This window comes from Saccostrea cucullata, unplaced genomic scaffold (genome assembly GCF_032062105.1).
Source record: "Saccostrea cucullata isolate Sc308-1 unplaced genomic scaffold, CSIRO_AGI_Scuc_v1 ctg1260, whole genome shotgun sequence".
Taxonomy (NCBI): Eukaryota; Metazoa; Mollusca; class Bivalvia; order Ostreida; family Ostreidae; genus Saccostrea; species Saccostrea cuccullata.
In genome coordinates this window covers 201562-345740 of record NW_026928677.1, presented here as the reverse complement: position 1 = coordinate 345740, position 144179 = coordinate 201562, and the positions used below count along the sequence as shown (strand labels likewise).

General features: G+C 33.0%; 6 protein-coding genes and 1 long non-coding RNA gene across 15 annotated transcripts; 5 read left to right on the top strand and 2 right to left on the bottom strand.

Annotated features, from left to right (window-relative positions):
• Positions 1-696: 696 nt before the first annotated feature.
• On the top strand, positions 697-15760 carry LOC134278406 (uncharacterized; the record flags this gene model as incomplete). The annotated part of the gene is made up of 3 exons (XM_062760717.1): positions 697-871; positions 14849-15128; positions 15468-15760. Coding segments are annotated over 3 exons (535 nt in total), but the record flags the coding sequence as incomplete, so codon positions are not given.
• On the top strand, positions 2811-7479 carry LOC134278398 (uncharacterized). 3 transcript variants are annotated; one of them, XR_009994441.1, is made up of 4 exons: positions 3146-3193; positions 3400-3528; positions 6707-6902; positions 7036-7479. It is a non-coding gene; the product is annotated as an uncharacterized LOC134278398 (long non-coding RNA). The 3 variants fall into 3 exon arrangements; XR_009994439.1 differs by having other exon boundaries at positions 2811-3528; XR_009994440.1 differs by lacking the exon at positions 3400-3528 and having other exon boundaries at positions 3143-3193.
• A 19032-nt stretch (positions 15761-34792) lies between the features above and the next one.
• Positions 34793-52648, top strand: LOC134278408 (uncharacterized). Its single transcript, XM_062760726.1, has 6 exons — positions 34793-34878; positions 37720-37809; positions 39552-39695; positions 42033-42233; positions 47799-47936; positions 49885-52648. The coding sequence occupies exons 1-6, from the start codon at positions 34815-34817 to the stop codon at positions 50586-50588; spliced, it is 1341 nt and encodes a 446-aa protein (XP_062616710.1). The 5' UTR covers positions 34793-34814; the 3' UTR covers positions 50589-52648.
• A 4777-nt stretch (positions 52649-57425) lies between these two features.
• Positions 57426-84799, bottom strand: LOC134278407 (uncharacterized). 7 transcript variants are annotated; one of them, XM_062760718.1, is made up of 16 exons: positions 84671-84799; positions 82971-84101; positions 80533-80595; positions 77396-77476; positions 75715-75801; positions 75468-75536; positions 75205-75273; positions 72393-72479; positions 71985-72053; positions 71693-71779; positions 70855-70923; positions 66254-66322; positions 64971-65060; positions 64471-64530; positions 63957-64136; positions 57426-60469 (listed from the first exon to the last, which is right to left on the bottom strand). In XM_062760718.1, the coding sequence occupies exons 1-16, from the start codon at positions 84684-84686 to the stop codon at positions 59868-59870; spliced, it is 2829 nt and encodes a 942-aa protein (XP_062616702.1). In that variant the 5' UTR covers positions 84687-84799; the 3' UTR covers positions 57426-59867. The 7 variants fall into 7 exon arrangements, with proteins under 7 accessions (XP_062616702.1, XP_062616706.1, XP_062616705.1 ...); XM_062760722.1 differs by lacking the exon at positions 66254-66322; XM_062760721.1 differs by lacking the exon at positions 70855-70923.
• A 21-nt stretch (positions 84800-84820) lies between these two features.
• LOC134278404 (uncharacterized) lies at positions 84821-99515 on the top strand. The gene is made up of 3 exons (XM_062760716.1): positions 84821-84988; positions 95704-95957; positions 99246-99515. Exons 1-3 carry the CDS (start codon positions 84919-84921, stop codon positions 99513-99515), a joined length of 594 nt encoding a protein of 197 aa, XP_062616700.1. The 5' UTR covers positions 84821-84918.
• A 6302-nt stretch (positions 99516-105817) lies between these two features.
• Positions 105818-111687, bottom strand: LOC134278403 (uncharacterized). Its single transcript, XM_062760715.1, has 15 exons — positions 111517-111687; positions 110185-110317; positions 109928-110067; positions 109664-109799; positions 109473-109552; positions 109207-109346; positions 108903-109065; positions 108563-108673; positions 108095-108214; positions 107827-107958; positions 107282-107418; positions 106981-107152; positions 106548-106716; positions 106125-106283; positions 105818-105918 (listed from the first exon to the last, which is right to left on the bottom strand). Exons 1-15 carry the CDS (start codon positions 111685-111687, stop codon positions 105818-105820), a joined length of 2064 nt encoding a protein of 687 aa, XP_062616699.1.
• On the top strand, positions 111315-122445 carry LOC134278402 (uncharacterized). Its single transcript, XM_062760714.1, has 14 exons — positions 111315-112024; positions 112163-112329; positions 112581-112659; positions 114391-114537; positions 115431-115549; positions 115900-116099; positions 117368-117495; positions 117577-117779; positions 117915-118016; positions 118535-118653; positions 121012-121114; positions 121307-121459; positions 121631-121749; positions 122212-122445. Exons 2-14 carry the CDS (start codon positions 112179-112181, stop codon positions 122443-122445), a joined length of 1857 nt encoding a protein of 618 aa, XP_062616698.1. The 5' UTR covers positions 111315-112024; positions 112163-112178.
• The last annotated feature ends 21734 nt before the right edge of the window (positions 122446-144179 follow it).

The window sequence follows — 144179 nt, the reverse complement described above, 5'->3', positions numbered from 1 at the left end:
TTCTATTGAATGATTGTGCAGTAGTCCGAATTTTTCTCTTCGCACAGGCATTGCTTTAAGAGCTCGCAGTTACAAGCATAGGGCTCACTATAAATAGCAATTAATGTTATATGACTAGGGACAGGCTCTCACCACAGTTAAAATGTCTCCAATTACATGTATGTTGCCTGCAATTTAAACAAATAATTGCAGAATTTCTAAAAAAAAAAAAAGAATTCTGAAACTATTTACTGCATAAGTCCTACCATATTCATGATATTACGACAATTAAGGGTGCAACGATACGGCTATCCCACGATACGATAGTACAGTACCCGCATCGTGATTCTTTACAAATTTATCGTGTCCTATCGTGCATGTTTCCTATCGTATCGTGCGTGTATCCTATCGTATCGTGCGTGTATCTTATCGTATCCTATCGTATCAAGTTTTCCATTTGTCGTGTTTTGCGCTTTCTATCGTGTTTTCCGTTTATCGTGTTCTACGTTTATCGTGCCAATTCGGAAACCCTCGCTTGTTATCTTTACTATAGAAAGAAACTACCGAGGTATTCCCTTATACTGACTATTGTTACAAGTATGCAAGAGGGCATGCATGGCTTCATTATTCAGCCATAATTTTTTTTTTAAATGAATGATTTTTGATGAAACAGATTTAACTATTTATAACTGTATAAAATTTTCAATTATTTTCCAGCTGGAAGATAAAGGCCAAACTTTCCTTCACAAATGAAAAGGCAAAAGTGGTCCCTTTCACAAGTGGCAGTGGAAAAATATGCAGGGTAGTTTTAGAGGACAAAACTTCAAAAATTGCAGGCATTGCCTTCGGCGGTCTGGCAGAATATGTTGCATCAAAAGTGACACATAATAGGGTAAATAATTGCAATACAATTGATGTCATACTCAATAACACTTATTTTTCAATTACTTAAATACTTTTATTTTTACCATAAGATATTAAAAAAGCATGATCCTAAACCTGTATAAAAGTTAATTTTACAGAATTTAACAGCTGAAATTGCTATGTTAAACTTAAACTATACAATGACATTTGTATTACATGTATAGTTAAACATGTGATGATTATGGCAAACAGGTCTATAATGAATGATTGACATTAAAGCAGGGGGTAAGTGAACTTATTTTCATTACCCCTAAGGTTTTTTAACATATTGTAAATATAATTGAAAGCTTATATAACAAGATTTATGTCGAGTAGAATTACATGTCCTTGGCACTTTGTTTATAGAATGTTTTACTATATGTATTGGTGAATTACCGTATAATACCTATTATTCTACCACGGTTATTGAAATCTTCAAAGGAAGCCGCGGGACATTATTCTCCAATAGACCATGAACGTCATCAAAAAATTATCAGATCAGAAACACGTATCAAATCTGAACAATTCAAATGCATGTTTGGCTGTAGAATGAAATACTTGATAAGAGCGCATCGATGTGTCATCTTTTGCAGTATAAACACTGTAAATTGCATCAAGTTGCTGATGAATGTCGGTTTTTATAGCTAAGCGGGGCTATTCCTTGGACCTCCCTACACATTAAACAATTTTAGCAGTAAAACAAGAACATGATTTTGTTTTTGTATATTCATTTTAACTGATCAATACATATTACGAACAAATTTGTAATTAAACAAGACTGTTTTTAATGCAAGGAAAGCTCCAATATCTGCATTCCATATATAGGTAAATCAACAAAATTTCTCACTGGTGTTAAATAGAACAGCGTAATCGAGACATGGTGACCTAATTTGTTTCTCTATAGAGGAAACAATCGGCCGTATTTATCGTCCATGGTAGAATAGAAATAAAGTCCTTGTTGTCGTGAATGATGCAGAATAACCTCCTTGGTCTCGAAATGTTGTTTGAAATTTAAAGCCTCGGCTAACGCCTCGGCTTTTATATTTCAAACAACATTTCTTGACCTTGGAGGTTAATTCTGCAACATTCACGAAAACGCGGACTTTATTTCTTAAACCAACCCGGGCGCTTAGAAAACTGCAAAAAGGGGGAAGGGTATTTTGGTATTGTCATTATAAATTATGCAATGTCATATTTTAACTTGAAAAAATCTTTGAAAAAAAAAATTCAAAGAACAACTAAAATAATGTTTAACTTTACTTTCAGCATGTTAAGTGAAGATATCATAATTTTACCCTAAATTATATTGAATGATTCATTTTTCCACTGAGAAATTGGATAATAGACAGGTTTTATTATTATTTTCTTCAAATTGTGGCAGACTTATGAAACGATTCTATTTTATTTTAATCACTGTAGACATGGTACAGGGGGCCCTTGTTTTTTGACAATAGAAAGAGTACTGGGTGAGGGTGGGGGTTGAGGTGGGGGTTGAGGTGGTGGTGGGGGGCTTATAGGGTCAGGGGCGGCTAATTAGGATTTTACAGTATAGATTTTAATTCCTAACTAAGCACATAATTTGTTAAATTTGTCAAATTGATAATTACATATTTTAAAACCACCTGGAATGAAAAACACTTTGTTGCCAGAATCAATTCTTTATGATTGTGTTTGCTATACTTATAAGCCTTCTTTTACTGTTTGAAAAATCATTCACTTTTCAATTAGAAAATGTATCAATTAACTTTCAACCTTCCCCATATATATAATTGGCATACCTTTATTTGAGTTTAAGGCCAAAAATAAAAATAGTCTTGTTTCATGCTACCCGACCTACCTTATTTTTTTGCACCCGACACTAAAGATTTTTATACGCCCATCTTAAGACGGGACATATTATGTTATAGGCTTCATGTCCGTCTGTCTGTCCAGCTGTTCTTACGAGAGGTACATTGTGGGGTAAAATTAACGTATTTTCCAGCAGTGTGGGGTTTTTTGGGTACTGTGGGGTTAACCCCATAATGAAGAGGTCTAATTACGTTCAAAATTACTCTATGAGGTCGAAAAACCTAAAATTAGATTTAACCTCACAAAGACTTTGTCCAAATTTTGGACATGTCCTTAGCCCAAAACGCTCAGACATTCAGAAATCTGCTGTTTAGAGGAGTTCGGTAATTGAATCGAGGAGTTCCGAATACCTGAGCATGCGCATATATTTAAAACTAACTGCGCATGCGCAGAATACGGAAGTAGCTGTGCGGACATTTTGTATTAGCAGTGAGGAAATTCGGAAACACAAAAAGCAAATGCAGTAAGTCTTACTATTTTGTTGCACCACATTGAAAAAAAGCTTTGTAAGTTGTTTGATATGATTCATACGTACATTATGCAGTTGTAGAATTTATTTAAAGTCAAGGAAAGGACACTTGTAGTCCACATAAACACATACCGATTGAAAACGGGCTTTTGTGAAAAAAAAATTATAATGAATGCACTGATAGTTCTTTTTTTAATCAGAGGTCTGCAATGAAAATCGACCGATACCCGGGGGTCGGGCTAGTGGTTTTCTGCAAGAGGGTCGTCCCGTTGGCCAGTAAAAAATGATTATATTATTTATACACGTGCAATACATGCAAAGCACACCTGGTACGTATTTTCACTCGTTTTTTGCAACAAAAATCCAAACCATTTAAATTTTCCATATAACATGCTCCAACTGTCAATAAATCTCCATAATTTAATCCGTGTTGGAGTACTACTTGGCTTATTTACTTCAAAAAACGATCGTGTTTTTTTCTTAATTCGAATTTTCTCTATATCTATGGTAATTACATGCAGATATCTCATAACATAAATACATGTGATTTTTCCGATGGGAGACAAAATCTCTGGATTTTTCATGCCTCTTCCGCCCCTTCCGATTAATTTTTAAATCATCCGTGTTTAAATTTTTTTCAAATTGAATATTTTTGGCTTTAATTTTATCCTGTTTCGTAGTATAATTGCTCTCTCTCTCTCTCTCTCTCTCTCAATTCATTCTAGATACGTACCAATTGTTTATCTACTCTTCACACATTTGTTTACATGTACTTGTAATCGTACCTTAATCTATAGAGAAAAAATCAGAATGGAAAAATGGAATTAATGTCACTGCAATAAATTTTCGCAGCAAGTAGGCTTCGAAGGAATCAACATGGGGTTGTATAATAAGGTTGTAAAATTTAGTGGTATATCAATTTGATAAATGACAATCAATGTTTATAAATGAGTGTAGGACATTTTAATCAGTTGTTAAAATACCCAATATGTCACATTGCTTACACAGTCGCTTGTGTAATTATGTGCCGGATAAAAAATTCACCTATTAAAGAAATTAAACAAATTACCTTTAGATACGTATATATAACTCTCTTTGTGTTAATTAATGGAAAAATATAATTGTCCTGTAAGATCAATTTGTACTTATTTTTCAAGATCGACCATTGAAAATTTAAAAGAATTAAATCACAATTAATAGTTTTTCTATAGCTAAACTTAAAGAAATTCATGCTTAAAGCTTCATTTTGTAATTTACAATATTAATTCATCATTACTTTGAATATTTACAGTGAGAGTATGTAACTTAGCTAATACAGGTCTATCAGTATTTTCACACCTGTTAGATTTTGATTCCGTGTAGAAGCTCTAATTGCAACTCTTGTCAAAACAAATGATTTGTATAGCATGATTATCTCGTGAATTTCACCATCAGGAGACGATCGATAGGGATTAGTTACGCTCTGGTGCACTTGACGCCTGTGTTGTAGTAGAATGATTTTAAACTGCGTTAATACAAATCTTTGGTCAATTGAATAATTTTTTGTGTGTGTCTGTATGTTAGATAGAAATTCTGACAGCTTTATAAAAATAATATTAAAAATTTACCAGACTTTAAAAACTTCAGCAAAGTAGTTGATCGAGGATTAATTGAAAGGGGGGGGGGGGGGTACACTGCTGATCATTACCTGAACATATTATAGTGAAGTTTTTAAATGAATTTTATTGACACTTACTGAAATAAATTTTTATACTTTATTTAATTCACCATTAAACTGTCTTTTAATTAAAGCTTTTATATTTTTTCTTATTTAAAAAAAAAATAGATAGTAGTAAGGCACATGTATTTCTTCTTGAATGATTTGAATGTTACAAAAGAACACTCAGAGTTCCCGAAACTAGTCAAAAATATGTCGGACAATTGTCTTGTAAATATTCAAAATTCACCGGACAGTTGTAAAATTTACCGGACATTAATTTTTTGTATGTAAATTTAACATATAATAGGATTGGAAATTGTAACAATATAATAAATGATATGTGTAAATAAAAAGATGGCAGATTTAAAAAAAAAAATTATTGAAATATTTTGTATATGGCCTTTGTATGCAGGATTTGACGTCGCCGAAGGCGTGTGATGACCAACGCTTAATTCATGTATAAATTTATTATGTCCTTTCTGACAGATTTTTAAAATGTTTTTAAAAATAAAATCTGCAACACGACAGCTCTTGGTTGATTGTTTGGAAAATATGTTGTTTTTCAGGCTTTGTTCTTTTGGATTTTTGTATTTTATGTGCCAGGAAAAATATTACGTAAAATATCAAACTCGTTTTAAAAAGCCTGGTAAAACATCCGATATTTCTGACTAGTTAAAATTTATTATACAACCTCCATACAGTTAAAAATATGTACTAATGATAAAAAGATATGCAAATTTATCATGAAAATGATGATTTTAAGTGAATTTGTTGTCGTTTTACTACATTCAAGTCAATCCGCTATTTTTAGAAAAGGGGAAAAACGCGCTTGTATTTTAAATGCTATCAAATACATTAAAAAAAAATTCCAGAAGTTGGTATAATATTATCATGCTAATAGATTAAATTATAGAGAAAATAATAAATGGTAACAAATTGTCTGTAATCAAGCAGAAATAGCAGGCACTCTTGCAACCCTGCAAATTTGTCCTTCAAAACGAAAGTAGATTGTCACATTTATTTTTTACTGTCAGAACTACAGAGTGCATATATTTATCATGGAAAATATTTGTTGACAGGGGTTTTAAAACTGTTTTTCCTCCCAGACTTATGGAAATTATTATTTTAATATGTAGCTTTTTATAGTAGACAATCAACGTCTACATTTTATTTAAACAAGATCTGGCGATGCCCTGACGTTTTTTTTTTCATTCCTTTAGTTTTTCATTTGTTTATTGTCAGGACAATTGAATTAAATGATTTTGTTAAGATTATATGTAAAGGTTATACAGTCTGTAAAAAAAAAAAAAAAAACCATCGGACATTTTGACCAATAAAATTAAGATTTTACCGGTCCCATTCAAAGTTCACCGGGGATCCCCGGTGGACCGGTGCGTTTCTGGAACTCTGAACACTTATGAACAAAACCTTAAAAATTTAATTTGGAATTCTTTAATTTCATATTTTTTAAATAGGCATGGATTAATATATATATACACACATACAAAGGTTTTGTGAAATTGACATGTTTAATTAAATCAACTGTAGTGGTTATTGCTGTTTATTTATTGATTGACTGGCTACTTCTTGGGCAAACTGGAATAAGAGGCCACCTGTCTTAAGTGGCTAGTTTCTGGACTTCCCAAAGCTTAAAACAAGTTTGACTGTACTTTTTCACCTTTTACCAATATAAGAAAGTAGTTCACAGTACATGACAACTATGCTTTAAATAAATTTCGATGAATTTTAATTAGTAACTCGGAATTTTTGTGATATAAATAAACATTTGCTTCTGTATTCCTTTGTAGAGTTCAGATACTGAAAGTGAACATCAGTGGAACTTTGATGATCTAGGCCGCTCTATTTTTGCAGCAACACCAGCAGGCGTCGGACATTCATAAAGTTGAAAGAACAAACCTATGACTTTCAAGAACACACAATTTGTGATCTGAATATAGTTCACAAATTTAAGGAAAGCAACTATCAAAGACATCCAGATTGATGGTTAGTACATGTTATAAGTGCCCATAAAATCAAGACAACAATATTATTTTACAATAAATTAAAACATAACCTGTAAAAAAAAATTGAACATTATCATTTACAAACATATTTTACTGTATTTTTTTTTTGACAGGTATACATGAAGTATGAATGAAAGACTTTTCAGAAGAACAAGCACAATCCCGATTCATTCTTGCCATTGTCTGCTCCAGACGGCGACATTTAGGACCTGACTTACTTTTCAGAAAAAGAAGATGAATCGATTTTTGATAGTTGATCTTAAAAAGATAACATTTTCAGGGGTCGTGGATTGAATGACATTTTCTTGCAATCTCCCATGCAGAGTTGTCGTTCGTTCCTCTCTCAGACACCTCTGCAATGGGCTCACGTCAAGATTTTTGACATAACGTATAAAACGTGATATTTGAAGAATTGTTTCAATTCAAATCAATAGTTCTGGATTGATTTAGTAAATGTCTATCTCAAAATTCAGACATAAACATAGAAATTGAATTGTAATGAATTAAAACAAACGCACTATTTCTCGTGTTTAAAACTGTGTATACGCGAGCCAACGACAGAGGTGAATGTATAAGCCGATGGTAGAGAGTGATTTTCTTGATGGGCAACTAGTTTCAAGTATTTGGATGTCTATTCTCAAGTTACTGCAAACCTTAAATTAACTTCTCGATTATTAGTTAAATGTGAGACCGTTTCTCACTTGAAGTAATCATTTTTTGAATTGAGCTATGTAATCTCTGATTACTTATGTTTATGAGTAGTGTTCAGCTTTCAGACAAAAGGATCTTTTATGAACATATTGCATTCGTCATGGTAAATTTCTATACATTAAGTAACAGTTATAGTTTTCGTCTTTTTTAATTAGCGATCTCATTTTAAATGTGAGAAATAATTATTAAACTGAAATGTACATTTATGTTGTTTGATTTTTATTTTTTTGAAAATTGTAAATCAATTGCATGTTGTTGTTTTTTTTCATTTTATTTTAGGGGATGGGAGTGGGGGTGCAGCTGTAAGTTTGAGTATATTTTCCAAAAGGATGTACATCGTTATTTTTGTTTAAATATCAATTTTAAATTGCAAAATGATGAGATATTAGACTACACATTTTTTCTTAAAACTTCATTTAAATTAATATATTTGTTTAAAATAAGTAGCAACACCATGCAAGTTTTAGAGTTATTTGACAACTCACTATATACTTGTTTTTTTTTTACATTTATGAAGATTGTCTCAAATTTTGAGGGTTTTTTCTGTGTTCTGCATTTATTGACATGTTTCGTATCTGTGTTCATCTTGTCGAGTAACTGAAAAGTTTGATTAATTTTTTTTTAAAAAAATCAGGATCATCTCTTTTATTTATTATTATTAATTTACAAAGAAATTATGAATGCTTTTGATGCATAATGTACACTTCAAATTCATGCACCAGCAGATTCAAAGAAAAAATTCTCATTAGAAATAAGCAGTTAAGATAAAGAGATTATCCAATTAAAAATAGTTTGAAAAATATTTAAAACAAATTTTCAAGTATGTTATCAAAATAGGAAAAAGTATTATGAGTATAGTTTGGTATTTTTAATAGTAAAAAAAAAAGGATATGACGTACTGGCAATTGCATCATCTCACTCAGGGTCTTTCCATCAGAGTTCGGAAAAACAACCTCGAATGTATTAACATCACCTGATGTTAAAGGTTATGCTTTTCTTGTTTTTTTCAAATATAGGATAGAGGAAGTAAGAAGTCCCTTTTATAGTAAGTTTTATGTAATATCATAGCATTGAATAAAATTAAACTCCATATTCCACAGATAAAAGGTCTTCATGCATTCATTTCGAAGATCATGAAAAGGGGGGGGGGTTGTTGCCATGGCGTCTAACTAATACATTCGAGGTCATTTGTCAGCTAGTCAGAAAGGCTCGAGAAGTTGCGACTGAACATAGTGGGGCTTCTTGTTATTTTATTACCAGTCCGTGGTAGAGTTTTTTGATATTAGAACATACTTGGGTTTTCAAACACTTAAATTCATATGGTTACTGGTATCTGTTACATGAGAATACAGCGGGGTTGTTTGTTTAACACTCTGAGGTTATTAAGATGTCTAATATTTTCTATCGGAACATATTGTGGTTCTTGTCTAACACTTTGTGGGGTTAATGTTATCTTTTATCTATATAAGAACATAATGGGGTTGTTACACATTATGGGGTTAGTGTTGTCTATTATCTTTATAAGAGTACTTAGTGGGGTTGTTGTCCTAACACTTTATGGGGTTTGTGTTGTCTATTATCTTTATGAGAGTACATAGTGGGGTTGCTGTCCAAACACTTTATGGGGTTAGTGTTGTCTATTATCTTTATAAAAATACATAGTGGGGTTGTTGTCCAAACACTTTATGGGGTTAGTGTTGTCTATTATCTTTATAAGAGTACATAGTGGGATTGCTGTCCAAACACTTTATGGGGTTAGTGTTATCTATTATCTTTATGAGAGTACATAGTGGGGTTGCTGTCCAAACACTTTATGGGGTTAGTGTTGTCTATTATCTTTATGATAGTACATAGTGGGGTTGCTGTCCAAACACTTTATGAGGTTAGTGTTGTCTATTATCTTTATGAGAGTACATAGTGGGGTTGTTGTCCAAACACTTTATGGGGTTAGTGTTGTCTATTATCTTTATGAGTGTACATAGTGGGGCTGTTGTCCAAACACTTTATGGGGTTAGTGTTGTCTATTATCTATATAAGAACATAGTGGGGTTGCTGTACAAACACATTATGGGGTTAGTGTTGTCTATTATCTTTATAAGAATACATAGTGGGGTTGTTGTCCAAACACTTAATGGGGTTAGTGTTGTCTATTATCTTTATAAGAGTACATAGTGGGGTTGCTGTCCAAACACTTTATGGGGTTAGTGTTGTCTATTATCTTTATAAGAGAGTACATAGTGGGGTTCCTGTCCAAACACTTAATGGGGTTAGTGTTGTCTATTATCTTTATAAGAGTACATACTGGGGTTGTTTGTCTTATAATTTATGGGGTTAGTGTTGTCTGTTATATCTATATAGCATATTTGGGTTGTTTGTTTAACACTTTCTGGGATATTCTTGTCTATCATCTTCATGTGAAAACATGATGGGTTAATTTACTTTGATGCAACAGTTATCCTCAAATAAAAACATTTTTTTGCATTGTTACTGCTAGGCAGTAGTTGAAAAAAAGTTATTGCAATATCCGTTCTAAGTTCTTCAGATAAACAGTAACAATTTTAAGTACTTATAATTAGTTGCCCGTAAAGTTGACTTGATATTAAATAATTTATTTTTAACCCCACAAATATAGATCTTTAACCCCACAAATATAGATCTTTAACCCCACAAATATAGACCTTTAACCCCACAATATACCATTTGTTTGAATTCCTAATGAAACCTCTCATGTCACCACTGTACTATTAATAACCCCACAAAGCAAAATTATAACCCCACACCTTCCGTAAAATGCACAATGTACCTCTCAACTGTATAGCTGTCCGTCCATCCTTCTGTTAGCTTTTCTAATGTCCGGCTCATAACTTGAATACTATAAGGCCTAGAGTTATCAAACTTTGTCAGCTGATACATCTTGGGTAAAAGGTGTGTTGCGCACAAAAAGTAGGTCGCTCTGACCTATCATTAAAAAGCTATAGCCAAATATGGAAAAATCCTGACCGGTCCATAACTTGAAAACTATTAGACTTTAATAGAATCATCAAACTTGGCCACTTCATGCATCTTAAGTAGAGGTAGAATCATCAAACTTGGCCACTTTATGCATCTTAAGTAGAGGGTGTGTCGCGACCTATTTCAAGGTCACTGTGACCTTTAATTTAAGTGAAATTTTAAAAAAAAATGTCTTTTTTTCTCTTCATTTACACACTTTAAAAAATGTAAAAGTATTGCACTATCCTTATTAGAAAAATGTTAAATCAAGAAAAATACTTATTTTTTTAGCATATACTTGACAGCAATCTATATCAAATGTAATGTATGATAAAGAAATTCCACCACTCCTATGAGTTTAATTATCATTAGACAAGCACTGGTCAAGTAGAATTTTGATAACAGAAAAATGCATGTCAAATTAGAGAGAGAAATTAATGAGTTTAGTGTGAGGAAGAGCATCGGTGCTATCTATATCCCTTGAGTATTAGCAGGGCTTGACATTAACTTTTTTTCCAACTTGTCCATTCGGACAAGTTACCAAGACATTTACTTGTCCAAATTTCAACTTCACTTGTCCAAAAATTTTCTATAAAGTTCAACAGTTTCAACTTGAAAATCAAAATTAAGTCCATTTATTTACACATGTCATGCGCTTGATTGATTCTTGATGTTATTGATAAATACAACAGAAACATAAAAAGATATTTAATTTAGGCTTTCTGTCCAGACAATAACATAAACTGTCAATATTAACATTTCGTATCCTCCATGACTTTTCAGTAAGTATGCAATTAATGAATTTCGATCCCGATCGAATGTGAACTCAATATGAATATAGCGATACGTATCGGGATCGAAGTTTGGATTTTCAAGTTTCAAGAAATTACCGATTTAGCTTTCAACAGTCGTTCTTTTCATTATTTTGAGACCCCTTTACATTAAAATGCACTTGTCCAATCGGACAAGTGCCCAGCAATATTCACTTGTCCGAAATTTTTTTTCATTGGTACTGGACAAGCGTTAATGTCAAGCCCTGATTAGACCAAATGGGTAATCCTGTTGGATTAAAATGGCTCTTGTTGGCTAGCATAAGTTTTAAAATGAATTTGATGAGAAGTAAATAAAAATAATTTGATTTTGCATAATAAACTGTTTTGATCTTACATACTATTATGAACTTTAAAAAACTAATTTTATGGGGGTGGGGTGGAATCAGCATGTCCATATGAATTGCATATTAAAATCTGTCTGCCATTAAATGTAATTTAAATCATTGAGGTTTTATATGTTTTAAAAAAGCTTTATGGAAGATAGTGCAGATCCAATAATCTCTTGGGAGTAATTAGTAGACAAGCATCCAGTTAAAAGTTAATTTAATGTGTTCAATGTAGCAAGGCTATAGCTGTCTCAATTATTTCTTCAGAGCATTATCTTAAAGTTCATACGAAACAGTTCATAACACTAGGATTTACTTTTTAAACATATAGATTGGTATGAAAGAATGTTAAATTACGTTTGGTAAATTTTTTTTGCTTTTGCTTAACGGAAAAATGAAGGCCTAAACTTGCCCACTTGATAAATTTGTTACCCGCTTATTGTTCTTGATTTTGTGTTTGCATGACGTCATAACGACCCATTGATGTAAACAACTCGTAAGATCTAGTGTAATTTTACTGTACTTTATTAAGTTCATTTTAGTCTTCTTTGTGGATATAAATGTGATTATGTTTTTAGATGAGCTATCTGATTCTAAAGAACAGTTTACTCTATTTAAACTATGATTAATTGGCAACAGCAACTGAAAACGAGAGCTATTAATAGTAAGACGATCCTGGTGAAAACCCTGATGAAATAATGATTTTTCACTCCAACCAAGATTAATTATTTTAAATCAATACCTTAAAGACAACAATCTCCTTGCTTTCTTTTTTTATACGTATATGATACATGATGTACCCCCTCCCCTTTCCCTAAATAAATACAGGGATATTGAAGTTTATGATAAACATTGATCTATAATACATCGGTGTATTTGAATGCATACTTCTGCAATCTGAAACACAAGAACTCATGATATAGAGAAAAAGGAAGTTTATGATATCATCGTATTTTTTCTGTCACAAGAAACGTGATTTTAAAAACCTACAAGCATTACAAGTATGCACCTGAATATACATGTACTGTGATGTTACGGTACTGATACTTCTATTTACCAGTTTGATTGAGTAACTGCAGTTTTGAAATACTCATATGCGTGCATACGATGATCCATTGAAAAGAACCAATGCCCCCAATGCACATTGTTTGCGAGACTGAACCTAAGCAATTTTAAGAATCAAATATCTTTTACAGTTAAAGATTCTTCATCACAGGACTTAATCTATGTTAAAAAAAACTAATACAACTTTAGAAAATTTGTATCAGTAAATACATACAGAAACGTAGGATTACATATAAAGATAGAATTGCGTTTAAAGTCCGAGGCTAATTTTTTTTTTAAACTATTACGATATTTGAAAAGGCACATAGTACATGTACAGTGTCATGTGTAAATGTACCAACTTTGGTAAAAAAAAAAATACGGGATGAGAAAGAGTCAATGAGAAAAGGAAAGAGTATGGAATAACTGAGAGTCGGGAGTGCGAGGTAGAGATATCATAGAATATGTGTAATTTTATTTGCATTAACAGTTAATAAATTACATCATTTATCCTATGGTGTAGTTTAGCTTTCTCACACCTCTGTCAATCGAATCCAAATTTACTTATACAGCGTGTGCTACCGATCGATAATCGACAGTGCTAATATTTTAATCGTTCTTTAAAAAAAAATATTGGGAATTTAATAAATCATATTTTTGTGTTAGAAATTTATTCAACTGTAATGATATTTGACAGCCTCTATATTTATATATAACTCGAGCACATAAGTTCTGCTTTCTTTGGCCATCTTTCCCCCCCTCATGCTCATTATATTAGAATGTAGAAGGATGACAATTAATTACACGGAAAAAACATGCTTAAATCTTGCAAACATACAGGATGTTAAAAGACGAACAATATCTGTTTTGAAAATCCTATATTTATGCAAAATTTTAGTAAAGACAATGCTATTTCTTAAAAATTACGCTGCATAAGACACGATCGGCTATATAAATATTAGTACTGAATGTAGCGAGTGGGTCTTATTGACGTCATAAGCAAAGGGAGATAAGCCGCGCTAGTTGAAGTTCATCTTCGCAGTAAAGTATCTTTGGTCGACTCTGCTGCCTTCAACTTGCGTAAAAAATGCAAAATGTTATTTCAGTCTGATTAATGTTGCTCAGATGAACTCATTTCCGTATATAACCCAAAATACGCAGGACATTGTTTCGTATGACCTTTAACTGACAGTGTATCCTTTGGGAATTAGACAGAAGATCTGTTGGTCATTTTATATTTGATGGCCAGCCTTTAATTTTCAAAATTAATTAGGTATAAATTAAGTTGTTAAGCCTAATTTGATAATGTTTAATATGATAGGCATTTTGCAAGGTCTAACACAACCAGTATAGAAATCTATGAATGATGCAATACATGTATATGTTATAATTAATGCTTACACCAAAGGAGATGGATAAACAAATTTTTAAGGAGTTCAAAAATCATGGAAATCTAAAATCAAGGTTGTCATGATTTTCTTGCACTTTTGATCGTTTAAGATAATTGTAATTTTTTGACAGGCGTATCATGCTGTGGCTTGGCACTTTATTTTTAGTTTGGGGGAAGAAAATCATTAATTTTTGGAATTTCATGTTCCAAAACTGAAAAAATGTATATTGAAGTTGTGTTTCATAAAATTCAGTGTTTTGAATAAGGACTTTCATAAAATACCACTTGAGTTGTGCATCAAAAGACATGAAATAATTTTAAAAGGCAAAATTGAAATATGGCATTTATAATTTGATCTTGTATTAGAACATATTATCCAAAGAAACAAAAAACATAAAACATTGTAAAATAAAAAAGAAAAATAAAATAGTTTCCCTACCTACTTTGGCTACCCTTTTTTTCAGACTGGTAGCAGGAAACAAGACTATTATTTATTTGGCCTTATCATGTTTATTTAGCTTCTATGGAAAGAAAATGTGCATTTCTATTTACTTAGATTATAATCTAACTATAACTGGTACTTAAGCATTTGATCATCGATGAAGATCTAAGATCAAATTTTTTTTGACAGGAATATTATATAACAGGTGCCAAAATTAAGAATGTCTACAAAACAAACAATGTGGGACATGGATATGAGCTTCACTTTGAAGAAGGCACCGAATTTCAAGATGCATCAAATGGAAAAATCATTTGTCTTGATACAAAAACTGTCCAAAGTTGTGAAAAGAAAGACAGTAAAGCAGGGACTAGCAGTGGTACAAGCAGAAATAGAGGTGTGAATCTGAAACCCACACGTCTGATGGAGGTTCAGCAGGCCTCTCAGAATTTATCCAATGCCCAGAAATTTGGTGAGGTTTTAAAGGTGCATAGACACAGATTTGAAGTTACATTGTAACAGTTCTGTAGAATATCACAACTTATATATTGTAATAGCATTTCACACGAAAATGAAATCAATTAAAAATCTTATTTCATCTAAAAGATATTGAGACTTTAAGTTTTTGGATTTTGTTGATTGACACATACTTGCACTGTCACAAATATTGATTTAATTTTTAACACTTAGGAAAAGTGGCAATCTTGTGTCTATGTACCTTTAAATGCATCTGAAGGGGGGGGGGGCTCATAAATTTGAATTTGCTTGTAAATATACAAAAAATTTTAAACTGGTTTTCAAAATCTTCCAGATATATTGGCAATCTTGAAAAAGACTAAAAAACTAGAGCCAAAGCAAAATGGGATGATGAAGAGATTTTACAGACCCTGAGACGTGCTACTACCCCACACGCTCGCTGCACGAACGGTACACGAACGCTACACGGTTTGCACGAAACGCTGCACGGTTTACACGAAACGCTACACGGTTTGCACGAAACGCTACACGGTTTACACGAAACGCTTTGCACGAAAGGCTGCACGGTTTACACGAAAGGCTGCACGAAACGCTTTGTACACGTTTCTCACACGCTTTGTGCACGATTCTCGCACATTTTGGCCTCGGTTTGGATTTTTCTACTCGGAATATCTCGGGAATTATTACCGTTTTATCATTAATTCAATGCAAATCTTTCACAAAGCCACTTTAAGCAGCTGTTTTAAATTAAATTTCAGTACACTTGTATTATATAAACCGATAGAAATATTTAATACTCTGACAGTTGTAAGTAAATGATAAATAATTGTCAGTTCGAATTTATTTATTTATTTATCCAACTGTTTAAAAACGAAATGCCGATATCATGAATGACTGTTTAATAAAATACAATTTTTATATACAGGTATTAGTCATTCATTTCTTTATTTAATATTTTTACGAGTATAATTTAATAAATTAAACACAAATTCGATTTCTTACCGCAGGAATATAAACTCATTGATTTTTAATAATATTGAATATATTGTGTTTGATTTCCGTAGGCGGATTATTTTTCGTGATTTTGATTTTAAATTAGTAATAATATCTGCCTATATACTCTACTAACGATTATTTATAAATTTTTAAAGATTTTTTTTTATTTTACGCAAGCATTATCAATAGAAGGGAAACCGGTAAAGGGGGGGGATAATGTGCTCTATTATTCTATTCTTTTCTCTTTCTCTTTTTACATGAAGTTTATCAAATAACATCAGTATACCCATCATACTGCAAAATCCTTCATTTCAAAACAGGACTAAACGTATGTATATATGTGTACAACTATTAATAGTCTCGGCATTTGACTATACATTGTACATACAATATAGATCGATCTTTACACCGGCATTCAGGTATATTACAAGAAAACTGAAATATCTTAGATGAAACAAAAAGTACGTGATTTATAAAACAAATAATATACAATTATTCATGATTTACTCCTAAGCTTTTCTTACATGATATTCATGAAAAGACAACCAAATCAGTTCTGTTTATTTTGCTGTTTACGGCTAGAAATTCGGATTTACAAATAAAAGATGAAATCGGCTGATTTATAAGTTGTACCCATTAAATATTTATAGAACCATTTCATTTAAAAAAAAAATCCAGTCGTAATTTTCAGGTGTCATTAAGCCGTGAACTCAACATGTACATATAGCAAAACAGGTTTTCAGTTGCCACGCACTCGGAGCCCGTGACCGCTGTTGTAAATGACCTTGATCACAGTTGAAAGGCGGAAAGAAGATTCCAATACATTTTTAAGGGGAGTTTCTGCGCACACATTTAACAAAGGATTTTAAAAAAGAATAGAAAATTAAGCATTTGCTTAAACTAACATTAGATTGAAAGTTACAACAACAAAAATGAAAGACTGTACTAGTAATTTAATTTAACCCCCCCCCCCTTTCGTTTAGAAAGATGTGGTCGTCAGTGCATGTGAATTAAATTATAAAATTCATTTATTTGACAATAATGAGCAACAAGTTTTATGTATTAAAAAGTATTAAATGACACACCGTTTCAAATGTAAAGACAAGAGCGGAGTCCTGATATATTTTTGCTTTAAATTAAAAAAAAAAATAATACCGGTATTTCTTTCTTTCTTTGAGAAAAAATATGTAAGAAGCCATGATCGCGTTGATAGTATATTGAATTCAATGCCCTTAAAATTGTTGTAAATAGTTGATTAATTTGAACACATTTTCTATAGAAGGAAAAGAAATCAAACAAATATAAATTATACATTACCGTGTGATTTCATTTTGTTTTTTTTTTACTCCTATAATATCACAAGCATAACTAATTCAATAAAATACTAATAGAATTTTACATCCTGACCCATCGATAGCCATATCTAAAATGAAATGACTTCCGAATGAATCTTACACGATTCTTGCACGAAAGTCGCACGTTTCTCACACGGTTCTTACACGAAAGTCGCACGTTTCTCACACGCTTTTCGCACGCTCGCTACACGGTTTGCACGAAACGCTTTGGAGCTTACACGAAACGCTGCACGGTTTACACGAAACGCTACACGGTTTGCACGAAACGCTGCACGTTTTACACGAAACGCTACACGGTTTGCACGAAACGGAAAGCGCACGAAAGTCACACGATTTTTTGGGGTAGTAGCACGTCTCAGGGTCTGTATAGAAAAGAGATCACCCTTATAGATGAGACAGGGGAGGTAATCCTTAGCCTGGCTTCTAGCAAGAAGAAAGATGTAAGCGATTTAAAATTATTAATGTCATAATTGATCAAGACCTGTTTTTTTATGCTTTGCTGCTGTCCGTCGGTCTGTCGGTCCATTCTAAGTTTCCGTTCATTTTCCTTGCAACCGTTGCATATACTGAAATGAAATTTGGGGTATGCATACTCCACTAATAAAAGTCTTGGAATTGACCCCATGGTCAATGACCTTGTGACCTTGACTGTGACCTATATGCTAAAAATAGATTTTTTGAACTTTCTTGCCGCCGGGCACATAGTGTTTCACAAACATATCTTTTTGAACTTTATGACTTACCCTGATTAAAACATTTAATCCCATTATTTCAGACACAGAGAGGGTTAGAATCATCAAATCTTGTAAGATGCTTCATCTTGGGACCTTAAAACATATTTAAGAAAAAGTATGTCACTGTGACCTACTTGTACAATTTTGCAGGCTTTGTTTTCGAATTGTTTTATAGGCATATTTTGATTACCTTCAGACCTACGATTATCAAACTTAATCAGCGGATGCATCTTGGGACCCTGAAAAAATGTCAACCAAAATGTAGGTCACGGTGACCTACTTTTGACATTTTATGGCTATATTTAAGTATCTTTAGTATTTATTGGCTTAGAATCATCAAACTTTGTGAGTTGATGCATCTTGGGTTTTCGGAGAGTGACGACCAAAAAGTAGGTCAGGGTGACCTACTTTCGACATTTCATGGCTATATTTAGGTATTTTAAGTATTTATTGGCTAGAATCATCAAATTTTGTTAGTTGATGCATTTTGGGTTGTTGGAGAGTGCCTATCAAAAAGGAGGATATTGTGACCTACTTTTGACATTTTATGGCAATATTAAAGTGTCTCCAGTACTTATTGGCTTAGAATCATCAAACTTTGTCAGTTGATGCATCTTGGGTTTTTGAAGAGTGACGACTAAAAAGTAGGTTACGGTGACCTACTTTTGACATTTTATGGCTATATTTAAGCATATCTTGTACTTATCGGTTTAGAATCATCAAACTTTGTTATTTGATGCCTCTTAGGTTTTCAGATAATGTCGGCCGATAAGTAGGTCATGGTGAGTACTTTTGAATATCTCCGGTACTTACTGGCTTAGAACTATCAAACTTGGTCAGCAGATGCATCTTGGGCTCTGAAATATGTTTACTAAAAAGTAGGTAATTATACCTACTTTTGACATTTTATGGCTATATTTAAGTATCTCCGGTACTTATTGGCCTAGAATAATCAAACTTTGTCAGTTAATTGATGCATTTTTGGTTTTCCAAGAATGTAGACCAAAAAGTAGGTCAAGGTAACCAACTTTTGAATATCTCAAATACTTATTGACTTAGAATCTTCAAACTTAGATTGTCTATTTATGCATCTTGAGTCCTCAGAAAACTTCAATCTTAAAGTAGGTCACCTTGACCTACTCATGGTTTTTTTTATAGCTTTATTAAAATATCTTCAGTCCTAATTGGCTAAGAATCATCAAACTTTGTCAGTTAATGCAACTTGGGTCTTAGGATACTTAGTATTAGAGGCTTCAAATACAAGTGATAGGTTGTACAATTTATTTGAAGAGCGATTCAAGGCCCTTGGGCCTCTTGTTTCTCTCTGTCTGTTGTCAACTTTAACTTTTGCTATTACTTTTGAACAGTGAGAGATAAAGACTGCATATTTGTAACGCATACTCAACTTGTCATGTTCTTTCAAATGGCACCAAGGTCAATGACCTTTTGACCTTGACTGTGACCTATATGCTGAAATATCATTTTGAACTTTGTTATTGCCAAGTGCATAGTGTTTCACAAACACATCTTGTTTTCAGGTCTTATTCTGATGATTGGATGATAACAATTTTTTTTTTTTTAAGTTTGATGAGCATTCGTGGTTGAAAAGTTCAATAAGGGTGATAGTAGTTAAAGGATGTGTTTGGAAGAAGAAAGGAACCACAGGTATATTTAGATAGAATTAGATAGATATTAAAAGTAAATACAAGGCCGGAATTAAAAATATCTTTGTTTCCCCTAACCCGACCCTAAATTCTCAAGTTGGGTCGGTAGGTAGGTAAACAATTTTATTTTCTGACAGCAGCTTTGAAAATATATTCTAAAATTTAATGGAAAATTACATTTTTAGATAAGAAAAGTACAAAAGAAAGTGATTTGTGAACAAAATGCTGAGTATAACACATATGCCGTTTAAAAGCAAACTTCATGATTAATTTATTCACAACTGTAATTTAGATGAACTTTTGAAATATCTCACGCCAGAGTACATTTATATAAATCGAATAAAAAAAGACAAGATTCTCAAATACGCAAAGACTGGACATCCGAGTATATTTTTCAAACCTTTAATCACCCTCCAGTGCTAATAGACAGTCATTGTACTTTTTTGAGGGCCATTAGATTTGGAGTGGTTCTAGAGCATATTGCTTTGGAGTTAAGACGTAAGTGGCTGTATATAATTTTAAGTCGCAGGTTTAAATACCAACGAGGAACGTTGAAAACGGTCCTTCAAAAGGAACAATAAAAACTTTTGGCCAGTGTTGCAGAAGATGCTGTCTCAAAAGAGATCCCACTGCTTAATGATGTGTAGTACGTCTAAATTTGGAGCAATGGGGAAATGTTCAAATGTTGTCCCAACAAAAGGATTAAAAGCAAAGAAACAACCAATCTTCAAGGGCCTAATTAAAGAAAATGACACTAAAAGTCTCATGTAAGATAGTTCACAAAATATATTTTAAATACAAATTTTATACATTTGAAATGCATGTACATATCATCAATGCCCCCCCCCCCCCCTTCACAGTTTATGATTTCAAAACTATTTGGAAAGGGTATTTAAACAATCTTAAAATGAACCAAAGCGAATCTACTCATGATAAAAATGCTATATAAAACAATGTCATAGTCTTGAAGTATAACCCGTAAATAAAGGCATGAAAAAGTACAACTGATTTATATCTATGAATATGATGACACATTTACAAAAACTCCTATGATTCCATAATGGTATTTAGTTAACATCGGAACATAGATGAATTGGTTATTAGATCAAAACTTTAATTAAATAAAATGTAGTAAAATTGAATGATGTGTTCACTAGGTGGGTCCCTCATTTGCTCATGGGGTTGGCCTTTCCATGTACCTGAAATTCAACAGACAGATTTGCTTGTTCGTTGCTTATCGTCGCTATCTTTAGAAAATTTATTCATGCACTCACATGGAGACGCCAAGATCAGTACCTCTTAATAAATCATGGTAAATTTTATTACCAAATTGTTTCAAGAGTGAAGAGTTTTAGTTAGCTTAAGGCATAAGATTGAGACACTGCCGTTGTTTTGTAAAGAACTACTTCTATGTAATCACATCTGGGCGCTATTTTGTTTCCATCAAATGCTTGAAAATCACAGTAGAAAAATGTTGGCTATTCTAATAAATACTGATTTTTATAAAATTGTATTTTATGAAACTTGGTTGACAATAAAAAAAATTTTGAATCATGTTATTTAAAAAAATCTTTTCAGTCGGCGCGTTTTAGTTGGGTCGGTCGTGTTAGGGGAAACAAAGGTATTTTTTATTTTGGCCCAAGAGGTGTAAACTGTATCAATCATCTACTGTGTATGTAAACATAGCTTATTGTTACAATGGTTAATTAAGAAATAAACAGCAATGCTGATATGTTTTCTTGGAAATGAACTGAGTTGGTTACATGATCAAATCCTGTGAAGCATGTAGCTTCTATGACCTCTGACCCCCAAATAAGTTCATACAGAATTGAATATGCAGTGGAGCCTCATTTATCCAGACGCTTTGGTTCCTAGTCAATTTGTCCGGATATGTGATGTGTCCGGATATCTGAATCACCTGTTGAACAAGACAATATAACATGTAATTTCGTCCCAATGAAAAATTGTCTGGATACTGAAACTTGTTGATATCTGGGGTCTAGATATCTGAGGGTCCTCTGTATTTTCTCTTTCATAGGTTCATATAAAAAAATATTTGCAAATTTCTGTAAATATTTTTATTAACTTAGGGTTATCATTGTAAAATAGCCAGGAAAGGTTAGGTCACAATACATGAATATATGACATAAATACATTTATATTATACCTGTGTATGTTATGTAATGCTGACTGATGTTGTTCTCACTAATTGTTAATCTAATTAATATTTATACACTGAATTGATGATGGATTTTACCGTTATTTCCAAATCATGACAAATAAGGAGCACACGGCAGGTGTTATCGTTTGGCAGGGGATGCTCACTTTCCCATGGCACCTGATCCCACCTCTGATGTTTTGGAGGTCTGTGTTTGCTCCTGTTTTGTATTGTATGGATTTTGATCTGGAATACTGTTTCCTTTCTCCTTATCTGACATTGTTTTATAAACTTAAGGCAATTAAAATGTAAGGAGGACTTATTTTTAGATTCTTTTTCAGTTTGTTTAGAAGAAGTACATGCACACCTTATACATGTATGTACCATTCATGAGTCACTACACATTCTGGACATTCACAATTAAATTCTTTCACTTTTTCTTTAGCAATATTAACCATCATCTTCAAGCATTAAAGTTACTAAAACTATATGCAAGACCTGAGTATTGTGAATGAAAAATCTTAATACATTTAATTGCAATATTAGATTTTGTATAATCATTAAAAATCAAATTATTCATTCAGATTTATTTTTTGTCTTGCTGTTTTTTCCTGGTCTTATTTTTAACTCATCTTTTCTGATCTCCCATTGTCAGTGGTGAGTCTGACTGTCAGTAAACATTTCAGTTTAAATTCATTTTGAATTCTCAAAAACATGAAGAACCACTGTGCTTTTTAACAAAATTTGGTACATTAAGGGATCCTTTTATGAAGGGGAATTTGCATTGTTAAAATAAAGGGCTAACTTAGGCCCTTAACAAGGGGAAATAATCAAGAAAAGGCTATGCAGTTAATCTTTTCTTGTTTGTAATCAATTCCCATCATGTAATACCATGTTTTTTTAACAAGAGCAAGTAACTCTTTTAACAATCTACAGAATATTGATCTTCTCAAACTTGTATTCAACAAAAAAATACAGTAATAGGTATTCATAATTTAATTAATTTTAACAATATTTTATTTAAAGGTGTTAAGGTGAATAGGGTTGGACAGCAGGCTCAACCTATTTTAGCCCTCCACCTATTAATACTCTAATATCTTACAGAACTTCTATCTGCTAAAAGCATTTCAAAATCTGGCATCATCAGGATTATCTTTATATTTTTTTAAGATGAGTAATGAAAAAAAAAATCCTGTTAAGTTTAATATCCTGGAAGTGTAGTTAATGTATTAATAATCTGCAGTATTTTCGCAGTGTAAAATCATTTGCTGCAGTCAGTCATTAATTTACTGCATTTTTTTTTTATAAAGAGCATTAAATAAAAAAAAAATTTTCCAGTGTATTTGACAGCCAATCTGAAAGATATGATCAAGGAAGAAAAACTGAAAACGCCAGCCACAAAGTCCAGGGTTAGGGAATTAAAGTTGTGGTACTGTGCAAAGAAGAAGAAGGCACTGAAAGGTTCCGTTTCAAATGATTGTAATTTTGACAACAAAAATTCATCAGTTCAAATTCACAGATACAATTGAATATTATATTAAAAATATTTTACTACTTTCTTGTTAGCTCATCTGAGCTGAAAGTTCAAGTGAGCCGTTCTGATCACTCTGTCAATAAACTTTTCACAATTTCAACTTTCATCTTTTCAAGAACCACAGGGCCAATTTTAGCTAAACTTGATACAGTGACTGCAACATTATTGTTGACAAAACAATCGTGTAGAATCATTCGTGTACCGTGCGTGACCCCTTTCATTGCTTTTGTGTGAATTTTGACATCTCTAGAGTCAGCTACCTTCTGTACTTCAAATGTTTTACATGACTGTAATGAATTAATTTATTCTTATTCTCTCTTGTTTGTAGGCAATACATCAAATCCAAAGACTGCCATGAAGAAACAATCCGTCTCGAAAGCAAGCTGCACTATTACAAGTCCACCTGTAGACCAGAAAGGTTAATATAGTAATCATCTGCAGTTTCTGGTATCTGATAATACAGTCTTTGGACTAATTCCAAAGAGTGATTGAGAGGTGCAATGAATAAATGACAACCTTATTTTCAAATGAAGTAGTTTCTCAAAGACCAGTGACTTGTCGAATTGAATGCTGTTTTATTCCATTATAAATTGATATGCCGGCCTACATGTACTAGGAAAAGTCAATTTAATGTCGGCATCGGTGTCGGCGTCCCAGGTTAAGGTTAAGTTTTTTGGAGCAGTTTACTTTTTAAGTACTTCTATGTCCTATATTGATTCATCGTCGCAAACCACGGCCAAAATGTACACTCCTCTCCCATCTGGCCGTGGTTGATCGAGGACAGAATTCTTCGTAGCTCATTAAAATATTGACCAATGCGAGTAAAGCATAGTCGGATGATGAACTTAATTGCGACCTTTCAATATCCAATCGCAGTATAGGAAATATTTCTTGTATATTTATGACGTCAGTCGTTGATTTCGATTGCGATGGAAACAAAACTTGGCACTGACTGAATATGACGTCACAATATAGAGGCGTAAATATTCATGATTACGACACTTTTTGTGTTCAAGCAGCCAAGGGTAGGAGAGAGCTATATATGCGGACTCCGGACCGTGGCTTGAGATGATGATATTGATTAGACGTGCATGGAAGATGGTTCTAGTGTGTTTCATTGTATCAGTCAAAGTTTCAGATGCTGCAATTTCAGCAAAGGAATGACCAGGTTAATGTTTCTGGAGCAGGTTAACATTTTTGGTGCAGTTTTTGGTGTAGGTTTCATTTCCAATTAACTATAATCCCTACGTTGACCAAACTTGCATGGATGATACATCTAAGGATGGATACTACCAGGCTTGCTTCGGATGCTGAATCTGAATTACATTTTCCGGTTGAGTGAACAGGTTAAAGTTTTTGGTGCAGGTTTCATTTACAAGTAACTATAAGCCCTATGTTGACCAAACTTGCATGGATGATACATCTAAGGATGGATACTACCGGGCTTGCTTCGGATGCTGAATCTGACCTACATTTTCTGGTTGAGTGAACAGGTTAAAGTTTTCATCAAGAGATGAAAATTCTCAAATTTTCTTCAGATGCTGGATTTCGATTACATTTTAATGAAGAAGAACTTGTTTAAATTTTTTATATAGGTCTATTTCAAAAGTATCAGATCAAAATTGCTTAAATATTTTCATTTTTGGAATGTACACTTTTTGTTGGTTAATTGTGTGAATTTGCCTTATTTAAAGACAACATTCGTTGAGGTGAGCTCTGTAATCTCTGATTACCTATGTTTGCAAAGGGTTAGAAGTGATTCAGATTCTTTGCATTAGGAAAAAAGGTTGTTTCAAGTAAGATATTGAAAACAAACTGATAGTAACAAATCAAATCATCACATAATTCAAACACACATTTAAAATAAGCCTTCCATACTAAAGGCATCATATGCAGATATGTATGATCCACCTTGTGGTGCTAATTAATGTTTCCTGTAACAGTTGAAAAAGTTGAATTAAGGGGCAATATCCCTCTGATAAGAGAGATAACTTTCTTCAGACATTTGTCATGAAATTCAGTGAATTGTCATGTCATAGTTTTGCATATTTTATTCCTGAAGACAATTTCATAGTCTTCAGTCATTTTTAATATCAGAGATAACTCTATTTGTAAAATAAATTTCAAAATAGAAATGACTGTTTTTCATCATTTTACTAAAAAACAATGAATTTCCATCATTATTAAAATTCAATTTAATGACTGAAAATCATCATTTTTAAAAATGATGGATTTCAATCACAGCCCTGACTGTGTAAGATCGTGTAATGTTTAGAATCGTGTAAGTTGTCAACAATAACATTGCAGCCACTGTGCAAAGCACTTTTTGGTAAAGGGGAGTTTAGATAGTTAAAATGAAGGGCCAAGTGCCCTTACAAGGGGAAGTAATCAAGAAAAGACAAAACAGGGTGGGGTCATTAAAACTCTTCTGAAGAACCACTGGACCAGAAAAGCTGAAACTTATGTGGAAGCCTCTTTGGGTAGTGTAGATTCTACATTGTTCGAATCATTACCCCTTTTGTATGGACAAGGTCAAAATAGGTATTACAAAGGGGGAAATCTGTTAATATATGCAAGATTGATATTTCTGCAAACACATTGTCTCTCATATTTATGTGAAACTAAAGTTCTCTGGAAAAAAAAGTGATTTACAGTATGTTTTCAGGGAAAAGAGATTTTTTGAACTTTCAACAAATTGTTAAATCTTTCAGTCTTTCATTGCTTTTGTGTGAATTTTGACATCTCTAGAGTCAGCTACCTTCTGTACTTCAAATGTTTTACATGACTGTAATGAATTAATTTATTCTTATTCTCTCTTGTTTGTAGGCAATACATCAAATCCAAAGACTGCCATGAAGAAACAATCCGTCTCGAAAGCAAGCTGCACTATTACAAGTCCACCTGTAGACCAGAAAGGTTAATATAGTAATCATCTGCAGTTTCTGGTATCTGATAATACAGTCTTTGGACTAATTCCAAAGACTGATTGAGAGGTGCAATGAATCAATGACAACCTTATTATACCCCCCTCAAACGAAGTTTAGGGGGGGGTATATTGGAATCACCATGTCCGTCTGTCCGTCTGTCCGTCCGTCCGTCTGTAAACTTTTCACATTTTCAACTTCTTCTCAAGAACCACAAGGCCAATTTTAACCAAACTTGGTACAAAGCATCCTTGGGTGAAGGGGAATTTAAATTGTTTAAATCAAGGGCCAAGACCCCTTCCAAGGGGAGATAATCAAGAAAATGCAAAAATAGGGTGGGGTCATTAAAAAATCTTCTTCTCAAGAACCACTGGGCCAGAAAAGCTGAAACTTATATGGAAGCATCCTTGGGTAGTGTACATATTAAATTGTTAATATCATAACCCCCGGGGGTAGGGCATGCCTGCAATAGGGAATCCAAGTTTTACATAGAAATATATAGAACAAATCTTTAAAAATCTTCTTCTCAAGAACCACTGGGCCTCAAAAGCTGAAACTCATATGGAAGCATCCTTGGGTAGTGTAGATATTAAATTGTAAAAATCATGACCCCCGAGGTAAGGGCGGGGTCACAATAGGGAATCCAAATTTTAAATAGAAATACATGTATATAGAACAAATCTTTTAAAAATCTTCTTCTCAAGAACCACTAGGCCAGGAAAGCTGAAACTTAAGTGGAAGCATCCTTGGGTAGTGTTAATATTAAATTGTTAAAATCATGACCCCCGGGGGTAGGGCGGGGCCACAATAGAGAATCCAAGTTTTACATAGAAATATATAGAATAAATCTTTAAAAATCTACTTCTCAAGAACCACTGGGCCAGGAAAGCTGAAACTTATGTGGGAGCATCCTTGGGTAGTTTAGATATAAAATTGTTAAAATCATGACCCACGGGGGTAGGGCAGGGCCACAATAGGGAATCCAAGTTTTACATAGAAATATATACAACAAATCTGTTAAAAATCTTCTCAAGAACCACTGGGCCAGGAAAGCTGAAACTTATGTGGAAGCATCCTTGGGTAGTGTAGATATTAAATTGTCAAAATCATGACCCCCGAGGTTAGGGTGGGGCCACAATAAGGAATCCAAGTTTTACATAGAAATAAATAGAACAAATCTTTGAAATCTTCTTCTCAAGAACCACTGGGCCAGGAAAGCTGAAACTTATGTGGGAGAATCCTTTGGTAGTGTAGATATTAAATTGTTAAAATCATGACCCCCAGGGGTAGGGCGGGGCCACAATGGGGAATCCAAGTTTTACATAGAAATATATATAATAGAACAAATCTTTTAAAAAGATCTGCATCACCCAAGTTACTCAGGTGAGCGATGTGGCCCATGGGCCTCTTGTTTCACTTTTATTTTGTGGTTTTGTTTGGACCGTTTCTCAGAAACTATTGCAAGGATTAATCTGAAAATTTGTACAATTATTATTCACCAAATGAAGTTGTGCACCTGGAATTTTCAACTCTTTTTGTTCATTTTTCTGCATTTTACAGGTTTTTTAAAAATTTTAATTGACTTGTTCATTTTGGGCTCATGTATAAGGTTTTAGACATAGAATCTAGAATATCTGTACAAAAACGTGAATTACAGCTTAAAACTACTCATAAAAACTTTTAAAAAAAGAAACATCAAGTGTTAAAAACAGTTTTTACAATGCACAGAAGATAATGTAATTTCATTTGTCTCTGGGGAATAATGACTGGACATGCATCCAGTTAAAGATAAATTAATGAGTTTGGTGTTGGAAGTTGTTTAGTCATATCTCTTATCAAGTGTGTGTGTGTGTGTTATCAAATCTTCAGGGAATAAGGCACAAGAATTAAAGATCTCTCTTCTCTTATTCTCTTAATTGTAATTTATTGTCTGTCAAAACACTTCATTACTGGATGACCAGTTCTTTATTTTCAAAATGCATTTCAAATTGATATATCAAGATTAATTTGATTTTGTATAATGGTTTTTCTTTTCAACAATTAGTTTGCAGAGTGACATAACACATAATTGCAATATATTTTTATACGCCTGTCTTAAGACAAATTTTATTATGTTATAGGCTTCGTGTCCATCTGTCTGTCCGTCTATCCAGCTGTCCGTCCTTCTGTTAGCTTTTCTCGTGTCCAGCTCATAACTTTAATACTATAAGGCCTAGAGTTATCAAACTTTGTCATATCTGATACATCTTGGGTAGAAGGTGTGTCGCGCACAAAAAGTATGTCGCTCTGACCTATAATTAAAAAGTTATTAGCCAAATATGGAAAAATCCTGTCCGGTCCATAACTAGAAAACTATAAGACTTAGAATCATCAAACTTGGCCAGTTTATTCATCTTAGGTAAAAGGTGTGTCACGACCTATTTCAAGGTCACAGTACATTTGACCTTTAATTTAAGTGGAATTTAAAGAAAAAAATTAAATTTTTTCTCTTCATTTACACTTTCAGAATAATGTAAAATTATTGCGCTAACTTTATTAGAAAAATGTTTAATCAAGAAAATACTTATTTTTTAGCATATACTTGACAGCAATGTATAACAATTATAGAGTATGTTAGAGAAATTCCACTACTCCCATGAGTCTAATTATCAAGCACTGGTCAAGAAGAATGATAACAGAAAATTGCATGACAATTTAGAGAGAGAAATTAATGAGTTTAGTGTGAGGAGTAGCTGTAAGAGCATCAGTGCTATCTATATCCCTTGAGTATTGGGCCAAATGGGTAAGTCTGTTGGATTTAAAATAGCTCTTGTTGGGTAGCCGAAGTTTGAAAATGAATTTAATGAGAAGTAATTAAAACAAATTTGATATTGCATATTAACTATTTTGATATTACATAATATTATGAACTTAAAAATATATTTTATGGTGGTAGGGGTGGAATCTGCATGTCCATATGAATTGCATATTAACAATTAACCGTCTGACATTAAATCCAAAAAAAAAATCATTGATGTTTTATATCTTTTAAAAATGTTTTATGGTAGATAGCGCAGATCCACTAATCTTTTGGGAGTAATGAGTAGACAAGCATCCAGTTAAAGATTAATTAATGTGTTCAATGTAGGAATCTCTTTCATTTCTTCAGAGCATGGTCTAATCTGTATCCTTCGGGAATTAGAAGAAGAGCTGTTGGTCAGTTTATATTTGATGGCCAGTCTTTTATTTCCAAAATTAATTAGGTGTAGATTAAGTTGTGAAGACTAATTTGATATTTTTAAATATGATAGGCATTTGGCAAGGTATAGAAATCTATGAATGATGCAATATTTGTAATAATTAATGCCTACACCACAGGAGATAGATAAACAAATTTTTTAAGGTGTGTAAAAATCATTGAAATCTAAAAATCAAGGTTGACATGATTTTCCTGCACTTTTAACTGTTTAAGATACATTGTAATTGTATTTTTTTGACGGGCGTATCATGCTGTGGCGTGGCACTTTATTTTAATGCAGTATTAAAGAAAAATTAAATGAAATTTTTTTTTTAAAAAATGTTAAAATGGAATTACAATGTATTAGTATTGATGTTTCATTTGTTTGCACCTCCGTTTCATTCATTAAGAAAAATGATGAGCAATTATATTTCACTGCAAATTTTTGTAAGTAAATTGTGAATATCTCTAGATCCATAAAGTATTTTTGAATTGGCACCTTCTCTGAAAAACCCAGCGGAGGGTATTTGTCCCTATTGGACAGTTCTAGTTTTAAAATGAAGTAGTTTCTCAAAGACCAGTGACTTGTCGAATTGAATGCTGTTTTATTCCATTATAAATTGATATGCCGGCCTACATGTACTAGGAAAAGTCTATTTAATGTCAGCGTCGGCGTCCCAGGTTAAGGTTAAGTTTTTTGGAGCAGTTTTCTTTTTAAGTACTTCTATGTCCTATATTGATTAGACGTGCATGGAAGATGGTTCTAGTGTGTTTCATTTTTCATACCAATTGTTAGTCCATTATTTATACACTGAATTGACCACAGATTTTTTCCGTTATATCCTGATTATGACAACGAGCACACGGCGGGTGTGACCGGTCGGCAGGGGATGCTCACTCCTCCATGGCACCTGATCCCACCTCTGATGTTTCGGAGGTCCGTGTTTGCTCTGCTCTTATTTTGTATATTTGTTTAATGGACGTTGAGATTGAATACTGTTCGTTATTTCCATATCCTTCTATTGTATCAGTCAAAGTTTCAGATGCTGCAATTTCAGCAAAGGAATGACCAGGTTAATGTTTCTGGAGCAGGTTAACATTTTTGGTGCAGTTTTTGGTGTAGGTTTCATTTCCAATTAACTATAATCCCTATGTTGACCAAACTTGCATGGATGATACATCTAAGGATGGATACTACCAGGCTTGCTTCGGATGCTGAATCTGACCTACATTTTCCGGTTGAGTGAACAGGTTAAAGTTTTTGGTGCAGGTTTCATTTCCAAGTAACTATAAGCCCTATGTTGACCAAACTTGCATGGATGATACATCTAAGGATCCATACTACCGGGCTTGCTTCGGATGCTGAATCTGACCTACATTTTCCGGTTGAGTGAACAGGTTAAAGTTTTTGGTGCAGGTTTCATTTCCAAGTAACTATAAGCCCTATGTTGACCAAACTTGCATGGATGATACATTTAAGGATGGATACTACCGGGCTTGCTTCGGATGCTGAGTCTGACCTACATTTTCCGGTTGAGTGAACAGGTTAAAGTTTTTGGTGCAGGTTTCATTTCTAAGTAACTATGAGCCCTATGTTGACCAAACTTGCATGGATGATACATTTAAGGATGGATAATACCGGCCTTGCTTCGGATGCTGAATCTGACCTACATTTTCCGGTTGAGTGAACAGGTTAAAGTTTTTTGATGCAGGTTTCATTTCCAAGTAATTCTAAGCCCTATGTTGACCAAACTTGCATGGATGATACATCTAAGGATGCACACTACTGGGCTTGCTTTGGATGCTGAATATGACCTACATTTTCTGGTTGAGTGAACAGGTTAAAGTTTTCATCTAGAGATGAAAATTCTCAAATTTTCTTCAGATGCTGGATTTTGATTACATTTTAATGAAGAAGAACTTGTTTAAATTTTTTATATAGTTCTATTTCAAAAGTATCAGATCAAAATTGCTTAAATATTTTCATTTTTGGAATGTACACTTTTTGTTGGTTAATTGTGTGAATTTGCCTTATTTAAAGACAACATTCGTTGAGGTGAGCTCTGTAATCTCTGATTACCTATGTTTGCAAAGGGTTAGAAGTGATTCAGATTCTTTGCATTAGGAAAAAAGGTTGTTTCAAGTAAGATATTGAAAACAAACTGATAGTAACAAATCAAATCATCACATAATTCAAACACACATTTAAAATAAGCCTTCCATACTAAAGGCATCATATGCAGATATGTATGATCCACCTTGTGGTGCTAATTAATGTTTCCTGTAACAGTTGAAAAAGTTGAATTAAGGGACAATATCCCTCTGATAAGAGAGATAACTTTCTTCAGACATTTGTCTTGAAATTCAGTGAATTGTCATGTCAGAGTTTTGCATATTTTATTCCTGAAGACAATTTCATAGTCTTCAGTCATTTTTAGCTCACCTCAACGAAGTTGGGGGGAGCTTATGTGATACCCTCGGCGTCGGCGTCGGCGTCGGTGTCGGTGTCGGCGTCGGCGTCGGCGTCCCGGGTTAAGGTTAAGTTTTTTGGAGCAGTTTTCTTTTTAAGTACTTCTATGTACTATATTGATTAGACATGCATGGAAGATGTTGCTAGTGTGTTTCATTGTACCAGTCAAAGTTTCAGATGCTGCAATTTCAGCAAAGGAATGACCAGGTTAATGTTTTTGGTGCAGGTTAACATTTTTGGTGCAGTTTTTGGTGTAGGTCTCATTTCCGAGTAACTATAAGCCCTATGTTGACCAAACTTACATGGATGATACATCTTAGGATGCATACTACCAGCCTTGCTTCGGATGCTGAATCTGACCTACATTTTCCGGTTGAGTGAACAGGTTAAAGTTTTTGTTGAAGGTTTCATTTCGAAGATACTTTGAGCCCTATGATGACCAAACTTGCATGGATGGAACATCTTAGGATGTATTCTACTAGACTTGCTTCGGATGCTGAATCTGACCTATATTTTCTGGTTGAGTGAACAAGTTAAAGTTTTTGGTGCAGGTTTCATTTCGAAGTTACTATGAGACATATAATGACCAAACTTACATGGATGATACATCTTAGGATGCATACTACCAGCCTTGCTTCGGATGCTGATGCTGACCTACATTTTCCGGTTGAGTGAACAGGTTAAAGTTTTTGGTGAAGGTTTCATTTCGAAGATACTTTGAGCCCTATAATGACCAAACTTGCATGGATGGTACATCTTAGGATGTATTCTACTAGACTTGCTTCGGATGCTGAATCTGATCTACATTTTCCGGTTGAGTGAACAGGTTAAAGTTTTTGATGAAGGTTTCATTTCGAAGTTACTATGAGACATATAATGACCAAACTTACATGGATGATACATCTTAGGATGCATACTACCAGCCTTGCTTTGGATGCTGAATCTGACCTACATTTTCTAGTTGAGTGAACAGGTTAAAGTTTTTGGTGCAGGTTTCTTTTCAAAGTTACTATGAGATATATAATGAACAAACTTTCATGGATGGTACATCTTAGGATGTATTCTACTAGACTTGCTTCAGATGCTGAATCTGATCTACATTTTCCGATTGAGTGAACAGGTTAAAGTTTTTGGTGAAGGTTTCATTTTCAAGGTACAGTGTACTATGAAACCTATAATGACTAAATTGCATGGATGGTACATCTTAGGATGCATACTACCAGACTTGCTTCGGATGCTGAATCTGACCTACATTTTCTGGACGAGTAAACAGGTTAAAGTTGTGCAGGATTTATTTCCAAGTAACTTTGAGCCCTATAATGACCAAACTTGCATGGATGGTACATCTAAGGGTGCTTTCTACTAGACTTGCTTCGGATGCTGAATCTGACCTACATTTTCTGGATTAGTGGAAAGGTTAATTATTTTATACAGGTTTCATTTGCAAGTAACTTTAAGCCCTATGTTGACCAAACTTGCATGGATGATACATCTTAGGATGCACACAAATGGACTTGCTTCAGATGCTGAATTTACATACATTTTCCAGATAATAGACCTCGTAAAAGTTATTGGTGCAAGTCTATCACCAAGAAACTATAAGGCTTATATAAACCAGTTGCTTAAATGATGCATCAAGGGATGAAAACTCTCAATCTTGCTTCAGATGCTGGATTTTAATTACATTTTCATGATGAAGAACTTTGTTTTTAGTTTTTATATAGGTCTATTCCAAAGTATCAAAATTGCATGAATTTTGCATTTTTGGATGTACACTTTTTGTTGGTTAATTGTGTGACTTAATTAGCCTTACTTAAAGACAACACACGTTGAGGTGAGCTCTGTAATCTCTGATTACCTATGTTTAATATCAGAGATAACTCTATTTGTAAAATAAATTTCAAAATAGAAATGACTGTTTTTCATCATTTTACTAAAAAACAATGAATTTCCATCATTATTAAAATTCAATTTAATGACTGAAAATCATCATTTTTAAAAATGATGGATTTCAATCACAGCCCTGACTGTGTAAGATCGTGTAATGTTTAGAATCGTGTAAGTTGTCAACAATAACATTGCAGCCACTGTGCAAAGCACTTTTTGGTAAAGGGGAGTTTAGATAGTTAAAATGAAGGGCCAAGTGCCCTTACAAGGGGAAGTAATCAAGAAAAGACAAAACAGGGTGGGGTCATTAAAACTCTTCTGAAGAACCACTGGACCAGAAAAGCTGAAACTTATGTGGAAGCCTCTTTGGGTAGTGTAGATTCTACATTGTTCGAATCATTACCCCTTTTGAATGGACAAGGTCAAAATAGGTATTACAAAGGGGGAAATCTGTTAATATATGCAAGATTGATATTTCTGCAAACACATTGTCTCTCATATTTATGTGAAACTAAAGTTCTCTGGAAAAAAAAGTGATTTACAGTATGTTTTCAGGGAAAAAAGATTTTTTGAACTTTCAACAAATTGTTAAATCTTTCAGTCTTTCATTGCTTTTGTGTGAATTTTGACATCTCTAGAGTCAGCTACCTTCTGTACTTCAAATGTTTTACATGACTGTAATGAATTAATTTATTCTCATTCTCTCTTGTTTGTAGGCAATACATCAAATCCAAAGACTGCCATGAAGAAACAATCCGTCTCGAAAGCAAGCTGCACTATTACAAGTCCACCTGTAGACCAGAAAGGTTAATATAGTAATCATCTGCAGTTTCTGGTATCTGATAATACAGTTTTTGGACTAATTCCAAAGACTGATTGAGAGGTGCAATGAATAAATGACAACCTTATTTTTCAAATGAAGTAGTTTCTCAAAGACCAGTGACTTGTCGAATTGAATGCTGTTTTATTCCATTATAAATTGATATGCCGGCCTACATGTACTAGGAAAAGTCAATTTAATGATCATTAGTAGGTGAATGGTACTTCCTATAGGAAAAGAAATAGCAGAACTTTATGTTTACATTGAAAAAACAATAGAAAACTAATTAATTACCCTATTTATAATGGGTATTTGGAACTAGGAAGATGACAACACAAAATTATTCTAAAATCTTCCATTGATTTATTTAATTTCAGCAAGTTTTGCAGTTAATGAAAATACATATTATTCTTACTATTTGTCAGCTGAAATGTTGTTACAAATGTATATGTGAAAAATAAGATGTTTATACAGATGATTTTTGCAAAGGGTTAGAAGTGATTCAGATTCTTTGCATTAGGAAAAAAGGTTGTTTCAAGTAAGATATTGAAAACAAACTGATAGTAACAAATCAAATCATCACATAATTCAAACACACATTTAAAATAAGCCTTCCATACTAAAGGCATCATATGCAGATATGTATGATCCACCTTGTGGTGCTAATTAATGTTTCCTGTAACAGTTGAAATAGTTGAATTAAGGGGCAATATCCCTCTGATAAGAGAGATAACTTTCTTCAGACATTTGTCATGAAATTCAGTGAATTGTCATGTCAGAGTTTTGCATATTTTATTCCTGAAGACAATTTCATAGTCTTCAGTCATTTTTAATATCAGAGATAACTCTATTTCTAAAATAAATTTCAAAATAGAAATGACTGTTTTTCATCATTTTACTAAAAAACAATGAATTTCCATCATTATTAAAAATGAATTTAATGACTGAAAATCATCATTTTTAAAAATGATGGATTTCAATCACACCCCTGACTGTGTAAGATCGTGTAATGTTTAGAATCGTGTAAGTTGTCAACAATAACATTGCAGCCACTGTGTAAAGCACTTTTTGGTAAAGGGGAGTTTAGATAGTTAAAATGAAGGGCCAAGTGCCCTTACAAGGGGAAGTAATCAAGAAAAGACAAAACAGGGTGGGGTCATTAAAACTCTTCTGAAGAACCACTGGACCAGAAAAGCTGAAACTTATGTGGAAGCCTCTTTGGGTAGTGTAGATTCTACATTGTTCGAATCATTACCCCTTTTGAATGGACAAGGTCAAAATAGGTATTACAAAGGGGGAAATCTGTTAATATATGCAAGATTGATATTTCTGCAAACACATTGTCTCTCATATTTATGTGAAACTAAAGTTCTCTGGAAAAAAAAGTGATTTACAGTATGTTTTCAGGGAAAAGAGATTTTTTGAACTTTCAACAAATTGTTAAATCTTTCAGTCTTTCATTGCTTTTGTGTGAATTTTGACATCTCTAGAGTCAGCTACCTTCTGTACTTCAAATGTTTTACATGACTGTAATGAATTAATTAGGGCCCCGCAAGGATTTGCGGGTGCCCTATAGTAATCACTCTGTCTGTCCGTCCGTCTGTCACTCTTCCGTCCACAAATTTTCTGTTTTTTTCTAATAACTTTTTTTATAGTTGCCCAATCAAGTTCAAATTTGGTATGGTAGTTCAGTAGACAGAAATACATATTTTGATGCTAAGTTTGCTTCTCTATGTCTTCTGGTTTGGAGCTGGGGTGGTGGGGTAGATTCCTTAACTATGCATAAGAATGAATGGGCAACTTTTTTTATGGTTGCCCAATCAAGTACAAATTTGGTATGGTATTTCAGTGGGCAGAAATACATATTTTGATGCTAAGTTTTGTTCTCTATGTCCCATGGTTTGGAGCTGGGGTGGTGGGGTAGATTCCTTAACTTTATATACAAAAGCAGTGGCAAAGAGAGATAACTGCTGAAGATGTTGCCATTGTAAACTGAATACTTCTATGAGTCCCTTGAGATTAATTAGCTTTCCTCCTGAAGAAAATCCAGAGCATTATCTTTATCTGTCAAATTGAGATGAATTACCACCTCTGTCTGCAAATGAAGTTTGTTTTGAAGTTACGTCAATTTTAAATGCTATGAACACTCTGAAATGTGGATTTAAATATAAATATTTATAATTTATTTTTGTTTAAAAGTTATGATTTCTTTTAATTCTTATAACAAGAAATAGATTAAAGAAGATTTTTTGATTTACTTTTTTCACTTTATGTTAATTCAAGAATATTATTAATTTTTAGGATAGTTGTATAAAAACACTATTTTATCGTTAATACTAAAAAAGTTCTTATTGTAACAATAAGAAGAAAATGATGAGAGAGGTACAATTAATCCCTTGGGATTAATTATCTAGCCTGCTGCAGAAAATTCAGTAGGCTTATCTTTATCTGTCACTTTAAGATTAATGAAACCCTTTGTCTGCAATTGCTGTTTGTTTGAAGTTAAGGTCAATCCTTCATGATATTTGCATTCATTGAAGGCTGGCATTTTATATAACACAATGACATGCTTCATAATCATGATAATTGTTTAAATATACATTCAATGTTAAGTTGTTTTTTACTGCCTAATGTAAATACAAGGATATCATTTTCAGGTTTTTGAATACTCAGGAATTATCTTGAAATTTTAAGAATACAGTTGCTGTTGCTTATTCGTACATTTTTTTATCATTCCGTAAGCTGCACCCTATTAATTCTACCCCATGGCGGGGCCCTTGCTGACTGGTCAGTTTTCTAGTTTATTCTTATTCTCTCTTGTTTGTAGGCAATACATCAAATTCAAAGACTGCCATGAAGAAACAATCCGTCTCGAAAGCAAGCTGCACTATTACAAGTCCACCTGTAGACCAGAAAGGTTAATATAGTAATCATCTGCATTTTCTGGTATCTGATAATACAGTGTTTGGACTAATTCCAAAGACTGATTGAGAGGTGCAATGAATAAATGACAACCTTATTTTCAAATGAAGTAGTTTCTCAAAGACCAGTGACTTGTCGAATTGAATGCTGTTTTATTCCATTATAAATTGATATGCCGGCCTACATGTACTAGGAAAAGTCAATTTAATGATCATTAGTAGGTGAATGGTACTTCCTATAGGAAAAGAAATAGCAGAACTTTATGTTTACATTGAAAAAACAATAGAAAACTAATTAATTACCCTATTTATAATGGGTATTTGGAACTAGGAAGATGACAACACAAATTTTTTCTAACATCTTCCACTGATTTATTTAATTTCAGCAAGTTTTGCAGTTAATTAAAATACATATCATTCTTACTTTTCGGCAGCTGAAATGTTGTTACAAATGTATATGTGAAAAATAAGATGTTTACAGATGATTTTCTGCAAAGGGTTAGAAGTGATTCAGATTCTTTGCACTGGGAAAAAAGGTTGTTTCAAGTACGATATTGAAAACAAACTGACAGTAACAAATCAAATCATCACATAATTCAAACACACATTTAAAATAAGCCTTCATACTATAGGGATCATATGTAGATATGTATGATCTACCTTGTGGTGCTAATTAATGTTTCCTGTAACAGTTGAAATAGTTGAATTAAACTCAACTCTGTCATCACTGTTTTTACACTTAAAAAATTACAAACTTATAGAAATTCAGTTTCTTATTTAAGCATACAAGGGGTGATCAAAAAAGTTTGACAAACGACTGTAAAATTTGTGGTATATCTTGGAAATTCCTATGCAGTAGGTATAATAATTTGTACACAGTTGATTGAGACAAACTAAAGGCTTCCTATAAATTCCATCAATGACTGAATTGATTGTTTTAGTGAAGGAAGGCAGATGGTTAAAAATGATATTTGTTATGTTTCTCAGTGAAAGCAAGTTTAAAAAAACGTGTTTTAATTATGCAATTTGTTATCAAATACCTCAGATTTACAGATTGAAAAATGGTTGAACATGTTAACAAAAATAGAAGTATTAAATACCTTAGATATCGTTGACTTTAGATTTTAAACATATTAGATATGATAGAAAGGAGGCACTCATTCTCTTTCCACCTTGAATAAACATCTCTATCGAGACCGAAGATTTGGGTTTTGATTGTCACCATACTCATTTTTGGAAAGGATATTCTAAATTATCCATTCTATAGCAAAGTTCTGACAAATGAACTGTTCTTGTTATAAAAATTAACTTGCATTGAAAAAAATATAAAAATCAGAAAAATCTTTTGGCTTTTGTGACAGAACACTACGGAGGGGGTCTTGTGACTGCATGCCTAGTATATCCTTTGTGCATGAGCAGAATTTGGCAGATGTGCATTAAAATCAGAAAGGACTAATTTAAAATATAATCAACACTGAAACCAAATATTGTTTCTTTAATGAAAGTTATTCAATTAGTTCGCAAACTTTTTGATCACCTATCCTGCAATATCACCTTTTGTTAAAAAAATCCCTCTATTTTAAATGTAATAAATCTTATGCACAAATTGTAATAAATCTTATGCACATTGAGTCATTTTGTTATGGAACAAATGTTTAAAGTAGCAAATTGTCTAATATACATTGTATTTACATATGTCAATTTTTAATTTACAAAACAAATTGTAATATAATTACAGGTGATTTTTCACAACCTGATGGAAATATGGCTAAATCGTTGAAGACTGAATCCAGAAAACTGGAATCAGGAGTGGCCAAAAAAAAGGATAATTCAGGTCTTGCTGAAAAGAAAAGAAAATTACGAAGCTGTTCAACTTCTAGAGGTTGTAATATTTCTTGTAATTTGTTTCATATTTGTAGAAAGCAAAAATAGCACAATACATAAAACTGTAAAAAGACAGTGGCTTTACAGAAAATTTTTAATTTAGAACAATTTTTCGTGATTAGATATCTTTATATAAAAAAACAAACTGTCAATTGACAGTTTGTTCAAAATATATATTAAGCTTTTATTTACCTTTAAAAAAAAATATTAGTGAATTTGTATTTTTTATTAGGTCACCTGAGTAACTCAAGTGACCTATTGCTATCCGTTTTCATCCGTCGTCGTGCGTCGTGTGTTAACATTTGAACATTAACAGCTTCTTCTCTGAAACCACTGAACCAATTACAACCAAAATTGGTATACAGTATCTATGGATGGAGGGGAACAAAAATTGTGAATTTCATGGTCCCCGTCCCCCTGGGGCCTGAGGGGTTGGGCCAAAACCACTAAAATTATTGCAATCTTTAAAAATCTTCTTCTTTACTCCTGGACATCAAGCAGGCAAACTGTTGGCATGAATGTAATGAGCATTGAGTCCTCTACCAAAATTGTGAAATTCATGGCCCCAGGGTCAGGGGTTCTAGTGCTAGGGCGGGGCTCAATAGATTATATAGTGAAAATGCATTATTTCTTTGAAAATCTTCTTCTCTGCTCCTGGGTATTAAATAAACTAACTAAGCACATAGTAATGATGAGCAAGAGTGCCTCTTCCAGATTTGTGAATTTTATGGCCTCAGGGTCAGGGGTTCTGGTGTTAGGGCGGGGCTCTATAGATTATATAGTGATAATGCACTATTTCTTTGAAAATCTTCTTCTCTGCTTCTGGGTATTAAATAAACTAACTAAGCACATAGTTAAGGTGAGCAAGAGTATCTCTTCCAGATTTGTGAATTTAATGGCCCCAGGGTCAGGTGTTCTGGTGTTAGGGCGGGGCTCCTATAGATTATATAGTGAAAATGCATTATTTCTTTGAAAATCTTCTTCTCTGCTCCTGGGTATTAAATAAACTAACTAAGCACATAGTTATGATGAGCAAGAGTGCCTCTTCCAGGTTTGTGAATTTTATGGTCCCAGGGTCAGGGGTTCTGGTGTTAGGGCGGGGCTCTATAGATTATATAGTGAAAATGCATTATTTCTTTGAAAATCTTCTTCTCTGCTCCTGGGTATTAAATAAACTAACTTAGCACATAGTTATGATGAGCAAGAGTGCCGCTTCCAGATTTGTGAATTTTATGGCCCCAGGGTCAGGGGTTCTGGTGTTAGGGCGGGGCTCTATAGATTATATAGTGAAAATGCATTACTTCTTTGAAAATTTTCTTCTCTGCTTCTGGGTATTAAATAAACTAAGCACATAGTTATGATTAACAACAGTGCCTCTTCCAAAATTGTGAATTTTATTGCCCCAGGGTTAGGTGTTCTGGTGTTAGGGCGGGGCTCTATTGATTATATAATAAAAATACATTAATTCTTTGAAAATATTTTCCTTTGCTTCTGGGTTTTGTGCCAATGATCCAAGTTTACATACATTTATGATGAAGAATAGTGTATCTAGCAAAGTGTTTTTTATGCCCCCAGAGTCAGAGGGGGGTGGGGGGTTACATAGTCTGAAAATAAATTAATGCTTTGAAATCTGCTCTTTGGTATTAATCAACCATTTTATGACAACATTTTCAAAATTTTGAAATACTGGTATGTGGCCCATGGATCAGTGGTTCCTTTAGGGTGAGGTACACAACTAGGTATAAAATGGAAATGCATTTTCTTTTTGTTACTCTGATCTACATCTGGGTATAAAGTAAATAGAGTAAGCTAAGTTAATAATTATGATAAGCAATTGTGCCTCTTTAAAAATTGTAGATTGTGAATTGAATTTCATGGCCTCTGGTTTAAAACACAAACCAAATTTAATTGTTTGAAAGTTGTTACACAATACTCAGGTGACCTATAAGGCCCGTGGGCCTCTTGTTTAAATATGAATTTAGATAAAAATAAACTCAACTGCCAAGAAACGCCTCAGGCCGTCAATTGAGTGACCCCCACCCTTGCAATCAGAAATTTCTGGGGAAAACATAAGTAATATTCTAGCTAGTATACTACATTTCCTTACATTTTACATCCATGTCAAGCACGTAAGCCATTATGGCCCTTCAGGCCTTTGATTTTTTAAATGTAAAAGTAATTTCTTACATTTACCATGTTTACATCTCTTTAATGACCCTTGTCATTATATTAGATTAAATATGCAATAAAATAACTTGCCTTTTGGAGGAACATGTACATGTAGGACAGCCATCAGCGTTAACATGTTTTAATCATGTTGAATTTATTTTAACAGGAAATAAAAAGCATGGTGAAAAATTGCGAAAGACAGATGACAACTGTGTCTCATACATTGATAGTGAAATTTTTCACAAAATGCAAGTGGGCAAACAGATAGGCTGCATACAGTTCACAAGGAATAATAGTTGCGGAACAGGATTCAGAGTTGGCAGCAAATATGTCATAACAGCATATCATGTCTTGGAAGATATTTTCAGTAAGTCTTTTAAACTCATCTGAAGGTAAGCTATCCACAGACTCCTAGAAATAGTTTAAACTATGTGTAAGGAGAAGTCAATTTAAGTTTTAGGATGATCGTAGGACAGTTTTTAGGTCACCTGAAGATACTCTCGTGACCTTTTGCTATCTGTTTTTATCCTGCCTTGTGCTTCATCTGTGTGTACAGTGCATTAACAATTAAACATTTTAAGGATGACGTTTACTCAGGTTTCAAATAACAGAAAGGAAATTTTATAAAATATGTTAAATAAAAAAATGTTCTTAATGGATAAAATAAGCAAGTTTTAAATCCAAATAAATTAAAAAATTAATATTTTATTATTTAAAGAAAAATCAATGTATGGTAATGCAGAGGAAATTCGGACTAAATTTTTCATTTTTGTCAAAAGTTTTGATTTCTTTCAATAATTATCAAGAAGTAAAGGTTAAATGTATTTTTAAACATCATTTTGCAAATATTATATGTGTTAAAGCTCATAAATTATTTCAACAGTCAAGGGCATCATGGAAACAAGTTATTTTTCAAATGATTTGTTTAAGTTATTAAATGTGTACATTTTGGGTTATCTTCCCCTGATTATGCTTTTCTTCAGTAACTTATTCCTGTTAGGCCAACATTTTTTAATAAAATGGTTTACGGGAGCGCCGACTGCAATTTTAGCTAAAACCAAATAAAAATAAAAGTCCCTGTTGTTGATTTTATTTTTAAATTTCCCGCCGATCGTCAATGCAAGTGCACCAAAAAAATAAAATTATGTACAAATAAGTCGGCAATTCTGATTGGCTGTTGTATTGAGAGCCTTTCTTATCATCCAATCAATTTACGTTTCTTATCAACTGTTTCGGAAGTGCATAAAACGTGCCAACATGGACGCAGAAATGTCAAATTTTACAGAAGTTGAGAATACGTCGTCCTTATACACGATAGTTCACGATCGTTTTTGCAAGTCAACCATAGCGAGCAGGAAAATCGATAAGAGTACATCCAATGACGAAGTTAAGTTGGAGTTATAACGAAATTAAAGAAATGACTAGAGAATATGTTGACATGACAGTCACTTTCGATGTGGGGTACCGTATAAGTACAGTAGTTCTCTTTTACAATTTTGAAACCTTTGATGGACGTGATACGTGAATGGAAATCGAAAATAGACGTTCGAATTTTGTGAAGAACAAAATGTGACGTATCTGCATGTATATCCATGAAATGTTTTCAAACGTGTGTAACATTTTTAAAAAAGATCATACATGTGTATACATACTGGAAATTCGTATTAAGTATTTTGGTGTATGTTAAACAGTTATAGAATAGATATATAAATACTGCAAACGATATATACCGTTTTCAAATTTGTCTATACTTTCAACTTCATCAAGCTTTCAAAATTTTATTACGTGCATAAAACATATGCTGTATTGTAAAATATAGATTAAAATTAGGATGCTGGGTTTTATTCGGATTCTCATTATAACTATATTTCCCATTTTTCATTTGTTGGTTAATTTGAACATAGTGAAGTTCTCATTTTATGCAAACTTTTTTCTTTGGTCATCTTGTAATGAGTATTTTTATAAGGAAATCCTAAGATTCCCCCATTTCTCCCAAGGGTTTAGTAGTGTACTTTAATATTTGTGTTGTTGTTATCATATTTCAAGCTCTACACCATATATATGGCAATTTTTATCGAATTATTAAAAATAAAAAAATCACACACTTTTTCCAATTTTATTTTTATTTTTTTAGTCGACTGCATAGATTATGGAATTTTATTTTTATTTTTATTCATCCCCCCCGACCCAATTTTTTCAAAAAAATTCCCGTAAACCATTTAATAAAAAAATGTTGGCCTTATTGATACTTTACTACTATTAGTGTAAACCTACTGGCATCTGAATAGCTTTATTCATGCTGTGCTTGGGTTATCAAGTACTGGTTAGATGGTTTATGACAGGAAAAGTAATCTATCTTTACAATCTAGGACACTAAAATTCCACAAATAATAACTTATTTCTGTTATTTCATCCTTAACCCACCTCACTTTAGAACTCTTGCACAAAAATATATAGCTTTGCACAAAAAATATAAGACTTACAGATTGTACGGTAATGTCCAATGATTATAGGAAAATTAGTCGCAGTGTTGGCAAAATTGGCGGAAGATGTGTAATTGACCCCTGAAATGTTCCTAAAACCAACTGATTTTTCCTTTCAAAAAATCATGATTTTATCTAATATCATCCAATCTGCTCAGGAGAAGTTAAGTCTGTAGAGTTTTTAAAAGAAGTACATATATTTACAACTTTCTCAGCCTTGCATCATCTTTAATCAGCAGAAAACTCAACATATTGATATTTTTTTAGAAAAATTGATAGGCATTCAATTAACTCAAATGAGTTACTTCTTTGTATAGTCATATATAAGTAAGGTAACCTAAACAAGTTATTATGAAAAATAACTTGATTCCATGATGCCCCTGACTGTTCAAATAATTGAATGTTACAAAATAAAGAAATTCAAAAATATGTACAAAAACCATTCCAGACAATATGTCTCAATAATTTGATCATTGACCCCATATAATATTAATACCATGAGAATTATGGCATCAAAGGTAATCTGAGGCTTTAGATAATTAAGAGTTCTAATCAGTCAGATTTTTGTCATATTCGATTTAAAATGGGGAAGAAATATAAATATGACAGAGGAAATTCGGACTGTTACAGTTATCACATTTCTGGCCCAAACTCCAATCATTTATTTATATGAAAACAATGCTGTTCCATTGCTAAAATATTTCATTATTTAAAAAGTTAAGTTGCTTGTAATATTTTGTGTGTATAAAAAAAATTGGTCATAGTGTGAAAAATTGAGGTATTTCCCCAGAAATACTAAGGGGCCACTAGCATGAAAAGTAGGTCATTATCCTAATTATCTGAAATTGAAACATAAGGTAGAATGCGGGTTTATTGTCTGCCTGAAAACATAGGCTAAAAATTTGTCAGATAACTCCTCTCGTTTTGAATTTTTCTTTCTGAAATTTTTATGAGATTCGTCTGCGTGGTTAGATTGTAATCATAATTCAAATGCGCTAATGTTGATGGGAACAGATGATGCTTTTTCAATGAAATGTATAGTAAAATGTCCTTTTTCTGCCTGTATACCCATTTTAAAACCATAATCATAACATTAAAATGAAGCAGACGAATTTTATATTACTCGATACAATGAATGTGAAGTAAATTTAGAATCGAATTATTAAAAAAAAATTAACATGTGTTCTCGCTCAATTTCTTGCAAAAAAACTTTAAAGTTTTACAATTTTTCAGCAAAAGCATTATATTTTTTCATCACGATGTTATATTACGTTAGTGCGACGTCATTATTTTTTACGCCTGCATGACAAAAAATTGAATTAATCAGCAATTCACTCAAAATAAAACATGGAATTTCTGAATTCAATTTCCCGATATAATCATAGTCATAGTTAACCAACAGCGTGACACTCGTGATAAACGTAAGGGTAGGGGAGCAGAAAAATGATAACAAATATACATGGATGTAAGAAGAAAAGAAACATATTACTGGATTGGAGAAAAATTTCAAACATGTATATTTTTGCATCATTTTTATCTATTAATAAAATAGACCCAATTTTAAATCGGAAATATTGCAGTTGAATGAAAAAAGCTTTATATAAACTATGTTATTTACATTTATACTTCATAGAATGAATTACTTTCGTCTATCCCTGGATTAAAAGACTTCAGTTTTCCCTTCAAAATGTCGAAAAGGCAATTTCTTCTGTAAAAATACAAGTAGCTGTGCTTATGACTGAAATTGCTTCCTATGAGCCTGAATTTCTTGCCTTGACACCCCAACTTCCACACAAAACGCCCGTGTGGATCCGGGTTAGAATAGGTCCTCAGTATCCCCTTGCTTGTCGTAAAAGGCGACTAAATGGGGCGGTCCTTCGGATGAGACCGTATAAACCGAGGCCCTGTGTCACAGCAGGTGTGGCATGATAAAGATCCCTCCCTGATCAAAGGCCATGAGTGCCGAGCATAGGCCCAAATTTGCAGTCCTTCACCGGCAGTGGTGACGTCTCCATATCAGTGAAATATTCTGGAGAGGGACGTTATACAATATTCAATCAATCAATCCACACAAAACACCAATCGCAGCTGTACGCCATTGATTGTTAATTAAAAGGTCTGAGTTAATTAAAGATGAAAATTTATAGGACATACATAATGTATTTTTGAACTGGCACCTTCTCTGAAAAACCCAGCAGGGGGTATTTGTTCCTATTGGTTATTTCTAGTTTGAACAGTAGACACCTGGACATTTATACTTCACATATGTAATGTTTGTCAAAAGACCTTTCACTGGACAACAACCTTGACCCTTTGACCTTGTAGATTTCCCTACTTGTGAAAAAACTTTAACCTTGGCCATAACTTTTGAACAGTAAGAGATAGGGCTTTCATACTTCATATATGTAATCCTTGTGAAAAGACCCTTCATTGGATACCAGGAACTTTGACCATTTGACCTTGACCTTTGAGATTGACCTACTTTAAAAAAGCAAACTTTGACAATTACTTATATAGAGTTAGGGCTAGTGCCTTCATACTTTACATATTTGATCCTTATGACAAGACCTTTCATTTGATAACAATAACTTAGACCCTTTGACCTTGGATTTTGACCTACTTTTTAAGAAATAGAACATTGACCCTAACTTCTGAACGGTTAGGGTTAGGGCTTTCATGCTCTACATATGTATTTTATATGGCAAGACCTTTCATTTGATACTAATTATATTGTCCTTTTGACCTTGGAGATTTTTGTACTTATTAAAAAACTTTAACATTAGCTTACTTTCAAATTTTACAATTGTTTTCCAGTGAGAATACCCTACTTTTGGTACAAATTAATTAAATTTGCATTTAAGAAAAGTTTAATCTTTGCTATGTTGCCATATGGAGGCATCAGTGTTTTACAAACACATCAGGGATTTTCCACTGCCCCTTGAAGGGCTGAATATGGGCCCCATTCCAAATTGCAAAATCACTTCATTTTTCCCAAAAGTGAACAGTCTGTGTTTAAATTTTTGAAAATTCCATGTAAAACAAACATGGTCAGGTTTGAACTCTTAATGAAATTAACATAATTTTTGGAGACTTCACCAAAATTTTATAATAGATCTGTTTGCTGAAGAAAAGTTTTGAAAATATGAAGTAAAAAGTCAATTTTAACTATCATAAGTATTAATCTATTGAAATACATCTTGCAAGTGTAAAATCTCCAAAAGAGTTGCAAAATGTCTTGAAAATTCCCAGTTGGAAGGGCCTGGGCCCCATTCCCAAAATGGGATGGAAAATCCCTGCATCTTGTTGAATTGGCACCTCCTCTGAAAAGCCCAGCGGAGGGTATTTGTCCCTTTTGGACAGTTCAAGTTCATATTGTTATTTATATATATATATATTATCTTAAAAATAAAAAAAAACATAACAGTAATCTATGTGATCTTTTTTTCCAGGACCATTTTGGAAGCATGTCCACAATGTCCTGTCAGTGAAAGAACGAAAAGAAATCAAGTGGACAAAAGACATCTTGCCAGTGGCTGGCAGTTGGAATCTTTCCAAATTCTTTTCATCATTAGACCCTAGCAAACGAGGTACATGTAAAGAAAACATAATTTAAGAATTCTTTTAAAAATTCTGTAAAGGAAAAACATCTTCTTAAAGTGGGGCATTAATAAAATAATTCAAAGAAAGTGTATGAGCTTACAACTTGATGTGCAATCTTCATGAAAACTAACTAACCTTAGCCTGAGGCTAGTAAAAATTGGTCTCGTATCTGATGTAAATATTGTTTCAGAGGTAGCTTGACTGTCTAGAGAAAATCTTAACAAATAAAAAAATAAAAGCGTTGTTGTCCTATTGTTCAGGAATATATCTCTTTAATTCATGCACATGTACCTCTACTTCATAATTCAAATATCCATAAAAAGGATACTTTTTCTCCAATCCAAATTTCTCCATTTCATCATTTATGGTAAATAGTGCATATAACTCATGAAATTATTTCAGAAAACAGAATTAAGAGAGAAAAAAGGGGTTTTGGTTTTAGGGCAGGGATCTATTGACTATATAGTGAAATATATTAAATCTTTGAAAATCTTCATCTTTGCTCCTGGGTATTAAGCAGATGAACTACCAATATATTTGCTTAGATGAGAAAGGGCAATTTTGCCAGAATTGTGATTTGTAGAGGTGTAACAATACGGCGTTACATTGATCGCAAAGTATCGTGAAGTGTGTATCCCCTTGTATGTATCTTGATACAGTAAAAGTTAATTTTCATTGTCTTTTTTGATAATTTTACATACAAACCAAGAAATATTAATGTTTCAAAATGATTGAGGACTAGGTGCAGTGTAGCAACGAAAAATAATATAATGCTAAGACTATAAGTCCACCTATAAATAACTGGATAGGGGTCTCAAGTTATTTTTAGCTTACCTGAGCGGATTGCTCAAGTGAGCTTTTCTGATCATGTGTCCATCTAGCTGTCCGTCCGTCTGTCTGTCAGTTAACATTTTCATTTTCTTCTCAAGAACCACTTGGCAAATTTTTAACCAATCTTGGTACAAAGCATCCTTGGGTGAAGGGGAATAAAATTAAGGGCCAGATCCTCTCACAAGGGGAGATTATAAAGAGAAGACAAAAATAGGGTGGGGTCATTAAAATATCTTCTCAAGAATTACATTGCCCTGCCCCGGAAAAAGCTGAAACTTATTTGGAAGCCTACTGGTGTAGTTTACATTCTAAATTGTTCAAATCATGACCCCCCGGGGGTTGGGCAGGGCAACTGAACAATAGGGAATCAAATTTTTACGTACAAATATATAGGAAAAAAAATCTTCTTCTCAAGAACTGCTGAGCCAGAAAAGCTGAAACTTATATGGAAGCATCCTGGGGTAGAATAGATTCTAAATTGTTCAAATGATGACCCCAGGGGGTTGGGCGGAACCACATTAGAGAATCAAAGTTTTACATTAAATATATATAAAGAATCTTTAAAAATCTTCCTCTCAAGAACCACTAGGCCAAAAAATCTTAATTTTATGTGGAAGCATCCTTGGGTTGTGTAGATTCTAAAATTCTTTAAAAAAAATTTTCTTCTCAAGAATAGTAAATCCATAATTGATCATATTTATATGGAAGCATCCTTAGGTAGTGTAAATTTAAGTTTATTCTGTAAAAAACTTCTCAAAGCCATAATTGATCATTTATATGGAAGTATCCTCAGGTTGTGTAGATTCAAGTATGTTGAAATCATGCCCCCCATACCCCCCCCCCCCCCCCCCTGAAGGTAGGACTGAGTCACAGTGGCCGACCAAAGTTTAACGAGTTATATTAATTGTTGACTGCTGTATTCTGATACATGTTGTATCACATGACCATATCATGATGTGTATTTTATTGTTTGGTCTCTTGCAAATCTCATGTCGAGGAATTGCAAGGCCTCATGGTTAGGGGTACCATAGAGTGGGGGGATGGGGGGTCTAGGGGTCTTGGACCTCTTGTTTTTATTTTTTTCTCTTACATTTTTTTTTTCAGAGCTTCTTCTACAAGCAGCAAAAGAAATGATAACGGACTCCTGTCATATAAAAATGGAATTTACAAAAATTACAGGAGGAACTTTTTTCAAATTTTCACATGACCCTGTGGCATTTGCATCTAAGAAAGACGATGTTCTGATCCTAGAACTTGATGACAATCAGACTTTGTCTGCACCCCTTCGTTTGACGGAATACTGCATACCTGAAGCAAAGCTTCATGTGTTTGGTCATCCAGATAACAAGATACTGCAACATGACCGTGATTGTAGAATTATTGAAGACAGAGCAGAATTAGCAGAGGTAGTGAAAGAAGGGATAAGTTTTTTCACAGAAAAAGGGTTTGATAGTGAAGTAGTCAAGGAAGACTATTCCCCATGTAAGCTATCCCGTAATCACATTTTGTTTCACTGCTCTGAAAGTATTGCTCATGGTGCTTCAGGTGCCCCACTTGTGGTTGTTACAGATATTGCCCGCGTCTTTGGAATGCTCCAAACTGGTCATCCCAAATTATATTATAATAATCATTGTAAAGCTAAGCCCTTGGATGGTCGTCCAGAGCTGCTGCTGGAATACGGGATCTCGATGAAAAAAGTTAAAACTCTTCTTGAAAGTAATTCATTATTTCAGCTGTCAAATGACCTATTCTCTGATGAGTCGTCTTCACAAATGACACAGGATGTAGAAACACTAACACTTTATTGAACTTATCTTCAGCTGTGGGGAAACATCCAAGAACAGCTCTATAGCTAGTTATTCCGAATTGTTGTTTATCAAATATTGTTACTCTTAAAGTATTTAATTACACAGGGTCATAATTCCTTGGAAACAAAATATCTATTCAATCTTTGAGTATGAAATTATGCGGATACATGTGTCTTTGATTGTTTTAATTTGTCCTTAATGAATCTTATGTTCACTGTGACAAAATTTTTCAGATAAATTGTGTTTGTGTACATAGCAGAAATTAATCCCATGCGGAAAAAAAAGTTCATCCACAGTATATGATCGCTAAATTAAAAAAATGCCTACGGTACAACTATTTATAAGTATGAAAATGGATATATAATTTTATCAAATCTTTGTAAAATTTTACAGTTATAACGAACTACATGTAGGATATAACGAATTGACGGATATAGCGAACTAAATTTAAGTCCCTTTGAGGTTATATACATGTCTATAATGAAATTAACATCTTTTATAATAAACTTTCAAAGATATCAACATTTGGTATATTGAACTGACTCTATTTTCTTTAGGCATCTGTTTATAAAATTCATTTCATACTTAAACCTTAGATATCGAAGATGCATTTTATGATATTTGCTTCCATTAAATATTTGGTAGCAATACTTGAAAAAAAAACATGCATATTGCGAATTCGCTATATATTTTTTTAGGATACAAATTTGTTTTACAAACTATGGATAAAGTGAATTAAGTTCACAGGTCCCCAGAACTTTGCTTTAACCGTGTTTTACTGTAACACCTATCCATAACTAGAAAGTGCATCAAAAATTATATTTTTAGTTATTTTTCTGTTTAAGATTAAGGTGAGTAATCCAGATTTTAAAAAGAGTAAATTAGGTTCAGTTCAACCAAATAAAAATCATGAGGTTTAAATAATTTTTGAAGTTGGCTGGTATGACCATTGTTTGATTTCCTTATCGTCCAAGTGTTTAAATTTTCTTTACAATTATGTACAGAAATCTTAACTTGGATTTGAGTTGCAATTGAAAAATGAATTCAAGCAAAGCATTATTTTGCAAAATTTGTCCGTGAATTTATGGTTCTTGGATTACATGTTATAAGGAAAACACCAATTCATGTACTTATTCTGTAAGACAGTAGAGTATATCGAATGTGTAGCATTGTTATGTGTTCAAGATCATCATCAAATATTAAGTGATGTTGCACATATTAAAACAACATGAGGGGATGTGGAATGGTTTTATGCAACTGATGAGTGTGAATGTTTAGGATTTTAAATCATAAATAAAAGAAATAAATATATTAATTTATTTGAGTGGCCATGTATTATAATACATAAGTAGGCACAATCCTTAAATTGTACAGTGAGTGTACATGTATGATATGTTATAATTACAAAGTATAAGTTGTGAGTGAATTAGTTATTTTTATGTTTGATTTTGATTGATTGTTAAGAATAATGAATTTTTTATACAAATATGAATGTTGTTACTAAAGATGTTACATGTTTATGGATTTTTACAGTGATTATATAATACAAATGAATCAATTTATAGGATGCATTGTAAGATGACAATGCATTAGCGTGACAATGCTGCATGAAATGGGAATGGATATGTGACACTCATATAGGGCAATTACATCAAATGTAGGGATTCATTTATATTTAGTTTATATAATGTATAATGTAGGGATTTAATTTATATTCAAAGAGGTGGCAATTTTGAATCGGCACTTTTACAGTGTATAAATGTATGTAAATAACAGTTTATGGATATGTACATGTTTCACTTCTTTTGTAATATGGTTCTGTGTGGTTGAGTAGGTACCTATCGCTTCTAGTTATTAATTCAATCTTTAAGAGACAAACAAACAAAAAATAGAAAAACAAATGTCATAGCAAATACTGATTAAAAACCAAGGTTTGAGGTTTAATTCTTGCATCTGTGTATTTAAAAAAAATGTTTATTATATGACGTAATTATAATAGAAACATGTTGATAGATATCATGAAATAAGTTCTATGTTCATCACAGCTGGGGTTGTAGTTATGTTTTTGGATATACTTGGATATTTTACTTGAAAAAGACACTAATGGTAATCGAACAACCAAGCTATATGATAAACGTGATGACTATAACTTTTCTATCGTCAACTTCCCTTACTTATGCAGCAATATACCTTCATCACTTGCATACGGAGTATTTATATCTCAGTTGATTCGATATGCAAGAGCATGCTCTACGTATGAACAATTTCTTAAACGAGGTAAATTATTGACAAGCAAGTTGATGAAACAAGAATATCAGCGGTCTCGTTTGTAGTCATCATTTCGTAAATTCTATGGTCGATACAATGACCTTTTCAGCAATACAATTTATCATTGAATGAAATGCTGACTGACGTTTTTCATACCAATTGTTATTCCATTATTTATACACTAAATTGACCACGGATTTTTTCCGTTATATCCTGGTTATGACAACGAGCACAAGGCGGGTGTAACCGGTCAGCAGGGGATGCTCACTCCTCCATGGCACCTGATCCCACCTCTGATGTTTCGGGGGTCCGTGTTTGCTCTGCTCTTATTTTGTATATTTGTTTAATGGACGTTGAGATTGAATACTGTTCGTTATTTCCATACCCTTCCTTTAACAAGATTCAGTTAAAAAAAATTGTTATACAATATTTCTTGTAATAATTAAATTGCCCTTTTTAAAATGATCTGTGTATGTTTCATCTATGCTTTTTAGCTTTACTGGTCAAAGATCAAAAGAGTCTCTTGGATTGTTCATCGTAAAGTGCCCTGTCCATCAATGTGTTTCCTTGCTTGTAAGACTATATAAAACACTTCTACCAGGTGACTTATTGCTATCTGTTTTCATCAGTTGTCGTGTGTTGACATTAAAAAAATTCTAGCCTCTTCTCTGCAACAAATCAACCAATTTTGAAATTAAGCATCTCTGTGTGAAGGGGAACAAGATTTGTTAATTCCATGGTCCCTGTCCCCCTGGGGCTTGAGGGGTCGGGCAAAAACTACTAAAATTAATGCAATGTTTAAGAATGTTTTTCCTTACTGCTGGACATCAAGCAGTCAAACTGTTAGCATGATTGTAATCAGCATTGAATTCTCTACCAAAATTGTAAAATTCATGGTCCCAGGGTCAGGAGTTTCGGTGCTAGGGCACGGCTACTTAGATTATATAGTGAAAATGCATCATTTGTTTGAAAATCTTTTCTGATCCTGGGTATTAGATAAACTAATTAAGTATGCATTTATGTTAAATAAGGGTGTCTCTTAAAAAATCCATGGCCCCAGGGTCAGGGTTTTTTTTTATGTTAGGTTGGAGTTCTATTGATTATATAGTTGATGAACATAAAATCTCTGAAAATCTTCTTTTCTGCTGCTGTGTATTAAACAAAATAACCAAGTACATAAATATGAGTAAGAATGTCTTTTCCAAAATTGTGAATTTCATGGTCTCATTGTCTGGAGTTCTGGTGTTAGGGTAAGGCTATTCTATAGTTAAAATACATAAAATATTTGAAAATCTTCTACTCTGCTCTTAACTTACTAAGTATATAGTATGAAGTAATGATAAGCAAGAGTGCTTCTTTCAAAATTGTGAATTTTATGGCCCAAGGGTCACGGGTTTTGGTGTTAAGGCGGGGCTCTGTTGATTTTATAGTGAAAATGCATATGTTCTTTAAAAATCTTTTCAGGGACATTAAGCGAAAGAACTATGTATATAGTAATGATGAGAAAAGGTGCATATTCCAAAATCATGAATTCCATAGCCCCTGAGTGAGGGGTTTTGGTGTACGGGTGTGGCTATAGTGATTATACAGTCAAAATGCATTAATTTCTTTGAAATTAGGATGGGTAATTCTTTTTATGAATTCACTGATATAAAAAAATGTAATGTGGTTTAAATCTACATGTTGGAGACATTTAGATGTTTTATTTAGAAAAGCCATGTGATGTCGATGTAACATGATTTGACAAGTAAACTTGCAGTTTAGAGGCCATCTATAAATTTGAATATTGCAAGGGCATAACCAAGTTAAAAATCTTGGGTTTATTTTATAATCCTTTTCAACACTATATGTAGTTTGTGAAAGGTGCTGCGAACCTAAACAGATTCCATTTTTCAAATGGTAAAATTTAAATTTTTGGACAGCAGGTTGAATATTTTGCTGGTCAACTACATTAAATATAGCTATAATTAATTTATATGCAAGATTTCAAGAGGTTCGCAGCACTTTTCAAATATCTTAATGCTTTTTGAGTTTATGTGTAAAATTTTGACTAGATAAATTGCAGGTATGCCCTTGCAATAAATCGATTTATCGGGGCCCTTCCATTACATTTTCAATGAATCTGCATGCACGCACACGGCAGTATCTCTTGTCTGGAGAATGCACTTACAGTTTATAAATAAAATACTAAAATAACATCTCATCCAAGTTAATGGCTTTTTATTTTAAAGCAAAAAATATTTTATTTGAGAACAAAAGATATTTTTCATTGTACGAAATGTGACTTGATCAGCCTCTCACTGTGTACAAACTGCGTCATTTTTGCGAGATGACGTCACATTGACAAGTGCATTGCAATCGATGCATCGTTTATATACTGTTGTGTATGATTTAACAAACGACAAAACTGCATGTATTAGTAAGTTTTATGTAGTATACAGCTATCCAGGTGTTTGAAATAGCAAATAATTTCATTTTGTGGTATTTTGAAGACCTTATATTATGTGTGACGTCATAGTAAACATTTCCCGTACAAATTAGGCCCCGCCTCCTTACTGTAACCTTAACTGTGCTGCGAAGCATTAACGCTCGTGTCTAATAGCATTAACTCTTATGCTTCCCTATCAAATCGTCTCGTCTCTGAGCGGGAAAATACCTTGTCAGCACGTACGACCACGCAAAGCGTCACAGATAGTGACAGAACGCGAGACATCGCAATGAATCGCCACTCAGCGGGATGTTTGTTCTGTCCGAAATCGATCCCAATCATCACGATCTGAAAGCCAGATTAGATGCATTATTTCTTTAAAAGTCATCTCAGCTTCTCGAGTATTAAGCGTTTAATCTATATGCATGGATATAATGAACAAAATTGTAAAATATATGTATGATATATATATTAGACCCAGGATCCGGGGTTCAATGGGTCGGGCTCTTGATTTTATAGGGAAAATGTATTAATGCTTAGAAATTCTCTTCCTCTCTGTATTTAAGAAATTGGATAGTTATTGACCTGCCCTCATCCGACTCGGGAAGAAGAAACATAGGTCGGTAGGAAGGTGTGAGAATTTTACATAACGGAGAAGTCTTTTCAAGAACCAACTGGCAAGAAAAGATGAGACTTATTTTGGAGCATCCCTGGTCAGTGTTAATTCTAAATTGTTAAAATCATGGCCACTGGGGATAGGACAGGGCCAAAAGGGGTAAATCTAATGACGAAGAGCAGTATCAAAGTTATTCAGCTGGGCATTGTCGTCTATTGTTTAATTGCTACATACCCCGTATCAAACAATATTAAAAAACCCCAAAAGTCGGAAGTTGATAGCTCTGCTAATCGTAAACATGGTCTTGCATGTATATGTCTTCCAAATGTACTGGAACAAGAAAGAAGATTTGTACAAAACTAATTCAATTTCACTATGCACTGTGTATGACTAATAGTGCCCCTTACATCAGAATACTTGACCCGAGGTATACGATATTCAGAATTTAGGGGGGAGGCCCTGTTCTTCATAACACTGCATATTGTAAATTTACCAGATGCAAAGGGCCAAGAAGATTTTAAAGAACTAATTCATTATGACTATATAGTCAATAGAGCCACCTCTTTATCTTCATTACCCCAGTTCCCATGACCAAGGACGCCAGTACCCATAACCTAAATTTTAGACGAAACATATTTACTCATTATAACGATAATAACCTTCCGGTTTCTTTGTTCAATATACAGGGGGGTGAAAAAAGCCTTTTCAAAGATATTCAAATAGAGCCTCGCACTTACTCTAGAACCACTGACCACTGGGTTATGAATTTTAAAAGAAGGATATGGAAATAACGAATAGTATTCAATCTCAACGTCCATTAAACAATATACAAAATAAGAGCAGAGTAAACACGGACTTCCTAGACATCAGAGGTAGGATCAGGTGCCATGGAAGAGTGAGCATCCCCCGCCGACCGGTCACACCCACTGTGTGCTCTCTGTCTTAATCAGGAAATAACGGAAAAAATCCGTCGTCAATTCAGTGTATTAATAAAGGACTAACAATTTCTGCAAATGACTGCTTTATGTCCAGCAGTATTTAAGACGATTAAAAAAAATGTTGGTATATCCTTCCACCAAAAAGATGCTATATTCCATATTGGTTGAAACGTGTTCAGCGGTTCAAGAGAAAAAGCTTAAAATGTTTAAAGTTTACTGTTGACGGATGATGCATGACGTAAACAGATAACAAATGGCCGTCTGAATGCATCTTTGATAACAAAGATGATCCGAGTGACTCAATCGACCGAAGCATTGGTCGGTGTAAGCTATGCATCATTTATAAAAAAGTTTAAAATGATGTCAGTTAGGGGTCTATTGTGTGAGTATGGCTAATGACAGGATTTAAAGATAAGACATCTGATTTCAGTAAACATACAATAGTGCTACATGTAATATACATATTGTAAGAATAATAACTGTTTTTTCATAAGATGACTGGGATTGCATTGGTTACAAACATTGGTTTCTAATTGAAAATAATAATTAAAACAAACAAAACGCATTTGGAAAGTAAATATTTTATTACAATCAATATATAACTACGAAATTAATTATGGAAACGACAGAAACACATTACACAAGGCCCAGTTAACGTACATGAGTCGTCTTTTTCAATAGAAAGGACAAATGGAATGAATAAGATCTGTACAAAAATAAAATATTCCCTTATTGAAATAATAAAATTAAGAATTTGGATGCTAGTCTTGATTCTCTTACACCAACATGTTAAACGTATCAGCCAGCTCTATATTTCTTTTCTTAGTCAATTGAATTTACAAACAAAAATCTTACAATTAATATGAAACAAGTCAGCCTTTAATATGCTATATTTGCTAACAATATCAAATTATCTACTGTTCAAAGGTGATGGCCAAAGTTTTAGTTTTAAAAATAAGTACAAATCCCAAGGTCAAATGGTCAGAACTTAAGAGTTAGGGGGTGAGTTGATCTATCTATCTCAAATTGACGAGACCGCGGCACTATGAAGACTTTCTATGAGACATCAACGGAAAATAGAACTGCAAAAGCGAGCTTATTTTTAAAAACTGGATTTATTTTTATTCGTCCCTTTTATTATCACAGAACTTAAATACTTATGGAAATAGCATCGTATAACATCCTCTGAACTGTATAAAGTTTGGTCCAATCGATGGACAGTCACGTGATGAATGCATGGTACGTGTACTGAATGAAGGTCCTTAACAAATTTCAATATCGCAAGGGCATACCCTATTTGAAATTAAAAATCGAGCTATTTTTTGTTTCTGTTAACTTAATATTCTGGAAAGTGCTCCTGCTTTGAAAAAAAATCGAGTTTTAATAGATAAAATGTCAATTAAATAGGCCCATGTCGAAATATGTTTGACTTTTACCAAATATTTCGTGTACTTATAATGTCACGTTCTTGATTTCAAGAAAACAGCATCTCTTTACAAGTTGAGGAACATATCCTTTATTTATATTGTAAAATAGTTAAGATTTAGTGTATGCCCTAGCGAAAGAACGATTTCATGAGACACCTCCATGTGAAATAAACCTAACATGCACATAAAAACAGTACAAATTTATTTGAATGCATTCTCTCGGTAGTTAATGAAAAATCGCACTAAACAAAGGATATACTTTGCAATTGGTATTAATAGCCTATTTAAAACCTGTAAATACTATTCTGTTTTTTAATAAAAAGCATTTTTCATTGTTAAAGAATTCCTCTGTCTGCCTATCACCAGCACATGAAATACGGCATTTTTACCAAAATTATGTCATGATTGACAAGTTCATCGGGATCAGTGATTTGTTTATAACCAGCTGTATGGGATTTAATTAGCAATTTTTTTATAATGCATTGATAAGTTTTATTGTTGTATATTATACTACATCAGTTTCAAGTGCAATTTATTTCATTTTCTGGTATTCAGGGGAATATTTTTGTCACAGTAAACTTTTTCCGTATAAATTAGGCCCCGCCTCCTTTTTTCAGCCTTTACAATGCTGAGACTTGGCAGTGTCTTTTTTTTTTCTTTTGGTAGTTTTAATGATGATAATAGACACCTCAAATGCAAAAAGGGAAACAAAATACTAACAAAATACTAACAAAATACTAACTACAACAAAATCAACCAAAAATTGTGATTTGAAATTATTCCGATAGTATAGCAAATCACATGCAAATGAGCTAACAGAACTCTATATCAAATTACTAATAATACACTCTAACAAACTACTTATTTACCGCTCTAACAAACTATTTACAAATACTGTGTTTTGAAAGTATTCCAATAGTTTAATAAATCTCATGCAAATGAGGCTAACAAAACACTCCAACAAATTACAACAACTGCAACAAATCATAAGCTACAAATCATCAATAAACCACTAAATTTGATTTTTTTTAAAATTATAATTGACAAATATCCACAAGTCTTTAAAAACATCTAAACTGTTTCATTTTAAAACATTATAAACACTTCTTGTTTCACAGTATTTTTAATTCAATGATTGACAATATTTTTAATAGACAATAGCGCACCATTCTAACTATTAAAACAATAAGTAAGTTCACTCTTTTATATCATTCTGTGCATTTTAATTCGATCATTGGGTTTTAGAGATATAATTCTCAAGTCATTGGCTATATAGATAGTTTTCAAAATACCATGCCACCCCTATCCTATAAAGTGTTGCATTGATGTTTCGTTAAATGCAACACTTTTAAAACGTATAAACAAAATATAAAAGTATGTTTTGGTAGGGTTTAAAAGATATTTTGAAAGTAATTTGTTAGATTTCTTTTCGATTATGGACTTTATGTTTAGAAAATTAATTTTCGTCAGTGCATTGAAGTAATCTCTCATCAATTTTTTACCTTTCAGATTTCCCCCCTTTTTAAGCAAACTTAATTTTCTTAAAACACGCTCAATATTTACATAAATCATCAATTTTGAGATTCTCTGTCAGTTTTTGCTTCACAGAATTGTATAATCTTCCAGAGCCGCGAAATCTAACTGCAATGTAGTTATAAGTCCAGATTTAGAAACGATTATGAGGTTATCTTTTGAATTCATCAATAATAGAAATGGAGCAAATTCAATATCAGGAAAAACGTCTTTAATAAATGTTCTCATTCTTCCGGACTGGGTGATAATTCCAACTTTTTTCCCCTTTTGGTCACTTAGAAAACAAATTTTTCTTAGAAAAAGGCATTTGCCGGGTACAAATGCAGAAACATCTGAATTTGTTGCCATTTGATTTTGAAACTTTTTGACGATTTCGCGAGGGTTATCCAGATTGATTAAAAAAACACAATTGGCATCAAAATCTGAAACCAATAGATGCGTTTCCCCCTTTAACGCAATGAACCAGGGATTCTTAAAAAGAGTGTTTTTGATTGTATATTTTAAGCATCCGTTTGACAAAAAGAACACTTTAATCATTTTGTTTTTGTCTGAAACAAAGACCTCTTTCGAGGAACAAGCAACCCCAAGTGGATGGTCCACGTCCTTTGTAAAAAGGCCAAGACACTCTCCCTCTGTTGAAAATAAATCAACTCTTGATTTCTTCCTTGCATCTGAAATATATTTATAGGAATCATTTAGTGATTTAATACTATAACATTGCTATCTGAACAGTTTGGTATTTTACGGTCAACTTTATTATAGCTGCGACCAAATTTTCTGTTCTGTACGATGACAAGGAGCACACAGCAAATGTTAACAGTCGCAAAGGGATGTTTACTCCTCAATGGAACCTTATCCCAACTCTGGTGGTTTTTTGTTCTTTTTTTGTAGGTTTGTATTGCTTTGCTTCCGATCTGATTGTTTAAATTGTACTTTGACTCTAAATACTGTTCGTTATCATCGTATCTTACGTAGAACACATTTCTGAGTATCAAATCAGATGAGAGACATAAAGCCATCTATGTTACTATACAAATAAGGGAAGCTATACGCTGTACAGTTCAGGTTACAAATGAAAATAACAGCGATTTTAAAAGATAAAAAGTATATACTTTATAAGGAAGAGCCCTTCTTTTTAGGACTTCACAGATATTTAAAAATGTAATGTGGTTCAAATCGACATGTTAAGAAAACAGATATTAAGAAATCTAATGTGGTTCAAATCTACATGTTGAGAGCAATTAGATGATTTTTTTTTATTGTTGTGTGGGATTTAACAAACGACAAAACTGCATATATTAGTAAGTTTTAGCTAACTTGAACTGAGGGCTCAAAAAAGAGAGCTTTTCTGATCAAGATTTGTCTGTTCTCTGTTGTCGTTGTAGTTGTTGTCGTAATCTTTTCACATTTTCACCTCCTTCTCAAGAACCACTGGGCCAATTTCAAAGAAACTTGGCAGAGAATATCCTTAAGGAAAAGGAATTCAAGTTTGTTTTTTATTCAAATGAAGGACCAGGGCCTCTTAAAATAGGTGATAATTATGAATTAGCGAAAAATTAATGACATCTTTTAAAAATTTCGTCACAAGAACCACTGGGCGAGGAAAGATGAAACTCATATGGAATCATCCTTAGGTAGTGTAGATTTCAATTTGTACAAATCATGACCACCGGGGGTAGGGTAAGACCACAACAGCCGATCAAAGTTAGGAATATATATGAAAAAATCTTCCAAGATCCATTGAGACAGGAATGATAAAACTTGGAAACATCTTCATTTAGTGTTAGTTAAGGTTTGTTCAAATCTTGAAACCCGGGGGGAGGGTAGGGTAACAATCGGGAATCAAATTTTGACACAGGAATGCATGTGTATATCGAAAAAAAACTTTAAAAGTCTTCTTCTCAAGAACCATTGGGACATAGGAAAGATGAAACCAATGTTGAATCATCCTCAGGTGTGTACATTGAAGTTTGTTCAAACCGTGACCTGTGTGGGTTGGATGAGGCCACCTAGATCAAAGTTTTCCATAGGAATATATAGGAAATGTACTTTAAAAATTTTCTCCCAAGATGCATAGGGACAGGAAAAATGAATCTCATGTTGAATCATCCTCAGGTAGTGTAGATTCAAGTTTGTTCAACCATGACCCATGGGTGTAGGGAAAGGATATGAACAACGGCCGATCAGAGTTTTTCCATGGAATTTAATAATTAGGGAAATCTGTTAAAATCTTCTCAAGTACTGCAAAACATGATTAGTGATATTTTCAAGGAAACATCCTCAGGAAGTGTAGATTCTTGTTTGTTCAAATCATAAGCTCCATGGGTAGGATGGGGCCGCAATGGGGGATCCAAGTTTTACATCAAAGTATATTTCAAAAATATCTCAGGAATAGCAAAGCCTTGATAAGTGATACTTATCTGGAAATATCCTTAGGTTGTGTAGAATTTTATTTGTTCAAATCATGACCCCCAAGGCTTGGGTAGAGTCTCATCTGTGGATCAAAGTTTTACATAGAAAAATAAATGGAAAAATCCCAGGAGCAGAAGAGCTATGCTTATATATTCATATTGACATGTAGGCATCCTTAAGATTATGTATTGGAAATTGAATTTGTTAAAATCATGACTCTTTGGGGGTAGGGAGGGAAATACATGTAATAGGAAAAATGTGATTATTACGAAGTAATATATACAAACAAAATGTAAAGAAAATCATTAAAAATCTTTTTCTCAAGAAAAACATGCTGTATTGATATGGATACATTCTTAAGTAGTATTCAAATTCAAGCCCCCTTCCCTATCGGTAATTTTTTTTATTTCTGATCCTATGTGCTTTTTCCTAGACGATGTGCTCAGGCGAGTGATGTGGCTCATGGGCCTCTTTTTTGTAGTCAACAGCTATCCAGAAGTTTGAAATAGCAAATAATATCATTTTGTTGTACTTTGAGTCCCTGATATTTTGTGTGACGTCATAGTAAACATAAGCCCCTCCTTCTTACTGTAAACTTACCCGGAAACAATGCTGCACGATTGAAAAAAGTTTTCATAAAACCCTATTATTTGGTCACAATCAAAGAATTTTCTGATATAAAAATATCCAAATTACTTTATGCTGTATTCTGAGTCTATGGGTTTTACAAAAGGCACAAGGTCACAATGGTCACAGGAGTACCTTGGCTAGATAAAAAGCAGAAATAAGCTTATTATTCAAAAGCTTAGCTTTAAAAAAAGTCTGGGGGTTAATACGAAAAAAAAATTAATCTGCATTATCAAATGATGCTTTTGAATTAGTTAAACAAATAATCGCTCTTCTGTTCTTGAGAAGATTTTATGGATTGTTATATGATTTCCTAAGTAAAACTTTCATCGTCTTTTGACTATCCTTTTAAAGATGACAAATCATGGCCTTGCTGTTCTTAGATGAGAATCTGAAAAGATTATCTAACAATTCCTATGCAAAAGTCTGATCGCCTGTTGATGATATACCCTTCCCAAATGTTTAGATGATGCTATTTCTACAGTACCTGTTGATGATTTAATAAAAATATGACTGAGCATATCTTTTTTGTTTTGTAAAAGATGATTCAAAAAGGTTTTCTTTATGTATTCCTATGAATGGATTTCATCCGTTATTGTTGCCCATCCAGGGATGTCAAGGTTTGAACAAAAATTGAATTTAACTTTTCTTGGACATAATTATTAAACTTTCTAGCATATTCGTTCTTCAAACCAAGATTTTTAAAAGATGTAATTAATATTTTCACATTTTTCAAATCATCTTTTATTTGAAGAAAGCGCGGCTCTTTATTTAAACAACTAACCTTAAATTACTTTTACCTAAGGACTTTTTGTGCAAAGTTTGGTGGAAAATGGCCCGTGGGTTCTTGTTAAGATGTTAGAAATATGTAATGATTACATACAGATTGACAGACAAAGGAACGCCCTCAATTGCGACCAGATGAAAAGCCAAATTAAGTCTTCGAATCAGGTGAGCTAAAAGACATTTGCTTGTTACAGGTGATTTTTTACGAGAATAGTGCGATCCTTTTCATAAAACTTCCTGATTCAGAATATTTAAAATTTTTGTATGTGTCGATTTTAAACAGTTAAACATTTTGGTAAATGATTGATAAGTTTTACAAGATTTAGGACCTACTTGGTCTAACAAAGGTAACAAAGACTTGCTCTATTCCGTTAAAGTCCACACCGGCAGCTGCATCCCAGACATATTTTGCTTTTACTCGCTTGATAATCTCCCCACTCTCCTTCAACAACCATAAAGCTCCCTCATGATAGCTTGTTAAAAGAATTTGTCCGTTTGGTAACATTGTTCCACCTTTAAAAATACAACAAAATTATATACTGTATACAGGAAAATTTTCGCCCCCGTTTTATTTTCGCCCCTTTCGCCCTACGATCTTTTTTGGGCGAATTTAAAACGGGGCGAATTCAAAGAATACAGTAAAATTTCTTAAACAAAACCATGATTGGACGAATTTAAAACGGGGCAAAATTGTTTGCAAGTGTGAAAGGGCGAAAATAAGACGGGGCGAAAATAACCCTGTATACAGTATATATATATAATCTGATAACGCTAATAAAAGCAACAAAAATAAATGAATAAAATGATGAATCATATATTAGATGAATACTTATAAATAGATAAGTACCTGAAACTTCAAATTTTAAGGGAACGTTATTTAGGCATAAATATGGGTTGATACTGTTGTCTGAAAGGAAAGTATATGCATTTAAAACTTTTTTAGACCAATCATAATGATGAATTTATAGATTGATATAAATCTGCAGCGTAAATATCCTCTAATTCGTGAAAAAAAAATTCTTCTAGAACATAAGATATCCTTCGTCTGGAGTAAATGGTTTTTATCCTAAATATCTTTTACTTAAATAAGTCATATTCAGAGAAATGTTTTACATAGTTACTGTAGAGTAAGTTTGTTGTTAATTTACCTAAAAATATATATTTAAAAAAAAACTCTTTCCAGAGTGTTTGTTGAAGTTCATTTACTACCCAGAAATAAGAAAAATACACGTGAAAAATATTCTATAATTATTAATATTCTATGACTGTAACTTGTACGTGTGCAACTTTGGTTGTTACATATACATGTCTACATGTAAACAAATATAAACATATTTCAATTATTACCATTAACATTTTCTGTACGCTCCTTTCGTTTCTTGGAAACAGAATAGGTGTTGCCATTTCCAACTTCCTCTGATATTTCATGCTGATACTCTATTTGTTAAAATGAAATGAAACAGATATACATGTTTAAAAATGGTTTAACCTAAAATGGGTATTATATTTGTAAATCACATACAAGTATAAATGGAGGTACCTTGAGCAAATTTAATTCTTCGGAACAATCACCTAATATATGGGGTTCAATTGTTCCTGTGTTCGAGGTATGAGAAGATTTCTATTATAATTTCTCTCGTGAGTATTACATATTTTCAGACTACTGCTTGTTCAAAATTTTAAAAAAGCTGTGTAACAAGCAACATTGTTTTGATCAGAGACATTCATATTTACAAAATTAATAACAATCAGATTTTTTAATGTTATTTTTACTGCGAATTTTCTCAAATATGCGGCCTATCCTTCCCTTTAATATTACAACTAATAAGCACGTGATTGTCAAATAATACATATTTATTCATAAGATCACATATGCAATCTGAAAATATTGCAAAAGATGTTAATTATGACATGCTGTACAAACAGTCAAGAAATTAAAAATAGCAACTGATTTTTTTTTTATTTAAGGAGAGCCGTCTTTAACAAATAACATGTTGGGACATTTGAAACGTATGTGCAGCTTATTTCCCTTTCATTTATAATCCTTTATTCGTTTGATTATTAATGGGTATAATTGTCGAAAGCAAGATTGATGCATTGAATAATATTCGATTTTGTGTGTGAAAGATTAACAATTTGGACAAAACATCAGTCCTCCCACATTCAATTTAAAAGTGGAATGTTTTATGTTATATATATGGTATATAATAGTCCAAAACGTTCATAGTTTTGCGTCATGAATGAAAGTAATATAATCTTGCAGTTCATTAATTTATACATTAAAAACATGATAAAAATATAAATGAATGAAAAACAGAAACAATTTAATACTCATACAATTTATTGACCAACTTTGAGATTTGATTAATGTTAGTGATATTATTTTCTGTCATGTTTCTATCAGTGATAAGAAATGGACTGTTTAGAATCATCCCACCATCATTTAAAAGTTTTATTTAAATCAATGCAGAAACTGAATTGAATATAAAATTGATTTTTTGCAGATTCTTTTCGGATTCCTGCATCAAACATAGATAATAAATTATATATTCAAATTCAATTACATTATGTACTAAATTTAATATTTATTATTACATTGATAGGTACTATTTAGTGTTATGAAAAAATACCTTTGGGATTGTTATTCCGTGGTAAGGGAGGTAGAGGTTTATTTTCCTTCAAGTTACTTTCAGCAGATGCTATAAACACAATCATGGTACATTTGAAATTAGTATCTCAAAACCATATCTCTACAGTGTACATTGTAGTTAGAAAAAAGTATAGATAAAATAAGAGAAAGAAAGAAAGAGTGATTTATTGATAATTAATCGTCATTTTTGGGCTATTTGAGAGTTTTTCACTTATACAGTGATGGCACCATATACTGGTGAAGGGCTCGAAATTGTTTTCATTTACTTCAATTGAGAAGTTAGGGATAAATATCGTACCAGCTCCTATAGTAAACTCTCATGTCGTTCAAGGGTCACAAGGAACTTAACTTTCTCTCTCTCTCTCTCTCTCTCTCTCTCTCTCTCTCTCTCTCTCTCTCTCTTTGTTTTCTCTATAGTTATGTTTTGTGAAATTTTGTGTGTGTGAGGGTGTGTGTGAGGGGGTGTGCGTACTTGTGTCAATCTACATGTACTCACGGATGGGGTGTGTTCAAAACTAATTGCAACAATGCAGAACTGGATTAATCTCTTTTTTTTCCCTAAATCAGTATGAATTTTATTATAATTTCTTTTAATGGTAGGGGAATCGGTGGTATAGGAAAACGAAGTGATGTATTAAATATTAAGCAAAAGAAATTTCCTTTATGTTTACTTCAAGATACTCATTTGACTAATGCAGATTATAAACACATGAGGTCTTTCTGGGGCTTTGATGTATACTTTTCACCAGGAAAATCAAGTGCTAGGGGTACTGCCATATATTTTCTAATAATGAATCTGAATATATATTCTAAAACAATACAGATATGATGATGGGAATCTCCTTATACTTGAAGTTTTTTATTAGTATGATTTTAATTAATTTGTATGGTCCAAATTAGGACGGTCCATCTTTTTATCAGTCTTTCTTTGATATAATATCAGAATTTAATGGTGAATTTGTTATTATGGCAGGGGACTTTAATCTGCTACCAGATAAACAATTAGACTACTTTAATTATAACAATGTGAATAACCCAGAAGCTATAAAAGTGGTATTGAATGTAAAGGAAACACATGGCCTGGTTGATCCTTAAAGTATTAAGTATAATGATCGGAAGAGGAATATTGCTTTAAAAATTGCCCAACTAAAAAACTAGACAATTTTTTTTGTGTGTCAAATGAATTAATGACACTTATCTATAAAGTTGACATAAGCCCAGGTTATAGAACAGACCATAGCATTACACTTACAAAATTAGAAAGAGGAAAGAGGTTCTGGAAATTTAATAATTCATTGCTAAATGGTCATGTTTACATTAATACAGTCAAATAAATAATAAATACGACAAAAAAGAAATATGCTGCCTCAGAAATTAAAAAAAATATATCAGATAAAATTTTTGCTTAACTTATAGATGATCGATTTTTTGGAACAACTATTACATGTATTATTAGAAATAAGGGGGTTGATAATTATTACATTATCCATGTTATCATCTAGAAAAAAAAGAAGCTTATAAAAAAAAATAAAAGAAATTAAACTTGAAAATAATTTTAATGAAAGTAATAACTCCTGAGACACTTTTGAAAAATTAAAACAAGCTCAAACCAAGCTTACAGAAATTAGAAAAAAAATATATTAAAGGTTTATTTTCTAGAACCTAGCTTAAATGGATAGAGTATGGAGAGAAACATACTAAATATTTTCTCAATCTGGAAAAAAGAAATATCAATAAAGCTGTAAATAAGCTTGTTGCTGATAATGATAATGTCACTGAACAGTCAGATATTTTATCTGAAATTGAAAGATTTTATAAGGCATTATACTTTTGTGTGAACAATAAGTTACGTGATGTGAAGTTGGAAAGCATTTTTAATACTGAACTCATTAATGTGTTGGATTAAAAAAAACTTTGATGGCAAATTAGTGTTTGACTGGCTCATTAGTCAGGGCACTTTTATTTCTTATGATATTGATTAAAAGATTATTTAAAAGGTCAAGTACGGAGATTTTTTTGTAAAATTGGAATGATTTACCGTATACCCGATTGTCTACCGGTCTCATATGATTTAAACTGTCATGACTGTTTAATTAAAAACCGTCTGGCCTGACTCTTGCTGCGCGAATTAAATTTAAATTGATAATCAATATTTTTTAATAACGCAAGTTACCGCCCATAACGTATGACGTCATCAGAGACAACTCGACTGCAGAGACTGAGCGAGAGAAAGGCAGATTAAGAGTTTACGAATGCTTTAAAAAATCTTTCTAAGGTTTTGGTGCAGTGTGCAGCTTTGAACTGTTATGTAAAATCTAAAAAGAGTTTTTGAATTTATTTCTTTCTCGAAGGACCCTGGAAGAAAAGTAGAAGAGAGGTAAAGCACACTCATCGTCTGAAGCACAGCGCATATTCTTATTTTTCTTATAATAAAAAATATACCCCTGCGTAATAATATTAGGTACTAGGGGTATATTTTTTATTTAAAGAATAGGTCTTTTTTAGTTAACTTGGACGTTTTATATATATTTACTCCGTATCGCCTTATTTATCAAAACACGTTTTAATAAAGATTAAACACAGTTCAATATTATCGGTACAACAGTTTCCTTCACACTACCCCTGCTTTTTATCTGTTGGGTGCTCATTATCTATTCATCTTCCGAAATCACAAAACCTTTACATTGTGAAATTAGGTTTCGCAAAGAGAATGTTTTCTATATATCATAATTAAAATTTACAATGTCGTCAAGGTACATATGTAGGCCTTTCAACTGCCGCTAGGGGTCGGTGTTATGAACGATAACTCACTGCTGAAACTTGTTTAGAGCAGGCTCGGGGTATCTAACTGCTTATACGCAAGGCAGTTTTTAGCATTTCTCAGGTGTTTTTTCACTTTCAGTAGAATCTAGTGGTTTTAAAATTTAGCACCAATGTTAAACTTATTTACTTTATAGTTGCAGACACCGGTTTACTGCAAATAATTAAAATTTTTAATTAAAATAAAAAGTGAAATCTACCCTCCTTCTTAGTTCTAACCTATTTAAATTTTTTTACTCGGTCGTTCCCCTTCGTGCTTAGTAACACAAATAAGATGATCAATTGTTGCATTTACTTGTAAAAATATATATATTTACATAGGAAGCGAAAAAGCGCGAACACAAAAAACATGACATTAAATTTTCTTCTTCATAATAATCGTCTAAGAGAGTTAAACTATTGAATATAGTCTGTTCCCTATTCATTTGACCCTGTTATATCAGGTAGACAGGTAGAGAGTAGGCATTCTCTTTATTGTGAACAAAACAATGTAGGAACCCTTTTGTGTATATAACAATACCAATGCTGAAGCAGCCTATATGTCATTCCTATAAACGATAACTCACAAATCGGCACTAAGTTGGTCATTTTTCACACCTGAGTTACCTGTCCTAAAACACAACATCGGAGAAGTCAAGTATAAATGATTAAACTTTTTAATGAGGAAATTAAAAGTATGCACAAGTTATTATCTTTTTTGATCATTTTATGTACCTATAAATCTATCAATACAATGTTTTTTACCATATGTGCAACTTGAAAAACTAGTTGAAAGGCCTAACATATGTACAATTACGTAGTTTGTTTGTTTTTGTTTTTTTTAAATAAAAAGTTGGGGAGGGGGACACGAGGAGCTGTACTGACAGCCAGTATATAAATTCAGGAGAAAGATTTATTCATAGTTCCTACACTGTAGATCTTCAGTGAGATTGTGCATGTTCATAGGTTTCTAAGATGATACGGTAGAGGGACTAGTACTTTCGAGGGATAACCCTTCTCCTCTTCTCTGGGAGAGAATTTATCAAAATCATTGGAGCATTGACACCGCCATCAGAATTCGATGTCCCTTCCTGGATTTTCAAGGGTTGCAAGAGGCCTGTATAGTGCACGATTCAATAATGGTTAAGAAATGTGGGATGTTCCCCCAATTCATAAAAGAAATTACCAAAATACGATTAGAAACATAAACAAATGTTGCAACAGGCATGTAGCAACGGAGGGGGTGGGCTGGGGGCTGACCTTACCCCCTTTTCCGTCAAGTTTACTTTTACTATAGGAAATGTTCATAAAAAGGCTGATTGAACCGCCTTTTTGTGATTTAAGGAAAATGTAGTATTGTAGGGCCCAAAAAATAAAAAAAAAATTGGCACATCCCCCACCCCTATCCTAGGAATTATAAATAAAATTTTCTTCTCTGGCTGCCCCTTTCAAAAAACGATGCTACAATTTTACCTGGTTGTGCTAAATAAGATGTCCGATCTTAGTAACATGTATATCACAATCGGTGTTTAAAAAACCTAAAAACCCTGTAAACCTCTGTAATATTGTAGGTGTGTGTCTCACTCTGTACGTAAGTGTGAGTATAACTGTATATGAGTCTGTCGATACATATATTTAATGTTTGCTTCCATAAATGTAATTTGTTTGTTTATGTAAATTAAAAAGAAATAAAAAAATATATATATTCAATTGCAATTTCAAAGATTAAAAGTTTTATTCATTACACATTGACAGGTACTATTTGTGATATGAAAAAGTTACCTTTAGGATCGTAATTCCGTGGTGGAGGAGGTGGAGGTTTATTTTCCTTCAAATTGCTTTCAGCAGATGCTATAAACACAATCACAGTACATTTGAAATTAGTATTTCTAAACCATTGCTCTAAAGTGTTGTACTTCTGCTCTACAGCGTAGTAACTAAACGGTGTAGATAAAAGGATAGAGAGAGATTTATAGATATTTAATCATCTTTTTTGGGGCCATTGGAGAGCTTTTCACTCATACAGAGATAACACCATATACTGGTGAAGGGCTCGAAACTTTGAACTTTTTTTTCATTAAGTTCCATTGAGAAGTGAGGGGTGAATATCATGTCGAAGCCTATATTAACTCGAGGACTCAGTTGAAAGACCCCATACGAAAAACCAGCAACTTTCAATTTAAATTGCCAAGCACCTGACGAAGGAATAGTTGCTATGTACTTTTAATTCTTATTGACATAGGTCAGTAGCAGCCAGGGTCGGAATTCATGACCTCATATAACATAGCGATAACTCTACCACCAAATTAACTTCTGTGGCGGTTGTATGTATATGTGTTAATTTAAACTCCGGTTAGTTTATAAATAAGACAAAAGGTATACTACTTCTGGATGGAAAATACGATGGAGTAACTGAAGTTTTTTTTAAAATAATATTCTTAGCGGAATTGATTACTGATTTTTACTAAAATATATTTTCCCATTTTGAATTTATTACTTGCAACTAATTTTCGAATTATGTGATTTTGAAATATATAGTAAAGTGCATTGTATACCAGACAGTAGGCAGTGACATTATTATCAAATTTTCAAAAATTAAATAAAAATTTCGTTTGTAAACCTGTTGGCTGATCTCCTCCAAAACTCTCAGTATATACGGACTCTCGATCTAAGAGCGAAGCACAGGAATCTGTCAGGCATTCAACATCTGTGTAAAAAAAAGAACTTTGCATATAAAAGAAACTTTCCTCTTCTCTGATATTTTTTAGTCTTCCTTTATCAAAAGTTTGGATTATATCATATACATGTAAGGTTTATTAACTTGATAAATAATTTATCTATTCAATTCATCTTTTTCCATGTCATGAGCACTAATCCCTCAAGTTTATCACCAATAATACATAACACATTACCTTTCAAGAAGGTTTGAGCAGAGTCATTTTCTTCATATAATCCTTCCTCCATTTCGACATTTGGGCGTTCTAAATCAAATTTATTAATTTCATTCATTGTTTCATTTTAAGCATTATTGAGTTAAATGTTAAAAAAAAATTCCATTTTAAATTGTTTTTTTTTCTGATCAACTGATTTTCAGACGCATGTTGACTTTAAAACATTGTATATTTATGATATATTCTAAAAAATCAACATATCTTTCACAGACCTTTGGATTCATTTTCTGGAAAATATTCTGAGTGAAACGTAAAAACATTCATTTTAAATTGCTTTCTTTCTGATCAACTTATTATCAGGCGCATGTTAACTTTAAAACATTGTACATGTATCAAATATTCAAATTACTCATGTTATCTTTTACAAACCTGTGGAATCATTTTCAGGAAAATATTCTGAACAGAGAGATTTTTGATCTACACGAGAGGAAGTGGATTGTCTTGGGCAGTATAAACCTGGATAAAAAAACGAAGAACTCTTCAGATTCTTATTTTCAATATTTTTTTGTATTATGTTTTATGAAGCATGCATATGAACGAGGGGCTGGGGATATTGCTACTGCTACTTTCTCCCAGCTTTGTTTTAATTTTGTGCAAGATCAGATCTTGTAGAGCACGGTTTAACATACACCGCCGTCCGATGTATTTTAAAATGTTTTCTTTAAGGTTTCCCATGCAGTACAGTTAAGGTGACAAATGGAAGAATATACCTTCCCTACAAGGATGGAAGATTCTTTTAGAACTTTATTGATATCAGGAAAATGTTTGTGATTCATGTATACATGTTCATGTTCAGTACCATTACATTTTTTTATTTATCGACCTGTCACTTGGTGTCCATGTAAATTATTAATGCCCATTTTCTTGCAGGATTAAGGGCATTCTAAATTTCAATAATGCAAGGTTAGAATGTCATTACATCTAGTTATGTTTCTTAAGGTTTTAAAAAGCATATCAGAAAATTAAGTTTTTGTGCATTATTCGTAGCAAAGCTGTATTTATTGTTTATAAGTCCCATTTCTCTCAATGAGTTGTGACCTATTTTCTTGTCAAAATCCGATTGAAATATGCAATATTGCAGTAAGTAAAGTTAAACTCTCAATATCTTTTAAAATATATTTTCAACAGCGTTCATGGTATTCAGAATTTAAGGTAGGACAAAACACCCGTGGATTCTATTTTAACCCATTTTTAAAAAAGTACTGGAGGAAAAAAGAGTAATATTACTATACTGGCAACAATGAATGATCCCTGAAAGAAAAATAATAAGTTTTGGCAAATTTGCGTTATATTTTGTGAAAAAATCAGAGAATCCTTTATATATTGGTCATTTCGGAGCTTACATTTTGGAAAGTGTTTACGCTATCTAAGTGCAATAAACAAGCATGTAACAGTCTGTTATAAAATGCAGTGCAACCTTTGTTTTATAAATAGTAGAGGGCTGATATTTGGACACGTATATAAGTAGTCTCTATTCTTTACGTTCTACAAAGGTCAAGGTCTTATCAAGAGGTCAAAGGTCAAATATTGTGACATCATCTACTGAATCTTTTAGTTTTTTGCCATTGATTTTTTTTTTAATCACCAAAATATCTAAAACCACTAGTTCAATTTTCTTTATTTTTTATTTCATTCTAGGACCCATTTGAATCATTCTGTTAATTTTTTGTAAAAATTGAACTATACATTTTCTCTTAAGAAAACTTAAACTGTCGGATATTTGCATGTGAATTTTCAGTTTCTGACACACTGTATGTTCTTTTTTTACTTCATATTTAACCCAGATTTTCCAGTATCAATGTGACTTACTGATTTAAAGTAATAAAAAAGATATCTTTATTAAAAGTATTACACAAATTTGCAATAGATCAATAGAAAATGCTAAAATAAAGCTCATTCTCAAATCGAATGTCTGATTTCACAAACTTCTTACAGGGGTATGAAAGGCCATATTTCAGACTATGTGGGCAAAAATGTGCGGTTGAATTTCTTTCATATCATATATAAAGAGAGATTCTGTATCCAAGAACAAAATATCAAAGTTTCAGAAAAATTGAATTTGAGGAAAAATTTGACCTAACTATTTGGTCCTACCTTAAAGTAAGACACAATAGATAGGCTTAAATTTTCCTTAAATTCAATTTTCTGAAACTTTGATATTTTGCTCTGGGGTACAAATTATCTTTTCAAAATACCGGTGTATTATATGAAAGAAAATCAACCCCATATTTTGCCCACATAGTTTGAAATATGGCCTAATCAGACCCCCGTATGTAGACTGGGAAATCAGACATTCAACTTGAGAAGGGGCCTTATTTTAAAATCATCAATTGCTCTATTGCAAATTTATGCAATACTGTTTATCAAGAAAACCGTTTTGTTACATAAACTCAGGAAGTTATACTGATACAGGAAAATTTGAGCAAGATATAGCTTTTCTAGGATATTGTTTTACTTAGAAGTACTTTATTTAAACATATAGAACAAAAATAAGTAGAATTCTGAGATCTTTCAATAATATTTCAAAAAGGGCTGACTCCTAAAATGAGGGATCTAGTGGGGCCAAAATTTATTTCCTGATATCTTTAAAAGTTTTGAGAATGACGTCCGGTGACGTCATTTCTGATCAAACGGGAAGTAGTCAAAAATGCATATTTTTGTCGTTCTTGGTCCTTGAAAATAAATCATTTCCCGTCCATCGGCGGTACTTTCGGTTAAACCAACTTTAACTTCAAAGAGCCAAGCACCTGTCGAAGGAACAATTGCTATATGTATCTTTCATATTGATGTAGGTCAGTAGCAGCCGGGGTTGGAACCCATGACCTTTTTATCATTTTGCCATAACTCTACCAACTGAAATTCTGTAGCGGTTCCGGTCGTATGTACCGGGGTATAACAGTGTTTATTCAGACTCATGTTAGTTTATAAATAAGGCAAAATGTAAATTACTTCTGTATGTAAAATACGATGGAGGAACTGAAGAATTTTTTAAAAACATTTTTAGTAGAATTAACCACTAATTTTCTTTAAAATATATTTTCCAATTTGGAATTCATTACTTGCAACTTATTTTCAAATGGGATTTTGAATTGTATGGTAAAGTGCATTTCCAAGCAGACATAAGGCATCGGCATTATAACCAAATTATCAAAAAAAAATGAATAAAAATTTCTTTCCAAACCTGTTGACTGATCTCCTCCAAAACTCTCAGTACATACAGACTTGCTATCTAAGAGCGAAGCACAGGAATCTGTCAGGAATTCAACATATGTGTTAAAAAAGACTTTGCATATATAAGAAATTTTCGTCTACTCTTTTATTTTTAAGTCTGGATTATAACATAAAACTGATTAACTTGGTTATGATTAATCTATTCAATTTATTTTTTGCATGTAATGAGCACTAATTCCACAAATTTATCATCAATTATACATAACGCATTACCTTTCAAAAAGGTTTGAGCAGCTTCATTGTCCTCGTATAATCCTTCCTCCACTTCGACATTCTGGCGTTCTTAATCAAATTTATTATTTTCATTCATTGTTTCATTTTAAACATAACTGAGTTAAAAAGTAAAAACATTCATTTAAAATTGCTTTCTTTCTAATCAACTGATTATCAGGCGCATATTGACTTTAGAACATTGTACATTTATCATATATTCAAATTAATCATGGTATCTTTCACAGACCTGTGGAATCATTTTCAGGAAAATTTTCTGAACAGAGAGATTCTTGGTCTACACGAGAGGAAGTGAATCGTCTTGGGCAGTATAAACCTGGATGAAGAACAAAGAACTCTTCAGATTACTGTATTCAATAACCAGTTTCTGTATCATGTTTTATGAATCATGTAATTTTTACACTTTAATTTTGTGTCAAATCAGATTTTGTAAAGCACGGTTTAACATACACCGCCTTCCAATGTATTTTAAAATGATTTGTTTAAGGTTTCCCATGCTCAAAAAACGGTCGATCACTTAAATAAGGGATCTATTGGGGCCAGAAGATATTTCCTGATATCTTTAAAAGTATTGAGAATTTGTAATAAATCAAAGGAGCAAAGTTTTTTTAAAATGTCAATTAAAATCATTTGAGATCGTAAAATTTGTCCGGTGACATCATTTCCGATCAAGCAGGAAGTAGTCAAAAATGCATATTTCAGCCGTTCTTGACACATTCTTATAGGTAAAATTTGTCATAGTGAAAAAAATTTCAGTCCATTGGCGGTACTTCCGGTAAAACCAATGTAGCAAAATGACTTATATTTACAATAACCAATATAGGTTTAGAAGTTTTAAATCATTGGAGGCGTCATTTAAGGCGGCGAGGCTTGCTATGAATCGAAAATAGCCCAATGGTGAATTTCAAAATTTCTAACACATTGTCCACGATAATGTTTTACCTAGAATTGTTTTGATTAAACATATAGAACAAATGTTTTTTTGAAATTCTGAGCTCTTTCAAATGATATCTCGAAAAGGGCTGACCCCTCAAATAAGGAATCTAGTGGGGCCGGAAGATTTTTTCTGATATATTTTAATGTACTGAAAATTTGTAATACATCAAAGAAGCAAAGTTGTTCAAAATGTCAAGTAGAGATCGTCAAAGTATGCCTTTATTTGTAATACTGTAGAATCATCATTGTTCTTGGGGGACCGATGTTCGTGGGTCACCCATACCCACGAATTAACATTCCCACGAATGTTTATTTTGTTAGCATACTGATCCATTCAACCATTGTATTTTCGAGTAACCCACGAAATAACATTCCCCAAAAGAGATAAAAATTTGCTTACCAACGAACATAAACCCCACGAATTAAAATGTTTCCACAGTATATTGCGGACAGTTTTTTTTTTTTTTTTTTTTTTTTTTTTTTTTTTTTTAAATATTTTGAGTAACAGTTTTTTGAGTTTAATCTAATAAAAAGATTTAGTTTTATACTGAGCTTTACAATTTGTCTGCATTCTCATTTATACGCATACATGCACACGCTTACATTTCATACAAAAATAAAAATGTTTCTCCCATCTGCAGGTGAATGGTAATAAGTAATTTTAATAGTAGCCTTTTAAATTAAAAAAAAAACATTAATACAAGATGCTATTTTTACCGAATATGAGACGTGAGTTTTTTTTTTTTTAAATATAAAGATAAATGAATCAACTAACAATTGAGTGCAAATAACAAGTATCCAGTTCCAAAAATTTACTAGGAAACAATACATGAGAAGAAAAGGCATTTAAATCAGCTAATGAAATATTTGTATTACAAGCCAACAGAAATTTAAATATATTTATGTTTTAAGTCCTTTTCAAATGAAATTTATTCATCAAACAAATACTGAGTGATTTTTTTCCTTTAGCTTACCATCAAAGGATGACACATTTTCTTCAGAGCCAGAAACATGTGCATGTAAACTATCACATTCTCTAGAAAAAAGTTCATCACCTGTAAATTAATAATGCAAAACTATCTTCAATAAAGCAGACTACGTGCCTAAAAATTGATTTACTGTGGAACCTGATGAAAAAAAAAGAAAATAAAAATTAAGTTATTTTTATAGCGTTGACTCAGCATTAAACAATATACAATAAATCATTTGTTATGCCTCCTATGAGAAATATCAGCCTGATAGAGCAGTAAAAAAACAAACACAGATATGCAGATTTGTCGATGATGTCATTTAATTGAATGTGCATATGTGAAAGGTACAAGTGTGATCTCCCTGAAACTGTCTAGAAATTTACATGCAGTGAAAATACCAGATTACATGCAAATATGCATAAAATATAACATAAGTGAGTTATTCCTTGGAGGCGGCCAAACAATTGCAGCAATCCAAGAAACGTACCAAGTTATAAGAAAAATACAAATTTTGACTATAATCCAAAATAATGCAAAACCAAAACCTTAAAAAAGGGTGGTTGGTGTTTTTTCCCACCCCACTACCAGGCCAACAAACATGGCACAAAAAAATGAATTTTGATTGGGTTAAACTCCGTAAAAAGTATGATAACTCTTCCAAGAAGGGTTGCGATATCGCAATGAAAAATTATATAATAATTGCGTCTGCGCAGCACAGATAAGGTTACAAAAAGGAAGCGGAGCCTAATTTGTACGGGAAATCTTGACTATGACATCATACACAATATACGTCATACAACATTTCTTTAAAATACCAGACATTGAGTTTATCTGCTAATTTAACCAGTAAGAAATTATCAAACAACATAAAAACTTACTAAAGGGTGCTGTTTTGTCGTTGGTTAAATCCCACATAACAAGTTATAAACAAGTCACTGATCGCAATACACTTGTCAATATGACGTCATTTCTTACAACGTGACGTAGTTTGTATGCAATGAGAGACAGATCAAGTAATATTTTCTCAACAAAATTTGTATTCTCTAATTAAATAAAATATTATTTACAGATATTCTATGGGCCAATAACTTGAATTTAATGTCTTCTTCACTATTTTATTTATATATTTTCTGTACATTACGTATTTTATTGACACTGCCGTATATTTGTATGCAAGTACATCGGAGGGTAACTTGGGGGGTCTTAATAAATCGAACTAGTGCAAGGGCATACACTCTATGGATAAAAGTAAGCTTTTACATTTCAACTCTAGAACTATTAAGGTATCTGAGAAGTGCTGTGATCCTGATGAAATCCTAAAAACAATTTAATTATATCAATATTTCATGCCGCTTTCCAGCAAAAAATATAGCATTCAGTCATACAAGTATAACTTTATCAATGAAATTGCAGAATTTAGACAGGATCGCAGCACTTTTTTGAAACAACAATGTGTGTTGAAAATATTTATATACTAAACCTGGAAAATTAACTTGGTTATGCCCTTGCACTAGTGATATTTATATGTAACATCAATACTGCAAGTCAATGTGCTAAAATCGCGTGACTGCAGTATCACATGACTAGTCTAAATATAAAATATAATCGTCCTCGATATGTAGTTACTCATCATAATTACAATTATCCGATATAAATAATGTACTAAAAATAATCGCCATCCTGATTACGAATACATTTTTAAATACAAAATTTAGTCGATATTTCCATTGCGCACCTCACCTGTACTGCGTGCAAAAAAGGCGCATATCCGAAGACTGCGTTGGGTAATGCGGGTTTGTTCGACGGTGTAAAATTTAATAATTCTCATAGCGGCTTAAATTGAATTATCTGGGATATTTTTTTATGGTACAATTTTGCACAACTGCCAGGATTTTAATAGCACAAAGAGAAGAAAGTTTCAAATAACATTGTAAAGCTAAAATGAAATAAGCCATGCAAACTTAGCAGAAATGAATTTAATTGAGTTGGACAAAAACTAAAACTACTATCTATTGGAATTCCCATGGGTACAAATTGCGCTCCGTTATAAGCAGACTTATTTTTGAATTCATATGAAGCAAAATTTTTGCAAAATCTTATGCGTAAAAAGAAAAAAAAAACACTTGCTGTGGCCTTCAACTCGACATGTAGATATATAGCGACGACGTATTTTCAATTAAAAATGGTAATTTCCATTCTTACGTCGATACGATTTATCCTGGTGAGCTTGAGATAAAAGATATCACAGAGTCCGACACTTCTGTTTCACATTTGGATATTTTACTTGAAAAAGACACTAATGGTAATCTACCAATCAAGCTATATGATAAACGTGATGACTTTAACTTTTCTATCGTCAACTTCCCTTACTTATGCAGCAATATACCTTCATCACCTGCAAACGGAGTATATATATATATCTCAGTTGATTCGATACGCAAGCGCATGCTCTACGTACAATTTCTAAAACGATGTAAATTATTGACAAGCAGGTCAATGAAACAAGAATATCAGCAGTCTCGTTTAAAGTCATCATTTCGTAAGTTCTATGGTGTATACAATGACTTTGTCAGCAAATACAATTTATCATTGAGTCAAACGGGGACTGACGTTTTTCATACCAATTGCTAGTCCATTACTAATATACTAAAATTGACGACGGATTTCCCCGTTATTTCCTGATCATAACAAGGAGCACACGGTGAGTGTGACCGGTCGGCATGGGATGCTCACTTCTCCATGGCACCTGATCCCATCTCCGATGTTTTGGGGGTCCGTGTTTGTTCTGCTCTTATTTTGTGTTGTTTTATGGACTTTGAAATTGAATACTGTTTGTTATCTCCATATCATTATATGAATAGGGACTGGGACTTTGCACAAAAGTATGATTTAAGTATAGATTTTATTTAGAGGTACTATATCTGTGTATGAAACTGCTCGGTTTATAAGTGTACTTTAACATAATTTGGTGATTTAAAGAATATTCGGTGTTTTAAAGCTTATAAGGGTTTAATAAACAAGAACTTGATATTGAAATTCTATTCAAATGTTTTAATGGTGCAAGTGTTATGGCATGATTCAAAAGTGAAACGTAATGTAAGTAACAGATAAGAAAAAAAATGATTGAATAAAAAAAATACCCAAATGTCTTTCCACATTCCTGTCCCCATGATCTTCTTCCTTATCTACCGACGTGCAAGCAACTGGAAAAGAAATAAACAGCTAAATATTAAGCAAAGTACTGTTAGAAATTTCAAACAATCTATCCGAAAAACTGTATTATAGGACAATTTTACAAAAATTCATCAAAAATATGCTTTTGGAAATTAAATCACTACCGGAAAATTAAACTAGATAATAGAGGTCAATATATTGGTGCTATAATTTAAGGTTGGACAGCATTTTTTACTAGTCTCACTTTATTGAATGACGGGGTTAGTTTGATAATAAAACACTTGCTTTCAGTTTTGAATAAATTGAAAGGAAAAAAACGCAGGGTAGCATAATTTTCATGTTTTTTGACTGCATGACCTAAAATTACAAAAATTGATCAGACGATTATTCAGGGTCCACGCAGTAAATATATAAGCGAGGTTAATCAGGATGCCCTGGGCATACGCCGGGCTACGCATGTGTGAAATTTCTAGAGAGTTCCAATCGGCAATCCTCGGCTGACTCCGCAACACCAATCGCACCTTCTCGGGCCTTTCCGACTAGCTTTCCGACCTTTGATAGAAAGACTCGTGTTCAGAGTTAAGATATACAGATATGTATACAGGAAATCAATTCAAATACAGCTTGATACAAGCCTGTAGCAACGGTTTTCCATGTAAGGGAGGGGGCGATGTCCGAAAAAAAAAAAACCTTCGTATTACAGAGCTGTGCTACACGTGTACCATTAGATCTAATTTTCGAATGTTAGATTTCGTCCCATTATATCGAGAATATTTTGGTATAGTTATGTATTTAGTCCGAAACATTATGGGTTATGTGTATGAAAATAGCCTGAATTTTAAAATTACAAAACTAATTATGCCAATCGGAGATAAGATTTAACAATTTTGCTATGAAAGTGTATCAGTCAAAGTAAGCAAATCATTGTAGATAATGGGAACGAACCAGCATGAAAATCCAATAAAATTAAAAATCTTCGTTAATTGAATTTCGTTTAGAAACACATGCATATGGTCTACGTATTGTAGTCCTTTTTTTAAAGGACAGCAACTTGTTTTAGTTATATTGCACCAAAATCAGTGTTCAGAATTTCTAAACCATAAAATGTACGACGTCACGTAGGGAAAACGCCAAAAAAGACCAATACACGTTGATGACGACAAAATTGTCAACAAATCTTGTTCAACCATTTGATGACCTACATATTGGTTTTCAATATTTACAGACAATATGAATTCAATGCAGATATTGTAATAATTTCCAGAAGTTCCATGCGGTCTGGTTTCTGAAATGCCTAAGTTGGGGCAAAGGCAACAACTGGTTACTGAACAGTTCCTTGTAAATTTCCCCCGTAAAACGTATAACCCGTAAAGTGCCTGGAATGCTTGCCAAGCAACTGTGTCGATCACGTTGACGCAAAACAGAGCCAAGTTGAGATTGTGTTATTTGCCCTGCCATCTGTTTAAGCGGCATCTTACTACCACAAACACCGCTATTAATACAGTAGACTATCATAATCACTACATTCACACTAACATTGAAAAAAAAAATCGATTGCGCTATTTAGGTTTTGAGCCGGTCAGCCTTATGTTTCTTCCCCTTGCTGGCGGATGCACACGTCGTTGGACTAATTACACATGCCCAGTAAAGCTATGGTTTGAGCGATAAACACTTGCAAAGGGGACACGAGGTTAAGACAGATAAGACTTAAAGGTATTGAGAGTTTTTGATATTGTCATATGGGTTTCAAAAACTCATGCTTTATGAGTCAATAATACTTTCAACTAAGCTACTTGAATCTGATTCGTCGAGAAACATTTGCTAAAAACAGTACTACCCGCTGAATAATGAATGCCTTCTGTGTAGTAACAGTAAACATTGCTTGACGACGGTTGACATTCCAAAATATAGCAACTGGGCAAAATTAATGCGCGTGCGGTTCACTATTATATGTCCGTGTATTAAACATTCAGTATAATATAATAAATATTGCCTATAGTTGAGTGTTACATTGAAATTTTTCACCCCTCGAAAACCATTTTCAACCTCTGCGTATTTGTATATTGAAAATATACAAATGTATGCACGACTAAAATCTAGATGAAAAGAATATAATTTAATTTACTGAAAGTCACAGTATATGAAACAATGAGCTTGCATATACCGCGTAGTCAAACCTCACCCAGTCAACTTTGCGAATTTTTTATGGATATATTGATTACTAGTGTTTCATTTACTTTTAATTGTTTCAAAAGAATTTTCATTTTTCCATTGGAGAAACGTTGTAGAATTCTATACATTAGTACATGATTTTTGTTTGCACCAAAATGAATTAATTTTTAATAGAAGTTTGAAATAGGAGTTCTTGTTCTACATGTTAAAACTAATATTGGTCAAATCTTACCAGATTTGAACATTCCATGAAAATCACAGTAAGCCTTTGCTTGTTTTATTTTACCAAAAATTTGAAAGTCCTGACGAGGTTTTGAGAATCGATAGGCAAATTTTTCAGGCAAGTATATATCTCCATCTTTGTCTTGTTCAAGCTTTTCAATTTTTTTGTACAATACGTTCCATGTTTTCAAAGTGCATGTTTCATTTCCAATGGCAATTAACTTATTTATGTTCTGTAAAACTTTTGCCGCATTTATACTTTGGTTATCAAGAGCTTTTAAATGACCAATGATTTCTTCTTCTGTTTTTGATGATCTCTCTTTAAGATCGGATAACATGCACTGCATATGATCTTCCATTTTCTTTATCCAGCCATTGTAATATTCTTGTATTTCTCGTTGTGCCTTGTCCTCTCCAGTTTGAAGCATTATCAAAAAGGCATTAAGATCTCCTTTTAATTTCTCTAATTCTTCCTTTCTTGTCTTTATTATTTCTCTTTTATTTTTAGTTTGTTCCTCTATTTCTCTCAGCGTTGCTATTTTATGACCATCATGGTCTAACTCGCATTCCTGACAAATAGGTAAATCGCAGTTCTCGCAAAAAAATTTCAAATTAAACTCGGAATGAACATTACATGTTATGGGAGATTTTTCAGAAAGAATTTTTGCTATCATATCTGGTTCCGCCTCTGTTTTTTGGAGAGATATCATTGCATGTGTTTTTGCAAACTTTGAATGGGCTTCTTCACAATTTTCACAAAGATCAAGCTGACAAGTTGGACAATTAAAAACTGCGATTGTTTGTAAATTTTCTTTGCATAACATATTTGCAGTACACAATCTGACACACTTCCTTCTTTCCTCTTCTTCAAGATTTCGTTTTTCGATTTCGTCTAACACTTGTTGAGCATATGGACAGGTTGGTAAAGAGTTTGCTCCACTTAAGTCGAGAACAAACGGTCGCCGACAAAGTGGACACAAAGCCTGATTTCCTTCTTGTGTTTCAGTGTGATGTTTTTCTATGCATTCAGCGCAGAAATGGTGGAAACAAGATAGTATTTTTGGATTCCTTAAAGTATCATGACAAATTGGACATTTGATGAGAAAGGAGAAGTCAGGTCGTCCGGAAATTCTCTTCTCACCTGATTTTGAAAATAAATCAAAATTTATTATGAGTAATCATCTTATATGGTCTTCAGCATGAGAAGGTATCCATAAAAATATCGAATGTCTTGGATTTTTTTATAATCTCAAATAGAGTTTAAAGTAACAATTCTGTTTTTGATAAAACCCTAATCATTGCGATATAGAGTCTCGATATCATTATCTCATTATTTGTAAAATAAGGAATAAGTTCTGCTGATTTATTGAAAAAAATATTTCCATATAAGCTGTTTCATTTCGTCAATGACATACCTATTATTCTATTAAAAAGGCCAAAAAATGCAAGTCCCATATTTGAAAAAAAGGTGCCACTCCTCTACATACAGGATACATATAAGGTCAACAATTGTGTTGCCAATAGAATTTTTCAGACTGAAAACTGTTCTTTATTTTTTTTATATTCGTTTCTTTAAATCAAGAAGACCAATGAAATTCTCTTTTCTTGTTGAATTTTTAAAAAAAATCATTTTTTGACTTTTTATTTCTTATAAAATCCACCAATAAAGGAAAAAAAAATTGCATATAATTATCAGAAAAATACACATACCATAATCTTCAGCCATGATTGTTGTTAGTTTTTATTTTGAGTGGTTAAATATCAGTAAAGTTAGTTTTCTCTCACTCTCTGTATAGTGTTAATAAGTCCGTTTCAAGAGCTTGAATGAACATGAATTATCAAACATCCGTATAAAAGCTTTATCGGAAAAGGAAAGTAGGACACGCACTTTCTTGCCGGCTATCCTGTTCAAAAGGCATAGTATGATAAAGAAAAACGACTAAAAACCTTATTCTATAATGGAGATTGGTAATTCTATCTCAGTTTGTATCTGTTCTCTGGGAGTCCTGTTTTTGTGGTTCAGCATCGGTAAGTTCAGTTTCTTCTTCATTCTCTAGTCTCTTAAAAAATCTCAAATTATAAATACCATCATATTTGTAAAAAAATAATCTTTATTGTTGGATTTAAGGTTAAAAAAGAAATCTTCAACCTCTGTTAAAACATTATGGGAATGACCCCAATTTCTGAGGAAAGTACATATTTATTACTTAAGTATTTTTCCCCAGATAATGCTGGTTGCCAAACATATCCTCTTTGTATTATTGCAAGGTCAAGCACTTTCTTATTTAATCCTTTTAACAGTAAAAAAAGTCAATTTTTCTTCATTGCTTTTTTGATTAGTTGTATTGAAAGCCGGATATAATTGGGGTCATTTTGTCAAAATAATTTTTTCAACAGTTTTTTATTCATTACAACGAGTATCTTGTTATGATGAGTGATCGAGTATCTCGTTATTACGAGTTCGTTATTTCATGATAGCGAAAAAATAATCTCGATGTAAAAGATTTTAACCTCTCGTTATAACGAATAAATCCTCTCGTTAGAGATTTAATATACCTTAATAACGAAATATAATAACCTGATTTTACGAAATAACTTACACGTACATGTAATAACGAGTGTTTAACGAGTTATAACAATTTTGGGGTGTTTGTACGGAATAATTATATTTGCATAAATTGTTTAAGTTCTTCTGGTCTGATTAATACTCTTATTTTTTTGGAATTAGGAAGTACATTTTCGTTGACACTATTTATGATGTAAAATTTCAATTAACAATCGAAATCTTTTGTGTTTTACATTCAACATGTTCAATACTACTAATGCTTGAGCATCATTTTGCATGTTTAATGGATACAGAAATCCGAAAGTAAAACTCTTCATACTTAATGATACCATGTTTCTGTGTTTTTCTTTTATGTGAAAATATCAACACCGTATTTTAATACCAATTTGTGATTGTTTAACACTCTGTTGCAAAAATTCGGATCCTGTTCAAAACGGAAACACGAACATCTTTGTATTGAGGAGTAAATTCATCGATGGGTGGCTATTTGAAAAAAAAGACGTATAATAAGATAAAATACACCTATCAAAAAATTTATTGTCATGTATTCCATAAGTTCGAATGACTAAAGCATAGACGTCGTTTTGTTCTCAATATCTTGAACAGAAAGACTTAACTAAGATCATAGATAAACGATATATATAAACTTTGCATGTCCAATATTTACTGTTCATTTTCTATATAATTTGCTCTGCTAGATCCCTGCCACAAGCGAAAGTTCAAAAGAACTTGTTTTTAAGAGAAAAGAGTAAAAAAATGGAATGAGTATAATATATTATATCTCTGTAGTGTAATCAAACAATGTGCATAAAACTTAAAATAAAAGATATCAATGCGTACGCGTTTAGTATATTTCCTAAATAGAATAATACATTTTATAAATCCTTATTCTTGTCCCAAGTTCCCATAATTTGTCCCATGTGGATAAAATAAAATTAATTAAGACAGTTTAAGTGATCGAAAGTCTTGGTTATTCAGCTGCTATGATATAACCGTACCTGTAATTATGGCATAATGTACGGCATTTACTACAATACGTAGCATCTAAATAATTATCTAACCTAACCTGAAACCCAAGCACTCCCAGAATGCACTTCTTTGGGATTTGTTTTGTGGGGGACTGCTTTTTACAAATAAAATGCCTGCTGTGGGACAAACGTGGAATCGCTGTTGGAAGGTTTAGCGACTGTTCTAGAAAATAGATTTTCATTAACGCAGTCCTATGTGTTCCTGCATGATAAAGGTTCTTAGTAACTAAAAATTCCAACTTACTATGTTGTCCAAATTCTGCAGATTTCTAATGTTTTGAAAAATGATCTGATATGAAAAAATTCATCCTGGCATTTTTTCCACAAAGTTTGAAATTTGGCACAGCAGACCCCGTCAGAATTTTGTGAAATCGGGACCTCCGACTTGAGAATGAACCATATTTTTTAATTATCAATTGATCTTTTGCAACTTTGTGTAAAGGTCTTCATAAAAATACGATTTTTGTTATTTAAATTCAGTTAGTTTTATTGATACTGGAGAATTTGAACAAAGCATTACATAAAAAACATACATACAGGTAGTGTCGAAATTTTACATTAGTATAATTATACATGTAAATATCCTACACTTAATAAAATTTTCTAAAAAAAATGTATGATTCAAAATTTCAACAGATTGTCCAAATGGGATTGATATGTGCAAAAATTAAAGAACCATTTTTAAAGGGTCCCTAACAAAAAAATACTATAGTTAACTATAGTTAATTATAGTTATTTATAGTAAATCAAAGTGTCAAAGTTTTCGTCAAAGTTTTTCAAAGTGTCAAAGTTTTCGCCAAAGTTTTTCAAAGTGTCAAAGTTTTCGTCAAAGTTTTTCAAAGTGTCAAAGTTTTCGCCAAAGTTTTTCAAAGTGTCAATGTTTTCGTCAAAGTTTTTCAAATTGTCAAAGTTTTCGTCAAAGTTTTCTAAAGTGTCAAAGTTTTCGCCAAAGTTTTTCAAAGTGTCAAAGTTTTCGCCAAAGTTTTACAAAGTGTCAAAGTTTTCGCCACAGTTTTTCAAAGTGTCAAAGTTTTCGCCAAAGTTTTTCAAAGTGTCAAAGTTTTCACCAAAGTTTTTCAAAGTGTCAAAGTTTTCGCCAAAGATTTATAAGTGTCAAAGTTCTTCAAAGTATCAGAATTTTCGATAAAGTTTTTCAAAGTATCCAACTTTTCCATAAAGTTTTTCAAAGCATCCCAAGTTTTCGATAAAGTTTTTTAATTTTTCAAAGTTTTTGATAAAGTTTTTTAAAGTGTCAAAGTTGGCAATTAAGTTTTTCTATGTGTTAAAGTATCCAAGTTTTCGATAAAGTTTTTTAAATTTTCTATGATAAAGTTTTTCAAAGTATCCAGGTTTTCGATTAAGTTTTACAAAGTATCAGAGACTCGATAATGTTTTTCAAAGTGTAAAAGTTTTGGATAAAGTTTTTCGTAGAATAAAAGTTTTGATAAAGTATTTTAAAGTGTCAAAGTTTTCAATAAACTTTTTCAAAGTTTAAAAGCATCCCAGTTTTCGATAAAGTTTTTCAAAGTATCCAAGTTTTCGAATAAGATTTTCGAAGTATCCAAAATTTCGATAAAGTTTTTCAAAGTATCAAAGTTTTTGATAAAGTTTTTCGAAGTATCAAAGTTTTCGCCAAAGTTTTTCAAAGTGTCAAAGTTTTCGCCAAAATTTTTCAAAGTGTCAAAGTTTTCGCCAAAGTTTTTCAAAGCGTCAAAGTTTATGCCAAAGTTTTTCAAAGTGTCAAAGTTTTCGCCAAAGTTTTTCAAAGTGTCAAAGTTTTCGCCAAAGTTTTTCAAAGTGTCAATGTTTTCGTCAAAGTTTTTCAAAGTGTCAAAGTTTTCGTCAAAGTTTTTCAAAGTGTCAAAGTTTTCGCCAAAGTTTTTCAAAGTGTCAAAGTTTTCGCCAAAGTTTTTCAAAGTGTCAAAGTTTTCGCCAAAGTTTTTCAAAGTGTCAAAGTTATAACTATAGTTAACTATAGTAACTATAGTATTAACTATATTATTTATATAGTTATTTATTATTATTATTATTATTATTTATATATAACTATATATTTATATAGTATTATTAACTATAGTATTTTTTTGTTAGGTGTAGTTTGACGATTAAAAGGATTCCAATGGCAAAATAATAAAGAAAATTCAGAAGGTGTCTTAAAAATATTTGACTTCTGACCTTTTGAAATGACTCTGACCTTTATAGTTCCCGGTATATAAAGAATGGAGACTTGTTTTATATGAGCCCTCTACTATTTATGGAATAATTAAAGAACGCACTACGTTTAACAGCAGACTAATTCATGCTTGATTATTGCATTCACATGTAGATAGCGCTAACAAATATTTAAATGTACGTTACAAAGTGACTAATATATAGCTAATATTCTTTGACTTTTTCACAAAATACGACAACACATGCCACAACTTATTATTTTCCTTATAAGGATCATTCATTGTTGTAAACAAAGTAACATTATTTTTCATGTTCTATTGTACTCTTTGATAAATTAATTAAATAGATTCCCTGGTTAATTTGTTTTAAATCGAACTTGGAATAAAAATAAACAAAGAAAAATAGAATACATGTAACTAAATAAAGAGAAAGACAAAATTACTTGTATGAAATTAAAGAAACAACATTATTTTATTGATTTTCTTCGTTTTTTTCTGAATTTAATGGGTTTTTTTCATTTATCTTTTATTTGCACAGTTTGGCATCCGTGCAATTTACAGGTATTGAAATATTTTTTTTTCATTAATGCAATTAAATTTTAAAGTATAATAAAACATTAATGTCCTAACGAAGAGAGTTATTAAATTTAGAATTTTCAAAGCAACATGCTTTATTAAAAAGATATATCAAACACTGTTTTTGACTGCATTTTATTATCGTTAGGTCCATAAAATGAAAGTATTCTACCAATTTATGTGATATGAACACGACACTTATTCGTTTATGTTTTTTAATCATTATTTTTTTTAAAATATTATTTCTTATTTGTTTGTAAGATAACGAGAAGAACTGTATTGAGGTTTCAAATGTCCGTGTGTTTAATATATCCAAGATCCACGGGTTTTAATTTTGTATTTTGTCATTAAGAAAGTCGCTTTACAAGTTTTCATTTATTTATTTACATTTATAATAAAATAGAAATTTATACTAAATAATATGTCATGAATGCAATCGGTATCAATTTCTGAAATATCAGATTTAAATAGAGTGTTTTTCAAGAAATGTCGTTTTCTTTAGCATTATAATTGATATGAAATAAAATTTTTAATCAATTCACTTTTTCCAAAAATACTCTTGTACATTAAAGTATTTTTCTTCCTGTCCATGCTACATGGGTAAAATACAGGTAAACCCAGGTATTTCTTTTCAGACTATAATTGTTATCAAAGCACATTTAACCCCTACTGTTTTCAACCTAATTATTAAATTTGTGCAAAACGGGAAAATACCCCTTTAATTCTGTAAGATAGAGCACCTAATATAGGGGTTTCACCTTGGATAATTAATTATCCCTTAGACCCTCACTGGACTTTACGCATGAAAGAAGAACGACAAATGATTTGTTTTCAAACTTCCTCTAACGGTTAATTGGTTTATATAGTTGCATTACAGAATCTATTACATGTATATAATTAAGAAATATATACTTTAATATGTCTTTTCTATAAAGTCACGTATAGGTCTAGAATTATGATGGCAATATTAGTCAAACAAATATAACACCCTTCTTAAATCAATTAAGTAATGTAAATAAATTGTCTTAAAATATCCAAAAAACTATTTAAGTATTCGACTATTCTGATTTTTTTTGTAATTCGGTATTTCGAAAAAAAAAAAACTGACAAAAAATCAAGGCAAATGTACTTTGAAAACTATAAGTAGTTCAACTGTTTTGACAAGAATTTCCTCTTCTTCTCAAAACGTGTATTTATTTCGTCAATGTGTACGACCAAGTCACTTGTTTAACAAATTATGTTTTTTATCTAAAGTGTGTGCATGTATTTTTTTGTACTTATAGTGAACAGTAATTCAGTTGCAAATTTGATTGCAACAATTAGTGCTTTGCGTCAACTCTGCAACACAGTAAAAATTCCAAACGATTGAGAACCCTGTATACTTGTACATGTACATATAAACGCTTTTAAAATATTTCAGTTTCATAAAAATTACAATGAAACAAGATCGAGTGTAAAAAAAAAATAACCAAAACTTACTGTTTTAGCTAACTTTAATACAGGAATTATTTAAGCATTGATAAAGTTTCAACATCGGTAGCACAGTGGGTAGAGCGTCTGCTCTAGAGCAGCGAGGTAAGGAGTTGATCCTTACGTCATGGGTTCAATCCCACAGTGGAACGTGGAGACTGGTTCTTCAAATGAGACCGTATAAACCCAGGTCCCGTGTCGCAGTAGGTGCTGGCACGAAAAATAACGATACCTTCCTGCTCAATAGTCCTGGGTGCCGAGCATAGGACAAAATTTGAAGTTTTCCACCGGCTAGTGGTGGCGTCTCCATATGATATGAAAGATTCTCGAGAGGGACGTCAAGCAATAAACAATCAATCAATCATTTAGTAAAAAAATAAGTAGTAATTAATTAATTCAAATTATACCACAAAAAGATTTTTTTTTAAATCGAGTTCAATGAAAATTGTAACCGATATAAATCATTATTAAGTAAAGAATATAAAGTATGCTTAATAATCAACGTATACATACAATTTAATGAATGTAAAGGTGAAATTAAAATGATTATAATGTTCATATCAGTATATCCTAGGATCGAATGCTACCATGTTTTTTTATATCAATTGCTAGAATACCAAATGCACAATAAATTTTGTACGAATTATTCCATGTTTGTTTTACACCTATAATGTATTGTATCAGGTGACTTTTGAGCTTGAATATGCTTCGTTACCCCAATATATTATTCATAAAATATTTTACAAAGTTGTCTCAGCTTTGTCATTTCTGATGAAAATTACAGGGACAAATGAACACAATTATCCTTAATGTTATCTTTTAAGTCTGGTGTCAGACCTGTGATGATAAAATCAAATCGGCAAAAAGGGAAACTGAACGGAGAATTCAGTTAAATAAAATCAAGATGAAAAAAGAGTATATCAACAGAAGAAAACAAATGCAAAATAGCAAAACACTCAAGATAACTGTTTAACTTCCGTGCAATCCTTGAAAAAAATCAGGATTGAAAAAGATGTGATGGCCCAATGAAAATTGTTTACCCAATGAAAATTGTAAACAATGCAAAGGAAGTAAAACCCTTACTTTCAGTAAAACAGTAAAATCTGACATCTTTTTAATCTTGAAAGAAAATCAAGATGAAAGATTTTGAATAAAAAATATAGATTGTCCGATAAAAAGCAAGGCCAAAACACAATGATTTTAAAAATTCTGTAAAATGAAGATTCTTAAAATTATACATGTATCCATGCAATCTTCTTTCAGTGGAATGTTGAAATGATTGCATGTACTTTATACCGACACGCGAATGCCTATAAAAATCGCTGGTGTCTGAGGGATTGGGCAAACACCACTTATAATAGTTCAATCTTAAAAAATCTTTACACCTGAACATCAAGCAGTGAACGTTTGGTACAAATAATAATAACCGCCAAGTCATCTACCACAATTGTAAAATTCATGATCCCTGGGTTAGGGGCCCTGCTCCATTGCTGATATAGTGAAAATACATTTATACCTTGAAAATCTATTTCTTTGCTTTTATTAACTAAACAAACCTACTACATATATATTGATACCGAGGAAGGTTGCCTCTTCTAAAACTGTGAAGTCACAGCCCCAAGGACAGGGTTTCTTGTGTTCGGGTGGGGCTCCTTTAATTATATTGAGAAAATGCATACTTTGAAAATCTTTTCTGCTTAAATTGTTTATTCTATGACCCTAGGTTCAGGCATTCTGGTTTAATGTCGGGGCTCTATTGATTATATAGTGAAATGCATTTCCTTGAAAATCTTCTCCTCCACTCCTGGTCAATGAGAAGATGAATAGCCTACATATATCCATGATGAACAATGGTTCTTCTTGAAGAATTATGAATTTCAAGGTCCCTTGTGCCAGGAGTAGAGAGTGGGGTTTTGGTGTTAGGGTGGGCTCTAATTATATACTGAAAACGAACCAATGCTTTGGAGCATTTACCATAGTATCAATCAAACATTCATTTTCAGCGAAGATGCCTTTCCATAAAGATGTGCAATATTTGGGTTCAGGGACCCTCAAGGCTTTCCTTTTGGTTTGTAGTAGATCTGATAATTGTTGATTATTACTGAATAGTTTAAATTCATTTTTGTCCCCCTACTTTTTACGATTGACATACCTTAAATAAAAAGTTAATTGAAAGTTGTAAACGATATAAACATCATTAAGAAAAGAATATTAAGTATGCTTAAAAAGTTGTCATAAAAATAGAAATAAGATAAAATCAATGTAAAGGAGTAAAATGAAATTATTTTAATTTTCATCTTAGTATATCAATTGATCATATACTAACCATGTTATTTTTTTATCTTAATTTCTAAAATACCGTATACTCAGTAAATTTCTACGGATTATTCCATGTTTGTTCTTCACTTATAATGTATTGTATCAAATTTCTTTTAAGCTTGAATATGTTTCGTTATCCCGATACATTATTCTTAAAAATATATCAAAAAGCTGTCTTAGTTTTGTCATTTCTGATGACTATTAGAGGGAACAATGGACACAATTATCTTTAATGTTATCCTTTAGTCTGGAGTCAGACCTGTTATGATAAAATCAAATCAGGAAGATAGAAAATAAACGAAGAAGTCAGTTAAATAAAATCAAGATGAATAAAAAAAAGAAGTATATCAACGGAAGAAAACAAATGCAAAATAGCAAAACACTCAAGATAACTGTCTCACTTCCGTGCAATCCTCGACAAATAAAGATGGCGAAAGATGTGATGGCCCAATGAAAACTGTGAAAAATGCAAAGGAAGTGAGACCCTTACTTTCATTTAAACAGTGGAATCTGACATCTTTTTAATCTTGAAAGAAAATCAGGATGAAAGATTTTGAATAAAAAATATAGATTGTCCGATTAAAACACAACCATTTTAAAAACTCTGTAAAATGAATAACATTAAAAGTATCTCCATGTAAAATTTTTTTCAATGATGACATGTACTTTATACCAACACGCGAATGCCTATAAATAACTGGTGTCAGAGGAGTTTGGCAAAAACTACTAGTTCAATTTTTTAAAAATCTTTAAACCTGGACATCAAGCAGTTACCGTTTGGCATGAATATAATAGACACTGAGTCAACTACCACAATTGTGAAATTCATGGCCACAGGGTTAAGGGTTCTGGTGTTAGGGTGGGGCTCCATTGATTATCTTGTGAAAATGCATTCTTTAAAAATCTTCTCTGTCACTGTGTATAAAAACAAACTTACTACATACATAGTCATACTGAGCGACGGAGCCTTTTCTTAAAATTCACTGTGCAAGTACTTCAAGTAGTATATTACATTGTATTTGAAAAAAAAACAAAACAGCTGCTTTAGGCGTATAGAAAACAGTTCGAGTACAGAATTAAATTGGAAGACGACTCATACAATATATTTACAAAATAAAAATTATCAGGCTTTATTATTAAGATCTAGTTTAATGATCAGACTTTACAGTTAAGATCTTTTCTTTTCTTTTGTCTTGATTTTTCTTGCATTGTTGTTGTAAATAATTTTAAATTTCAATAATGTGTGTACATTGTATGTGAAGTAGGAGGTATATTAATATATTCTTATCAGGAAACTATTATTTTTCTGTCTTTTTTTTCATTCTGATTTAAATCATACTCGCTCCCTAATTCTGAGCGTAATCAAGATCTGATAAAATCTATTAAAATATTTTTTTAAAGCGTCCGTGTTACGCACATGTTACGTACGAAAGCCCATTAGGATAAATCTAAAGAAAAAAAAAATAAAGGCGTAATAACGCCTTATGAAAAGACATTATTACGCCTTTCTTTCTACAACAAAATGCGTTATAAGGCCTTTGCAAATGGCTTTATAATTCCTTCTCAAAAGGCGTTATAACGTCTTTCCATTCCAAAAGGAGTTTGTACACCTTTTTAAAAGGCTTTTTATTCTGAAAGGCGTAATAACGCCTTTTAGAAAGTTGTAAAATTACCTTTTGGAATGGATAAAAGGCCTTTCGAAAAGGCGTTATTTAAAAAAATAGATAAAAAGTTTATATACTTCAATGAGAATTGCTAGCGGGTTGTTCACGTGATTAAATTTTTTTTATTAGATAGATTCTATTAGACTTTCGTAATTACGAACTTCCAATGTGTAAATATTACAAATGAAATCTAAATATATAAGGTTTACCAAAGGTTAATTTATAGATATCATAACGCAGTGCTTGTCTAACATTTAAACTACGATTTAGCAAAGCATATAGAATAACAAATTAAATTTAGTACTTTATAACGCATGAATCTGAAAGGTATTTAAGGAAAAAAATGCCTAATAACCCGCATTAAATAACTTTTATCGGGACCAAAACTCCGAGAGCGGAGAAATCAAGGAAATAATAATAAATTTATACATATGTATCCATCCATATCGAATGTACAGTTTGAAAATAACAAATGTTCTCCATAATGTCACAGACTGTATACCTATTCCGTGTACATGTATCGATCGCTACAAGAACAACAATGATTGATTCCGCAATTTCATTACTGTATTGTAATAAACAAGGGACGGGGCTTACTGGCGGCGAGATTAAAGCGGGGTCCGCTTCACGCATCAGTGCGCAATGCGGTTCCAGAAAGCGAACGCCGGGTTCGCTTTAGCGGTCCCAGAGCTGATCCCGCACCTAGGATGGACCCAGAGCGGTCCATATATTTCTGAAAACGAACCAAAAGCTGACCCTGAACGAATCCGCAAAGCAAACCCGGGGTCCGCTTCGGATTCGCTATGGTTTTAGATTGTGTTCTGTCGGTAAAAAGAAAATGATGGGCACTACAAATTGATGAGAAATATACTTCAGATTTGATCAGGTAGTGCACATGGGGTAACATTGCATTGGATTAAATATTTGACAAACGTGTTTTATTTTGCAGATATTCTCACGGTCTCTGGAGATGACATTTTGGTGAAAACAAATACATCCTCTGGATTTCAGTTCTCTGTTTATGATAGTAGGATCCTTCCGAAGGAGCAGACATTTGGAAACCTTACTGGAATTTCAAATACCGTTAATCTATGGAATGACGAATATGTTTATCTTAAAGAAAAGAAAATTTATAGAGGAACATTAACTAAAAATTCATCAATTTCGGCTACATTGATTTTTGACTTTGGAAAAATAACAAGAGTAAGTATAGGAATATGTTAAAAATGTAGACTTAGAAAAAGATACGTTTGTTAAACTGAAAAGGATTGATAATTGTTCAAGGTTGCCGATAAAACGTAAACGTCCTTAAAATATTGAATAAAGTCAATAGAGCGTTTGAAAGTTTAAGTTTTCCATGAAATCATCACTTGACTGTAATCGACAGAAAAATGCTACATTATAAAAATTAAGTAAACAGGACAACTTTTTTACTATACGAGGGCCGTTCAAAATTAAAATTACACGGACTGTGTTATTACTTACTCTTTCAGATGTCGTATAGTTATGAAATTTCACAGAAATATGTACCTTAAAGATTCCAATGAATTTTGGGCAAATATTATTGATTTAAAAAATTTATACGAAAATTATCGATACGTTGATATCGCTGATGGAGAAGTACGGAGCACGACAAAAAATGTAAAGCAAAAGCATGTGGAATCCAAAATTTAAGTAAACTCATTATTTTTCGATAATTCGCGATACTTTTCGACAATTTTCTCAAATTTTTCTCTAAATTGTTCTATTGTAATGTATTTAGATTTCTAACATGATATTTGAAGTACTAACAGAAATATATTGACTTTTCTCCGATGCCGTCCCCTTGAAGACGATTGTGAAAATGACGTCTCCTGAATTGACGGCGCACACACTTATGTTGAATTGCATGTGATGCTCGAGATATCGCCAATACAGATACCAATTTATAAAATTTTGATATGAAATTTATTTTGAAGACCAATATAGATACCAATTTATACCAATTTATAACATTTTGATATGAAATTTATTTTGAAGACCATATAAGTAAAAATTCCTTTACATGTATATTATGTGTGACATTTTGTCCGATTATGTCCTCAATTTTTTTTTCTGTGCAACAACTCAGCGTAATTTTTGAACGGCTCTCGTTCATGTATACACAAGGGAACGAAGGCATCATTTAAGCTTAGTGCTAGTAACCGATATATATTCTTCGAATATATCAATCCAAACGTATCATACCTATTGCATCTAAGTAACAGTTTCCTCATTAACGCAGGACACTTGAAATTTATATTTATTTTTTAGATCTTCAATATATATATTATATAGAACACAATGAGCTGTTCCCTGCACCGAGGGAAAAAATTTCTGGTCTATTGAATGCTCAGGCATTAAATAATTGTTTTATTATCTAATTTTATTTTCCGTATTAAGTGTTCAAAATTGTATATTCAGTATATAAGTTCCCGTACCATATTCTTAATTTTTACCTAAATACGGTGCATCTGTAATATTAATTAAAGATTGATTGTTTAGACTATTGTTTACATTCCTCTCGTAAATTTTTCACTCATATGGAGACGCCACCACTTCCTGGTGGAGAGGGGCCTTTTTCGTGCCAGCAGAGCACCTACTACTACACGGAACCTCGGCTGACAGGTCTCACCGAATGACCAGTCTCCACATCCCACAGTGTATTATTTAAAAGTAACTCTCAATAAATAAAATATCCGACCATTGAAATTACACAATTTTTAAAACCAATGCAAAAAGATCGAATATGATAATTGTTTACCATGTCTGTGTAGTGTTGCAAGCAACTAAATTCCAAACCCGGATCGTTTTTGACGAAATACGTCATCGGTCAATGGAACGCGCAGTCTATTGACCGGTCAATAGAACGCACATTCCATTGACCGGTTAATAGAACGTGCATTCTATTGACCGGTCAATAGATCGGTTTGAAAAGATAAGGAAAACTGAAAACACATCCAGAATACATGAAAATATTAAATCTCCAATAAAACAACAAAATTCACTTGATTAGGTATATAATAAATGTATTTATTTAAAAACTACTGTATAGAATGATGTGATATTTTCAAATTATTACAACAAATGGGTGTTCTCAACAATTATTGAAAGAAAATCAAATATCACCGATGAAAATCTATATTGCATGACGAAGCTTAAAAATAATAAAAGTGTACTTTGCGGCACGTGTTTTGTATAATCAGTATCTTTTTGTGATCATTATCAAAATTTAAAAAAATGGTTTTACTAAAAAACATAAAAGATTGGCAAAATAGCCATTGAGATGGAAGGTAGAGCCGTTGGAATATTGATATCTGGACAATCTTTGCACCACGTTTTACTAACGTGCTTAATTGTACTTGATATTACTTTTAAAATTTAACAACCAGTATCAAAACCCATTTAAACACATTTTTCTATAGGTTGGGAGTCATTTTTCATCACCAATTTATCATAATTTGAAAGTTTTTGACAAAATTTGACCAAACCGGAAGTGGCCTTGATTTTCATTTGAGGCCAAATTTTCACGTCATACCATGTTAAAAGAGTGTTGAATTGTTGTGAAACAATCTTAGAAACATGAAAACAAACAATTTCAATCGTACGAAAATGTTAAGAAATCGGTGCTAGTGACGGTCTACTTTCAGCTCAAGCAGTCTTAATTATCCATCAAGAGGTCACCTACGTGCTAACACCCTAGGATATTGACCAAAAGGCATCTGTGTGATATGCTACACTCCCTAATCCCGGATCTGAATCCCATCAAACACAATTGGAATTTTATAAGAAATGTCATCCCCCCCCCCTTTTCTACGCAATTTCAATGGTTTGGAAAGTAGATTTAGACAGTAGGTGTGGCAGCAGATGGGTAAATCTCCTATTCAGGGGTTCATGGTATTCAACTGTAATTACAGTCTTGTAGTAATTCGAGCGAGTGGTGGTTTTACTACATAGAGCTTTTTTGTGTGAATTTTCATTTTAAGGGTACTTCGTTTCCTTGACACTTTGCTAAAAATTCTGTCGAGATACTTGCATGAAATTTATGCAACATCCAACTTAAATATGCATCATTAATCAGGAATAAAAGAAATTATTTATTGTTTGCATTTGTTCTCTAAAACTTCAAAAATGTTAGGTGAACACTTATATTGAAGATTTATATATAATGCAATTTGAATAGCTAATTGTACAATCGCAACTTTTCGGTCCTTTCCGACAAGCGGAAATACAAGACCCGAGAATAAGTGATTGGATGATGGTAGTGGGATCGAAGAGCGTAGGGACATCATTAAGTTTTAGAAGAATAAACGGATATGCAATGGCTTTTCTTGATTTATAACCCATTAAAAATATTCATGAATGCCTTTTCGATAATAAACATATGTTTTTGGTTTAAAAAATAGTTGTTCTTTACTCTGAATGTACAGTGTAAATGTATATGATTTAATTGATTAGTTATATCGTAAATAGATTTCAGTTGATAGTTTTCAAAAAAATGTATATTTCTACGAGGAAACCTTAAAGATGATAGGCGTCACCCCAGTGAATTCTTCCCCTGGAGATTTGATATATCGAGTTATAGTCTCCCAAATTGAAAAGTTGGAGAGTTTTGCAGTGGAATCTTTTCACAGGTACGATATTTCTTTATTTTTGGATAAATACCTTTATGTGTCTACGTTTATGTCACTTGGATGTGAAAGTAGGACGGATCCACTAAAGACTTTGGGAGGTTTCTACTAGGATTCATAACGAGAAAAGAAACCAACTTATTTTTCCCATACAAAAATTGTTAGAAAAATCCAATGAAATACTTACTGTATACAGGGAAAACTTTCGGCCCGTTTCATTTTGGTCGAATTTAAAACGAGGCAAATTCAAAGAAAACAGTATAATTTCTTCAGCAAACTATGACTAGGCAATGTTGTTTGTAAGTGTGAAAGGGCGAAAATAAAAGGGATAAAATAACCCTGTATACAGATTTTTCACAATTTCCGTAAAATATTATTACGTAAGTCTACATTAAGATTGACATCGAAGGCGATTTGAATGTTAATGGTGGTGATAATTGGAATTTATAAAAATATCTTTCAGTACCATTTTTTAAAAACTAACACCAACCCTTTCTTACAGTACCCGCATCGTTATTCTTTACAGGATACACGATACGATAGGATACACGCACGATACGATAGGATACACGCATGATACGATAGGATACACGCACGATAGGACAGGATACACGCACGATAGGATACACGCAAAACACGATAAACGCAAAACACGATAGACCTGATAAACGATCTTCACGATAGGATAAACGCAAAACCTGATAGGATTGTTCCAAAATGCGGACCGTTTTCTGACAAGACGAAAATATTATTTTGTTTAGTTACTAGAATATTCTATTTTAAGTACTTTCAAAGCATCAAATCTAAATTTTATTACATGTAAGTACATTTAATCATTATAATAAAAGAAATTGAGATGACTGGTAATTTTACAAAAATTTTGTCTTTATACATATTTTTTGACAATGATGAAATGGATTCTTATGAAATGGAGACTGTAATGTTTTTTGATTAATTTATTATTATTATTTCTAGTCAAGGGTGTGGATTTACGATTATTTGTGTAAATGTTGAAATTCTCATCTTAAGGTTGAACTATGACCCCTTCATAGAAGAAATTTACGCAATTAAATAAATATTTGTATTTAATGTCTAAAGCTTGCAATATGCGGTATATCCAAAAATCGCAATTAAATATTTAAAAAATCTTAGGGAATATATACATGTAGATGACAGGACGAAATACTGGTCCAAGGAAATCGGCTTTAAATAACTATATATTTCAAGAAAATTAATTTCCTGAGTAGAAATCTAAATAATTGTTTATATAATGGCGCTCTGCATTAATACATTAAACTGTGTCAACAGAATATGAACCTGCTACAACTACATGTATTATATATCAGATACTTAAAGCCTCGTATTAATTAAAGAATATTGAATGACTTTTTTTTACAACAGAAAACATAAAATTTAGAAACAAATATTCAAAGGGTGAAATGCGTCTTTTCCGACTAAATCATTATAGATCATTGCTACTAAACTTTGTGTGAACTGTTTCTAATGCAAATGAATTATTAAACCCTGAAAATTAATTATTTTAGACTTACCCGGTAATCTCATACATGTATACGGCGTATTCGAGGGGCGGGATGTTGAAAGTCCCTCACCAATTTAAAATAAGATAAACAAAATAACCAAATACATGTACAGTAGCAGCATCGTTACTCTTTACAGGATACACGATACGATAGGATACACGCACGATACGATAGGATACACGCACGACAGGACAGGATACACGCACGATAGGATAAAAGCAAAACACGATAAACGCAAAACACGATACACGCAAAACACGATAAACGCAAAACACGATAGACCTGATAAACGATTTACACGATAGGATAAACGCAAAACCTGATAGGATTGTTTCAAAATGCAGAACGTTTTTTGACAAGACGAAAAGATTATTTTGAATTAAAATTAAAGATTAAAGATTATTTTTATTAAATCATATTTTAATTTAAATACTCGCAGAGCTTCAAATCTAAACTAAAAAGTACATTTAATTATCATAAAAAAACCCTGAGATCTCTGTATTATTTTTACAAAAGTTATATAAAAAATTGACAGTGATTAAATGGATTTTTACTAAATGGAGACTGTATTATTTTTAATTTCTTCTCAAGTGTGTGACTTTTGAAACTCTATGAACAGATTTATTATTATTTTTTTTTGAAATATACATTTTAACTTTTTATCTAATAAATTTATCTACAAGTACCAAGCTATTTCACGGAAGAAATTTACGCAATAAATAAAATATTTGTATTTAATGTCTAAAGCTTACAATCTGAGATGCATCCAAAAATTGCAATTAAATATTAATACCTTAGAAAATAATACAAATAGAAGAAAGACTGACCGAAAGAAAGGTTTAAAGAAAATGGCTTTAACAAAAGGCTTTAACAAAATTAATAAATTTAACATGATAGATCTATCAAGAACGAAAAAAATCAAGAAAATTAAATTTTATGAAAAGAAATCTAAATAATTATTAAAATAATGGCGATCTGCATAAATAATGAGATAAACATGAGAATATGAATCTGCTACAACTGCATATGTAAGTTTACGCTAAGCTCTGACTTATGTACATGTAAACATTTTACATCACAGATACATAAAACCTCGTATTTATTAACGAACATTGAATGGTTAAATACTTTCTTCTTTAAAATACAAAACAGAAAAATTAATTAACAAATATTAAAAGAGTGAAATGCGACTTTTCCAACTAAATAATTATAAATCATCGCTATTAAACTCTGTGTGTACTGTTTTTTTATAATAACGAAAAATAGGTTTAATTCGGCATATGACATTGTATGAATGATTAAACCTTAAAAATAATTTTACACTGACCCGGTAATCTCATATTAGGCATATTCGAAGGACTTACTATATGTGCAGTATATATTTTTTATGATTATTAAAAGACTTATTTACATAAACATAATGGGAACATTGTACGAAATGAAAAAAAGAATGAACGGAATGAGTTTAGGGACTTCATTTCATTAAATTGATTTATTTGAATTTTTATTCAACATTCAAAATGATTTTTTAATCCATAAATCGTACAATTATTTAATGTATTTTGAATTAAATCTTTGATAAAATTGATCAAACAAGTTAGGAACAAAATCCCGAAAATAAGTAGATGCGTTTCATCAGAACCAGTTTGCATTCGAGGTTAGTAATTGACCCCGGGTGAGAAATCAGTACATGTATGTTGACGGTGATCACAGATACACGGGCCAAGGTGTCAGTTATGGGAGAAGGGGGAAGGGGCGGTTGACCGCACGGGAAGACAGTACGCTAATTAGAGAACTACACATACTTGTCAGTTTTCTTGTATGGAAAGGCTTTCGATTTATTTTGATTTCTGGCATTCCGATGGATTATATTTTGAGTTTATTACGAAAAGGTAAGCTGTTAATAAACTTAATGTTTTCCCCTGTACAGGTATATATTTATTTTTATGTTAATCTAATGCTAGATAAAATTAATGAAAATCTTCTAGTTACAGCCATGGTGTGATAAATTGGGTAGAATATTTTCATTGATTATAATTAATAATTTTGATTTCTTTTATTAATTAAGACATATGTAAAGGATATTATAATTAGCTTTAAAAAAATCAAATTTGAACGTACACGGCCAAAATCGTTGTTAAAATCATCTGGATAAATTGTCTTACGTTATATTATATTTTAATGGAGTCTCAACTAATTTTTATTTGTCTCAATTATTTTTTTTTGACAGAGGTCAATATTTTGGAAAATATGGAAAGAAATGTTGACTTATATTCATAAAAGAAATGAAATTTTATCAATCTATCAAGAAAACTATCAATATTCACAAAAATAGCCAAACATGAGTGTTATGGTGTGACTAACTTATTTCCAAAATCTAACAGTATCAATATTTATTGAATCGTCGACACACTGTCCATTATATTTATGGCAATATTTGTTCTCAATTAGATAAGTGTATATTGGAATCACATACGCAGTTGAAAGAGGCATAAATGTATTCGTGTAATTAAATGTTGCAAAAAAGGAATACATAATGTAGGTGGACAAGAGGAAAATTAATTAACTTGTAATGCAGAATGTACTTTACGAAAATAGAATTTGAAGGGGATTCCCCAATAAGAATGATCAATGTCATATTTTTTTTTTTAAAAAGAGGTAATGCAGGCATTGAAATGCTGTCTGAAGACCCAGTGAAGGCATTGAGAAGTCTACAAGAAAAGCCAATGCAGGCATTGAGATACTATTTTAAAAACCAATGCAGGCATTGAGCGACAATCTTAAAAGCCAATGCAGGCATTGAGATACAATCTTAAGAGCCAATGCAGGCATTGAGCGACTATCTTAATAGCCAATTCAGGCATTGAGCTACTATCTTAATAGCCAATGCAGGCATTGAGATACTATCTTAAGAGCCAATGCAGGCATTGAGAGAATGTCTCAAAAGCCAATGCAGGCATTGAGCTACTATCTTAATAGCCAATGCAGGCATTGAGAGACTTTCTTATGAGCCAATGCAGGCATTGAGAGAATGTCTCAAAAGACAATGCAGGCATTGAGACACTATCATAAAGGCCAATGCAGGCATTGAGGGACTATTTTTAGAGCCAATGCAGGCATTGAGAGACTTCTTAAAGCCAATGCAGGCATTGAGGGACTATTTTAAGAGCCAATGCAGGCATTGAGAGACTTTTATTAGAGCCAATGCAGGCATTGAGGGACTGTCTTAAAAGCCAATGCAGGCATTGAGAGACTGTCATAAAGGCCAATGAAGGCATTGATGGACTATTTTTAGAGCCAATGCAGGCATTGAGCGACTTCTTAAAGCCAATGCAGGCATTGAGGGACTATTTTAAGAGCCAATGCAGGCATTGAGATACTATCTTAAGAGCCAATGCAGGCATTGAGATTCCTTTCATGTTCATTACAATCTCTAAGACAATGACAATGACTTTATTCTCAAATAAAGTTGTAGAGAACAATAATTCATACAAATACTTATGACAATTGCGTGGGAAAAAATTTAACCAGGAGAGCAAACTCCCTCGATAATTTTTTGTATAAATTTACAAACTTTTATCTACGGTTTCTTACAATGTATATGTGGTTTTAAATAGATTCTCAAATTTATATACATTTGGGTTTTCAGCATAATAATTAGATAAATATAATGACCTAGTTTGTTTTAATACTTCATCAGTACAATTGAATAAATAATGATTAGAAACTCATCTCCAATTCCTTTACAATAACATAGGTTACAGAGTCTTGCTTCTCTAGGTATACCACGCCATCTCCCTGTTTCAATAGGGAGCCTGGCATTACCAGTTCTAAATTTACAAGAAATTCTAAATAATTTCAATGGTAAAATATCAAAATTTTTCTCAGAAGAAAATGTACTTTTGATTAACCTGTAATTAAGAGCTTTTGATGAATTGTACATTATTTTATCTATACCATGAATGTTTAAATTGATAAACAAGTGTATAATATGCTTTGTTTTCCAACCATTTGACATTATATGTATTACAATTCCATATATTTGATAAACCACATTCATTAAAAATAATTTGTAAATTTCTAAATATGTTGTTCCATTTTTGTTAATATCTAGTCTAAGAAGTTTTGAAGATACCTTTGAATTGTTTGATGCTATCAACTTAGCCCCAGAAATAATCATTTTAACCTCAACATTAATCAACAATGGGTATCTTCCTTATTCTCCATATACCATTAAGTTAGGGGTAGATGATTTCACATTTAAAATATGTTTACAAAATTTAAGGTGCAGTTTTTCAATTAACAAGGAGTTATTAAAACCCCATGTTTCACATCCGTATAACAAAATTAGTTTAACAACTTTATCAAAGAGGTCAAGCTTACATTTCATAGATAAATTGTGTCTCCTACATTTACCAATCACTCCGTACATTGCTCTTTTTGCTTTGTCATACAACTCCTTTACATTCATATTAAATGATACACTTTTATAAAATGTAACACCAAAATATCTGTATTCATTAACAATTTCCATTGGTACTTCTTTATATATATATTAAAAAAACAATATTGTGGTTCACTTTACCTCTACCAAAAATTCAAATTTTAGTTTTGTTGATATACATGGACATTCTTTCCAGAAATATAGAAAAACCTTTTCATGTTGGTAATCATTCTGTATGCTTTAAAATCTATTGTTATCACAGTAGTACTCTTATGACTTAATTTTAAAACATCAATATTGCATGTTATTGTCAGGCAAAATGAAAAAATGACATTATAATATTATGAATCTCCTTATCTGCAATTATGAAGGAATAGATTTAGAAATAAGATGTATCGGTATTCAAAAAGAGAGAGATTTAAGACTAAATTAGTCCTGAACAATACGGTTACACTGACGGAACATTTCTTTTCTGTTCTCTACTCCAGTTACAGAGATCTTTCGTTTCTGGGCAGCTTTCAATGCTTCTCCTGAAAATTAATTTTTGAAGGTTAAAGTTACACAACGATGATGCAAATAAAGCTGAGAACTGTTTAAATTAATTCATCATATATTACAATATGGTATGATGCATTATACTCTACTTACTGTAAATGGATATATATATATGCTTTAGTCATAGTTATATAAGGGAAAGTAATAAAGCAATAAGTATTGAACATTTCATTTCTTATACCTTTTCCACAATGCAAAACGAGGAGGTTTCCTCCTTCCCCCATAAACTTTCCTCCATTCAGAAGTTTCTCATAAAACTGTACTTTAGAATTTCCCTCAATCAATTCCGGCATTGCACTCCTCCTTGTTATTAGGCGTACATACGGCTGGGTAGATTTGCCTTCAATGAGGGTAGAGATATTTAGAAAAATATGTGATCATTCCACTGTTAATTATCTAATGACCTTCCAGTGAAAGCAAAAATTGTCTTTAAATTACACGTGTTCACTTCATAACTCATCTAAAATGTATAATTATAAAATAGTGCATGTAGTATAATTGTATTGATTTGAATTTATTCGTAACTAATTGGAGATATTTAGAAAGATTTCAATATTTATAAGTTTCGAAATGTACCCATATCAATTTTAATGAATGTACTTACTGGCTTTGTTGTGAAACACTATGACAGCCTTCTTCTTTGAAGGGTACATCAGATCCAGCGCTTTGAGAAGATCACTCACTCCCTCCCATGATGAGGTTAGAAGAACTGACACATCTTCACTCAAGCATGGGAGGTCCATAGTAATACGGAGGAGCTGTTGCCATTCAGACTGAAATTTCATGTCAATACCCATATTACACAAAAGTTCAAATTATTTTAAAAGTGCATTTAATTGAATGGTGAATTCTAAATTCTTTTTAGCAATTGGTGGTTATCTCTCACATAAAAATGACTTTAATTTATTTTAAGTTTGCTCAAGCCAAAGGCTCAAGTGGGTTAGGAATCTGGCCTACAGATGATGTAATATGTCATTTGTCATCTGTTTACAACATTGTTACACTTCTCTGAAATCATATACACTCTGAATAAGTACCGTTTCCTCATTATAGATGATTGCATCTGGAGTGTTGTGAAATTGTCCATTTTTAAGGAAATTTAATGGGTCCTCCTGTATAATTAGACTGGCAGACTTCTGTGTCGGATCTTTAAGTTTATTTTCCACATACAGGCGGAGTCTGTCACCTGGCACACCTCTCCTCACATCACTAAAATAGAATTGGTGACTTAAATGTAGATACATGGCTAATAAAAACATTTGAATTTATAAATCAGATAATTCTAAAGATGTTTATCAAGCACCTGTAATCTGCAAGTATTGTATCTAATATACCCACTATAAAAACTGGCTCAGTTCTTCTTCGGCCTCTTCCTCTCCATCCCAAAATTTCTCCAAGCACTGGCCCCAAGGCATTTTACTTAGTTTGCTAACAGCAAACTGCACATTCCTAGTACTCTTCAAGTACTCTGCATCCTATATAATTATACATGTATAAACATAAATCTGATGAGCCAAAATGCTCCCCTGAGTCACCTTAATTGGATTTTGTTAAATTTATAGATTACGACAAATGAAAGGAAATAAAAAGGCCAATTTAACAGCATAAAAATAATTACCTATAGAAAATCAATGACCATTTTTACAGAATTAATATATCATTATTAGATTTATCAATGTTTGAAATATTGATTGTATTTAAATGAATTAATCCTTCTAAAAAAAATGATCTGTTTTGTTTTGTTTTTTTTTTTTAAAAGTGTGCATGTTAAAATGTTAATTTTTTTTTAAAGATAAAACCATTTTCTCCCCTGCATAATGTTAAAAAAAAAAATTTATTCCAAATGCAAATAAATTACAAAGTGAGAAATAATAATTAAGTACCTTAGTCATCTCCTCCAAACCGCAGTTCAGGTTGGCAACTTTTGACAGTAATTCCATGACTGTGTCATCCGGCAAAGTCATGAGGGCTCTCCATGGTCTTGTTACCTGCAACTTTGGAGATTCAGCATGTTTCTGAAATATAATTTGGACTCTTTAGTAGCTAATTTGCAAGTGCGCATGACAGTTCTCTTTAAATCTTTTTTATTTTAACTTCAATTTTAAATTAGATGATTGGTATTATTGAAATTTTAAAACACTGAATTCTTACTTTCATTTTCTGGTTCTTTAGCCTTCCTTGCTCAAAAAGCTCAAAAATTAGGATGATTTTATCAAAAACTTGTTTGCTAGAACAAGCAATCCAGAACAATGCCTGATAGCTGGATATGTCCTAAAAATTGTAAATTAATAATTAAACACAAAGTACGTATGTGAGTCAAGATTTCAAGCATCTGTGATGAGTAATAATTGAAAAACTGCGACAAAAAATTGTTATGAACAGGTACACAGGCAGACAAACAGACACACCAGGGTAACGTAGAATACTCCCCTTTCCTCGAGTGTGGGGTATAATAAATGTACCAATTATTTCTTTTTTTATTTAATTATATGCATATAAAAACTAATACATTTCATGTTATTTTATATATTGATAACTAATAATATTGATATTATATATGTATTTATATATAATTATATGCTATTTTTAGTTCAATTTTATAATTTCTATAAAACTTACACAGCCAGGAGGAAGATGTTGTTGGCACTTTGATCGCCAAGCTTTAGTGTTTTCACACCTGCACAACTCGACATCTATTTCTTCTGGTTTCAAAGAGCGAAACATTTTCACCTTTATGAAAAGGGATCAAATTGTGATTAACATGAATGATAAATTTCTTGCTGTTGATGTTGCTATTGGTTTATTTATATTCTCATAAGAATTTTTAGTGCAACACAACTTATGCAAAGTCCCTAATGCACTATTCATTGAAACAAAAGTCAAATATAATTTATTTGTTTGACTATTGATAAGGAATGATAAAAACAGATTGTTTCTATTAGTAAATTAAATCAATTACCATGTCTTTGTGAGAGATCTTGCTAATGTTATGCCCAATAATGTTATGATTTGCAGCTACAAAAATCTCTTCCTCATGAGTCAGGTTTACAAAGATGAGGGATGGTAGTGACAGATATTGTGGCATGTTCGGATACAGGACATGATTCTCATTTGCTGCCAACCTGCAAAAAAATTACAAGTTGTAGCTTAAATTCCAGTATAATTAAAGATCAACTAGCTTTGAAATTAAGAAAATATAGGTATACGTTAATCAGTAACTGTTGTATCCTGGTTTTAAAAATGGAATTTTCAGTTTTACTTACCTTTGGTGATTGCCTCCTAGGCAGGTGTAGGAATATCCAGAAAGATGCTGGATGTCCACTTGAGACATGACGTTTTCCCCAATTAAGTGAAGGGCTAGGGGTTGTGGAGATGTACACGATAATGTCTGTCCATTCTGAATCTTGTAAATAATTAAATTCTAAGCTTGAATAGTATTCTTTTAAATAAATGTACAGATAAGAGGAATATGAAATTATGACTGCTACATTTTCTGTAATCTTCAATATCGGATTACTGAATTTAATACCTGTTTTACAAAGGAGGTATTTGTGTCCCTGTAAGCCCTTTCAGGCCCATCAATCCTTGTCAGCAATATCTGATGAATTCCTAGATAGAAAATGAATATTGTGGCTATTATTTTGAATTTTCATAACTCAAGGAGAAAGTTATCTCCCATTAATGTGTTTGAAGCTTTGTTTAAATATAATGTATATATACCTGGAAGAGTTTTTTCTTTTATTCTTTTAAGGATTTTGTCTTCTTCATCAATCTCTCTCTGGGAAGGCTTACTTTTATTTAATGAAGTCTGTAATGGTTTTACTTTCTGTTTCTTTGTGGGAGGTTCATTAGACTCCTTTTTTAAAAGAAGGAAAAAAATATAACATAAATGATGCATAATAATACATGTACCAAAATGTCCTGAGAGGAACTTGACAGAGATTCGTATAATAACAAAAAAACAAACAAACAAAAAATACTTGCCGAACTAGAAGGTAAGTTATCATTTGCCTCCATGCATGTTTCTGGACAAACAAAATCAAATATTCCAGAATCATCGTTATTTGGTGTGGGGTCCATGGGATCTGATTGCATTTGTGTTTCATATACCACATCAAAAACACCTAGTAAAATTGATATTTAAAAATCTTGAATCATTTTTTTCCCATAAATATAATTTGCATAATAATATAAATTATATATCACATTTTTATCCCCTCTAAGTTTTTAATTTCACTAACCCATTGCTGCATTAACCGCAGAAACAAATTCTTCTGGATCTGTGAAGTTTTTGAACTGCCTGCAGAGGCCATTATAATTCCAATCATAGTTCCCCCTGGATGCAAATTGCTTTTTTCCACCTTGAAATGTAAGCTGTGGAGAAAAATGACATTGAATGAAATTTATTCTCACACTTGTGAACAGAGAGAGAGAGAGAGAGAGAGAGAGAGAGAGAGAGAGAGAGAGAGAGAGAGAGAGAGAGAGAGAGAGAGAGAGAGAGAGAGAGAGAGATTTTCAATCAACTATAAACACAAATTAGAGAATACGCACATTTTTAGGGATAATATATTCCTAGTAATGCACATGATAGAATCAATGGAAAAATGTGTGTGTGTGTGTATGAGAGAGAGAGAGAGAGAGAGAGAGAGAGAGAGAGAGAGAGAGAGAGAGCATATTTTAAATCAACTGTAAAGACACATTAGGATATAGATTCTCAGGTGAAAAATATTCTCAGCATCACACATCATAGAATCTATTGGAAAATGTATTAAAGTATTTTTAGATAAATATAAATGTACTTGAGAGAGAGAGAGAGAGAGAGAGAGAGAGAGAGAGAGAGAGAGAGAGAGAGAGAGAGAGAGAGAGAGAGAGTAGAACACAGAGAGATATAAATTCTCTGGGGAAATATATTCTCAGCATTGCACATTATAGAATCTATGGGAAAATGTAATTAGAGTTTTTTTTTAGATATAAATATAAATGTACTTGAGAGAGAGAGAGAGAGAGAGAGAGAGAGAGAGAGAGAGAGAGAGAGAGAGAGAGAGCATATTTTAAATCAACTGTAAAAACACATTAGGGTATAAATTCTTAAGGGAGAAATATTTTCAGCAATGCACATCATAAAATCGATGGAAAAAAATGTACTTTAAGTATTTTTAGATGAAAATAAAGGTACTTTTGAACGAGTCTATACTTTGGAAAACCCCTTTTCCTATATGTGTCATTGGCTGATTTGATATAAACGGTACGTGCAGAGCCGGATTCTGTCATTCTGTCAACACCATTCAATGTTTTATTTATCTAAAATTTTAACTTTAATTTTTCAATTTCTATTAAACTTGCATAATTATGTTAGATAAAATAGATAAATTCAAACAATAAGGGCCAATAAACGTGTTTTTTTTTCAAAGGAAAGAAAAGTGCGGCCCGGTTTTTTATTTTAACTCGTGTTACCACAAGCTGTTACGTAATCTGTGTTTGCAAACAGGACAGCCGGTGCAGCTGTGAACACAAGTTTTTCATGAAATGAAGTCAGTTGCTGATTATATTAATTATCTCTGGATTGTACTTACAATAACGGCTTTCTGGGGGTCACAGTTCATATGCTTTGACCGCAGATCTTCCGTGCATGGTAAATCTAGTCGTTCCAAAGGAGGACACATATGTTTGCTTCTGGAAAACCGCATTCTGGTATTATTTTTCATAACATAGTAAACATTTTCTTTTTCCTCTATCGCCCACATCTTGTCTGGCTACAGAATTGTCCGAAATAACCGTTGCGAATACTGGAACGTTCATGTACCATGACGTCATATTTTTCGGAGTTTTAGAAAAATCCGCGAAATATTCTCAGAAGAATTTTAAAGAATTTTATGAACGATTTCCGTTGGAACGTTAACCAAAGTTAGGCCTGCTGTTCTTGATCTGGATGTTTCAAGTGTTCATGCCTAAGAAAACGTGTACAATGAACTGATTTCCTTTTTGAAAGTGTATGTATACGCAAACATGACCATTAACAGTTGGAAGATTGAAAAAGAATCCTAAAGAAACCATATACTCTCTCTTATCGGAATATTACAGGTTAGTGTTATACTATAGTATATAGGTCCTGGTGTCATTTATATTTTTTTGATTTTTTATCTATGAAAAAATAGTTATATGTGCATAATATTTTTGCGTTCACACATCTACAGGGTGGTACAAAATTAATTCTTGTAGGCCTAATTTCTAAGATATGGCTTTTAATTCAAACACAAACAAAAAAGATGACATGGAAACAGAAGTAGAACCATATCCTGATAGTGAAGAAGAAATCGAACCATATACTGACAGTGAAGAAGAAATTGAACCATTTCCAAATGATGTAGAGGATGATCAAGGAACAAGTGAGACACATAAAGAAACTTGCATAGATCTAGACCTGTAAATTATTTAGAAACTATAAAGATTGTAAACCAAAAGTACATACATATATGCAGCTATACAGTCATTAGATTTCTTGTTATATCATCAATGAAGAGAAAGTTTTAAAATGCCACATTTTTGTGCATTATTAATTAATATACTGACAAAAAAATATCTGTTCATTTTGGGGGAAATTATAAAGAATTCTATTTTCCTAATACATTTTATTTAGGCATCAATTGGGCCAACCATCATGGAATTGAATTAAGGCAGAAAGCATGTCCTCACAATTGCATCACTAGACTTTCAAGGTAGGCCTATTTGATAACCCGTACGAAACAGTCCGGGCGGCTTAGACACGGCTCAGGCACGGATTCCGTCTCCTGAAACCCGTGCTTTAGCATTCCGTGCTCCTATGTAAAGCATGTATGGAAAGCCGTGCCTAAAAGTGGTCAAGGCACGGACACGGCACGGGATATTGGCCGAATTATTTAAATGAGATCACACGGTTTTACAAAACCCGTGTCAGAAAGCCATGCTTGTTTCCATATATGGACTCATGGATTCTGTAAACCCGTGTCTGAAACCCGTGTCCTTTTCCATATATGGAGACACGGTTTTTTTGAAACCCGTGTCAAAAAAGCCGTGCCTTATACCATATAAGGAGTCACGGGATCTGTGCATTCATCTAGATCTAGGTCATGGCCTTTAGAGAATGTCCTGATGTAACTGTGAATGCCAAAAAAGTGACTGAAACCAAACTAACTTCACATTGCTTTACATTTATGCTCAGTTTTAGAATTTCAAAATCTTATATGAATGTGTACATTTACTTTCTGTTAAAGATTAACTTTATCAGTTAAAATTCATGCTAGTTTTTAATTAAGAGTTTAATAATAATGTACAATATTCAATTCAATTGTAATTTAATCTAGTAGCTATAAGTTTGCACAATTTGAGAAAGAATTTAGTATAAATAAAACTTTCACTCTATAGCACATCGATGTCACATTAGTGAAAGTCCATCTAAAGTCATTCAAATAAGCCTAAACTATTTCATCATGTTCATTGTCAACATAATGCAATACAGGAAGATCATATCATGAAAATTGAAAAATTGACTAATTTATTCTAGATTACACTTACTGCATTTAGTTCAAAAGTGAGGAAATAATCCCAGACTGACATAAATACACTTCCAACTGACATTTCTATTGGTTAAATATCCTTTAAATAGAGCAAAAAGACACACTGACTTAGCTCATGACCAAAAATCCCTCCAATTTAATATTCAAATAAAGGAAGTTATGATTGAGCATGCTCAGTAAAAAGCCGTGAGATATTAATAAATAGTTTTAAGCAAAACCCGCCTCAGATAAAAACCGTCTCCCTGGGACACGGAGTCCGTGTCTCCACACGGGTTTCTGTGAGTGAGGATTCCTCACTTTCAGACACGGAAGCCGTGTCCGTGTCTTGGACATGCAGAACCCGTGCCGCTTTTTAAAAACCCGTACGGATTCCGTGTCTTAGCCGTGCCCAAGCCGTGCCTATTCTGCCTCGAACTTTCGTACGGGAAATAAAATCTCTCTTTCGTTCATTCATTTAAGAAATAAAATATCATTTTTAGTGTGTCATTGGAATATGACATGAAGTTGGTGACATGATCAAATTCTATAACACCCAAAGGGCGTAATAGTAAATTTGATCAAGTACCGACTTCATGTTATACTCCCCAAATCCCAATGACACTCTAAAATATGATATTTTATTTCTTAATTTATATTTTTATTTCATTCACATTACAAAGAAAAATGCACTATTTAGACTTTGTCATTGAAATTGAACATAACGACGTCATATGACGTTACAATCTAGTTTTTCCAAATGTCTCGCGCTATTTGCTTTAAGTCTGATCATGTGACCGACTGCATGTCATTGAAAATTGAATGTCAATTTAGATTGTATTGTCATATGAATTAATATGAGAAAGGTTTCAACACATGTATTTAAAACATTTGATGAATTAAATATGTATACTTCAGCTATGATCTACTGGAATTAAGGAAAAATAAACCAAACAGCCAGAAAGAACATACACAGTGGCTATTAGACTTCTTTTTTGAACATGCAACTCAGGACAAAGTTTGCCATCTTGTTTGTGGAAAAGAAATCTGTGAAAAATGTTGGAGGTATATGCAAAATTAGGGCCATTGTTTTCATACTTTACATATTTAATCATTGTGACAAGACCTTTCATTTGTTAACAAGAACTTTGAACTTTTGACTTTGACCTTGGAGTTTGACCTACTTTTAAAAAAAATCAACCTTGGCCACAACTTCTCAATGGTTAGGGCTAGGGCTTCCATACTCAACTTAAGTATTCTATATGGCAAGACTTTTCATTGGATACCAATTACCTTGACTTTTTGACCTTGACCTTGGAGATTTTTGTAATTTTTGATAAAAACTATAACATTGAACTACTTTCAAATTTATAAATTGTTTTCTAGTGAGAATACCCTATTTTTGGGTACATAGTAATTAAATTTGCATTAGAGAAAAGTTTCATCTTTGCTATGTTGCCATACAGGGGCATCTGTGTTTCACAAATACATCTTGTTTGATCAAGATTCAACCATTGTCTATCATTAATATCGTTGTTCTAAAGTGTGTTCAATTTTATCTTCCTTTCTAGAATCACTGAACCAATATATACCCTCCAAACTTAAATTTGCATCCTAGGGTGAAGTAAATTCAAGTTTTTTCAAACAAAAGACTACAGTTTTTGCAAAAGGGGGATAATTTATAAAAAAGTGACTGTAATAATTTGATGGGGTCATTTAAAAATCTTCTCAAGATCACACAATGTGCAAAAAAAAAAGAAACATGAGCATCCTCAGGTAGTAGAGAACATCAAAGCCATGACCAATTCTATTGACATTATAATAGTGTAGATTTAAGACTGCAGGGTGCAGGGAAACAAATAGGTTCCACATGTACTTTTATGGCCTACTAAACTTAATTAGTGTTCAGACCCTTTTGTCTCTTGTAAAAATAAAACACTGGCACTTTTTTTTTACAGGGAAGTTCATGAAGTTTCGATATACAAGTACAACAAATATCTTACTGAAAGCAGAAATGGTGTCAGAGAAAAGATTCATGCAAACACAGCATCAGTGAGACCTTCCATTCAAAACAGTGGTAATATGATAATAATTGCTTTGCAAGAATTTTTCATTAAAAATCTTCAATAATACAGTTGAAAAAAGAAAATTAACATCAGTGCTCTCTTTAGAATAATTAGTTCATTTCATTGATATAAATATATAGGATCTCACATGATTTGTAGTTGGATGTGATTTTTATCCAACAAGTTCTATGTTTTTTATCCCAGTGCCTTGGTGAGGGGATAAATAACACAACTGTAAGTTTACATTATTTTGTTTATTTCACATGCATGTACACCACATGCATGTATGTACATGCACATGTATCAACATGTATTGATTCAAATTACTTAATATGTGTACATATCATTCCTTTTATGGTAGAGAGCATTGGATGGTTCAAGAATTTTGTAAATGATATTGGGGAACACATGCCACATCAGGAGAAGATTACTCTTCCAGCAGGAATGAAGAAGACTGAGGTCTGGAAAATAATGGCATCTGACCTTGACTCTCAATCCCTGACAAAGTCATCCTTTCTGAAGATATGGAAAAGGTCCTTTCCACACATAACAGTGGTTAAAGTTAGTACTTTTTGTCTGTCCGCATTCAGCTTTCGTAAATTTTTAAACATTTTCAGTGTCTATGGTGAAGGGGAACAAAAATTTTGAAATTCAATGCCCCAGGGTCAGGGATTCTGGTACTATGGTGGGGCTGAGTTGAATAAATAGTGAAATGCATTATTCGGGATTTAAAGATTTTTCTGCACTGACCTGAGTATTATGCCATATACAATGCACATAGTTATGACAAGGAAGGGTGCCTCTTTCAAAATTGCCCTTGGGTCAGGGGTTCTGGTGTTAGGGCGGGGCTCTATTGATTATTAAGTAAAAATGCATTAATTCATTGAAAATCTTCTCTACTTCTGTGTATTAAGCTGATGAAATATGTCCAGAGTTATGACAAGCTCCATGGTTTATAAAGCATAAACTGCCTCAACCCAGATTATACAGTAAAACTTATGCCCTGTTCACACGACGAGTTTAATTCGCAGTAAATTAATGCGAAGTAAACTAATGCGAATCAAAATAATGCGAATTAAATTGCGTTCACAAGACAGCTAATGCGAAGTAAACTAATGCGAAATTAAAATTCTACTTCTACGGCCAGGCGTCAGTAAGGGCTATTATGACGTCATTCGCAAATCACGTCACCTTATGGTGTCTGTACACACATTTTAGTGATTAACACTATTTTCCTTAGTTTTTCACTCAGAGATGGCACAAATTAATACTTCAATTTTACCACGGAAATGTTGCACTTGACCCAATTTTGCCATTACAAATGCCTCAAAATTAAATTCGAATTAGCTTCGCTTAGCGTTCACAATGAGCTAATTTGTATTAGCTTCGCTTAGCGTTCACAATGAGCTAATGCGAAGTAATTTACTGTGCAGTAAACTAATTCGAATGAAATTAATTCGCATTAAATTCTCCGTTTGAACGCTAAGCGAAACTAATTCGCAGTAACTTTACGTCTAATTCAAATTAAACACTCCGTGTGAACAGGGCATTATGTTGCTTTTTAATTCATTCTTTAAATGCATAACATACCATTAATTAACTCTATATTAGAAGTGCTTCCCTTCAGTAAGAAAATGTTGTAAAATTTACTCTCTGACCTAGCTCACTTAGATAGTAAATCATCCTGATAGAGACTATATCAGCTTAATATCTGCCTGAGTGTTTGGTTAAAATCTATGTTAACAATGTTTTTCATCTACACATATCTCCTTAAACTTTAATATTTCAGCCGCTCAACTAGAATTTTGCACCTTATTTTTTATTGATAGGAAAACCCCTTTTCAAAGTGCCACATTTGCACAACTCTCCACTTCGAATTTGAGAAGTGTGGAAGATATGAGAGAGATGCAAAAATGATTGTTCTTGAGAGAAAAAAGCAGCATTGGGATTACGTGAGGTAAATGTTGTATACAAATTGACTGTCATTTGTAAGCATTAGAAATTTTCAGATTTAGTGATAATAATTATGATGTTGCAGGAGACAAAAAGAAGCATACTATGAGAGGAGAGAAGTGTCAAGGTTGTTTCCCCGCAAATGCCTGACCATTATCATGGATGGAATGGACCAGAAAAAAACAAACATTCCCATTCTTTTTTCCAAATCTAGGAATTCGAAGCAGATTGCCAATCTCCAGCAAGTCAGGACTCATTTGCTGGGCTTCCTTGTACACAGAGATTCAGGTCGTTAGCAAATAAATTTTGAATTTATTTAAATTATTTTAATATGAGCTGAATAATTTGTAACTTAGCTATTACAATGTATAGTTTTCTCATTTATAAAAATTGTAAGATGTACCTATATTTCATACACTTTAGAGGTATCAGGAGCACGGAAAGTTGGATATGGCTATTTTGATCTTCTCCAGTATCCTCATGACTCCAATCTCAATCTGACTGTATTACTGCAAACTCTACTTGGTAACTATGCTGTATTTATAGTTTTTCCCATCTAGTGTAATTTTAATTTCAAATATTGAATATGGCATGAAGATTTGTTTGTATATACTTTCTCAACATGTAAAATGTGTGACAGATATATTGTGAAACACCCTGTATTGACTTTAAAGATTTTATCCTGCAACAACACCTTACATTGATGAAATAAAGGTAACCACTGTGACGTCATATACATTGCAAAGTTTTCAATTTGGTGTCACAGTAAATTACTCCATAAATGTGCCTAATTAAATCTATTACAGGAGAAGACAAAATACCGGGCCAGTACAAAAATTGATAACGCCTTGAAAATTTAGTAATTTTGGGGCTTGGATTGAACACATGGAGGGCTTGGCAAGCCTTAATTGTCCTCTATCACGTTTTCCGACCCTCGCTCAAATATCCAAAGAAAATATCACAGTGTCCAGTAATCAATAAGAAAATAAAATAACAATTCTTGTTAAAACTATATATATGTATATATATATATATATTTGCAGACTACAAAGACTGCCTGGGAAGGGAATTGCACTTGCAGACAGACAGTGCATCTGATAACAAAAATAAGATTGTTCTTGGCTTCCTTGGTATTATGGTTCACCTTGGCATTTTTGAAGAGGTAGAAATTTATAATCCATTTTATGTATAATAATATGCACATGTCTGTTGAAATTTTCCACATTCCTGTCAACCCATTTTTTTTTACCCTGAGTTTGGAGAGAGCAAACAAATATTCTTCCCGTACCAAACATTCTAACAAATGCTCATGAGCAGCTCATGAGACTCACATGAGAATCAAGTAAGAATTGCATGCAAATTAGGTAGAATTGAATTTTTCTCATGTGCAGATTGTTAGTCTTTGTTAGGGAGGAAAATACTAACCAAAATGCACATGTGCAAAATTATGCTCACCTCAATGCTCATGAGCAAAAGTCTATTCAATTTGCTCACCTAGGAACAGCCTTACATTGGTAGTGATTATTCTAAGTTCAGTTTTCTCATGTGAGCAAAAGGTGAGCAAGAGGTGAGGAAATTGGACATAGTCAAAATTCAGTATTACAAGTAGAACCAAAACCAAAGAATTACAAGTCTCAATTCCTCACGTGAGGCTCATGTGAGGAAATACAATACTTTGACACTCTATGTGGTCTAACTTTCCCAAGCCTTTATTACAAATTGACCATGTGTTAAGTGTTAACACTTCCTGTTGATAGCATCACAAATGATTGGGGACCAAGCAGGAATATCTTAATTTCTTGAGCTTCTAATCTTCATCCCATCAATTTGAAAATCTTTCCTCTACCTAAACAACCCGTTGTGTCCCCCACTGTTACTTAAAGTAGGGCAGTATCCAATGAGGAGAGCCAGTCAGAATTTGTGCGCCTTCTCAGACCAGTTCAAAATTTCAATACAAAGTGTTTGTGAGGGACATTGAAAATATATGGATTAATACAGTAAAGAACTGAAATATGCTTTTGGAAATACATGTCATCACCATATTGAACTAGATGCCAGCCTTTAAAAGTTACAAATGTATCCAGTATGTCCATGGGATGAGGAAATGATTAAAGATCAATTAGATTACCATCTTGCAGCCACGTACAATGAAGGAAAATTAAAAAGATTTGCTGATCTGAGATTAGGGTAAGTGCTTTGAAATTTATTATCCCCCCTCTCATTTCAGATATTACTAATTAAAAAAATATGTCTGTGGTTTAATTATCAGTGTATTTAATTTTGATATACATGTATATTTAATGCAGAATGTTATCTGGAATTACAGTTTATTAATTAAGAACTATAAAAATGATAAGAACAGATCAGGTCAGAGTGTACAATTGACAGCCTAAGTCAAGTGCTAGTTATAAGTATTCGTATTCTATGAATTACATGTACATGTATTTAAGTTGCTAATTAAATATTGATGCATATGATTTTTCTATTGACTGGCTTTTCATGACCATGGCAATGGAACCTTGAAAATATACTAACTATAACTTCAAATTTTTTGCAGATAAAAGTTGGAATCAAAGGATCTGCAGATTAATAACGGACTCTAGCTGAGCTTGCATACATGAAGGAGTTTTGATGTTGGCACTCAATAAAGGAAATGCAAGGAAAAAGAATGGAACAGGATGAATTGATTATGATTCTTATGACCACTGAATTATTATTTTACACCCAAGTATGACTGCATGCCACTCATATATTTATGCAGTAAAGGCAGAAACATCTATTAGCCTCCAGACAACTTTAAGACAATTTTAGTCCATCTAGTACTAGTGCAGCCAAAAATGTTGACTGGACATTTACATTGGATGTTCTATGTTAATCTACTGGAAATGGAACTATTGGATAATATGATAATATTATACTTTGATTGATGTGTACTATACACAATTAATAATTTAATTTAATTTTTTATTTCATTTTAAGTTTAAAATATGAAGTTCACTGAACATAATTATGCTCTATTTACATGTACATGTTGCTCAAGAGTATTCAAAATGTATAATTGATGAATCAAATTTAAAATTACATATATAATTATATAATGTTTGTAATCTGAATTTTAATTGTTCTATTGTTGCTTGTTCAAGTGAGCAATTGTTGCACATGAGTCTCATGAGCCTCACGTGAGCAATATTCTAAGTGAGCAAAATGATTCCTCACGTGAGCAAAAAATGCTAATGTGCAGAACCCTGCTCACGTGAGCATTTCACCTAATTTGCATGTTAAATTGCACATGAGACTCACGTGAGCAACTCAGGTGAGGAAATCTGGTTAGTCCTCACGTGAGCTGCTCATGAGCAAATTGAGAGAATGGTTTGGTATGGGTTTTAAAGATTGTCATAAATAATTGTTTTAACCATTCAAGTGACATATGTTACAAGCAGAATTAAATTATTTTCCTTTGCAATATGAACTCTTGAAATATTACAGTCAAGTATTTAGTCATTATTTTCCAATTATTTAGTGTTATTTGCATATGCTACCCGTTGGTCATACCCATGAAGACATAGATGCCATGTTTTCCAATTTTTCCAGCTTGTTAAAAGCTGATATAATGACATTGGAAGGTAATTGTAGAATACAATATGATTTGAACAATGATATACATGTATATGCATGCTGCATTTAAAAATTGAGAATTAAGATGTGTTTTAAAGAAATACATTACAAATAAATTAAATAACCGATCAAAATAAATCGAAAATATTTGTATTTTTTTTCTGTACAATTTATAAAGAGTTGTCTCCCTTCTTTTTCAGAATTGACAAGGACTTTTCAGAAATTAAGTTACATCAAGGAATCAAAAATTGTCAAAGAAGTCTGGGATTTTAAAGATTGGATGGTACATCACCTGGTCAACAACCATGGTCTAGGAGACCAGTTTGAATTCAGAATCCATACTCTTGACAAAGGTAGAGGAGTACGACAATATTGAAATATTATATTTATAAAACAAACTGCTTTGAGTTGATATACTGCATGATTTTTGTCAGTACAATTCATAATGATATTTTATATTGCATGTGGTTTTCATTTCATGATATAAGAAAAAGAACCTTGTTAATAAATGATTGTTACTGCAGAAAGCAGGACCCCCATCTTCCATTATAGAAGGGGTGAAGGTGAAAGATGGCTGCCAGACTGTGAAGATGAAAACTCCTTTGAACATCAGCAGGATAAGTGTGGGATTCAAATTTTTAAGGTGATTACATTAATAATTTCAGCAGATAATGTTCACTAAATAAACATAACTATGCCGTAACCTCTGACAATTCCAAAACCCAATTTATAAAGAAGAGTACCGTATATACTCGCCTATAAGTCGGATTTTTGGGAGTTAATTTCTGGTCCAAAACTCTATGTCCGACTTATAGGCGAGGTATAAAATGAATAGTATTATATGAGGTCAGTCCCTCTGATTTTTAAGCTTATTAAATACAACCGACTTACAGGCGAGTATATACGGTACTTGTGTATAAATTTTTTTTTGACAAGATCAGATACTTCGTAGACACATGAGCAGAAACGGTCTTTTGTTTATACTTTACTGTACATGTATATCAAAATCAAATACAATTTAATTCTACAATTTCTATCAAAATGTCAAATATAGTAACTGATGTTTTTCACTAACATTGTCAATGTATTTCAAATCTAACTGAAGGACATGGATTTTTTGAGGACAAAACCAAAATATGTGGTCCCTACAGAGAAGGCCATGTACCTGAACAGAATTCTTCAGGAAACCTGCCCAAAGTTGCTGGAGTGTGGGCTTCTGAAAGATGAGGAGAGGCAATGGTGGGAGGAATTCTCTTCTACAGCGAGGGAAAAGTTCCTTACACCACCAATCAATGGAAATAAAGTTTCCACTCATTATCTTAATCTATTCAATGTGTAATGTCACTTTCATATATACCTTAAAAAAATTCCTGCTGCTGAAATAGGGGGATGATGATTTCAGTCTGTCTGTCCCCCGTCCATTTGTATTTATTTCTGTCTATCTGTAACTCTGTAATTTCCACGAGATATCTCAAAAAGCCTTTCAGGTTTTGTAAGAAAATTTTACACGACTCCCTATGTGTGTGTAAAACTCATTTTTGGGGGATTTCAAAGGAAGTTTTTGGGTTATTGCAATGACATTTTATACCACAACTCCTTATAGTCATAAAGATAAACAATATCCACATCTCTCAGAAAATGGATTGTGATGAGAATTCTTGTAGATGCTTATAATATTTTAACTATAATTCAACGTTTGAATATTTCACAGGTAACTTTCCCCTTAGAAGACTTGATTCCTGTAAGGAGCCCCTCAGAATCAAGTGAACCTCCCGACTCAATTCAACTAATGGAGAGAACACTACAGGAGCTGGTTGATAGGACAAAAAGAAAGTCATTGGTATGAATAATCATAACCGTATAATCAAGAATACTTTAACCTTGTCTGATTTTCGCCCTTTCACACTTGCAAACAATTCTGCCCTGTTTTTTAAAATTTGTCCAATAACATGAAAATTCTGTGTAAGAAATTATGCCGTATTCAAAGCAAAATACTAGTTTTTTCGCAAAATAGTTTTATATTCAGATGTTTGTCAGTCCCTCTTAGCTTTTTTTTTAGTGCAGAAAGATCAATATTTATGACACAAGAGTACAAAAATAAAAGAAAACGTCATATTTCTCATATATTTTATCATAAAGGTATACTCTTTGCGAGATGAATTTCAATGAATTTGCCTTCATTTAAAAGATACAAGTCATATGATTTAAATATTTGTTGATTTGAATGTGAATTAACATTTTTGTCTTTTTTGCGCATATTTGGGGTAGAACAATAATGTCTGAATTAAATAATCTATTTTAAGCATTTCACAGTGTTTTTGAACATCCTCCTGTGTAAAAATAAGCATATAGAGGTATTGTTTTAATACCTAAAAATTAAGAGCAAGTGGTCAGTAAAGAACTGTCAAAGTTATGAAAATTTCACATAAAGACTTTTTGAACATAGGTCCTTAGATAGCCTTATATTACATTACTGATTCAATGAATCTGCATCAGACATGTAAAGGAAAGTTTGGCTCATGAGACCAAAGTTGATTAAAGCATATCTTTTTAATTTCAGGTATACACTGGCCGATACTTACACCAAAAGAAAAGGAAAACAGCTGGCTGAAACTGATGTAGATTTGCAAAAGGCTCTGGATGATTTTGTATTGTACACAATGGAAACTAAATGTTTACGTTAGTAAGACAAAAATTCTAGTATTTTCTAAAGGACCAATGTCAAAAAAGGTATTTTGTTACAATAATAATGCAATTGAGAATGTAAAAGAATTTAAGTATCTTGGGATAATATTTTCACGCTCAGGCTCATTTTGTAAGGCCAAAAAACATTTATGTGAACAAGCACAGAAAGCAATGTATGGTGTTATAAGGAAGATAAGACAATTTAACTTACCAATTGAATGTCAGTTGGATCTTTTTGATAAAGTTGTTGTTCCAATTTTGACTTATGGCTGTGAAATTTGGGGTTATGAAAACATTGACATCATTGAGCGTGTACACTTAAAATTTTTAAGACATATTTTCCATTTAAAGAGTAGTAGGTCATCGTATATGGTGTATGGAGAGACTGGGCGATTCCCATTGTATATTATCATTTTTACAAGAATGATCTCCTACTGGTTAAAATTGCTTACCACAATTTTTTCAGAAAATAATTTAAAATAGTTTGTGTTTTGTACAAATATCTATGTTCTCACTATTTTCAAGGAGGTCCAAAAAACCCATGGGTAGATTTCATTTATAAAATTTTAACCTCTTGTGGTTTTTCTAACATTTGGTATGAACAAAGTTCTATTGACATAAATTGGATACTTGCAGCAGTGAAGCAATGATTAAGAGATCAATTTATTCAAAAATGGCATAGTGATATTAATCATTCATCAAAAGGTAGTATTTACAAAATTTTTAAGAACGAATTTGGATGTGAAAAATATCTAAGTATTTTACCTAATAAACTCCAAAAAATATTTATAAAATTTAGGACCTCAAACCACCACCTCCCTATTGAAACTGGTAGATGGTCAAATATTCCATTAGAGGAAAGAGTTTGTAAATTGTGTAATACAGGGCAAATAGCAGATGAATTAATTTTATTTTAGAGTGTAAAACATTGAATTGTATCAGAAAGAATCTTTTACACCCCAGATATTGTAAAATGCCAAATACTCTTAAGTTTTGTGAAATTATGTCAACGACAAATTTAGAATCTTTAAAAAACCTTTGTATATTTATATCTGAAAAAAAAAGACACTGTCTGTCCTCCATAATCTAAATGTTACCATACCCTCTCTTTTCTTTTTTTAAATTCTTTTTTCATTGTATGTTTATTGCTATACTATGTGCATATGTTATTCCTCTCATTTATGCTATATTGTTTCATAATTATATTTATTATTTTTCTTACAATTATGACAACTAATTTATATATTGTTCCTCATGTACCACTGATGTTGGTGTGAGTGAAATAAATGCACTTGAACTTGAACTTGAAACTACATGAATAAATATTATTTTTATCTCTAATACAGTGATCAAATTATATACTGCAGATTCATCTTTTGTAGTTGGGGGTAGGGGCATTGAAATATTCAGGTTAAGGTCAATATCAATGCATTAAACTATTAATAAACATTCCGATTAAGAGTCCATTGGTATGGATGTATGTTACATGTAAATGTGTAGTTTTACTGTAAAAAGTTATTTTTTTGCAAAAAAGATTATAAAACATTGACTCCTTGTATATTAAATTGGAAACTAACATACCCTTGACTCGAATAAAAATCTTCAAGAAAACCCCTGAGAAATTTCTTACGTCAGTAAATGACAATGCCTACATTAACTTTCAAGAAAGTCTGTCAATACCTGCATAGTAGCATGAGAGAGTCCGCCAATGCCTGCATTGGAGCTTGAAAGAGTCAGTCAATGCTTGTATTGGACCTTGAGAGAGTCGCCCAATGCCTACATTTGCTATCGAGAGTCACTCAATGCCTGCATTGGAGCTCGAGAGAAACTGATTGTGCAGTCGTCCAATGCCTGCATTGACTGACTGTTGTGCAGTCGGATAATGCCTGCATTAACTGACTTGATTGACTGCTCAGTCAGACAATGCCTGCATTGACTGACTGATGTGCAGTCGGCCAATGCCTGCATTGACTGACTGATGTGAGGTCAGCCAATGCCTGCATTGACTGACTGTGCAGTTGGCCAATGCCTGCATTGACTGACTGCGCAGTCAGCCAATGCCTGCATTGACTAACTGATGTGAGGTCAGCCAATGCCTGCATTGACTGACTGCGCAGTCAGCCAATGCCTGCATTGTCTGACTGTTGTGCAGTCGGCCAATGCCTGCATTGACTGACTGATATGAGGTCGGCCAATGCCTGACTGATGTGAGGTCGGCCAATGCCTGCATTGACTGACTGATGTGAGGTCGGCCAATGCCTGCATTGACTGACTGATGTGAGGTCGGCCAATGCCTGCATTGACTGACTGATGTGAGGTCGGCCAATGCCTGCATTGACTGACTGATGTGACGTCAGCCAATGCCTGCATTGACTGACTTGACATTGAAAGACATTATAATGCACAATGCATGACTGAGCCTGCATTCATACTGCATAGTAATGGAAATCCTGCATTGGAGAATTGGGAAATGTAAATTATCTCGCATATAGTTGTACAAATTCGGTAGCATTGCAACAATGCAGGTTAGGAGATGTAAAATGGAAAAATGATTCTAGTAAAAACATTTCCATCTGGAATTGCAGTATTTTACTTTTACCAATTTAACCTTATTTTGCTCAGCTTTGAAGAGTAAAATTTTGTCAATTCAAATGTGTGCTTCAGCATTGATTTTTGTAAGGTGATGCTCGAGTCATCTATAAACAAAGCTTTAAAAAGTGATATTTGCATAAAAAAATAGTTGAGACAAATCAAAATTTAGTTGAGACTCCATTATTGAGAACTCTATAAAGTCGGCCAAAGCCTGCATTGAGAGACACTGAAGTCGGCCAATGCCTGCATTGAGAACTCATGAAGTTGGCCAATGCCTTGAGAAATCATAAGGTTAAATAATGCCTGTATGGAGAGATTGAATTGTTGATCAAAGCTTTGCATTACCTTCTCCAAAATCAATAATTTCCTGCATTGAGGAAAGTTGAGAAGTAAAGTACGAATTGCCTGCATCCACATACAGATGTACAAATTTATATGGCATGGTAACAATGCTGATCTTAATAATGAAAATTGCAAAAAAGTTTTTAATAAAAACACCCCACTTCTGGCACATTTCCACAAATTATAATTGTAGATTTCTTTCATTTCAATTTTGTGCCATGTGACGCTTTTTATTAACTTGAAGAATGAATCATTCATATTTTATCACTGAAAAGATGATTCTTTGATAATAAATAGTTAAAAAATAGTTTAGACAAATAAAAAATTAGTTGAGACCCCATTAACCAAAGAAAACCCACAGATATTCTGTATATCATATTAATCTCCACATAATTACTGGGTTGTTAATTATGATTTAAGCCAGGAACAAGACGGATGGGAGATAGTGATAGCTTATGGAAGCAGGACACTGAACAAGGCTGAATCAAACTATTGTGTGACAGACAAGGAGCTTCTAGCAATCCGATACTTCACGGAATATTATCGACAATATCTGTTTGGCAGAAAATTTAAGATCAGAGCGGATCATGAGTCATAAGTATGACTGTTTAAATAGCGTGAACCTAATGGAAGGGTAACCAGATGGATTGAGATTTTGTCGCAGTTTGACTTTGTCGTTGAATACCGACCAGGAACCAAGTACCAAAATGCTGATGCCATGTCTCGCATTTATTATCCAGAGAATGCAATTGTTGCAATAAGGATATGCTTGAACTGCTGACGATTCTTACAACTCCGACGTGAAACGTGGAAAGTTTGGAGGAAACCACGTTTCGCAATGGGACACTTGTATATTGGAATCTTTTCGAATATTTTATGATGGACATGAAACACAATTGTCCGAGTTATTTGAATCAGCCCTGGAATTTGTGTATGACTTCGCTGTAGAAGATATCAAAGATCATGCGGAGTTTTGGAAAAAGCTTCTCGAGATAAAAGAATTTCTTATGGAATCTACGAAAAAATGCATGCAAAGTTTTGATATTGAAGTGTGGACCTTGTCAGAAATGTAAGAGAAAGTCTCAAATGACGGTACACGTAGGACCAAATCTAAGTGTAAAAATGGAACAGGGAACAAAATCTAGTACAGGAGATGAGTCTGAAACGCCAAAAAAGGTCAATAGGATAAACAACAGATCAACATCTCTAATTCAACCACTCACTAGATTTGGTGTATATGGAACAAAAGAATTGGCCGAACTTCAAAATGAGGATACCACTATAAAGGAGGTGATGGGGTGGGTAAAGAACAGTCATTGTCTGGATTACAGAACCATTGTAACTGAGAGTCTAGCATTACCTCATTACTGGCATTTATGGTCATCCCTGTTCCTAAGAGATGGAATTCTGTACACAGAGTACCATACTTAGATGGACTATCAAAACATGCTCAAATCATGGTTTCTGAAAATATGAAATCTTAAGTTTTGCGATTGACACACAAAAGTCTACTTGGAGGACATTTAGGCCAAAAGAAAACAAAAAGGAAACTACAACAGAGGTTTTATTGGTTTGAAATGAGGGAAGATGTCAACGTATGGATGTGTAAATGTGATGCATGTTCCAGAATGAAGCACATTTCTCGAAAACTTCAAGCTGCCTTAGGAGATATGCGTGTTGGAGCACCATTCGACAGAATATCAATGACTTAGTAGGGCCATTGCAAGAAACTCCTAAAGGAAATCAGTACATTTTTGTCCTAACCGATCATTTCAGTAAATGGGCTGAGGCCTACCCAATACCAGATTAAACAGCTGTGACCTGTGCCAATGTAATATGCAGAGTTTATCGCAAAATTTGGATGCCCTTTATCTATTCATACAGATCAGGGGGGTGTTTTGAAGCGGAAGTATTCCAAGAAGTCTGCAAATTTTTAGAAATACAGAAAACACGAATCAGTCCTAGAAACCCCAAATGTAATAGGAACATAGAAAGATTTAACAGACCATTGATACAGATGATTAATTCCTTCATAAAGGGGTGATGGTAGAGAATGGGACTTGTATCTACAATACCTGACTGCAGCCTCCAGAGCTAGCATACAAGAGAGCACAAGTTGACTCCGAATCTAATCATGTTAGGGAGTGAAGTAAGATTGCAAGCCGACTTAATATATTGCAGAGCAAATGATGCACAAGAGTTGCGGAACGTGAGAGAATATACTGAAAACTTGAGAGCCACGCTTACTAAAGCACACCAAATTGCAAGGAAATATCTGACTAAAGCTCATAACAGGCAGAAAGATCAAAATAATCAACAATAGCTGTGCACCCCAAGCTTACCTGTAACTGTCCATTCTGTAAACAATGAATTAATAGTATGTGTGCTAACTGTTTTGCACATTTTTTGGTTAAATTTTCAGAACAAAGAGAATCATGTTTTAAGTAGGAGAAAGGCCGAAAACTGTCCATTCTGTGAGAGAAAGAACTAGTCTCGGGCCTACGACCCTCGATTAGTTCTTTCTGTCACAGAATGGCCAGTTTTCGGCCTTTCTCCTTTACATAAGTCGATACTTAATATATTGCAGAGCAAATGATGCACAAGAGTTGCGGAACGTGGAAGAATATACTGAAAACTTGAGAGCCACACTTACTACAGCACACCAAATTCCAAGGAAGTATCTGGCTAAAGCTCATAACAGGCAGAAAGATCAATATAATCTACAAAGTAAAGACCAACATTTTAAGCCTGGAGATTCTGTCATGATTTTGAATGAAACTAGGAAACCAGGAGAAAGCAAGAAATCCAACCCACATACACTAGACAAAACTGCTAACGTACCACTTGTTAATTCTTATTTGTGAACTGAACATATTTCCGGATCGGTAATAGTGTATAAAATATGCCATTATTTCCAAAACAGTGGGATTGAAAAATGTCTTGGTATCATGAAAAGACCCTTGAATGACCTTGTCCGAAAACCAACTTCCATCTATGCACTGCGCACCATTTTTGTCCACATATGAAATTCTTGATCACTAAAGGTGGTCTGTGAGGTTGCCACAGGAGTAGCCCCCCATTTATAAATAAAATAACACACAGGCATTGACTCTCATATTGCCTAGTAATCATCTAGTGCCTTAGTGTCCATATCAAATCCGCTCAACTTCCAGTTGACCTAGATGTGTGGACCAATTTTCAACTGATTGTATGTTCCTAACTTAATGCTGTGGCTATCTATAGTAAACATTTTTCTGTATGTTAATCTATTTGCAACAACTTTTCATAAGTGGAATTCATAAGCTTTTCATTGTTTTCATTTTCTACAGATTTCTCTATATGAACCTCCTGCAGACGCCAAACTGTCTGCTTTAGCACGCTTTTCTAGCGTCAAACGCCGCACACGATGTAACTTTTTTCTGATTTTTTGATTAGTACAAATCTAAAGACCACAAATAAAAAGAACCAGAAGCCTCTGTCGAGACTGAAGCTCTACTGGTTTGTACTTAAAGCAAAGGAAGAGAAAAGTTCTTAAGAAGTTGGGAATTGAAACTTTACCAGAAAAATAAAAAAAGAATAATGATCCTTGATTAAGTTTCTTTATGTTCTTAGTTTAGTCTACTTGCATGCCAAATTATATTATATTCAGACTTAAACTGTATTTGGAGTAGCATTTTGAGAGTATTTAACAGAAATTTCTATTTTTAGTAACCAAAGCAACAATGTTCATAAAAGTCAAAAACTGATACATGTATATAGAATTTTGTATCTTAGTGTAGTCTACTTGTGTGCCAAGTTATATTGAAATCAGACCAAAACTGTAGGAGGAGTAGCATTTTGAAAGAATTTCATAGAAATTTCTATTTTTAGTAACAATAGCAACACCGCTTATCAAAATCAAAAACCGATACACAGAATAATGTATCTTAGTGTAGTCTACTTGTGTGCCAAGTTATATTGAAATCAGATCAAAACTGTAGGAGTAGCCTTTTGAAAGAATTTCACAGAAAATTCTATTTTTAGTAACCAGGGCAACACTGTACATTTAAATCAAAAACTGATACACAGAATTATGTATCTTAGTGTAGTCTACTTGTGTGCCAAGTTATATCAAAATCAGACCAGAATTTCATAGAAATTTCTATTTTTAGTAACAATAGCAACACCGTTCAGCGAAATCAAAAACCGATACACAGAATTATGTATCTTAGTGTAGTCTACTTGTGTGCCAAGTTATATTGAAATCAGACCAAAACTGTAGGAGGAGTAGCATTTTGAAAGAATTTCACAGAAAATTCTATTTTTAGTAACCAGGGCAACACTGTTCATTGAAATCAAAAACTGATACACAGAATTATGTATCTTAGTGTAGTCTACTTGTGTGCCAAGTTATATTGAAATCAGACCAAAACTGTAGGAGGAGTAGCATTTTGAAAGAATTTCATAGAAATTTCTATTTTTAGTAACAATAGGAACACCGCTTATCAAAATCAAAAACCAATAAACAGAATTATGTATCTTAGTGTAGTCTACTTGTGTGTCAAGTTATATTGAAATCAGACCAAAACTGTAGGAGGAGTAGCATTTTAAAAGAATTTCACAGAAATTTCTATTTTTAGTAACCATGATAACACCGTTCATCGAAATCAAAAACCGATACACAGAATTATGTATCTTAGTGTAGTCTCCTTGTGTGCCAAGTTATATTGAAATCAGACCAAATCTGTAGGAGAAGTAGCATTTTAAAAGAATTTCACAGAAATTTCTATTTTTAGTAACAATAGCAACACCGCTTATCAAAATCAAAAACCGATACACAGAATAATGTATCTTAGTGTAGTCTACTTGTGTGCCACGTTATATTGAAATCAGACCAAAACTGTAGGAGAAGTAGCATTTTAAAAGAATTTCACAGGAATTTCTATTTTTAGTAACCATGATAACACAGAATTATGTATCTTAGTGTAGTCTACTTGTGTGCCAAGTTATATTGAAATCAGACCAAAACTGTAGGAGGAGTAGCATTTTAAAAGAATTTCACAGAAATTTCTATTTTTAGTAACAATAGCAACACCGCTTATCAAAATCAAAAACCGATATACAGAATTATGTATCTTAGTGTAGTCTACTTGTGTGCCAAGTTATATTGAAATCAGACCAAAACTGTAGGAGAAGTAGCATTTTAAAAGAATTTCACAGAAATTTCTATTTTTAGTAACCATGATAACACCGTTCATCGAAATCAAAAACCGATAAACAGAATTATGTATCTTAGTGTAGTCTACTTGTGTGCCAAGTTATATTGAAATCAGACCAAAACTGTAGGAGGAGTAGCATTTTGAAAAATTGTTTACAGGCAGACAGACGGACAGACAGACAGACGGACGGACGACGGACGCATTACTATCGCATAAGCTCTTCTGGTCTCTGACCAGTAGAGCTAAAAATTTGAATTTTTGTCTTCGAAAATGGAATAGACACGATTTTAATTTTTCTATGAATTGGTCATAATTCAGTAAACAATGTAGTAAGTTATAAGGTTTGACACACAGGCTTTTGGATCGCTTAAAAAAATTTGTGTGTGTAAAAAAAAATAAAGGTACTGAACTCTTACACTGGGTACCTAATTTCGCTAATAAAATATTTTTTATTCTAATGCTCTAAAATTCTACTTTCTATTTAAATCTATTCATAGATAAACATTCTTCAATTCTACCAAAGCTCATTCCGAAATTCCGTATATTTATTGAGATATTCTGAAATCAATTGCAAAAATGACCTACTTTCTGTTACTCGACATTAGCTTGGGCCCCTGGTCATTCACGTGTAAACAGACGGTGTTTGAAGTGCGGCGAAGAGTTGCATAGTATTTGCAAAATCTTTCAACAATTTAAAGTTGATTTCTTACGCCAGATTGTAACGTTAAGTCCGTAATAATATTCCTTTCGCGAAAAAATTATTTGAAAACGTCTACATCAACAACTACCGCCATGTTGATTATGAAAGTAAATGAAGCCATGGTAGAACGAATTTTTCCCGGAATGCATTATATACCTTTCGATTTTCAAAACAATAAGACCGCTAAAATGTTGTTTGTGACTTAGTTACACCATATGATCAAATTAAAGAAAAACCTTGTAAAGCTCGAATGCGAATGAGCAAATATTCATTGAGTTTAGAATAAATTCCGGGGAAAATTTGTCCCGTCGTTCCCGCTTTACAATTAGTGAGGGCCCAAGCTGATGTCGAGTAAAAAAAATAAGGTCAATTTGGGAATTGATTTCAGCATATCTCGAGAAGTATAAGGAATTACGGAATGAACTTTGGTAGTAATGGAGATTGTTTATATTTGAATAGATATGGATAGAAAGTAAAATTATAAAGCATTTGATTTAAAAGAATTTTATTGGCGAAAGTAGGTACCCCATGAAAAGAGTTCCATACCTTTATTTTTTTTTTTCAACACCTCAATTTTTTTTTCTAAGCGATCTAAAGGCCTGTGGTTTGACATTAATACGCCTTATTTTGTATTACTGTAACATTTTCATATATCAAATCTATCATTAAAAGGTTTTTAAAAGTAAATAAAATTTTAATTCTCTTAGGTGGTGCGTTAGCAATTTTGTCTAGTGTATGTGGGTCCAGTTGTAGTTAAAGAAAAAATCAACGACCTATTGTGTAGGATGCAGGTGGATCAAAAGGGAAACCAGAAATGTATGAATGTAGACAAACTTAAAAAATATGAGGGAGATAATCATCCCCCATGGAAAGAAAATATACAGAAAAACCTACCTATAACGTGTTAAATAATAGCAAAATTTGTTTATCGTTTTCTATTATCTTGTATCTAAGTGTACACCATGTTTTGTAAAATATAACTTTGGCTGGTCACTTCCCTTTATTACCTGTCTTTAGATCTGTGGATACCCTGGGAAACCCTTTTGAAATAAGAAAATAAGCAAGTTAGGGAAATTTACACAGTATGAAATAAGTGCAATGCATGAATGTTCATTATATTCATGAATCTCATCTTTTTTATCAGCTTACCAGTTACAACTATGGAGGTGGAGAAAGAAAGATACACAAAAGGGAATTCGCATTCGAATGCTTGAAATGCTTGACGTACACGGATGAGAAGAGGTATGTGGAGGCCCACATCTACAAAGTCCACCTGAAGTCTGAGGAAGTCCCGTTCTACTGCACATTATGCCAATATATGTCCAGGACCTAGAGAGACCTAAACAGACACCTGAAGGGATACAAACCCCACAAGGAAGCCGTCCTGGAGTTAACCAAACGAGGAGAGCCCATTCCAGCACCACATTATATGTTAGTTAAGAACCCTCATCCCCGGTACAGGAAAGTAAGAATGTATGGAGTGGGAGGATCCAGGGGACACTACACCCTCCTGCACTTTAAATAAAAATAAGTCCGCTACCGTCACAAGCGAAGGGCCTGAGGAGGAGTACCAGAGTGACCAGACGGTGCCAGAATCTGCGGAGAAAATACCACTTTCGAAGGACGACTTAATTACTGGACGATCAGAAGGAATATAACGTGTTACAGAACATACTGGCAGATGACGCTACGGAATTTGACATCCCTGAACAGACTGAAGAAAATACTGCACTGTGTACATGAGACTACAACTGACCCAGTTTTACAGAGCATTCTCACGACTATGATGGAATTGAAACAGTTATTTTCACAACAAAATGAGCTTCTTACTTCCCTCAATACGGGCATTCGGAAGAATACCGGCCATAATATCAGATGAGCTTGTTGGTTGCTTTAGAAACATGGACAGGAGAGAGAGGGACAGGATAATTGCATTATCCGGATACAGGAGTAGATGGACTGAAACGCGTGGCAGAACATCGTCAAGAGAGGTAAAGGTGAAGTCGAATGTAGTTAAAAAAGATTAACTGTACATATGTGATTTTCTCTCGGGTTTTGATATTTATTTGAGTGACGAAGATTCTTTTTAGTAGAATGATTATAGTGATGTTATATTATTTGTGATTAAAGTTGTATTTATTATTTCATTTGGAAGCACCGATAGTGTCTCCGGTGGTTTCCAATCTTTCGTGTGGGTTTCTCCGGTGGAGGAATTTGTGTATATAACAGCCGGTTGATTTTCTCCGGTACTTTCCAGATACTTTTCCGTGCTAGCTAGACGTGTAAGAATTACTGAAGTAAGTTTAATGAAAGTTTAATGAAATAGGCTATTCTTCCTATCTTTAGATAAACGGAAATTTAATTAACGGGTTAATCCCGTTAATTAATTACCTAATTAGTGCAAATTAACGAAATTATCAGTTTTTTTAGAAGAACGACTAGGAATTTATGTATTTAATTAATGGGTTAATCCGTTAATTAATTACCATATGAATTCAAATTGAAATAGAAGAAGGAACTATTAATTTTCATAAAAGTTAATTTATAATAATTTTTCTAGATAATTTAGAGATTATTTCTCTGATTTCTGAACTTCGAGGATAATTATTGAGATTTCTTGATTATTTTGACTCTTCATAATTCTTAAGGCATAGGAGTATAATTTTCTTTATTTATATATATCTATCAAGGGTTATTCCCAGGATATATACTTCAGATAAGTAAAACCCCTGTTTCTATATTTTGGGATTTTTAAACAAAGCCAAGGTTGTAATGTTGTGTAACAAAATCAATCTGTGTTTGTTTTGTTGGAATGTTTTGTGTATTTATGTCACTGAAATGAGTGCATATGAACAATAAACCTGTAAACTGAAAGTCTATTTATAAACTCGAAAGTCAGTCTGGTTATTCTAGACTTAAAACACATGAGTACAAATCCTGACAAGAGTAAATAAAAGAAACCACCATCCTGACAAACTGGATAATAGATTCTAATAAAATAAGCCCTACCCCAAGAGAGCGTCACACCAGCATTAAGGACCGTATGCGTGTAGAGTAGGGCGACTCTGTAAGAATCCCAATGGAATGAATAGCAAGTTTTGCTTAATTCGATAGCCGAGCGGTCAAACGCACTACACTCTTGCACTGTTAATTAAAGGACATATTCCGCGGGTATCCCTTATCTGACCCTTAAAATTATGCAGGGAAAGGGTGAGGGGTGTGAATGAACGTTCTGGAAATGTTGTGATCAATAAAGAGACCCAGGGGCCACATCGTTCACCAGGCACTGTGGTTAGGAAAAAGCAAAAATCAGTTAAGTATTGAAAAGTTTAAATGCATTAGTGGTCCCGACCTACCCCGAAATGGGAGAGAAGTAGGGGGAGTATGATTTGAACAAAATTGAATCTACACTAACTAAGGATGCTGACTTATTTTTTGACTAATTTTTCCCTAAAACTTTGAACTTTCACTGTGGCCCAACCTACCCCTGGGAGTCAGGATTAAATTAATCTTGCCTTTTCACTATCTGAGCTAGATGTTTCCATCATAAATATGTCCAACCATGACTTTGCTGTTTTTGAGAAGAAGGTTTTAAGGACTTTTCTTTCTGTATTCTTATGTAAAACTCTGATTGTCCATCCCGTTGATAATGATTTTTTAAAAACTTACACTACCTGACAATGATTTTACAGTTTCATCTTTTCTGAGCACTTGGCTCTTGAGAAAAAGTTTTATCAATGACGCCATTCATTTTTCCTTTTTTTTTTTTCGTAATGATTTCCCCTTGAAAGAGGACCTGGCCTTTCATTTGAATAAAGTTCAATTCCCATATCCCAAGAATACTTTGTGCCAAGTTTTGTTGACATTGGCCGAGTAGTTCTGAAGAAGAAGCTGAAATTGTAAAAGTTTACAACGCCGACGACAACGACAGGCAACGGACAATTTCGATCAGTAAAACTCATTTGAGCTTTCGGCTCAGTTGAACTAAAATGGAGTCGAGACTTAAGGAAGTCTATGTTTTCTTATCCTAATAAAATACTCATCCTTCTATTGTACTTTTTATTACTAGTCTGAAAAAGGCAAAAGAGAAGATAAAAACATCGACAAACCCGACGTTCCAAATCCAAGGGTCTTGTTGTCCATTATCAAGCAACAGCGAAAGGAACGTTTTATTCTGTCCGACATTTTTATTTTCCAATAAGTGAAATTCGACTTTATTGTTTTTCCCATTTATTCTACATGTAAGTTGCTGATACATATATATAATATTAGTCCCCTACAGGTGAAACCAGATGGGGCAAAGAGTTTCAGTCTGCCCCATTATTATCCTGCAGTTATTTTTTCAAACACGCTTAAGCATGTTATTGTTTATATTGAGATAATTTTTTGAACATGTATGTGAGTACTGTTTTATCATAAAACCTGCAAATCTGTGACAGATTGGTTTTACAATGCGACATGTCCCCTCAAATCTTGGGAATGGGACCGGAATGGTCAAAGACATACTGTATCAAATTTTAAAATATTTTTTTTTATAAACAGACAAAGTGAATGCACAGTTTACCCATCGGACGGAGTCGCAGCAACCAAAAAGAGTGACATTTTTAATCCCACTCGAAAGTAATCCTGAAGGGCAAAATTGTACACAATTAACTGCGGTAAAGTATTTTTTGTTTAAGTCTTCCTTTGTCTAGTATCTCGGAGACAAACTAACTGATTTAAAATGTCAAGCGAGATGTTCTCAACATACCTATACAGGCACAGTACCTAATAGGGAGTATATCTGAATAACAGGCTTCATAGCGATTTTATGTTAAATTCAATGATATTACTTTGTGTTCCATGAAATCATTTGGAATTTTTTTGTAAAATGTTTTCTTTAATATTTTATGAAAAAAACCAGAAGTCTCTGTCGAGACTGAAGCTCTACTGGTTTGTACTTATAGCAAAGGAAGAGAAAAGTACTAAAGAAGTTGGGAATTGAAACTTTACAACAGCAATAAATAGTATAATGATCCTTGATTAAGTGTCTTTATGTTCTTAGTGTAGTCTACTTGTGTGCCAAGTTATATTGAAATCAGACCAAAACTGTAGGAGGAGTAGCATTTTGAAACAATTTTACAGACATTTCTATTTGTAGTAACCACGGCAACACTGTTAATCGAAATTAAACACCCATATACAGAATTATGTATCTTAGTGTAGTCTACTTGTGTGCCAAGTTATATTGAAATCAAACCAAAACTGTAGGAGGAGTAGCATTTTGAAAGAATTTCACAGAAATTTCTATTTTTACTAACTACGGCAACACCGTTTATCGAAATCAAAAGCCAATAAAAAGAATTATCTTAGTGTAGTCTACTTATGTGCCAAGTTATACTGAAATCAGATCAAAAGTGTAGGAGGAGTAGCATTTTGATAAGTCAAATAACATAGTTCATTAGCGTAAGGATTGTTGATAATCAGTGTTACCGTAGTTCTCTTCACATACGAGGTAAAGCAGGAGAGGGAACCAGACTGGCCTGTTTGTTTACATTCAGCTGCGGTACCAGATTAATTCTGATTCTGACAAAATCGGACCGTGGTAATAGGATTGAAAAACTGACTGTCAGTGTCTTATCACTTATATTTATAGTTTTAAAATATTTTTTTCATCAGAATATAAACGTGATTCATGTAAGAAATCCATTCAACTCTGTAAATGAGCCCGGCTCTCTGTACTTCTGAGTACTTTGATTCGATTAATTTATTATTAGTTTATTGTAAATTCTTGAATAGACACTTAATGATACTAGAAATAAGTGTTAAGAAATAAATGTTATTTCTATTTTCATTATTTTCTCGTAATAAATGTTATTTATTTTCTCGTAAGTGTGAGAATTTGATGTGGGAACTAGGGCATCCCGTTACGTTTTTCATTTGTTGGTGTAATTTACGCGACGCTTTTCATTGGTCGCGTTTCATGATGCCATTTTAGTACGTATATAACGACGAGTTGTAGCAGACAACAAGGATTTTGACTGTTTTTGGGTTGTAGAAAGATTTTAGTTTGTTAATTTTATAACATTTATTTCGGGATTAAGACTTTATAATATTGGGATGGAATTGGTCTTGGTTTGTTATAAATAAGTAAGTTTAGTTACAGCTATCTGCTGAGCCGTGAGAGAATTAATCTTAATTTAATTTTCATACACCAGTGTACTTATCCGGTGTCTGTTTAAAACCAGAAGTCTCTGTCGAGACTGAAGCTCTACTGGTTTGTACTTATAGCAAAGGAAGAGAAAAGTACTTAAGCAGTTGGAAATTGAAACTTTTCAACAGCAAAAAATAGAATAATGATCCTTGATTAAGTCTCTTTATTTTCTTAGTGCAGTCTACTTGCATGCCACATTTATATTATAATCAGACTAAAATTGTATTTGGAGTAGCATTTTGAAAGAATTTCACAGAAATTTCTATTTTTAGTAACCACGGCAACACCATTCATCGAAATCAAAAATCGATAAACAGAATTATGTATCTTAGAGTAGTCTACTTGTGTGCCAAGTTATATTGAAATCAGACTAAAACTATAGAAGGAGTAGCATTTTGAAAGAATTTCACAATTTCTATTTTTAGTAACCACGGCAACACCGTTCATCGAAATCAAAAACTGATACACAGAATTATGTATCTTATTGTAGTCTACTTGTGTGCCAAGTTATATTGAAATCAGACTAAAACTGTAGAAGGAGTAGCATTTTGAAAGAATTTCACAGAAATTTCTATTTTTAGTAACCAAGGCAACACCGTTCATCGAAATCAAAAACCGATAAAGAGAATTGTGTATCTTAGTGCAGTCTACTTGTGTGCCAAGTTATATTGAAATCAGACTAAAACTGTATGAGGCGTAGCATTTTGAAAGAATTTCACAGAAATTTCTATTTTTAGTAACCACGGCAACACCGTTCATCGAAATCAAAAACTGATAAACAGAATTATGTATCTCAGTGTAGTCTACTTGTGTGCCAAGTTATATTGAAATCAGACTAAAACTGTAGGAGAAGTAGCATTTTGAAAGAATTTCACAGAAATTTCTATTTTTAGTAACCACGGCAACACCGTTCATCGAAATCAAAAACCGATACACAGAATTATGTATCTTAGTGTAGTCTACATGTGTGCCAAGTTATATTGAAATCAGACCAAAACTGTAGGAGGAGTAGCATTTTGAAAAATTGTTTACAGACGGACAGACAGACAGACGGGCGGACGACGGACGCATTACTATCGCATAAGCTCTTCTGGTCTCTGACCAGTTTTTCTTTGTTAAAATACACGTCTTGTTGGTTCTGAACACATTGTTGAACATATTGATTATCACAAAATGGGTGGTAAAAGAAAAACAACTCGTGCACAAGTTCGAGGTCGTAGCCAGTTTTCTCCCTTGAGCAGAGTTGTGTCAGATGATGAGGAGATCCGTGAGATTTAGAGTTCCAGAGAAGATAGTCCAGTTAAAGTATTCTAGATCTGAAAATGAAAGAAATCATTTTGAAAATGTAACACCAATTAGTCATACTGAGCCGGAAGAGAGCCCAGTTAGAATGATAGGGTCACCTCTTACCCATCAAATGTTAACAGTACAAAAGTTAACTCCCTTTACAGGTGATATGCTTGTTACCTGCAAAAACAGTCTTACACCTGCAAGTTTCACCAATGCAGTCCAAGTGATAAGTACACACACGGTACCTCAGATGTCCAGAAATACAGACCAACTGCATGCACCTACACAGATGCATTTGTCTCATGAGACAAGTGGTGTACAAACATTATCACTATCAAATCAAGCATTACAGACAAAGTGTTCCTTACTTTGAGCAACCTCAAAATACAACACATATTCCTGTACCCCTATTACCTGTTCATACATCTACAGGTAGGTCAGTTATGTCACCGCTGCCAAAATCAGTGAGCTTTGTGACATCACCATCAAACCATTTCCCCATGACATATACTGGTCACTTCATATCAGTCCCCTCATCTGCAAGTTTTCTACCTGCCATAAATTCAGGTTACACACCTGTCATTTCCTCTACAGGTGCATTACCTGTCACATCTCTATGGGTCACTTTCCTGTTAACCCATCAACTGGTCCAGCCCATTTACCTAGACATACAGGATATATACCTGGAAAAACTGTCAGTTCATTTCTAGGTCCCTCTACAGTCCATCCATCTGAAACAGTCGTGTTCAAACAACAGGTCGAGAAGCAGACTTAGTGAAAGACAACAGAGTGAGCCACAAACAACAGATATAGCAGAAATGATTCAGACAGAGGTACGGAGAGCACTACTTACACTGCTAGGAGACAAACAAATTCTGCCAATGGAACCAGAAACATGCCAACAGATGGTACTGACTCAAGTGATGATTCAGAAGTCTCGACAAAGGGGTCAGAACCTCCTTATCGACACAAGCTTCACAATGTAAAGATTCCACCTTTCAAGGAAGGAGGATTGGAAGATCTGGTTTGCCGGATTCGAAGAAATAGCAGAAAGAAGGCGATGGACAGAGCTTCTAAAATTAGATGAACTCTTACCTAGTCTCCATGATAAAGCAGCAGAGTTTGTCTATGGACAATTATCAAAAGCTACACGCAGAAATTATTCAAAATTGACACAAGAGCTAAACAATCGTTTCAGAATTGTGGAAACCAGAAAGACGTATATTTCTAAATTTAGCAACAGACAGAAAAGACCTGGTGAGAAGGTTGAAGACTACGCAGCCGATCTCAAGCGTCTATATCATAAAGCTCATCCCAAGCGAAATTGAGAGACGAGAGATAAAGTCTTACTGCGTATATATTCCTTGATGGTCTCTCTGACAGTGAAGCTCAATTTCACGTAGAATATGTGAAGGAACCCGAAAATATAGATGAAGCTGTGATGCAGGTTGGAAGCTACGAGGAAAGTGGTAGAGGACAGAAGAACAAGAACAAGACAGCTAGACAAGTTAAAAACAGATGTACAAAAAGCTGAGATAAGTTCTAATAATTACAAGAATTTTTGAAAAGAAAGCAGTGGAAATAAAAATGTACCTAGAGAGCAGACAAAAGAGCAGTCGACCATAAATGAGCTCCAAGCTAAGTTGGAAAAGATATGCAGAGAGTCGGAGGAAATGAGAAGAAAAGAACTCTGCTACAAAGGTGACAAACCAAGTTTTCCTGTGGACAACTGTATTATTGTCATAATTTTATTTAAATGAAAATAATATATTCTCAGAATTTTATTAATGAACCAGAAGTCTCTGTTGAGACTGTAGCTCTACTGGTTTGTACTTATCAAAAACCATTGCACTATTTTATGTATCTTTGTGTAGTCTACTTGTGTGCCAACTTATTTTGAAATCAAACTAAAACTGTAGAAGGAGTAGCGTTTTAAAGGAATTTCACAGAAAATTCTATTTTTAGTAACCATGGTAACACCGTTCATTGAAATCAAAAATTGATGCACTATTCTATGTATCTTAGTGTAGTCTACTTGCGTGCCAAGTTATATTGAAATCAGACCAAAACTGTAGAAGGAGTAGCGTTTTAAAGGAATTTCACAGAAAATTCTATTTTTTAGTAACCATTGCAACACCGTTCATCGAAATTAAAAAGCGATGCACTATTCTATGTATCTTAGTGTAGTCTACTTGTGTGCCAAGTTATATTGAAATCAGACCAAAACTGTAGAAGGAGTAATGTTTTAAAGGAATTTCAAAGAGAATTCTATTTTTAGTAACCAAGGCAACACCGTTCACCAGAATCAAAAACCGGTGCACTATTCTATGCATCTTAGTGTAGTCTACTTGTGTGCCAAGGTTTATTGAAATCAGACCAGAACTGTAGAAGGAGTAGCGTTTTAAAGGAATTTCACAGAAAATTCTATTTTTAGTAACCATGGCAACACCGTTCATAGAAATCAAAAATCGATGCACTATTCTATGTATCTTAGTGTAGTCTACTTGTGTGCCAAGTAATATTGAAATCAGACTAAAATTGTAGGAGGAGTAGCGTTTTGAAAAATTGTTTACAGACAGACGGACAGACAGACAGACGGACGGACGCCGGACGCATTACTATCGCATAAGCTCTTCTGGTCTCTGACCAGTAGAGCTAAAAATGTCACACAGTCATTAACGTTTAATGTTTGATCTCATTAATGACATTTAAAGAGTTCAATTGTTGAACAACCCGTTGAAGGACAAAATCTTCCAAAATCGAACATCGCTGTTGACGCCAACACGTTGATGCAGTACTACCGGGACCTCTTGTGATTTTAATAACCATTTTGAGCCTGGTACAGTGCTAAACAAATACGATAATGTTATATCGCATCTTTCCGTTTTAAATGTGCTTTTTTTGTTTGGTCCGTCGAATATTGCCGTGGCATTACTATCATATAGATTGTTTTCTTCATGTTGAACTTTACTTTCACCGTAAGCATATAGTCCGATGATTCTGCTTAACGCCAGAAATTTATCAATTCATGGAGAATTTTATCGTACAATAAATTGTCTGATAATCATTCTTTAACATAATAGCAAACTTTAACTGTTTTAAATGTGATTGAACTTCAACTGCGTCGCGGGTTCGAATCCCACTGTTGGACGTGGAGATCGGTCCTTCGGATGAGACCGTATAAACCGAGGTCCTGTCGCAGTAGGTGCTTGCTCGATAATGATCCCTCCATGTTCAATGGCCCTGAGAGCAGAGTATGACTAAATTTGCAGCTCTCCACCGGCAAGTGGTGGCGTGTCCATATGAGTGAAACATTCTCCATAGGGACGTTAAACAATATAAAATCAATCCATTACCTGATAGTCAGATTTTGGGTATTGTTTCCCATCAAGAAGTCTAGATCTCATATCCTTTGCCTTGATATGTGAATACTTAATTGTCCTATAATCTCATCCAGATTCTGAAATCCTCTGCTATCCCCAGCAACTAAAATAGTCTATCCCCTCCATGCTCATCCTTATTGATGCAGAGCATTCATTCAGAATCTTGAACAATGTGCTTGTTCCTTCCTAAGATACGTATTTTTAAATTTAATGAGTTCTACTCTTCTAACTGATTATATATTCTTAAACGTCCCAATCGAGAATTTTTCAATCATATGGAGACGCCACCACTTGCCGCTAGAGAGCTGCTAATTTTGTCGTACACTCGGTACTCTGGGCCATTGACAGAGAGGGATCTTTTTCGTGCCAGAACCTACTGTGACACGGGACCTCGGTTTTAGCGGTCTCATCCGAAGGACCGGTCTCACGTCCCAGAGTAGGATTCGAGACCTTCAGTTTCACACTTTTGCTTGTACATTAAAAATAGCTTGAATAATGGATTGTTGCAAATTATTTGTACATCTTTTTCAAGTACACTTTATGTATTAATGTAAAAACAAGCTGTTTTCATGAAACAGTGATGTGACCAAGATTAAACACACTCAGAGCTCTTTGGATGGCGCGTACCTCACACTCTAACCTCGGGACATCAAGGTGTTCTACTATCTTGTTTATTCAATTATGTGATCT

Bases quoted from the DNA above. Each gene is read 5' to 3' on its own strand.
- LOC134278407 (XM_062760718.1), bottom strand. The intron at 72,480-75,204 runs GTTTGGAAAGAA...TTTTTTATCCAG, and splicing joins TGGAGGAGATCAGTCAACAG to GTTTATACTGCCCAAGACAA. The intron at 64,531-64,970 runs GTAATAATTGAA...CTTTCCTTTCAG, and splicing joins GCGTACAGAAAATGTTAATG to ACAACAGTATCAACCCATAT.
- LOC134278404 (XM_062760716.1), top strand. From the start codon at position 84,919: ATGGAGATTGGTAATTCTATCTCAGTTTGTATCTGTTCTCTGGGAGTC. The intron at 84,989-95,703 runs GTAAGTTCAGTT...TTTATTTTGCAG, and splicing joins GTTTTTGTGGTTCAGCATCG to ATATTCTCACGGTCTCTGGA. The intron at 95,958-99,245 runs GTAAGTATAGGA...TATCGTAAATAG, and splicing joins ACTTTGGAAAAATAACAAGA to ATTTCAGTTGATAGTTTTCA.
- LOC134278403 (XM_062760715.1), bottom strand. From the start codon at position 111,687: ATGTGGGCGATAGAGGAAAAAGAAAATGTTTACTATGTTATGAAAAAT. The intron at 109,347-109,472 runs GTATTAAATTCA...ATTATTTACAAG, and splicing joins ATACCTCCTTTGTAAAACAG to ATTCAGAATGGACAGACATT. The intron at 109,066-109,206 runs GTAAGTAAAACT...ATTTTTTTGCAG, and splicing joins CTAGGAGGCAATCACCAAAG to GTTGGCAGCAAATGAGAATC.
- LOC134278408 (XM_062760726.1), top strand. From the start codon at position 34,815: ATGAAGAAACAATCCGTCTCGAAAGCAAGCTGCACTATTACAAGTCCA. The intron at 39,696-42,032 runs GTTGTAATATTT...TTATTTTAACAG, and splicing joins AAGCTGTTCAACTTCTAGAG to GAAATAAAAAGCATGGTGAA. The intron at 42,234-47,798 runs GTAAGTCTTTTA...CTTTTTTTCCAG, and splicing joins TGTCTTGGAAGATATTTTCA to GACCATTTTGGAAGCATGTC.
- LOC134278402 (XM_062760714.1), top strand. From the start codon at position 112,179: ATGGCTTTTAATTCAAACACAAACAAAAAAGATGACATGGAAACAGAA. The intron at 112,660-114,390 runs GTAGGCCTATTT...TGTATACTTCAG, and splicing joins TGCATCACTAGACTTTCAAG to CTATGATCTACTGGAATTAA. The intron at 121,460-121,630 runs GTAGAGGAGTAC...TTGTTACTGCAG, and splicing joins AATCCATACTCTTGACAAAG to AAAGCAGGACCCCCATCTTC.